The sequence below is a fragment of the Etheostoma spectabile genome, chromosome 1, assembly GCF_008692095.1.
Source record: "Etheostoma spectabile isolate EspeVRDwgs_2016 chromosome 1, UIUC_Espe_1.0, whole genome shotgun sequence".
In the NCBI taxonomy this organism is placed as follows: domain Eukaryota; kingdom Metazoa; phylum Chordata; class Actinopteri; order Perciformes; family Percidae; genus Etheostoma; species Etheostoma spectabile.
In genome coordinates, this window is record NC_045733.1 from 2,427,383 (window position 1) to 2,571,561 (window position 144,179).

The 144,179-nt window shown below is 40.2% G+C and overlaps 6 protein-coding genes across 7 annotated transcripts in view; 2 read left to right on the forward strand and 4 right to left on the reverse strand.

Annotated features, from left to right (window-relative positions):
* kcnk2a (potassium channel, subfamily K, member 2a) overlaps positions 1-11,060 on the forward strand; it is a 14,105-nt gene extending 3,045 nt beyond the window's left edge. For both annotated transcript variants that reach the window (XM_032519970.1, XM_032519979.1), the window contains exons 4-9: positions 746-836; positions 1,013-1,130; positions 1,703-1,863; positions 3,870-4,056; positions 4,217-4,356; positions 8,675-11,060. In XM_032519970.1, the coding sequence (XP_032375861.1) occupies positions 746-836; positions 1,013-1,130; positions 1,703-1,863; positions 3,870-4,056; positions 4,217-4,356; positions 8,675-9,013 (1,036 nt within the window). In that variant the 3' untranslated portion in view covers positions 9,014-11,060. The remainder of the gene's footprint in view (positions 1-745; positions 837-1,012; positions 1,131-1,702; positions 1,864-3,869; positions 4,057-4,216; positions 4,357-8,674) is intronic.
* Positions 11,061-17,528: 6,468 nt separating this feature from the next.
* cenpf (centromere protein F) lies at positions 17,529-36,820 on the reverse strand. The gene is made up of 35 exons (XM_032519793.1): positions 36,731-36,820; positions 35,739-35,914; positions 35,444-35,569; positions 35,248-35,318; positions 34,953-35,089; positions 34,650-34,741; positions 34,273-34,546; positions 33,886-34,088; positions 33,608-33,733; positions 33,366-33,494; positions 33,097-33,219; positions 32,783-32,918; positions 32,565-32,694; positions 32,158-32,437; positions 31,621-31,827; positions 30,903-31,111; positions 30,561-30,607; positions 27,646-28,474; positions 26,932-27,143; positions 26,707-26,845; positions 26,472-26,607; positions 26,135-26,246; positions 25,627-25,880; positions 25,423-25,531; positions 25,005-25,210; positions 24,537-24,755; positions 24,192-24,335; positions 23,890-24,079; positions 23,706-23,803; positions 23,489-23,530; positions 22,129-23,265; positions 21,596-21,725; positions 19,341-20,039; positions 18,907-19,022; positions 17,529-18,553 (listed from the first exon to the last, which is right to left on the reverse strand). Exons 2-35 carry the CDS (start codon positions 35,898-35,900, stop codon positions 18,395-18,397), a joined length of 7,383 nt encoding a protein of 2,460 aa, XP_032375684.1. The 5' UTR covers positions 35,901-35,914; positions 36,731-36,820; the 3' UTR covers positions 17,529-18,394.
* A 797-nt stretch (positions 36,821-37,617) lies between these two features.
* Positions 37,618-54,206, reverse strand: smyd2a (SET and MYND domain containing 2a). Its single transcript, XM_032516762.1, has 12 exons — positions 53,915-54,206; positions 52,339-52,402; positions 51,425-51,535; positions 50,060-50,120; positions 48,896-49,023; positions 46,548-46,615; positions 45,564-45,666; positions 45,356-45,471; positions 42,327-42,445; positions 41,946-42,120; positions 40,853-40,961; positions 37,618-40,134 (listed from the first exon to the last, which is right to left on the reverse strand). The coding sequence occupies exons 1-12, from the start codon at positions 54,085-54,087 to the stop codon at positions 40,051-40,053; spliced, it is 1,311 nt and encodes a 436-aa protein (XP_032372653.1). The 5' UTR covers positions 54,088-54,206; the 3' UTR covers positions 37,618-40,050.
* A 1,994-nt stretch (positions 54,207-56,200) lies between these two features.
* galnt2 (UDP-N-acetyl-alpha-D-galactosamine:polypeptide N-acetylgalactosaminyltransferase 2) lies at positions 56,201-114,769 on the reverse strand. Its single transcript, XM_032516636.1, has 17 exons — positions 114,528-114,769; positions 114,377-114,482; positions 80,336-80,423; positions 75,136-75,289; positions 72,831-72,929; positions 72,660-72,727; positions 72,510-72,575; positions 72,285-72,406; positions 70,190-70,277; positions 69,535-69,622; positions 69,301-69,404; positions 67,859-67,985; positions 64,136-64,228; positions 63,169-63,252; positions 62,550-62,676; positions 60,954-61,073; positions 56,201-60,812 (listed from the first exon to the last, which is right to left on the reverse strand). The coding sequence occupies exons 2-17, from the start codon at positions 114,470-114,472 to the stop codon at positions 60,657-60,659; spliced, it is 1,680 nt and encodes a 559-aa protein (XP_032372527.1). The 5' UTR covers positions 114,473-114,482; positions 114,528-114,769; the 3' UTR covers positions 56,201-60,656.
* Positions 114,770-119,521: 4,752 nt separating this feature from the next.
* urb2 (URB2 ribosome biogenesis homolog) lies at positions 119,522-133,687 on the reverse strand. Its single transcript, XM_032515607.1, has 12 exons — positions 133,600-133,687; positions 132,531-132,686; positions 131,423-131,599; positions 130,074-131,224; positions 129,837-129,975; positions 127,194-129,714; positions 126,555-126,715; positions 126,211-126,321; positions 124,959-125,201; positions 122,939-123,035; positions 122,639-122,766; positions 119,522-120,676 (listed from the first exon to the last, which is right to left on the reverse strand). The coding sequence occupies exons 2-12, from the start codon at positions 132,654-132,656 to the stop codon at positions 120,479-120,481; spliced, it is 5,052 nt and encodes a 1,683-aa protein (XP_032371498.1). The 5' UTR covers positions 132,657-132,686; positions 133,600-133,687; the 3' UTR covers positions 119,522-120,478.
* A 396-nt stretch (positions 133,688-134,083) lies between these two features.
* The window catches only part of abcb10 (ATP-binding cassette, sub-family B (MDR/TAP), member 10), a 12,357-nt gene continuing 2,261 nt past the window's right edge, over positions 134,084-144,179 (forward strand). Inside the window, 14 exon segments of the mRNA XM_032517271.1 lie at positions 134,084-134,740; positions 134,743-135,045; positions 135,944-136,150; positions 136,792-136,994; positions 137,908-138,042; positions 138,202-138,267; positions 138,269-138,349; positions 139,552-139,687; positions 139,798-139,893; positions 140,726-140,935; positions 141,570-141,649; positions 141,810-141,990; positions 142,486-142,529; positions 144,027-144,061. Of these exon segments, the coding sequence (XP_032373162.1) occupies positions 134,602-134,740; positions 134,743-135,045; positions 135,944-136,150; positions 136,792-136,994; positions 137,908-138,042; positions 138,202-138,267; positions 138,269-138,349; positions 139,552-139,687; positions 139,798-139,893; positions 140,726-140,935; positions 141,570-141,649; positions 141,810-141,990; positions 142,486-142,529; positions 144,027-144,061 (1,916 nt within the window). The 5' untranslated portion in view covers positions 134,084-134,601.

Consider the following 144,179-nt stretch of genomic DNA (forward strand, 5'->3'; position numbering starts at 1 on the left):
CACTACCAGGAAAGCCACCTACCCATCTATTCATCCTATATTCATCCATCCATCAATTTACCAATCGTATCCACGGTATTGACATTATGTCTTCTAAAAAAATCGTCTTCTATTCCTCTTCTTCTTTTTCAATGCATGTATTGAGCCTGCAAAGGGCAATGTGCATGCATTAATACATACCAAAATTGACCCATTCAATATCTTTCTTTTACTGTGAAAATAAATGTTGTCTTTCTAATTATCAACTGTTTTTGAAAATGTATTTTAAATTGCAATTTTCCACGAAAACTGAAACCCCTTTGATAGTTGATGTGTGTCTAAATACTAAAGATAATGAAAAATATTAGTCCTAGTGCTCTACTAGGCAACTGCAGAATAGATTTAGACCACTGAACAAATTTGATTCTCTTTATTAGACTTCTCTTTATTGATCCTTTTGGGATGACTCCCGCAGTTAGTCCTGATCAGAAGTCTTTTAAAGTTTAAAGTGCTGCTGCTAGTTTCCTTTTCACTGAATGGCATAGAGCCAAAATACAATATTAACTAACAAAAGTTTAAACTAAACTTTTTTACAGTTTAAACTAAATCGGCACTTTTTAATTAAGGATACATTTCTGTACAGTTATTAATCATTGATGCTAGATGTACACTAATTCAAAACAAGGATTTTGAGTAAGGTGTGACTCTTATAATAAAATGTGAAAACATGATTACACACATTTTTATGCCTTTCTCTCTCTCCTAGTGCCCAGCGTTTGGCCATCCTGTCCCAGAAGCTGGAGTTCCTGTCCAGACACTCCTGTGTCAGCCAGAGCCAGCTAGAGGAGCTTGTTAAGGTGACAAGGGCCGCTCTTATTAGTTTCAGCACCATGGACAGCTCCTACAGTTTCACAGGAGTGGGAGGAAGAACTGTGGAGCCACAGAGATTTAGCCCAATCCAATGTTAACTGTTAATCTTTGAATTTAAACATACATTTGAACACAAATCTCTCTCTCTCACTCTCCCATCCAGCAAGTTGTGTCTGCTATCCGTTCAGGAGTGAATCCTGCAGGGACACTGACCAACCACAGCAGCCTGTGGGACCTGAGCTCCGCCTTCTTCTTTGCTGGAACTGTGATCACAACCATCGGTAGGACACACACACACACACACACACACACACACACACACACACACACACACACAACACACACACACACACACACACACACACACACACACACACACACACACACACACACACACACACACACAGGTCGGAGATTTTATATGTGCTTTCTAGATTTAATCAAAATAGTTAGAGGTGCCGTTTACATACACACTCCACTTATGACCCTTATTTTTCCATTTTCTTCTTTTGTCACTTACTCACACCCACTTGTTGAAGGTACCATTAAATGTGTTAGTTACTTCAGAGGTTCAGAGGTTACAAACTAAACAAACAAGATAGAATTTTTTACCCCACAAAATTATCTAACACATGTACAAACACACGTAGATAAATAGGGATTCATCTCACCTGTTGCTTTGTTATGTTGGACCATCATATGACATGGCTTAACTTGCTAAATGGATACTGCATCATTGATAGTTTCACTTATCACACCAAGTGTTTTCACTGTTGTAGGAAGCTTGAAATGAAATGTACATTATGCATTATGTAGGTTCTCAGTCTTTTGTTTCATTCTCTCCTCTCTGCAGGTTTTGGGAACATCTCTCCCCACACAGAAGGTGGAAAGATCTTCTGCATTGTCTATGCGTTGCTAGGGATACCTCTGTTTGGCTTCCTTTTGGCTGGTGTAGGAGATCAGCTCGGCACCATATTCGGAAAGGGCATTGCCAGAGTGGAGAAAATGTTTGTGGTGAGTCTGGGGTAACATACAAACATGTAGGGTTTACAGACATTGTGTTTTACAGAAGAATTCACATAAGTTTATTGTCCTCAGAGGGCAAGTCTGTACAGGCTAACTTGAATAATTTACATCAAAGGTCTCGCAACATTTTCCTCATCCACACTAGCTTTTAGATAATATTTACAAAAGGCTGACATCTGCTTTAACGACCATGATATGTATTGATCCATTTGGCGAGTGGGTTTTGATGTAATTACAGTATTTGATGACACGATATTGTAATGTAGTTAATTTTCTGGAAAATCAATTGAGTTGTTGAATTGTTTATAGATATATGAACTACCTTCTGATTCTCTACAGGCTGAGAAAACCTAGAAACCATGAAAAAAAATCTACAATGTAGTAGTGTGTGAGTGACATACTGAGATGATTTCTGTGCGCAAGGGCTTGATTTAAGCTAATAATTCCCAGTTTTGATTAATAGCTACAGTAGGTCATCTTTAAGCAGCTGACTCCAGAACTCAAACAGAGTATCTAAAGTATCTCATTCTGGGGTCTACTGTGTGTGTGTGTGTGTGTGTGTGTGTGTGTGTGTGTGTGTGTGTGTGTGTGTGTGTGTGTGTGTGTGTGTGTGTGTGTGTGTGTGTGTGTGTGTGTGTGTGTGTGTGTGTGTGGCTCACTAATGCTCCCCATGGGTTCTTTTGCTAAAGTCCTGCTTTGATATGTAATAATCTTACTGGCCTTTAAACATATCTGTGTGTTATTATCAGTATTAACTGTGATATAGTCACAGAACTGGAGGCAGTATTTGAAGAGTGTTGACTTCATTAATGTCTTTTGCTGCCTTGAAATGACAACAGAACGGCTCCCTTTAATAAGCCATTAGAAAAACACAGAAGCATGTTATTGTCCTATTAAGGCACTTAAATATCCTGGTTAAACAAAGGATTTTTTTGCTTCACCTTTACTTTCTCTTTGTGTGCCAGTCTTTCTTTTCTTTTGTTGCCTCAATGCTTATCTGTCAGTGTTTTGTCAGCCTGCCCTTTTGATTTTAGACTGCAGCATTATCCTCAGTGAATACTGTGGATGTCTTTTTGTTTCTACTGCACCCTGGGGACCAATTTATTAAATAATGCTATTACTGCTGAGTCAGTCCTCTTCTTTGGTCCGGACGGCAGTATCTCAACAACTCACACTAACTCAACAACAATCTTGGATGAACCTTTGTGCTTTCTAGTGGACGATTCCTACTAACTTTTGGCGATCTTCTGGCTTTTCATCTGAGTGTGACATTTGGTTTTGAGTGAAATGTCCCAACAAATATTGGATGGATTGCCATGAAATTAGGTGCACACCTACCTAAAGTCCAACTTGGGATCAATTGAATTGTAATCATTTTGCCAACCCCCTTTTCGTTTTCCTTTCATCAAATATTTCGGTTTGGGACCAAATACCTGCAAAACTCATAATATTCACACAATTCCCAGCTATACTTTGTGTTTAGTGGCAATTAGCAAATGTTAGCATGCTAGCATGCTAAACTAGGATGATAAACATGGTAAAAATTATACCTGCTAAACATTAGTATGGAAGCATTGTCGTAGTCACAGATTTTTCTACTCAGTACCTCAACTTGAGAGAAGCCCATTTTTCCCAACTTTGTTAGATAACTTTTCCTTCCATGTTGGCTTCCACACAGCGATCAGCATCTTGGTGTGGCTGGGACCACAATTACTTCTCACTGCTGGATGAGGTGAATGTACATAGCCTTAAAATATCTACATTGCATTTGGTTTCTCACTTTCAAGCAACTGCTTGCTGCCACTCTAAGAGTAAGGTTTGAGAATCACCTTTTGTCCCACTTACTTCCAAAGACCTTAAACAAACGATGAACACTGAGGATCAAAACTTCATGTGTGTTTGCAGTGATCCCGAACTGGACCAGATCTCTAGAAGTTGTGAGGGTACCCGTTGCATCATATTGCTGATTTTCTCTGCCTCTCTCTGTCTTGCAGCACTGGGACATCAGTCAGACAAAGATCCGGGTCATCTCCACCTTGCTGTTTGTGCTGTTTGGATGCCTGCTGTTTGTGGCGCTCCCAGCAGCCATCTTTAAACACATTGAGGGTTGGTCCGCGCTGGAGTCCCTTTACTTTGTGGTCATCACCTTGACTACCATAGGATTTGGAGACTTTGTGGCAGGTACAGTCACAAAGCAAATTATTGAATTTTAACATAGACAGACACAGAGAGACATACAAAGCTATCAGTCTCTCTGCATCACGTCTGTTTATCTCACCAGGTGGATTACACTGGATATGTCATAGTTAATGTCTCTGTCTGCCCTCGTCTCTGTGTCTAGGTGGTTCCGACATAGAGTACTTAGATTACTATAAACCAGTTGTATGGTTCTGGATTCTGGTGGGACTAGCCTACTTTGCTGCCATCCTCAGCATGATAGGAGACTGGCTCAGAGTAATCTCCAAGAGGACGAAAGAAGAGGTATGACACTGCTGGTTTCATTTACTCCTTCCTTCGTTGGCTTTTTCTCATTCTTTCACAACACCGTTTTCTCTATACATACCTGTTTATCTGTCAGTGTACATGTTTCCACACACTTAGTCTCTTTCAGTACAGTGACACACAGGTCATTTATGCTACTCATGTTACAGTGCCATGTCACCACCTCAACTTTTGCCCTTTGGTTAACCTCATTTCAATGATAAAACTGTTTTCTAATCCAATCCACTGTCTGCCATCCAAACACATAAACGCAGTCATATGCCATTACCGTGAGCATCTCCAGATAGCGGTCATTTGGACAATGTGTGAGTATCAGAAAATGTATTCAAACAAACTGTGTGTGCTCTTTATATAACACAGGTTATGCAAATACAGTTGATCGTTTTCTAATAAGACAAACATCCGAAAGTTTTTACAGGGCCCTTAATTAAGGCTATATCTACATTTTGGTTTAAAAACTAATATTTTACTACGTTTACGCATCACGTCCACAATACAACAGCGTGTCCAACCCCCTCAAACTTAGATATATTGGAAACACTGCTGGTATGAAACTCTGGGGTAGCTTTGTAGTCTGAACAGGCTCAAACGGAGACCTTTGGAAACAACGATGCACATCAGTCCGTTTTATAGGTTAGATAGGCTTACATACACTGCAGGAAATGTTCCACCTCATTGTAGATCCAAGCAAATGAATCCCTGGTCTTACTTTTCTGCATTTTTAACTTATACATCCATGATTTTCAACCACAGAGTAACGTTAGACTATCTGCTTCCTGTTTACACCGACCTGCCCATGGCTAATTGTATGCAAATGGTCATGTGATATGCATTGTCAGATTTATTAAAATTGACATGCTTCCGTAGCTAAAACTATTGTGTGGAGGTATTTCGTTTTTGTCTCAAAATGCTCCTTAAAAGTGTAACATATACTTTTATTGTAATTAGATTTCGTTGGTGTTTGGCTTGGAGTGAGAGGTCAGTGTGAATAAGATTTGGTCATACATTTTAGAAAGTGTTTGGTTATAATCAAGAGCAACTTGACTTTGGATGTGTCAAGAAGGTTTGGGATACTTTGATGAATTACACAGAAGCATTTAATACATCTTGACGGAGGAGAATTAAGATTAGGCAGTTAGGCAGTACAGTTCAACCACAGTGCAGTGTCATGTAGTGCCAACTCTGAAGTTCCTGTCTTCCATACTGGACAAGACTTGAGAGAAACAAGTCCTTCTTTTCTGTAGATGCTTTTGGGATACTGACAACTATTCTTACCTATTTAACAAGTGACATTTTAGGTACCCGAGATCCATGCAGTACATTCATCTGGGACAAAAAACATCTTGTCCAGCGTTTCTACGTGTGTGTCACTACTGCAGTTTCTGTGTGTATGAGACGTAGTTAGGTTGGACACTGACCTGAATGAGACCTGGGGTACCACTGTTTCAACTTACACAACATGATTTTGTAAGCTTTTGCTATAGTCCTGCTGTGATTTGTCATCATCTTACTGGCCTGTAAAAAATGTATGTGTGTTACTATCATTATTCACTGTGATATAGTCACAAAATTAGAAGCAGTATATGAAGTGTGTTGATTTCAGTATGTCCTTTGTTGCCCTGAAATGATAACAGAACGGCTCCAGTCCCCTATAATAAGCCATTAGGACAAAACAGAAGCATGTTAGTTTCCTATTAAGTTACTTAAACATCCTGGTTAAACAAAGGGTTTTTATTGCTTCCCCTTTTAATTTCTTTTTGTGTCAGTATGCCTTTTCTTTTGTTGTCTGAATGCTCATCTGTCAGTGTTTTGTCAGTCTGCCCTTTTGATTTTAGGAGAAGTTACTTACTGTACAATACTTTATTTCATCTATGAATGAAAACAGAAGCAACACTGGAAAACCTGGCCGTATTCATTAGTATAATTTGGCCTGTCATGCCATTGAGTGTCATTATACAGTGTTTGAAACATTTGTAGAAAAAGTACAGTACAGAACATCTCATGGTGGTGACTTAACTTTAATGTTAATATTTTGCTCCATTTTTATTGAGGCATTTCCTGGCCTTGTGTCACAGTATAGTATACAGGGCCCTCTTGTGAGGAGGGCCGACAAAGATGCTAGAATGAACAGCGGCGTAAAATAGGGAAGGGCCCATAAAGAAGGCCTATGTACAGAGTCCAGAATTTTGTGCTAGGCCCTGGACAGTTGGTATATATGTAAGTAAAATTCTACTAATACCAGATTCTGCAGTTTTCTGAAGACAGACGGACAGTGAGGTGTTCTTATTGATTTAAATTTATGCAAAGACCCAATGGCTGTTTTTGAAATTAGACTTATTTTGACAAATGTTTTTTTTGAGTTTTTCAATTACAATTCAAAGACACAAAACAGAGCAAAACAAAACAAGGCACAGCAATAATTACAAATAGGCATTTTAAAATATTCCAAATTTAGATATGTTAGTGGTATGTTTAACTGCTATGGTAACACACTGATTCCTATTGGGGCGTTTAAGAAAAAAAGAATAATATTAAGAAGTGATAAACATGTATACATGAATAGATACACGGTGTGCAGAATGCTCCCACCTTCCAAAATATGATTAGTGATCTTATTGAAAGTAGATAAGAAATAAAAAAGAAACCGGTAGACTACAAAGCCGCAATAAAATCTCCCCCCCCCCCCCATAAACTGCATAAATGAGCCCCAAATCTTTACAAAAGTATTATATTTCCCCTTAACAACATATGTAAGTTTCTTTAGGGCAAGGCAGTGCAGAAGCCCTTCAACCCAGCTTTGCTTGGTTGGTCTGTGAACAGATTTCCATGACAGCGCAATTTTATGTTTAGCTTCAAGAAGAAAAAATATTACCATATTCTTCCTGCTATTGTTTAGTATAAAGCTTGCTGGGGGACATCCAAAAATAAGTTTGGGACATAGTGGAAGTTATTAGACTTTTTTAGTCTTTTTTCATGTTCAAATGCTTCAGTTTCGGAAGTCAGATTATAAAGAATTGTGCTCTCTGAAACATAATGCATGTCTCTGCTGTAACATCAGACTCTGTTCATAATGTACATATTACACATTTAGTTATGTTAAGGTGTACTCAGCTGTGTGTCACATTTTCCATGGCCAATTAATACATTGTGCAGTCTTATCTAGTTGCAGATAGATTGTTTTAATTTCATTAGGTTGACTTCCCGTGACATCGTTACTCCCCGTTTCTTTCTCGCTCTGTATTTTCTCTTTAAAGTGCCCATAGTATGAAAAAAACACTTTTTCTGGGATTTGGGGTGTTATTTTGTGTCTCAGGTGTTTCCACACTCACACAAACTTGGAGTAAAAAAAACATCCATGCTGTTTTGAGTGAGATACAGGTTTCTGAATGTCTTCTGCCTTCAGTCTCTGGGTGAGCTGTTCAAAATCCCCACTGCTTTCTACGTCACTAGCTTAGACGAGGTAGCTAACCATAGCATGCTAGCTAGTTCTCTATAGCAAAACACTGCTACAACACACTAATTCACTTCCATGTCCCTGTTCTGCAGGTATTCCACAAGTGAGCCCTCGTTTAGAAGAAGTCTCCCAGCTAATCCTGCCTTGATCAAGTTATTTAGCTGATGTGCTACTCCTAACAAAGATAGTAAAGACGTAAGACGTCTCACTCTGTAGCTAAAACAGAGCTCCAAACACACAGGGTGAAAAGAAGTTCGGCAGCATCGTCCAGTACAACAAAAATATGATGTTTTTTTTTAAATGACACCATGTAAACCTATTCTGGTACAGCCTCAAATACAATTGTGAACCTAAGCATTATATGAGCACTTTAAAAGCACAAAAGTGTTGCTTCTGACTGTTTCTAACTCTAGTACTCTAGATAATTAACAGACTATACCACTGATATTTTATAACCATTATATTTATCTAAACAAATCATACTAAGGGACAAAAATTGAAATAAAAATCAGTCAAACTTGGACATCATGCGAGTCTTGGATGTCTTAGTGTCCGTGAGTAAAACATTTTCAGAGCAGTGACAGTTTGAATGAAGTTGCATAAACACATCTAGATAACATGCAGGAGCTTTTGTCAAAAGACAACAAAGCCTCTGCAAACCCCTGTTGCTCCTCTTCTTAATTTCTCTCTATTTTGTTCCCTTTTCATTTCATATTGTAGTCGTTTAACTGCATTGTCATCAAAACAGGAATTGTTTGCTCAACATTTTAAGAAGCAAACCTGTATCCATCCGCATCCCTCTGTACCCTCTACTGACTTCACTCTCTCATTCTCTTGCTACAGGTTGGAGAAATCCGAGCTCATGCTGCAGAGTGGACGGCTAACGTCTCAGCAGAGTTCAAAGAAACACGGCGACGTGTCAGCATCGATATCTATGATAAGTTCCAGCGCGCCGCCTCAATTAAACGTAAACTGTCCTCGGAGCTGGGATTCAGCCCTGGCCCTGAGTTCACTCTGCCCAAGAGGACCGTGTCGGTCAATTTCAGCGAAGAACGGGACAGGAACGAGAGGGAGGCCGGGCTGATGGGCCTGACCACACCTTTGGCTAGAAACGGAGGTCTGTTCATGAACGGTTTGGACCCGGAGAGAGGAGATATCTCAGTCATTGAACACCTCAAGTAGACAAGGAACGGTTGTCACCTTTTAAGATTTCTTTTCAATTTGTGAACATTGGTGTTATTAGTGCTGAAAATGAAATGATTTTTTTTTATTTTCAAAGCAAGTAGAAATGAGAATGTGGTACTTTGTGACCCCAGCAGGGACATCTTCACCTCTCTGCTGGGATGTAAGCCTTTCTTAAGAACACTTCAGTGGATCTTTGACAACAGAACATTTTTCACCACCCAGGGAAACAAAGAGCAAGACGAAAAAAGAACATGTGTTGATCTTGTTGAAAAATGTGCATTTGGGTGTCTGTAATCTAGATCTCACTCAGGTCCTGGAATAAAGCAAAGTAGTCCAGTTAACCCTTCTCTTAAGGGACAACATAAAACTACAGTATTTGGTGACCTAATATATGTCCATGGTGCCTGTTTGTGTTTGCAGCAAAACTTATAAACAAGTGGGTTGTTGTTTTTTGCATTTTCTTTTTTTATTGGACGGTTGATAGTATAGATGCAGACAGAAAACATGGGGAGAAAGGTAAAGTGGGAGGGATATGACATGCGACAAAGGTCAAACCATGGGGTGTGTAGCTTTACCCCTCAACCAAGTTTTTAAGGACGTCACTGTCTGCCATCTGAATGCAGAATGACACAGACAATCACAGTAGCTACAGAAGATGTCAAAATACAAAGATGGATAACTCTGATGAGGAGAGGTGCTAAATGACTACAGAATGTAAAGACTGTGAGATGATGGGAAATTATATTGTTTGTAATACAGACAGCTGTACTGAACTACAAAGATGGAGGACTGTGATGCTGATCAAACTACAAACTCCGAGTACAGAGAATATCTGTTTGAGCTCATATTAGAGCTGTATTTTTCTGATTCCCCCCCTTAGAAAAGTTACAAAAAATTGCTGTTCTAAAAAAAAATGTCAGTCATGAACCAAGACTTTTTAATTTTTTTAATATGAAAATTAAAGCGCATGTGCAGCTTAAACTGGACATGCTTTCTGTATTCAACTTTCACCATCATTGGCTGACTTAACTGAATATGTTTTAGAATCTAAAGCTTTTTCTCTGATTTCACTAGGCCCATTTTATAGAGTAACTAATAATCCCTATTAGAAACCACTGTAATATTTAAAAGCAGTACTGTTACACATATAGTAAATATTTTGATTTACTTTTAGCACATTTTTCTTTCAAGCTTTTCACAGTTGTTTTTAAAAGGTTGTAGCGGTTCAAAGTGTGTCTCTCTGATTCTGGATGTAGTTTTAAAAGAAATAAGAGTACTGAATGTCAATATGAGGAGATTTGTCAAACCATTGCTGTGCCTTAAACTCTTCACATTGCCAGACCAAGTCAAAGCACAACACATTGTGTGGTGGACAACTAATTCAACACATGTTCCTACTTATTCATGTATTATCAATAACATCTTATGTCTACTTCCACTAAAGAAAATGAGGTGTTTTATAAGCCCAATGTTGTTGGTGTTTATCCAGTCCAACAAAACAGTTGCTCACACTCATGATGTTCTTGTGCCCTGGATCCACATGTGGCCAAATGTATCCAATACTTTGTGTTTCCTAGAATAATATCATGTATATGGCTCAGCGGATTATGAAAAAGACTGTTACAGGCAGAACATTTTCACATATCCTGGGAAGTAACATATAACCTATTTGTTACTACTCTTCCAGTAAATACTTTAGTTTACTCTCTGCTGACCAACTTAAAGCTGCTATAATATAACACAGTGAATTCCTTCTCTGAGTGGTGCTACCAAATATGTGGTTATGATGTACAAAATGTCTTGCAACAACTCTGGAATTACAAAGACATGTATCTAATCTCTATCTGTCATTGTCAGTTGTCACATGTACATTGGTTGTAGCTCTACTGTAATCAATTTACTGTGGACATGTTTAAGAGTAAGAGTGGAAAAATCTAATAATTTGAGTTAACGTTGTTGATTGATGATTCACAGATGTGGATTTGCCCATTGACAGACCATGAAAGTTTCAATGTAGTACAAGAATAAATTCAGTTTTGATGCCCAGCTTTCACTCACTCGCTTATGTGTGTACACCTTGTTGAAAATTCACTATGATTTAACAGCTTTTGAATGTAACAACATGCTATTCAGTCCATCCAATCAAACTGCTTTGGTTTAGTTGTGGCATTGCTGTAATAACAACTACAGGGTTATCAGTGACACACTGAAGTCCTTTTCACACTGAACTTAGCTGGCCGTGCGCTAGAGCAGGGTTAACCCCAAGTTTTTTGGGTAATTCCCTGGAAAACTACTAAGCCTTGGGCTAAACATTGTCAGTGTGAAACGGGGCTGACATTAGGTCACGTTATCACCAACTAACACTTAACCCAGAGCTGAGAAAGAGAGCAGTGTGGACAATCCAAGCAAGATAATTTAACCCTTAGATCATCACCTTATACAAAAGGAGAATGAAACCATTTTATATCTGATGGCTATAGATTAGGTTGACAACTGTAATGATGTAATGCCAGCGAAAACTAGAGATAGGTCTGTGGTGTAGCTTGTAGTTTTATATGGTACCAGTTACACACTGAGAACAGTAGGTAAAAATCCTAATGAATCCGAAAACTTGCTACAAGAATCCAGTACAATTACAATTATTTGATCTTTCCAGTCCTAATTGACTATGTGTGAGAAATTATTGTTTTACTTATATTGGGCGTTCTAGCAAGTCTTCAATGATCCCTCTGTACATCCTAATTGAACTGACAGAAAGACTGAGAGAGCAGCAGAAAAGTCCTAAAGAGGTTTTGACTCTTACTATAGCAGACCATAGCAGTCGATATGGTTCAGTACTACTGTTGAATGAAAACAGCAGTGGCGTTACACCGTGTAGCATTAACAAACATATGACATTGTTACGCAATCATACTTTTTAGCTGTGCTAAAAGTAAACTCTAAGACTCTTCATTTTTCATGCATGTATTATGCATATTCGTCTTTTGGATCAGTCGTTTTAGAACAGTAACTGCTGCCGAGCCAGCAGAAAATCCCAGACAACAAAAGAAGATGGAGCTTGAGCGCTCCCATCTCCATTACACAACAGCAGTGATACAAAATACTTAAATACTCCAGCATGTACAATTGGGATTAGAAGAGTGTTTACTTTGTGCATAAATGCTGGAGATTGAATGCAAATATTAGCAAACTTAAAGAATAATTGAAATGCAGTGTTTCACTACCCTGTCTGGTTAAAAGTTTAAATGCTGTTGTAACTCTGACCCCATCCAGCATAACTGATGAGTGTGATCAGAAGTGAACTCTGTCACACCAATTTATCAGCATAGGAATTAACATCTCAGTCACTGTCAATCAAATCTGAACAAACCACACCCACACAGTCCTGATGGAGTAGATAAGCTGAGTCCTTGACAGTATGTTCCTCATGACCATGTAAAGGTAGAGAGAAATATTCTGTAACATTTAGTCCAGTTTTCAGGGGCTTTAAAGAGACGCAATGAACCAACTCATTCTCACCACTATTTGGAAGCACATTAGTCAGTGTCTTCTCTTCTCTCACACAGTTCACAGCCAGTGAACCATATAGCAATATTTAGAGTTTAAACGTCCTGAATGATAGAGTGGTCTGATGAGTGTGACTGGCCAGTGGTAGCAGGTCTTATGATGCATGAGGTAAAGATATCAAAGCAGGAAGTACATACCAGAATCCACAGACAGATACAGTACACTGGCTCATTTCACCATATTTTCTCTATTCTAAGAGCACATCTTTATGCTAAGCTAACTAGCTGCTTGTTGTAGCTTCATATTTACTGTACAGACATGAGTTAACTGTACAGACATGATTAACTACTGCATGTCTGGAGCGGTTAAAAAGTAGTAGTAAAGTAAACAGGAGTACCTTGTTAAGGTCAGATAGAAATAAATAAAAAATAAAAAAGGCACATGCTTCTATATACAGTACATGTGACATGTAAATGCAAGTAGTTGTTTGCCCAGGTACCTCGTCCATCCATTCCTACTACGCTCTGCGGTGCCATGCTACATCCTGCTGTGCTTTGTAATGCCGTGCAATGCCCTGCTTTGGCATGAACTACTACAAACTAAAAAAAAAAAGATATGTTTGTTGTGGTTTGGGGGTTTTGTTGGGGTTGTTTTCCTGTTTTTGCCTCCCTGTCTCAGTGTTTTCCCCGGTCCTGTGTGCCTGATATGTCTCCTGTTCCCGGTAAGCGCCTGTATGTTCTGTTCTTCTGTTTATGAGTTTATTAATCTTCTGTTAATAAACTCCTGTTTACCCCCGCCTGCCTGCCTGCCGTCCTCATCTCTGCATTTGGGTCCAATCCTCACTCACCCGTAACAATGTTGCTGCTGACGTCATTTTGCTTTGTTCACCACAAATAAATATAAGCAGATATAATAAATCTAAGACTCCTCGTCCATCCTGCCACATCCAAATATTGGATTCAACAAGTTTCTGAAATGCAGGATACCCATTACGTTTGCCCATCTTATAGAATAGTCACTATGTTGTTGTTGCATAAATGTCCCTATAATTTAACTACACAAGAAACTCACCAGCAGGTTCATGGAGCAGACAGCACTGCTATGCAGCTTCTTTTGCCTTTTTGCACATGCAGCTTTATATTTTCACCACACGTCTTTGAAAGTAATTTCCCCGAGGGAGGTTAATGTTTGAAAACATTTCTAAATACAGAAGTCAGATGAACTGAAGCGTCTTGTGGCTTTTATGTTGGTTTTATTTTAATGGGTGGCTATGGTGGCCATTCTTTGCTAGAGAGGTGCTGTAACAAAGCAGCCTGGGGACACCAGTTATTAAAAATAGGTTGTGTGTACTCTGTGGTGTGTAACTCAACATTATATTTCCATCCAAGAGGTGGCGGTGAGTACAGGAAGGAAATCCTGTATACTGTAGCTTAGTGTGAAGTCTGGCCAACATGGTCGGGAAGGTTTTCCCTTCATTTGTCTCTAAAGTTATGCATTTGTAAGAATTCTTCAATCGAGTTATTCATCAATTCTTTAACAATCTGTGATCCTTTCTCATTGTCTGTTCTCTCTTCCTCTATCCATTGGTTTCCATCCATCTTGTCTCTACTCACAGAGGACTCAGACGTATTGGCAGGTCACCCCCCCAACACAAACACAAACTGATCCACACAGTCTTCTTTTCCCACCACTTTAACAGGACATGTGCTTCACCACAGATGCCAGGTGTTGGTTTGGCTGTAAGCATACTGACCCATCACATGCACACCTAACAAAGTGTCTTTTCGGAGACTTTGCAAAATAATTCCAGAAGGATAAGTCCACAACTGAAGGGTTATTTCAGCCATCTTGACTCCAGAATGTTGTCAGGTGAGTGTATCGACCAATCAAATGCTGTCTTCTTGACAATCTTCTTCTTCTTTGGTGTTTTCATCCGCAATGTTGCAGATGCTGCCACTTTCCTGACTGTGTTTCTTCACTGTTACATATACTAACCTAGAATTAACAAGCCAAAATAACAATATAACAGCATAAATGTAACAAATAGATATAGATTCTGAGAGCAGAGCTGCACGTTATTAAGGCAGCCCTGGGTGTGTAAGTTTGTGTAATTTAGGCCTCCTGATGTCTAATAGCAGACAGGAAATGCACTGTAGATGGCACAACTAATTTTTGGGATAAAAGCGTGTGGACTTTTCAGAAAAAAAACTAAAACATTTTTCATTTAAGTAAGTTACTGTGTTTATGTTTGTTTGCCCTAATTGCCAAGACTTGGGAGAACAATTTTCAAAAGCCAAAAACATGTAGCGAAAATATAACAATTTATACATTCATGTGACATCCCTGCATCATACATATCCTGACGGCACAGGTCTTCCTAAAGAGGCCAGCAGGGCTGCAGCCGTGAATGGAGAATCTTATGGGGCAATTACGCACCGTCAATGTGGGTCCACTAAAAGAGCTTGTTTTTGCCACTGACAGATTTTTTTTTTTTATTATAAATTTCTGTTTAGGTAAAGGACGCTACAGAGAAACAAACGTTTTACTTTACCTTATACTTCATCCGTAGCTCAGTGTTATTTATAAGACATTCAATGTCACGGCTGAACATTTGATGATTTCATCAATTCGGATGAGTCAAGTCACCACCGCAAGACTGCACAGACACTTCTCTGTAAGGGAGACTTAGTTAGAAAACGAAAGACAAACATTTTCTTTCTATGGTGTCCTTTCTATAATATAGTCAGACACTTGTACCAATCTGACCTGTCAGTGGCAAAAACAGCATTTTTAGTGGGCGTACATTGACGCTGTTGTATTAACTCATAGGATTAAATTGTAGCCTGTTTCATGGCTGTTGACTGCAGGGCTCTCGCTCAATACTGGACCATTTCCTAAATTATTGACCCCATTAGTCATTTAAGCATAGAAACATGGGAAATGGTTGAAAAATACCAAAGTTTCCCCTTTAAATGCACCACCATCAGTTAAACTGATCTTTTTTGTCTCTTCCCCGCTGTCCTATTCATACAAACTGGTCGACACTTCCTGCCAGTGACTCTCCTCTGGCCCTGAAAACTGCTGCTTACACAGTGTTGCCGGGTGAAGAATGGGACAAATCATGCATACAGCACGGGGATCGACGGTCAGTCAGTCTGTCAGTTTTAAAGACAGACAGCCACCCACATGCATACACAAACACACACTCTCTAGTCCGACTGCCAGTGATAACACAGCTCAGCGAACCCATCCCCTCATTTCCCGTGTCCTCGTCCAGAGTTGGTTCTGGCACTGCAGCTTCCGCTAACAGCTCCAGCCAGAGACATCAGAGCAGGACAGTATCCGCTCTGAGGTGTGAGACTGTATCGTCTCCTCTCTGTTCCCATAACCCAGCTCGCCCTGCTACCCCCTCACCCACTGCCAGTCAGTAAAGAGAAAGGATTACATGACAGCAAATAAGCAAATCAGGTGACTGTACAAACCTCAGTGATGCTCCAAGAAGAAACTGATTAGCATCTATTGTGTCCCATCTTAATGTGTGCTTACAAAGCCACACGCAGAAAAACAAGAGGTCAAAAGGTCGCCACACATTAATAACTCTCATGTCATGATCTATGCACCAAAGAAAATCAATGTTATTGATCCAAAGCAATGTTCCTCAAACGCATGGTAAAGATTTACCTAGAGAAATCGCACTAATCATTTCTGACATTTCACATCAGCCACAGCTCTTATGTGTTTGTATTGTCACAGCCAGTCATCTTAAATTAAATTGCACTTAAATTCTTAATTTAAGTGCAGTAGATGTGGCTTCAACCTGGACCCATTTTACTATGTTTTTGTGTGTAAGTGACTAATGGGAACAGCAATCTTTTAAATTGGTCCAGTATTGAGCGAAAAGGTTGTGACCAGCAGCTGCGAACCCTTTTTTTTTTTTTTTTTTTTTAAGAGTAAAATATCCTCTTTGTTTAACAGTTTCAAAATCGCTAAACCCACCCGGCTTCATTTAAATAACCAATACAGAAGATGACCTACTAAAGCCAAACAGAATCACCGTACTGTAAGATTACCACACTCATTCATGTGGTAATTAGTTTGCTTCCCAATCACTTCTTGGAATATTACACAATTCACTTTATTGCATCCTTTATGAGCAAATTCTAATAAGGTGTGTTTTGAAATTTGGTGTCTGACAAATAAAGGGCTGAGAGCAGCTGGTATATCCTCACCAACACCACCTTTTGGTGATTTAGTGAATTTTAACCAGATGTTAAGGTGGATTGGAAGCTCATTTTGGCCCAATGTCCTGCAGGGCTTGGAGTGCGTAAAGGTGGACTGGCAAATTATATGTTTACAATTCAACATGCAGTATCGACATTAAATTAAGGTATTTAGTAATACATGTAATTCCTCTTTAAAATGTACATTACTTTTTCACTTCATCCTCAACTAATATAAATGTGGTGTTATGCTTCATGAATAAAAATTTACTTTAGGTGGGCATCCTTACATTATCCGTAGTAGTATTATCAGTAGTATCTATAAAACAAACTGGGTTCTATGTAGGGAAAAGGCATTTCAAAGTCAGTTTGGCATTCTGAAAAACAACCAAATCTAAACTTTTCTTTCATACATGACATAAAGTTGCTTGAGCTGAATTTATGCCTTTCACTTTTAATTCAGTGTCTAACTATATTCTACTTTCTGTTCGGAGGAATCATATATAATGGTCTCAGATATTTTCCTCCACCAGCCTGAGGTGTATCCTGCACTGACAGTCACACTGATAAAACATATTAGCACTGCACACTGCTGTACACTCCTACCCAACATCTTTTCTCCATATGGCTCAGGTTCTCCACCCTGTGGTGGCAGTGTACAGTGTACTTACTCGTGTGCATACACTAACGTGCTTCATGTAATTTCCAACATATTTTCAAAAGTTATCAAATAATAGCAAAGACAAGACACTCATGTGTATGTAACAAAGAGACCACACAAGCTATTAAGCCGTCAAGGTTTAGTATAAAAAGGGCAATGAACTAATTGGCATCATTAACTATTTACAAAGATCAATAACATTTAACTTGACCTAAATAAAAAACAGAAACTTAAAAGCTGTTCTGGTTTCAACATTTGCTGCAAGGATTAGTAAAAAAAGAAAAAGGTTTTCATAAAAAATATCTAGAAAATATGAAACAAGCAGAGCAAAAAAATCTCAGCTGCCATTAGATATTTTACAGGAATAATAGATGGATGGATGTCATCTTTTATGTACAAAGTTCAAAACATCAGTTACACACACGAAAAACACGAGAACAGTACAAAAGAAAAGTACAGCCAGTGAGTCAGTGGAGAAGACACATACTACATGAGCAAACAAACCTAGCTGGCTTACATTCAGAGGCCTCACGAAACAATCAGGGTTTCAATCATTCTAAAACGCTTGATAAAAGATGTATCTGACCACAAGAGAAGGTTTCATCATAAATCACTTGCAAAACAAAGCATGATGAAAAATAGAGCAAGGAAAAACAGCACATGGAAAGTTACCCACTTGTCTTTAACCTGCCTCATCATCTTATTTGGGTTAGTGATTTATTTTATTTATTTTTTTAAATGATTCTCACCCCCCCCCCCACACACACACACACACACAACTACACACCTACCCATCCCCAAAACAAAGCGTGCATCTCAAGTGTTTACTTTTTTTCTTACTCTAAGTGTCTAAGAAAATAAAGAAAAAGTGGAGTGTTAATATTTTGTGTATCTATGAGTGTACATGTGCATATTTCTACAAAAAAAAAATCACAGGTGCAAGACTTTATGTGTGTGTGTGTGTGTGTGTGTGTGTATATACACATCAATCTACTGGACGTGACAGTTGTCTTCTTGTTTATCTTTTTGCTCTGAAATCGTGTGTGAACTTAGTGAACCACACACAGGTTTCTCCTCACCACTCGGGGAGAGACACTTCCTGTTGAAGTTCTCTGCAGAGGGACTCTGGAAAGGTATGGAGGCCAAAGTCTGTAGAGGAAGAGCAAGAAAAGACAAATGACAAAATGAAAGAGGAAAAACACACCGGTCAATCCAACTAAAGAGTCAGGTAGACACCCTGCTACAGGGATACCGGCAGCTTGCATTCAGATCTATTCATCTCTGTTCTTATTTTCTGTACTACGCCTGGAGGCAGATATTGTTGACAATATTCTGCTTTATACTGTGCAATGAGTAGATTATATAATGCAGCGACATGATTCCCCGTTTTGCTGGCTGTCAGAGATTGATGGCACATGTGGAATACTGTAGTGTGTGTGTGTGTGTGTGTGTGTGTGTGTGTGTGGGGTGTGTGAGAGAGAGAGATGGTTTGTGCTACTAACCTTGGCATCAGATACAGATACAGTCGGTCTGGCAGCCAGTCGAGGACTGCAGCGCTTCACTGTCGTTCTCCTCATGATGAACGGACTGGCTTCACCCAGAGGTATATCAGCAAAACCTGTGAGAGTACAAAACTATGACTTTGGTTTGTTTGTTTTTTTATAGAGAATGAAACTCAGAATTTAAAATGATTGACTTGTTCTGCTAACTAGTATTCCACCCAGTGATTTTTCTTTTTTGTGCAACTGCATTACATTTTCCATCTAAGTTACAAGCTAATCACGCTGTATCCCACAAACATGAGAGGCCCACCTGCTAAAATAGGACTCACACGAATACATCGGCACAGAACACAAACTAATGGTGCTGTTTTTTTTTTCTCTCAACGTTGATGAACTACAATCGTGGCACCATTAGATTACCAGCCAAAACGTACCCCTCTGCACCAGCTCAGGAAGTCCTTCTGGTCTGAACTCCTCCTCTTCCTGTTCAGGTCTTGGTTTTGGTGTAGTCGTGCTGGCTTTGATCTTTTTTGTCAGGTTGTGCAGGGCCTCCTGGGCACTGTCTTTATTACTGATGTCTCGATGAGCCCGTTTCACTGAAGATGACCCCTGAGGAGACCTCTGTGGTGTTGAAGGAGCTGTGTTCTCAGTGTTGTCATCCAGTTTTTCTTCCTGATGTTTGGAGGAGGACTTCCTTCCCGAGCGCCGGCGGTGAGTACCGTCAGTGCTGCTAGAGTGGATGTTAGTTTCATTAGCATGTTGACTGGCAGTGAGCTGCTCCAGCCGGGTCGTCAGTGCATCATTGGTCTCTTCCAGTTTGTGGACTTTAACTATCAGGTTGCAGTATTTCTCAATGCTCTCATCTGCCTCGCTGCTTTTCTCCTCCAGGAGTTTGTTTAGTTCATCCAACTCGCTCTTCATCGCCTCCAGCTCTCGGTTTCTCTCTTCTAACTCCTTCTTCCTTCCATCGAGGGCAGCCTCAAGTTCTTCCACCACCTTAGTTTTTTCCTCTGCCTCCACCCTCTTCTGCTGCAAGGCAGTCTCCAGGTCTTCCACTTCCTTCTCTCTCTTCTCTGCTTCCATCTGCAGGTGATTCGCCTCAGTCTGCACAGCCTCGCTGCTCTTTCTGTCATCTGTAACAAAAACATGGCCCATGGTAATAATACTTAGCTACACCTTCCTGATTTAATCTCCATGTTTGACTGTTTACAAAAGAGATGCCTGAGTTCCTCTCCATAGACCTTGTTCTATGTGTCTACTTTGTCCGACATGTTTTTATTTATCATGCTTTCAAGTCATTTTGATGAATGACTTGATGCATGTCAGCATTGAGACTAATTCCTTCATCAGGGTTCGTACACCTTTTCCAAGATCCAATTCAAGCACTTTTCAAGCACTTTCAAGGTCCATTTTGAAGCTTTTTCCCAACACCTTAGACCACCATAAATCACACACCTATACATAGTCCAAATTATAATTTAGTGTTTTTGTCCCATTAAAAGATATAATGCTATAAACAGCCAAAATTGTGTTTTGGTAATAGCAGAAGGATCAGATATTTAAGCAAAACACAAGATTTATTTTTAAAAATGTATTAATGTCTAAGTAGACTTTGCTTGCTATCTAACCTGCCTGAGTCAATGTAAGTGGGAGAATTTGAGCCAAATGACATGCAACTGGGTCATTCTGTGTCAAATCAGACTTATCCAGGAAAAACAACTGCACACTCTTAGATTTTACTCAAAGTTTATGTTAACATCTTTAACGTCTTTCCCCCCCAAATCTAGGGCATGCTGTAGAAACTTGTAATGGTTCAGTCACATTGACATGTTTGTCTTCCACCCCACAAAGTTTGGGCTGCCTGTCTCTCTCTCTCTCTAACCTGAATAATACCTTCCATTATATCAATGTCCAGATATTGCTTCCTTACTGCTCTTACAAATCACGAGGGAGCGATTTGACATTTGGCAAACGTAATAGAGGCGCTGTTGTTGAAGCTGACTCGCCTTTAGCTTACATTACATTCATTACAAATTTAACTTTAAATTGAACATGTGTTTACACTTCACCTGGGGAAATTGACTTCACTTTCAGAGGCTCTGCTGCGACTCATTCGTGGATACACCGAGATGCAGGCCGCCACACCGCAGCAGCCTCGCTGTGGCAGACCGTGGTAAAGTTGTTTTTTACATTTGACGTTGGCTATTAGACAAATTTGAAAAATCTATTATGGTGTTGAGCTTCCAATATAAAACCAACTTGACCACGGTCTGTGACAGCTCATCCTGGCTCGCTCTACTGATAGCTACAGACACTGTTTATGACGTGATTTTTCATAATATTTTGATTGAACGGATTGCAAAAAGCAAATACTAATTCAAGCATTTTCAAGCTGTATCCAAAATTCAAGCACTTTTCAAACCTTGAAAACACTCAAAAAAATTCAAGCATTCCAGGCATCCGTACAAACTCTGTTTCATAGCCCCCCTATTTCAAATAAGTAGCATATTATAATATATACTGTATATATTAAATATAATTATCTCATTGTCTATTTCTTTCATAATATTAGCCTTTATCTGGAATTATTCAGATCTTGGATCTATTTGAAAATGTAAAAAAAACACTGATGTCAGTGTCCACTGAGAATTCTAGTTGGTTAGAATTATGTATAAATGTGTTTCCACACCTGAGCGGTTTAACATCTCTTGCTTCTCCTGCTCCAGCTGTTTGCACGTTTTCATCCAAAGACTCATTTTGCTCAGGGCAGAGTCCCTCTCTTTAGACAGACGAGCAGCCTCAGATGTTAGCTCCGACACCTGAAATGGGTAGATCGAAAGTGGTAACATTTAGTCATGTGAAAATATGTCATGTGGTCATTTTAATATCCATCCATTTTTGGATACATGCTGAGTGGTTAGCCCACACAAATCCTGCTTAAAGGATGCCAGTGTAGTTTTATTTTCCTTTCCACATTAACGTATAAACTCACTCAAGGCTGCTGTTGTTTGTAGAATCATTTAAGAACAGCTTGGTTTCACTGACATTTTGAACCCGTTCTGCTGACTGATTGTGGCAGAGAAATAGCTGGATTAAAGCTTTTTTCCTTTTTTTTTTTTAAAATAGGATTAAAGGTGACACAATAGTAAAAGTACACTGGTGATTATCCTTTAACACTTGTAAAGCATGGTGAAATAGATTATTTTTAGAGTGCGCGTGTACCTGCTCTTTAAGCTGTGAAGCAGACAACTTGGATGTTTCCAACTCCTTCTCCATGGAAGCAACTGTAGACTGAAGGGTCTCCTGTTCTTCTGTGAGTTTCTCTTTCTCTTCTTCTGCTCTTTGCTTCTCTTGTTCCAGGGAAGACAGAGCTGAAGACAGATTATTTCTCTCAACTTCACTCAAAGAGAGGGAAGACTGCAATTCTTGTTTATCCACCTCAAACTTCTGTTTCTCCGCCTCTATTCTTTCCTTCTCTTCCTTTAATGAAGAAAGAGTTTGCTGCATGTCACGTTTCTCCGTTTCAATCAAGGAGAGGCTAGACTGGAGCTTCTCTCGCTCATCAGCTAACAGCCCCCTCGCTTGCTCCAGTTTTTCTTTTTCTTCTTCTACAGATGTGAGAGTGCAACGCAGGTTACCTCTCTCTTGTTCCACTGAAAACAGGGTCAAGTGCAGTTTTTCTTTTTCCTCTGCCAGCCTTCTATTTTCTTCTTCTATCTGTTCTTTCTCCGCCATTAGAGACAACATAGATTTTACTGAGGTGCGTCCCTGATCTGCTTCCGTCTCCAGCATCTCTCTCTCTTCCTCTTTAGCTTTCAGAAGTGTTTTAAGCTCCTTAATTTCGTCTTCCAAAGCCTCAATACTGGTGCTCAGGTTGTTCCTCTCTTTCTCCCAATCCTCTCTCTTAGAGCGGAGCCTCTCTCCTTCTGTCTGCCACTCTTCCAGAGAAATATGCAGACACGTTTTCTCTTTCTCCATCTCTACCAGCAGAGACTGAATCCTCTCTTTCTCCCCTTCTGTTTCTGCACCCTTTTGTTCAAGGGAGATCTCTCTCTGTCGAGAGGTTTCCAGCTGTGCCTGAAGGTCATCCACTTGTCTTGTTTGCTTCCCTGCTTCCGCTCTCATTTCATTCTTCAGCTCTTCTACCCTACATTTCTGTCTTTCCTCTTCTTCTCTTCTTTCTACCTCTGCCTTCTCCAAACTTCTCTCCAGCTCCTCCTTAGCGGCCTTCAGTTCTTCTATCTCTTGTTTTTTTGTCTCCAGCTCTCTCTCCATGCGTTCTTTCTCCGATCTCAGGTTGTCCAGTGTGGTTGAGAGCTCGGATAATTTCTCTCTAAGCTCTCGTTTCTCCTCCTCCACCTGGGGATCAGGAGGTGGTGAGGGTTGAAGAAAAGAGACAAGCCAAGGGTGGAGGAGAAAACCAGGACAGAGAGGTAACATGAGAGGAAAGGGAGGAGAAATCTGATTAATATATTGCTTGGCTTACAACTGTTGAATATTACTATTTGAACATAAAGAAACCATCAAATATATACACAGCAAAGGACATCAGATAGCCAAATACAGAGGCATATGAATGTACCTTTTCCCTTTCCTCCTCCAGCTCAGCTTTGGCTGTTTCTGCCTGTGTAAGAAAAGTTGTAAGTTGCATTTAATACTAAAAAATGTTGACCTTTGATCAAACCAACCATTCACGTGAATTTTATCTAGGCAATGGAAAAAATTAGCTATGACAATGTAAAACAGACGTAGTGGTTATTTTTCAGACATATATACTGTACATGTTTACAACAGAATACCTGTAGTACAGCTTCTTCTAGACTTTGCTCTTCCTCTTCCTTCTCTCGCTCCAGAGCATCAATGCGATCTTGCAGTGAGTCAGACTTCCTCTGCGCAGCTAGAGAAGTTTAGAGTCACAATTAGGCCAACACCAACTCACAAAACTTAAGAGGGTGTGTAATTTCAAAGGATGTTCAAAGTCACCTTTGAGCAGCTCTCCCATCTTCTTTTTCTTCCTCTCATCCGATTCAATGCGGACCTGGAGCTTTTCAATGCCAGTCTTCATCTGCTGGACCTCTTCTTGTGTGGAGTTAAGACGAGAGGCAATCTCTCCTTTTTCTAGCAGAGAGGACTCTAGAGACTGTGAGAGACGACACACTTCTCCCTCTAAAGCCTTGAGGAGAAACAAGAGGCCAAAATGGAGGATTAGAAACTAGAGAGTTTATGAATGTTCAGTGGTACATAAACTCTATATTAAAAACCTTATAACGTTATAACCTCCTCACCTGTATCTTGCTGACCATGGACTCAGTGTTGTGATTGGCCGAGGTGTGGTCTTCTTTGATCTTGTCCAGCTGCCCAATTAGCTCCTCTCTTTCTCCACTCTGTTGGGATATTTCCTGTTCCAGCACCTTAATCTGCTCTAACAGCTTTAGAGAATGAGAACAAATGCGGGAGAAAAGGGAATTTATATATTAGCCATTAAAATTAAAGAGTGAAAAACTTTGTGCCTCTTCCAATGGCCCGAAGATGCCCACTTAACAGGGTGACAGACTGCTATCAGTGTAAGCCAACTCTAAATAGAAGCCTCTTTTGACCTGTATGATACAGGTTAAATGATATGTACATACCTGTTGCCTCTCTGTCTTCATTTTCTCCATGCAGCTTTGCAGGGCTTCATACTCTTTTCTCCCTGCTCTGATGTCGTCCTCCAGGATGGAAATTAGGTTCCTGGTGTCACCGTCAGTCTTCTCCCGACTATGAACTTTCTCTCTCCATTGGCCCAGAGACTTGTTCAGGTCATCTCGCTCCTCGGCGCAGGACACAAGTTCAGTCCTCAACTGGGTTACCTGGAGAAATAGTAAGATTTAGAATAGTTATGCCACGCTGATTGATCAGTAAGCACACCAAGTTCAGTAACGTCTTGCTGGGTTGTCAGTTTTTTTACAAGGAAAAACTGAAACGCTCGAGTCCTATGTTGCTCGAGTCCTACATATTGCTTTGATTTATAATTTTACAGATACACGCACAGCAATTTATTTACCTTTCTAAAATCCAGTATTTTGATGTTTTAGCTCACAATTTGACAGAGTGCTCACCTCGGTAGTAAGTGTTTCTATCTGCTGCTCCATGCCTGAACAAATCCTCCTCTGGTTATCCATCTCATCCCCCAATTTGGTCTTCTCACCCTGCAAAGACTCTAGCTCAGACTCCATGCCCAGGATGTGCTGCTCCAGGTTGGCTTTCTCAGAGCGAACCCTCTTCAGCTCACTCTCCTGCTGAAGGAATTTCTCATCCCATCCACCTACACAAGCAAGGAAAATATCTAATCAATACCAAAGTGCAATAACATAGTACACACCTTAAAGCCTTCACAGTCCTTTATCAATCACGATGTGCCATCATATAAAGACAAACCATGGCTGCACACCGTTTCAGATTGAGGATTAAAATCAGTAAATAATCTTGCATGGTGAAGTTAATCCCTCCGATACAGTAAACTTGGAAAACGTTTACCTTTGGCCATCTCCAGTCCTTCCAGCATCTCCATAACATCAGCCAGCTGGAATTTAGCTGTTTGCAGCTGGAGAGTTAATGTGTCCCTCTCCTCTGACAGTTGAGTCAACTATTAATGAGCACAGTATTAGTATCTGTTAATAATTAAGTGGTAGTGTAAGATGTATGATTTGGCATTCTGCTATTTCTTTTCTTCCCCCATACCTGGTCAGTGAGGCCTTTCTTTTCCTTTAAAGCTATGGTCAGCTTATGCGCTGCACCCTGTGCCTCCTCCTCTGCCGCATGAACTTTCTTCTCTGAGTTTTGAACTTGGACTTCCAGTTCAGCGGTCAACTCCATTCTCAGTGCAAGGTTGGACCTCAGTAGGTCAAACTCTGAGCGCAGGGTCTGGAGTTCTTGTTTTGTGATCATTTCTGTGAAGTGGTCTAGGTTCCCTTGTACCTGGGATGACTCTGTCACTGTCAGACAGATTACATGTATTAAGTTATTTAAACATCAGTGATCAGATTTAAGACACATTAAAACACTTTTATTTTTAAGTTTCAAAATAACCCCTTGAAAGGTTGAATTACCACTGTTATTAAAACTATCAAAAGTAAACTATTTTTTGTTGAAATCATGTAAAAAATAAAATTTAAAAAAAGTTTAAAAAAAAAAGAAAGAAACACTTAGTTAACAAAACTGCAGTAATGAGCACCATTTAATTTCTCACCAGAGGATTCTAACTGTCTGGTCTCGCCAACAGAGGACGTTGACAGAGAAAGCTCAGAGATTTCAGATGTTTTAACAAGAATATCTCTGGAACTACAACTGTCTTCAGGAAGCTGCAAGAAAGAAGACAAAATTAAAAACGGTCATAATCAAAACTAAAAACTGAATGCTCAAACCTTTGAATGCAAAACATTTCTTTCTAATAGGGAAGTATAAGTAGCATCTCGCTAGTTCCCCGATTACATTAATGATAAAATAAATGAATTACGTGTCCCCAAACTTAAACCCATGAAAGCATCGTGACTGAAGGACAAATACATAGTGTAATAGTTTTCTACCTGATCTAAGGATTGCTGCTCCTTGTGACCCCTCATTTCCTCAACATCAGCCACATGTGCCTCCCTTTCCTTGTCCAGACGTTCCTTGTTCATCTCTTGCTCAACAACGTCCTCCTTAAACACCAGATCTGTCTCACTAGCAGGGTTGAGGGGAATTAGATGTATCATGTAATAAAGCACATACAACTCACAAAAGCATATTGTGTATTTGTGCTTAGTATAAAACTCATTGTACCTGAACGCCACGTCAGACTGGTGGGAAAGTTCACCCAGTTCAGACACAACAGGACTGAGCTGTTCTTTTACTGGAAGGGACTCAGTATTGGTGCTTGTATCAAGTGTTGGCTCTACATCAGTCTGCCCTGCTGCTTCTGCTGAGGAAACCGTTATGGACAATTCAATGTATTCCCAGTAGCAGTGTTTTGCGAAAAACGTTAATCTAGCTTTGGTTTACACTCACCGCCAGTATCCTTCTCCTCAGTCTCCATGTGGTCATTTTTTTCTGCTGGTTTCTGGGTTCCCTGCGATTCTAAGAGCTGCTGTATGAGGCTGTGTTGTTGGCCCGCCTGCTCCAGCAGTGAGTCATACTGCTGCTTGAACATGGTCAGATCTTTCTGTAAGCACACCAACTTCTGGTCCAGTTCTGCCTGCTCTGCCTCAAACTGTTGGCTCCTGTGATCCAACATCAAAGTGATGCTATTAATTCCAGCTAATATTAATACAAAACAATTATAAACAATAAACAGACTGAAGACATTACCCATAGTGACTAGGCCTGCACGATTCTGGGAAAAATCTGAATCACAATTTTTTTTAGCTTAGAATTGATACAACAATTCTATGCCACAATTGTTTTCTCACAAAGTGTAACGTTTATTGCACACATGAACTATGACAAAACAAAAAAAATTGTCAGTACCAAACAGATTTATTGGTTGGCACCTATAGCACAGTGCACATCACTACAAGCCTGTAAACACAGAGGCTTCAATGAAGAGAAGGGAGAGCATTGCAACTATTTTTAAAACTCACAAAAGAAAGTAGAAGTATGTGATGCGGTTTGTAAAATCAAATGAGAATTGAAAAAATAACAGGGTGAACCGAGATTGTGATTTCATATTGATTAATCGTCCAGACCCAATAGTGACTCATACAAACTCAGGATGTACTGTACCTTTCTCGGTTCTCCTGATCAGTCCTTTTGCTGCTTATCTCCAGCTGCTCTGCAAGTGAAGCCACCTCTTCTTCATGCCTCTCTATGCTTTGTTGTAACAGCACCTTCTCCTCCGTTACATGATTCACACTAGACTGTAGCTTGATGTTCTCTTCAGCCAGTTGGTTATAGTTCATTTCCAGCTGAAGCTTTTCCTCAACTACTTGATTCAAGTTAGAGATCAAGTTATTTTTCTCGGACGTTAGCTCACTTAGTTTAGCCTTGAGTTGGACTTTTTCCTCATTTATCAGATTGAGGGAAACATCTAGTTGGGCTTTCTCCTCGACAACCTGCCTAAGGGTTGATTCAGCTTCTAGTTTCTCTGCAGTCATTTGATCGATATTCTGCTTTTCTTCAGTTAACTGCTGAATGTTGGTCTGCAGTTGTTTGCTCTCCTCAGATAGCTTGACTAAACTGGCTTCCAGCTGTTTCTTCTCTGCATTTACTTGAATCATTTTAGTTTCTACTTGCTCTTTGTCATCTGTTAATTGTTTCAAAGTAGTCTCAAGGTTGTTTTTCTCCTGTTGTAATTGGTTAAGATTGTTGTCTTTGTCCTTGATTAACTGCCTGAGAGTTGTCTCTAACTTGACATTTTCCTCTGTGGTCTGACTGAGTTTAGACTCTAAAGTAACAACCCTCTCCTCTAGCTGTTGTTGTTTGGCAGCGTCCTCTTCCAGACGAGTTATTTCACAGCTTCTCTCCATCAGCTCCTCCCTAGCTGTGACGTACTGTGTCTCCAGCACTGAGTTCTGAGATTGGACCTCCTCTAACCGGCCTTCCAAACGGGAACCTAAAAGGTTTAAAGAGTTAAAATTTTGAATAAAACCAAATTTTTAGGGATTGGGATCTTTTGCAACAGAGCAACAGAAATGACGCAAAATTTGGGCCCTAAATTTTTTATTTTACCGGTAACTCAAAAATTTAATTTTTTTTCATATTTGCCGGTTTAAATTTAGCTTAAGGAAACCTTTTAAAATATTGAACCCCCAAAAGGATGAGGGAAAATGAACTAAATCTAGCTTTTAAATTTTTAGTTTAACCTTTATTCTTTCCCACGGGGGGAAATTTTCCTTTTTTATTTTTGTTTTTGTGGCAAAAATGAGTTGGTAGACTTTTTTTGTACGATGGTGTCTCCCCTGGTCTCTGCTTCCCCCCGGGCCTCCAGGGCAACATTTTGGGTTTTGTGGTGGGCTAAATAGCCTCCAGGGGACTTTTTTGGTTCCCTTCGCTCCTTCCCTGACTGTAAAAAGGTTCATGGCAGTCTCTTGTCCTCCCAGGCCCTTTTGGCACCCATCTCCAGCTGAAAACCTTAAGGGTAAAAAAATTTTCAAGAATCCGAAATTTCCTTAAGGTAAAACACCCCCACCCCCACACACACCACACCCACACACACGTGCCCAAACCTTGATTTTGTTCATGGCAACCATCTTTTCCTTCAGGAGCTCTAAGGTTTTGGACTGCTCTGCCTTGTTTTAAATTCCCGTTTCCTTAAATCTTTTTTTGTGTTGTCCCTCTCCTTCTAACCCGGGTTTTAAGCCCGACAATTTTGTTTTCATGGTTTTATCTCCTCCCGTGGGAAAAATTTTTTTGGGTTTTTAAAGCACCCGAACTGATTTCTTAGTGGCTTCAAGCTTTTCTTTGAGGATATTTTCTATGTTGAGGAAATTTTCAACCTCCAAAGCACGACTCTCTGACTCTTTGGTCATCTTCTCTGTGAGCTCTTTGATCTCTTTCTCCAGAGTACAATTTAGACTCCGTTTTTCCTTTAGTGTTTTCTCCAAGTTTGGGCTTGAAATTTTTAATTTGTGGGGGAGTGACCCCTTTTTCCCAAAAAGCTTCTAGATGCTTCTTAAGGTCAGCATTTTGGGCTGGGTTTGCCACTCCCGTTTATTCCTCAAGAAAAGGGAAAATCTCTTCTGCATCTCTGCTTTCTGTTTAAACCCCTTTTTTTAAGGAAGTTTTCTGCTCCAAAGGTTTTGATCTTTTCATTTTGAGCCTGGCTTTTTTGGGGGTTTTTCATGAGAAAATAATGTAATTTATTATTTTTAAAATACAGCACATGGGATGAAGTGGCCCTTGAATGAAAAAAAATACCATTTTTATAAAGGGCCCAAATTTTTCCTCACCTTTTCTTTGTCTCTTGAACCCATTTTCCGTCCCCAGCTTTTTTTTCTCCCAGCCCAAAACCCGAGCTTTTTCCCCCTCTCGACTTTCTTATCCCTTTTCCCTTTTTGTGGCTCCGAAGATCCTGCAGCTCCCCCCAAATGTCCCAGGGTCTTTTATTTCTTCTCATGCCTTTTTTTTTTGCTCTTTTTCATTGTCTACAGCACTTGTTTTGGGTTTTTGCAACTCAGCTCCCAGTTGTTCCTGGGCCTTTAGGAACTGATCCGTAGAACTGACCTATACATGAACAGAAGATTCAAACCCGAGCTTTTTGGGAGGTAAGGGAAAAAAGTAAGGGAAAAAGAACAAACCCCCTTTTAAAAGCACAGGGTATAAAATTAGCAAATAGATTTATTTTTAAATTAATTAAATTTTCCACTAAATTAGAAATAATCATCAAAGGGCTCTTTTTTTCCAGGGGCCCGGGTATGTTTGGGGGGAAAATTAAAATTTTGAATATCTTTGATCATAAAAAACCTTATATTTTCCAAACCATTACAACACCACTATATACAGCCTAAAAATGTTCTATGAAAGTTGAATCAACTTCAAAAGAAAGACAAAAGGCCCAAACCGGGTTTTTAAAAACTGTTTTTTGTTGCATTCCAGTAAAAAAAAACCCGGTTTTTTTGGGGAGCCCGCTCTTGGGTGACCCCCCTCCAAATGCAGCTTGAGCGCTCAGCCCCTTCAAACCTTTTTTTTAAAAATGAAACCCCTCTCCCCACACTGCTTTTTAGCGCGCGCCTTCTCGTCTGCCAACCTGGTGGAAATCAGACACCAACGAAAGACAATATGCATGTTAAAAGCAAGCTACAGTTACCGTTTCCCCCAAGGAAACAATGGGAACACCATATTCATAATATACTTACTATAATATACGTATCATAAGACATTAATTAGGCATCCAAAAGAATTTTATTGTTGCTGTATCAATTATTATCAATTAAAACCTGCAATCCCATTTTGCCCAGAGACGCAGGGACAAAATCAAAAGCAGGGCTGTTGTATTGGAAAATAGTTCATTCAAAATGATTAACAACAACAAAAACTCCCACCTGGCAGTTTGCTCCTCCTGCTGTGCAGTGGCCTGAGCGATGCTCTCTCTCAGCTGGCTGATCTCTGATTGGCCCAACTCAACCAGCTGGTCTTTAGAGCGAGCCAGGTCGCAGGCTGCCTGGTGTTCGGCCTGCAGCTCTGTGTTGGTCTTCTCAGCCCGCTCTGCTCGAGTCATTTCCTTTTGCAACTGCAACTCCAGCCCTTTGACCTGGTCAAATAAAAGAACTAAGTTATAATAAAAAAATAAGTTAAAACAATGGCTATTGATTATACTTCTTTAAGTCCAGCAAGACTTCTATAAAAATTTAATTTAGATTCTTAAAAATCGTTTTGTGAGAAAAAAATAAAATAATTCTGAATGGCAGAAACATTTTCTAGGCGGACCTTAATGGTCCTTGAAGGTTTTTTGTAGAGCACATTAATCTGCACCTGTGTGAGAAATTTCACGTCAATCACACTTTCTGTGTGGGGGGAGTGGCCTTTTAAAGTTTGCATTTTGAAGCCTTAATTACAGCGCCACCATGTGGCCGATTGGGTTCATATTTCTATAGGAGCACATGCACACCCTTAACAGTTATTCCCCCAAGTTTCATGTTTCTAGCTCATTCCAGCTCATGGGAATTTGAGCCGGCACGGCAGACAATAACAAATAATGACTAAAAACAGACAGACATAGAAGGGTTCTACCGCTTTGCGGTTTGAACCCTAATAAATCACCTGTGCTTCAAGCTGAGCCACTTGCACAGCAACATTCTCCATGTCTTTGGTGTGCTTCTGTCCGGCCTCGGAGAGTTTGGACTGGAGCTTGTTGTATTGATGCTCCCTCTCCTCCAACTCTGTGCTCTTGTTGAGGAGTTCTCCCTTCAAGGAATCAATGTGAGCAGACAGACTGGCCTTGTCTCCCTCTAAGCTCAAGAGCTGTTTCTACATTAGTGAGTAGAAATGTATCAGTCCATAGAATCTCCAAAGCAAAGTGTAATTAATGGCAATAATCAGAATATATCACATCCTAGAATGCACTGGGCAACACAGGTTGAAGATTTTCACATTCAATTGACTTCATTAGGTTTCTTTAACAAAGAAATATTTGTTTACGTTAAAAATGAATCATTTGTGAATTCAAAGCAAACCCAACATGTAACAGGTTCTTTCAGTATGCTTCAGTAAGCAGGCTTAGCACGTTGGATAAACTGTGTGGTATATCCATCATAATCTATAATATGAGTGAATATATTTGAAACCACAGCACCTTACCTTGATGTCGTCGTTCACCTCATTCAGCGAGATAAGACTGCTCTCCAAGTTGGCAATTTTGTCAGTGAGTTCTTTTTGCACAGCCTCAGTTTGATTAATTAAGGTCTCCTTTTCTTTCTTCCACTCCAGCAGAGCTTGATGTTCTTGTTTCAGTTCCTTACAGTCATTCTGACTTGCAGCAAGACTGGATTTAAGCTCTTGGCTCTCCTTCTCGATTACTGTCAATCTGTTGGTCAGCTTCTCCATCTCTTGCTTCTGTTTCTGCAGTTCACTCTGAGATCTACAGTACAATAAATACATTTACAATGATTGAAGAGCATGTTAAATAAATGTGGTATGGTACACTTTTTACTCTTTCACAAACTGTGACTGAACATTCTCCTTTTCTACAGTACAACTATCCCTACCTGTCATTTTTGGTCTCTGCATCAGAAAGGGTCTTCTTCAAATTGTCCAGCTCCCGGGCCGCAGTCTGAATCTCTTGCTCCAGTTTAGTCTGAAGTCTTTTCAGCTCATCCGCCTGCCCATCTGATTTGGCTGAAGAGCAAAAAGACAAACAAGTTCAAAACAGATAACTTCAGATAACGCTCTAAAATACCTGCTGCCATTCTCACAACTAATTTACCTTTGAGGTCATCTAATAATCCCTGGGCGCGTTTGAAGCTCTGGTCTGCGCTCTTCTTCTCATCCTCCAGCTGACACAGACGCCTGCTGCTCTGGTCCAACTGGACAGTCACACTGTTCTTCTCTTTCTGCAGCTCCTGAAGGGGAGAAACAAACAGGAGAGAACATGAGTGGAAGCAGTGTGGTAAGTTTTTAGTTGGCCACAAAGGGCTGTTTAGACTAACTAAAAAAAAAAAGCTATATCAGTAGACTTTCTAGTTAGTTGTCAGTTCACAATCAAGTTTAAGTGGATATTCTCCTTAAAAGACAACCCACCTCCATTTTCTTGCGGAGGTCTTGCTCTTTAGTCTGGCTGACTTGGAGGCTCTGCTCTGACCTCAGCAGTTTCTGTTTCTGCTCCTCCAACTCCTTCTCCATTTGACTTTTCTGGAAGCACATCTGGAGTGGGACAAAAGGAGAGAAGAGTTGAAGATGAGAAGGGAGAAGTGAAAGGGCATCCAAGTTATCCACATTGAAAGCTGTGTAAAGAAAGAATTAATCAGAGTAGAGAAAGGAATAGTAGAATTGAGATGCTACAAAGTCACCTTCTCCTTGTCAGCCTGCAGTACGTTGTGGTCTTTTTTAGACTGTTGGATCTCTTGTGTTAGCTTGGTTCTGGTCTGGTTCAGCTGCTGTTCCAAAGCTTGGTGAGAAGTCTGCAGCTGAGCAAGCTCCTACACAAAATACAACGGCGATAAAAACAACAACAAAAAACAACTTTGTTAATATTTGTTAAAACCTAAACACATTAAAGGTCTAATTATGTTATGACTCCAGACTGTTGCACCTTTTGACTGGTTCTCTCTTGGTCCTTGAGTTTCTGCTCCAGGGCTCGTTTGCAGCTCTCAGCGTTGTGCCTTTGACAGCTCATCTCCTCTGAGACTTGTTTCAGCTTCTGCTCAACTGATGAACACTATAAACAACCAGGAGAAGCATTGTCATTTACATGTTTTCTCATGTTATTAGCCATCTTGCCTACAATTAACTATGTAATCAAGCAGAAATAAAACATAACAAAATTAAACATATTAATTGAGTCTCTATGCACCAACCATAAAAGCCTACCTTGGCCACAACCTGCTGGTGTCTGTCTGTGGCCTGATTCAGCTCTTGGCTGGTCTTAGCCACATCTCTGTCCCGTTCATTCAGCTCTTTGCGGGCCTGGTTCAGTTGGATTTGCAGTTCCTGCAGCTTGGAGGCCTGGCTGCGAATTTCCTTCTCCTGAGTGGACAGATTCTTTTCCAGCTCTAACACACGGCCACGCAGTTCTGATGAAGAAAAAGTTTAAGAAAAAAATAATTGTCTTGTTGTTGGACAAAATCAGGATATTTAACTTAAAAGTAGCCATTTTTTAGAGGAAGTAGATGTGCAAAAAAAAGACCCCTTAATAATTCACAAAGAAGATACCAAACACTAGACAAGATATGTATTCTAAATGTATAAACAGTCCACCTTGGTTGATGGTCTTCAGCTGCTCCATCTGATGGGAGGATCCACAGGGGCTCTGCACTGTTCTGGAAGAGCTCATCCGCTGGCTGGTTTTAATAGGCGTCTCCTCGTGAGCGTCCCACAGGGACATTCCCCGCCTCTTCAGAGGCGTTTCCATTGCATCCTGAGAATGGCGGCTGCGGCCCTGATCCTGCTGTTGCCATGGGAATATGGAAGATCCAGCTTGGCGGGCAGCAATGTCTTTGTGGCTTACACTGACTGAGGACTGATTCAACAGCTAGAAGAGAAGAGATAAGTTAACATTATCAACATCAAGTTAACCTCATTAACATCATCAACTACAAAAAAACAAGCATAATAAATATAAGTAATGTACTCACTTTGACCTGCAGGACTTTGAGTTCAGTCTCCAGCTTTTTCCTTTCTTCCAACTCATGGCTGTATTTCACTTGAAGCTCATCCAGCCTGTTATCTATGGAACACAAATACAAACATAATTTTGGGCAAACTGACAATCTTTGGCTCATATACAAAAAACTCAAGTAAATGAGAAGAAGCATTATCACTAACATTTGCATTAATACAAACCTGACAGGAAAGCATATCATTGAGGTGCAGAAAAAAAAGAATAGCATAAATTTATACAGCAGGAACTTGAGACAGAGGATAAAAAACTGAAATACCCTGCTGTCCAAAGAATGGGACTGGAGCTGGGGTAGGGAAACTTTTCTGTGGTGTAGTGTAAGGCTGAAGATCAGAGGACGAAGATGACAATGAGGAGGAGCCAGCAGGCTGCGAACGATCCAGTTCATTTTTGTACCTGAGCAGATGGAAAAATAACAAAGAAAGCATTAACAGTTATTTAGGATTTAGGGATTTCAGTACTCATGTTAAGTGTGACTTACTCAGTACTCGACAAAGCAACAAGTTACAGGAACTACATTGTAAAATAGGCATTTTCAAAGACACTGAACTCACCTTTTGAGTTCCTGCTCCAGTCGCTCTATTGTCTTCTTGCAGGAGTTCAGCTGACCGTCCAGGTAGCTCACCTAGATTTAGGAAAATTATTTAGTCAAGGTTTTTTTTCTTCCTGTACATTTGATTTAAAGAAAGAAATTTTAAGTATTATACTACTGCGGCGGATATTTCTCACTTTCCCACATCAGTAACTGACCTGTTGCTCTTTGACTCCTAGATCATGGACAGCCTTTTGACGAGCTTTCTCCAGAGAATCACAAGACTCTAGTAACGACTGGTTCTCTCTCTTCAGAGCCGAGGTCTCGGTACGTTCACTGTCCGCCTGGAGAAAGAGAAACATGGGTAATAAATAAACAGATTTCAATAGAAAAAAGAATTTCCACTTCTGTTAGGACAATGCAATAGTAATTTCCCCAAGGGATTGAATAGTTTAGTTTATATATACTTGTTGATGACAATCTATTTTCAATCCATTCCTCTTAAACACTGACCTTTTGTTTCTGTTTTTGCAGGGCGGCCTCTAGGGAGTCCAACTGAAACTGTTTCTGGTTCCTGTCCTTTTTCAGTTTGTCCACCTGGACTTCCATCTCCTGGATCTTCTGCAGGGCTTTCGCTGGAAGTCCATCCTTCCACTCCTCCACCGCCCAGCTCATGGTTTATAACCTGACTAAATAGACATCAATTTATTTGAAAGGGGAAACAATACTAATCTGCACATTGACTGAACAGTTCTTTAATGACACCAACATGACCAATAAGTAACGTTAGGGTAACTGCTAAGTTCTGTATGTATACATATATACATATAAACGTTACGTTACCATATCATGACAACAAATGTGTTTTGTCCTAACAACAAAACAATGGACAGGGAGAGTTTAGAGGTAACGTTAAATCTCATTTTCCGTCAAGGTTATTTAGCTAGCTAGTTCAAATGTCAAATAAAAGTCCGTTAACGTAATATAAGTTAGCTAACTAACGTTAATCAACTATGACCAGAAAACGACAACTCTTTACTTCCTTGACCTGGCGTTGATGTATGACACCTCATTTTCAAAGAGACGATGTTTGCGTTATCTTGTACCAAACTGGTGGGGGCATTGTGAAGTTAGCTAACGTTAGCTACGTTACTTTACCGTAGCTAACATAACATTAATGCTACCGCATTAGCTACTTGCAATGCTATTTATTGATAAATCACGCACGATAAACCCACCTCTGAGATATTAGCTAATGAATTTAACTAGCGTTAATTTAAAGAGTGACATACACGTAACGTTAGCAGTAATTGTTTCTGTTGTAACGTAACTTGACGTTAAAGTAAACTGGATGAACAAGGTTTTTAGCAAACGTTAATTTGATTTTTAAACAAAAATCAGCCAATTAACGGCTGGAGATTACTAATGTGTTGTGAAATGACACGTGTTAACGTTAACTTAAGGCTCAAATAAATCGTTTTACAAGTAAACGTAGCTACACTTACTTTGGGCGCGATGGCGATGCTATTTTACTAGACTGTTGTTTAGGTTGTTCTCCTTGAAAAATTCAAACGCCACCGGAACAAACCGCAATTCACTCAGCTCTGTGGCCATTGGCTAGTTCTTGTTCCGTCAGTCATACAACGCACACGATTGGTTCACTTTGCTTTGTCTCAACAATGCCACCATGTGGTGTGACTTTTTAATGTCTTACCACCATAAAGAAAAACTACCACCAACGTTATCAGGATCCGAAACGCCTAAACTACAGGTTGTGGTCATGAATTAAACTTAGTTTAACTTCAGGTTGGGACGACAAGCTCGTGGGTCATGTTTTAAACTGCATTTCACACTGACAATGAAATGTTTAAGATCCTCACCTTGAAGATATTTTGGATAAAAAATTTGCATTTTTTTTTTTTATTTCCTCATAAGATGGTCTGACTTGTATGATGAGGATACAGTACTAACAGTATAGAAGTACTGTAAAAGTTCACTGGAGTAAATTAAAGTCTTATAATTTAATCAATTGGTTCAGGGGTAGGAGGTGATGATGTCTATTGACTATAGTCCCCATGCTCACCTCTGCAACTGCTGTGTGAAGGGTTATACCTCTTTTTTCAGCCTATAGTTTAGACCTATAATAGAGCACTCATTTGACATGTTTTACTCTCAGTAAAGGCTACTGGTAGGTAAAACAACAACCACTGGATACCTCTGATTTAAAACAGAAATAGTAGTGTTTCAGGACACACACAGGGGGCCAGAAAGGCTTTTCGGGGTCAAGTTTTTAACCATGACGTAAACACAGCCACGTTGTCCAGTAACTATGCATCTTCAGAGACTTCCTGAATAAATAAGTGTTTAACAAAAAACGAAATAAGTATCACAGTAAGTGCCCTACTGTTATTTATTGAGTTCTACTGACATGTGCAGAAAGAATCAGAGGCTCAGATTTTAGTTACGCATTCCAGTAGAATAACTTTCATGCCTCATTAAGTAACAGCTCATTACAGAAATTGTAGAAAACATCATATGGGTAGCCTTTTTCTGGTTGTATACATGCAGTATGAGAAAGATTTTACTGTTCTAACCCTTGTGTCACAAGTTCTTTCATGACATCACAGAAAAACAAATCCTATACATGTTTTTACAGTCTAGAAATAAAATGAAGTGCTCAAATCTAGCAGAGGGTTTAACTGTTTTTTGGCTTGTGCAAACCGGCCTACGAACCCTCTTTTCCTTTGTAAAAACATACACAAAGACAAACAGAGTTGCTGAAATGGTGCTTTTGGATTACCTCTGCAAAAATGTAAGGCAGACACCTTCCAGATGAATCTTTGCAGGTGATAAAAAGAGTCACCTATGCAGGAGTTGCTACAAATATGACTGACAGGAAACTCATAACAATGGACTATTTCTAACCCTCAGCAACCCACAGTAATGTTGTTCATAAAACTGCATCCATGGTAAATAAGAGGGAGAAGCTACAGGCATTAAAATCTTGAAGGAATTATATATCTATTGCCTTGGACGGGGCAGTGTGAAGAATGCAGGCAGGCTTACTGTCCACTAACAGAAACTGATACAAAAAAAAAAATGTTCTTACAGATTTGCAGCTTTGACATAATTTGTCACCAAAATTGTACAAAATGTGAGTACAACAAAAAAAAAACTTAAGGCCCAGGTGAGGATCTTGGTATTGCCTCCTTCCACACACTGCATGCTTTTCTATAATGATTCAGTCAAATCCACAGCAGAGAGAAAACTACAGTTTTAGGACCTGTAATTGCTCCTCCTTGTCATTATTTCGGTGTCAGGGTCATAGAAAACCATTTTGCACAGGCAACACATTTCTGACTAACCTTGTCAACACGATTTTACAACAGATTCTATTAGTTTTGAGTACCTATTCCTGCTGAAAGTAATTCTTCCTTATGGTACGAATCAAATTCGTCTCTTTAGCTTAAAAGAGTGCAAACATGAGCTTTGCACTAAATCAAACATAAAAGGGAGAGGAATTTCCCTTTTTAATAAATATTTAATTCATTCTTATTGATTATAAAATTAAAAGTGTATGGTGAGGATTACATCCCCCCTTGTTATCCCCTGCATGTAAAAGGTAGTCACAGTATACTGCAGATTTTGCCCATTGCTGATACTGATAAATTGATGCTTAGGCCTAGTCCACGCTGACACGGGTATTTGTGAAAACAGGGTTTTTTTCTCCATCATTTCAAAAAAAATAAAGGTATAATAATGCATCTCTTGAAAAAAGGCAACAAAAGCTACAGTGTTTTTCCTGAGAGCAGAGAGTCTGATCCAGGATCATTGGTCAGATCATAGTACCAATGTTTTTACTGCAGGACCTGGTCTCAAATCAGCACCCTTGTTTAAGGATACACTGAATACAGAATTATAGCTGGTTCCTTGTCAGTTAAACCTCTGGCTCCTTTGGTCAAAAAGCCTCATATAAAAAAAATTAAAACACACAACATAAACAATCAAACATGCAACATTAAAACTTACTGTAAAACAAGCCAAGAATTGTTCTTTGCATTCTTTTCCTCATTGCTACAGAGTACCTGATGCATGGTCAGTCATAATTTCCTCACAGTTTAAACAAGACTCAATGAAGCCAGAAACTTTGTTTGATAGAATTAAAATGCATTTGCTGGGAATAAGTTGCAATGCGCTTCTTAACATCTACTCACCAGTTTGTACAGAAGTCCAAATCATTAAACAACTACTCTGGAGGACGACTGTGTAGTTAAAACTGTTGCCCAAGACTTAAATGATGGTGAAACAGTCTGTTGATGGATCTACAGAACACAATGAACGGTTTCTGTCTCACAAGGAGAGGAAAAACTAGGCATTCCATGTTAGAAAATGGAGCTTTCGTAGTTGTCACATGAAAGCTTTGCTCTTCTTCTGTGTCTTAAAGTTTTAATTTTTTTCCACTGATGACATTTCTTAAATTACAGTATTGGTGTTGAATGGGTTTAATGAGCTTCATCACACAAAGTATTTCAGTCACATTTTTTCATTCCAAGCATTTACACCCTAATCTTTTTGCTTTTAACTCCAGATCTGAAAGTAAGTAGGGAGCTGCAGGTACAAAACGTGGTCATCCTCAGCTCCCAGTCATATGTGGACTTGAAAAAAAACAAAAAAACCTGCCTACAAAGAGGTGTGAAAAACGGACCGGTCTAAGATGCATGGCATGCAGTTGTGATATGTATTTATGTTGTTGTTGCTTTAAAAGAGGTTCCATTAATCCAGTGCCTGTTTCTTTCATCTCTTTGCTCCTCCTGCTGCACCTCATTTACTTCTGCTCCTCGATTTCTCGTTTGACTTCCGCTACATAATTGTGATCTTTCCCATGAGCCACCTCCATGATGGCAACTGCCTGAAGACAGAAAAAAAAAAGTAAAATTTAAATTATGATTTAAAGACACCATATTCCATTCCATTACATTACATGTAATGACCAAATTGCAAATGTATGATGTGGTTTGCTCATAACAAATTTGTACAGCGTAGGAGATGGCAATCTGTCGTGCTCGCTGTTCTGTGGTTTGAGCCACACAAGCAACTGACTCACCTTGGAACTCAAACTTCTGACTGCAGATGCCTTTTACAGCTCACTTATCCTGTGCTACATTTTCTTTGGAGCCCACATTATTTTCTACCTTTACTTTGCCACCTATTATAGTGCATAGTTTCTGTCTCCCCCATAAGTCTCCCCCAGGAATTCGAAAGTAATGACAACAACACTGTCGGCGCGTCTACATGATAAAGTCTTCCGTAATCGTGCCCCCACCCTTCCTCCACACAGTTGCAAATAGCCAAGAAGGACAAAGTATTAAAAAACCTGATGGACTCTTCAGAAGAGGTAATTATCTTTACTGCTGCTTCTGCGCGGGAAAGTCACCTGACGACACAATCTTCTGAACATACATAGCCATACTGAGAAATATAGAGAGAGTTGTGTGGAGCTGATACTCTTAATTAGCTTTGTAGAAACTCATTTGGCAATGGCTTAACTGTAACGGATGTTCAATAATATCAAAAAGTTACGCACTAAAGCTTTAATATACCAACTGGCCAAACGTCTGTAAACTTACCTTCTTCAGCGCTTTGACTCCCTGTGTCTTCTTTTCAAGCCCCAAATACAGACGTCCCAGTTTCAGATACATAGACGCCACATTCAGAGAGTAAGCTGGGTAGTGAACACTGTACAGAGAATATAATTCATACATCAAGCTAAGCAGTGAATGCGAGAGAAAACAAGATATCATTTAGAATCAATGCTACAATGGGTTTTGTTATATCAAGCTGGGAGAGAACAACAATAAAATATAGGGTAGATGTGGTTGAGTGTAGGGCTGCACAATTAATTGCAATTTTATCGAAATTGCAATATGGACTAGTGCAATATCCAAATCGCAGAGGGGCACAATATTTGTTAAAAGGCAAAACATGTGTCAAACCATTCTGAATTAAGTATTGTGGTGCTGCAGAGACGTCCCGTCCTACAAATCGTATCCTACAGAAAACATCTTTGTTTGGAGCAGATCTTTGCAAAAATCACACTATAAATCATTAATTTTTTAAAGATTTAATATTAGTCAATGAAAATGCGAATAATGATAGAAACGTGATCATTCCCTTCAATATCGTGAATCACATTGCAATTGTAATATCAGTCAAAAATAATCACAATTAGATATTTTCCTCATATTGTGCAGCCCTAGTTGAGTGGTGTGTTCAACGTGGGAACATATTTAATGGAACACAATATGTATTGAAGTGTTTATATTGTAGGTTGGACAAATGACACTTCAATTAAGTAACTACAACTTTTTTAGAGCTGCAAAGTTAAAGATGATTAAAGACTCTAATAGTAATTAAAATCCCTATTCTTGGGGCAGCCTTTAGCTCACCCAGTAAGAGCGTGCACCCCATGTGGGCTGAGTCCTTTGCAGCGGCTCAAATCCGACCTGCAGCCCTTTGTTGCGTGTCATCCCCTCTCTTTCTCTCCCCTTTTCCTTTCTTCACGTTAAAAATCACGTTACACTGGGTGATTTTTTTTAGTTCTTTATAATCTGCCTCTGTACTGGGATTGTCTGACAATAGCGCTCCTGGTACAACTGATTTATTTAATTTGGATTACCATGTACTGTAACTGCATTACTGCCCCCCTGCAGATCAACCTACCTGTATGGTTGTATGATCTTCTCTCCGTAGCTCATAGCTCCGTCCCAGTCCTGCATGTAGAGACAGACACCCATGGCCTGATACATCATGTGCAACATGTAGACGTTGGTGTCTGCAAATATAGCTCCCATTTTCTCCTGGCTAAGCTCACACATCTCCAGCAGCTCACTGGGGGGTGCCAGAGAGTCAAGGAATAATGACACAACCAACTTTAGAGAAATAAGAGGAGACCGGGAAGTGAAAGGTTGTCCTTGATCAAGAAAGAAAAGAAAAACTGACAGACAGAGGGAAAAGACTTAAGGTCAGTGAAAATGGAAACAAAAGAGTAAAAAAATAAATGTGGGGGAGAGAAATACAGGTTTAAACAGAGGAAGAGGATATTCTTGTAGTGTTTGGCTCTCCTGAATTCCTCGATGACATTCTTGGCGTAACGGACCATGGATCGGATTTCCTCTGGCTCTGGTGGAGAACTTAGCTTCCTGATCTCCATTTTGCTTGTCCTAGTGGGATGGACATAAGACATAGGGAAAACATATTCCTATCAAGACCCTTAAAGGAAATCATTGAAAAGAACAATAAATTAAGCGTTTTTTGAATCAAAAAGCGTTCCACCTTGCACAGCTCTGGCCAAATATATAGCATATTTTGATCTGCAAATACTGTGGGTGTACACGCACCCCCACACACACACACACACACCCCCACACACACACCCCACACACACACACACACACACACACACACACACACACACACACAACACACACCACACACACACAAAAACACACACACACACACACACACACACCCCACACAAACCCCAAAACACACAACACACACACACACACACAAACACCCCACAACACAGGGATTATGGGAAACACCATACTAAAAACTGTGTCTGACCCCCTTTGCCTTCAAAACAAAACGTAATTCTTTCGCCTTCAAAACTCCCTTTAAATTCTACATGGCTTTTGATTCAGCAAGGTGCAAAAAGCATTCTTTGAAAATGTTTGGGCCCCTATTGATAGGATAGTCTTGCAGATGAGGAGATTTGTGGGATGCCATCCATGGCACGAAGCTCCCGTTCCACCAATCCCAAAGATTGCTCTATTGCAGGGGTCTTCAACGCTTTCCAGGCCCAAAGGGCCCCCAAACGATGGCGAGATGGAGTGGGGACCCCCCTAATTTTATATATTGTTAAATTGTGTATATCAAACTGGTCCTATAGTGCAATGTGTGCATTGAGACTGAAAGACATCTTCTGCCTCCATTTGTGTTTACTTTCAGTGTGTTGAATTCATGTTAATGTGTATTTAAAGACATTTCAATTAGTGGAAAAAATTGCAGGGGGGGGGGGAAATTATAAAAAAAAGTCTAATCAACCAAAAACTTTCGCGGGCCCTCATGCAGTACCTCCCCTAGGGGTCGCGGACCCCCCGTTGAAGACCCCTGCTCTATTGGGTTGAGATCTGACTGTGGGGGCCATTTTGTACAGTGAACTCATTGTCATGTTCAAGAAACCAATTTGAAATGATCAAGCTTTGTGAGATGGTGCATTATCCTGCTGGAAGTAGCCATCAGAGGATGGGTACATGGTGGCCATAAAGGGATGGACATGGTCAGAAACAATGCTCAGGTAGGCCGTGGCATTTAAACGATGCCCAATTGGCAGTGTGCCAAGAAAACATCCCCACACCATTACCCCACCACCAGCCTGCACAGTGGTAACAAAGGCATGAGGATCCATGTTTCATTCGTTTACGCCAAAATTCTGACTCTACCATCTGAGTGTCTCAACAGAAGTCAAGACTCATCAGACCAGGCAACATTTTTCCAGTCTTCAACGTCCAATTTTGGTGAGCTCTTGCAATTGTGGCTTTTTTCCTATTTGTAGTGGAGATGAGTGGTACCGGGGGGGGGTCTTCTGCTGTTGTAGCCCGTCCGCCTCAAGGTTGTGCGTGTTGTGGCTTCACAAATGCTTTGGTGCATACCTCGGTTGTAAGAGTGGTTATTTCAGTAAAAGTTGCTCTTCTATCAGCTGAATCAAGCGGCCCATTCTCCTCTGACTCTAGCATCAAAAAGGGCATTTCGCCCACAGGACTGCCACATACTGGATTTTTTTTCCCCTTTTTCACACCATTTTTTTGTAAAACCTAGAAATGGTTGTGGTGAAAATCCAGAAACTGAGCCGATTGTGAAATACTGGGGACCGGCCCGTTGGAAACCAAAAACCCAAATGCCACGCTCAAAATTTCTTAAATCACCTTCTTTCCCATTTGACATTCAGTTTGGAGTTCAGGAGATTGTTCTTGCCGGACCCACCCCTAAATGCATTTGAAGCAACTGCCCTGTATTGGTTGATGAGATAATTGCATTAATGAGGAAATTGAACAGGTGTTGTAAATCCTTAAGGTTTATTGTATACAAAACACACACAAACACACACACAACACACACAACACACACACAAATAATATACACATATAACATACATATATATATATATTTATACATATATACATATATATTATAACTATATATACACATATATATATATACCACATAATATATATACACACACACATATAATTTTTACACACACACATATATATAACACATATATATACATATACACATATATTTTTACACACACCATATATATACACACACCATATATATAGATATATAATATATATATATTATATATATATATATATATATATATTAATACTACACACATACATATATACATACATATATAACACACATATAATATATACACATAATATATATATACATACATATATATAGACATTTGCAGCTAAAAATAGTCATTTACACATTAGCAATGTATAGAGTGTATTTCTTCAAAGTTGGGGGGGAATAGTTTAAATTTATTTCATTGAAAAGTACAGTGCTTTTCCTTCAAAAATAAGGACTTTCAAGGTGACCCCAAACTTTGAACAGTAGGTATATACATACAATACATAACACAACATACATATATTACATACATACATACATACATACATATATATATATATATTATATACACACATGCAATAACATATATATGAAAATTGACATTATTTACATTATATATTTATTAGTATGTAGAATGGAATTGGGACACAGCTACCCAGTTTGCTTGCCAGTGTTTGAGACACAGTTTCAAATGCAGTAACACACACAACAGAAACATGGCTTTTGTTGCTGGCTAAGTTAGAACACTAAGGAGGCCTGAATCTGCGCTATTTCTCCAACAGACAGCTTAGACTGATGCAGATGAGGAGCTTTCTAGTATATTCCTCAAATGCACTGTACAAAAAGGTAACCTACATTCTATATATTGAAGAAGTTATTTGGAAAAAATTAAATATGTTTGAGCTCTAGAGAGACAAGTCAACGGTACCTTAGACGTGGTGGTGCACTCAGTACACTGGCATGTGAAGAAGTAGGAATCTAACAACCTCTCTTTCCTGTCCTCTGTTGGATAGAGCAGGTCTATGTAGCTGTTAAATATCTATGGAGAGAGCGGAGGAGATGACAAGAAAATATAAAATTGCTGTACCTGAGAAGCATCTCTATTGCTAGATGAGTCCATGGTTTACTTACCTCATCGCCAGGGTTTATCTCTTGGACAGCTCTGACCTCAGCCACTGTGCCTTTATAGGTCACTATGACATTAGGACTACAGCTGTGATTCATCAGTGCTACACTAAAAGGAAGAAAAGGAAGGAGGAGAAGCACAAAAGTGTTTAATTGTGAAAAAAGAGAATTGTGATAAATGCATTACATTAAGAACAAATATGATTGGGATTACATGATAATGTATGAACTATATGCTAAAATGATAAAATAATAAAAACTAAAATAATTAAGTGAGTCAGAAGCAGCTGAGATATACAAAGCAGTGGAGGAAGGGCACTGAAGTAGAGACTGAGAATGAATGTAAGGAGACAGACGCAGAATAGAAGGAAGAACAGCTAAAAATTATCATTTGATTTAATTTGTAACATGTTGTACTTTCTTTTCCAATGTAACTGAACAGTGAAAAGCACTGATGAAAGGATGGACTGGTGAACATTGATGATGTGTTGACATGAGCCCCTTTTACCCATGCACTTCAAGAAAATTGTAACTGAGAACGGTAATGTCTGAATCAGTTGGATCGGACATCAAATGGACTTTACCATGCCAGTTTCCTAGTACAAAGACTGTAATCCCAGATTGCGCCCATGGGTGAATAGAGAAGCTCCCTGTGCAAGAGTATTCACGGCAAGCAAGTAGGCGTGTTGATGACATTTCTTTATGCGGCACGCAAAACAGGAAAAAAACAAAAAAAGAGGGTGAAGAAGAAGGGGGATTTAGACAATTTACTGTCGATAAGGGCCGACATTGAAATGATCAGACAGATTCAAGGAACAGCAAGAATCTTGGTTGTTTATGACCAAAGTACAATATATGTCCTGCTTCCTGCACGCTCTACCCAGGCCCAGCCCTCGCCTTAACCAAGTAAGAACGTGTTTGACACAGAGAATCTCCTATTGTGGAGTACATGTGTAAAAGGGAAACTCCGGTCGGCATTAGACTACTTACTCGGGAAAAACAGCTGATCCCAGATGTGAGAGCTCCTCATCTTCTATAGTGAAACCATTACAGTTAACCTGGAGACACAGAAAAACAGAAGGAGAGCCAGCGTAAGAAGGAAAGAAAGGAAGACACATAGAGACAGGTGGAGACAGCAGGGTGACTGATATAATAATTTTACGAGCCGAATGTATAACAAACACTACTACTTTCTTCTGGTAGTTTTAAACATAGACTGTCTAAAATAGGTTTTAAAGTGATTCCAATTGCTGCAATGCTCTCCCTTCTCTTCATTGAGGCCTCCATGTCTACAGGCTTGTGGTGATTTTTTGTCTTTGTCAATGTCTTTCATAAAGCAAATAACATATCTTTCCAACGTGACAATTCCCGTTGATGTGTACGGTTTCCGACTGGGAACCCAGAAATTCCAACAGTCCATGTAAAACTGAATACAAGAGTCCGTGCCCCTAGCCTGGCCTCATGGCGGTACCAAAAGTCAGAAGAAAGCAGCTGAGTCCTATTTGATTACGACTGTGTCAGATAAAAGCAAGTGCCTTGCAGTGGAAGGTGGTCAAATATGTGAATAGTTTATTACAGGGAAACATCCCACAGATTTGAGGGTAGCCTACATTTGAAAAATGAACACAAGGAGGCTAACCTAGCTTATCTTAACAAGGAGAAAGCCAAGCCCCCTTTTGCCGATACAGAAGCTAACCCCGGTAACTCTACAGGCATGGATGTATGGATACGTAGGGCCAGCAGCACGACGGAGACAACAGCAGGACAGAGAACACTACAGGAGGGCTTTCACAGGCGACCAGATAGCTGGTTAGTAAATACGCAGGAACACCAAAAGCGGGAGGGAACGTGGGTTAATATGTGGATAAATACTGGGATGTCTGCACAACTGTGTGAGTCGATTGACTTCATAAAGTAAGCCACTTTACTCAAACCCAAGTTCAAAACACCTGCTGATGTATGTCTTTTTTAGTCTGTTGGCTGTTTGGGGTTTTCTCCTGGAACCCATCAAACACATTCTGCACTCACTGCTGTGTTTTCTGTTGACTGTTTACATATCTATGCTCATCATCATATGTACATTGTATGTACTGGTGTTATTGTTGAATACATATTTCTAAAATTGTATGATGTTTTTGTTGAGTTATTATTACACAATACTTTTTCCTGACCTTTTCGAATCCCCCAACAAATAACTCATATTACAAAAAAGACTAAACTGATAAAAACTAAACTAAAACTAACCATTTTCACCAGTTTAAGAGGTCTCTTCATAATTATTTGCATGCAAGCTGCAACGGTTTTCCTCATACTTGATATTAATAATTGATACTTATACATGATTTTTATTTATTTTTATTTATTTGTTTGTATGTGTGTATGTATATGTACACGTACAGTATTTATGTATGTGTGTACATATGTATATATGAACATGTGTGTGTAAGTATATGTGTGTGTGTGTGTGTATGTATGTATGTATATTATTTATTTATTTTTACTCAACTGTCTATATTAATAACCTTAACTTTTTATTGTCTAATATTTATTGGTCGGAATGGGGAGGATGTGTGTGATTTTGGTGTGACAGAGAGCTTCTGTTTTTGTTTCTCAGTATGTGTGTATGTTTGTGATGTATTTCTTTTATGTCCCCTCGAGTTGTTTTGTTAACTGTTTTGTCTACTTGTGAATGTACCGTATTTTTTTGCCTTTAAGGACCCCCTCAAAAACGAGATGTCACATCTCAAGGGGTTATTCCTAATAAAGAATTTCCTTACATTTTTTGAAAATTTGAAAACAAAAAGTTAAAACGAAATAAAAATAAAAACTAATAATAAATGTGCAATACACAGGTGCTGGAACATCACCACCACTGACTAGGAGAAGGAAATCCGGTAGAGGAGATTAAATGTAGCTGTAAGATAAGAAGCCAAAGAGGCTGCTGGTGTAGCTTGGAGAGAAAGGGGACAGCAGCACTGACAGACGGATCAAATTAAAGAGCTGACCGCTGGAGAGTTAAAACAGACAGGAGCAGTGGGTGTATGTGTGATACAGATCCTGGTTTCACGTCAGCATTTGCTTGAGTGTGTATCTGCTAATAAGCAAAGGACAACTTGCGATGATGCCAGTGGATGAGAATGAAAAAAGGTGAATACAATCATTAAGCATGTATGAGTAGGGTGTGCTATATATTTGCACACCACGTGTCCAAATCTTTTGTGCGTGTATTACATAGCATGTCCTTCTACAAACCTCTCTTAACCAATCATATGACAGTATCAAAACACACACCCAACCCAAGATCCTTATTTCAAGGACCTGGTGTTATTAACTGTTACCTGTGCAAATAGCTCAGTGAGAGCCTGTTTGTCAGGAAGGTCACCGATGTGTCTGGAGTAGAAGTGGTGCAGCGCTGCTATGTCTGTCTGGTTCATCTCGTCCTTCTCACTGTCCATCTTATCTAAATCTAGAAAAGGCAAAGAAACACAGACAGAAAAAAGAGACAATAAAGACGGACAGAATGGAAAGAACAAAGACATAAAGGGACAGACAATGAGAGAAAGAAAGGGTTTGGCTGGTTGGGATGAACACTGGAGCCTAACTGGACCACTAGCTGGACTTAAGACATTTAGGGCTCTTAAGTGTTTGAGGCAGTGCTTTCATTTTAGAGAAAAGGCAGAACTAAAGGGGAAATGAGGAACAGCCAGGTAAAAAAATTGCACATGGGTATCTGATAAAGACAAAAAGGGGCAAACCAAAAATAAATGATGAATATTTATTCATTCAGAATTATATCACTATGTTTTTGTTGTTGTTCCATAGAAGAACCACTTAGTGTTAGTAGGTGTAGAGTATATCAGTGCAATACCATGTGTCATTCGCACGCACACATGAACGGCAACAGCTGGCCACTGATTTTCTTTGTGTGCATGAGAAGACAGGTGGTAAGGTTAATGCTGTGAGAATCCTCTGATGACACATCTGAGCTTCCAACAACAGCTCAAACTAAATGATAATACTAAAGGAACAGAGAAAACTGTGGGCACTTACATAGAACACAGTCTTGTTTTTGTGTGTTTTTGATGAATACACTCTTAATCAATGCTGTATGTTAATGGTATAGATCCTAATCTTAAAGTAGACAGTTTTTTCCCTTGCAATAGTGTTTGGAGTTAGCACGTAAGAGCTTCTCAGTACAATCAGTGCCTCCCAGAGAAGAGGGCTGAGTACTTTGCCCAAGGGCACGGTGAAATTACAGCACCCAGAATCTTGGGATTTAAATCCCAGAGCTCTGCAGACTTGGTGTGAATAAAAAGAGACAGAACCAAGACTGGAGGCTACAACAGAGCATATTAATAGACACGCTGATACAACTGCAGAGACACAGAAAAATACACACACAGTAACTAAAACTGCACACAAATTTAACTTAACATACACGCTCATGTATGCACATGCACACATACACACACACGCATGCACGCATACAAACACCTACTCACGGGATTCAAACTCTCTGAGCAGTAGCAGCCTTTCTGAAGGGGTGCGCTCTGTTGTGACTCTCTGTAACATGAGTTATTTTAGTCAAAAAAAGCAAAGTTATGGAATACATAAAATACAAAATGAACAAATTCTGTGTGGCTCGGTTGGCTCAGTGGGTAGAGCAGACACACATATACTTTGAGGATTATGCCTCGACACAGGTCTGGGTCCAAGGTTTGAATCCGATCTGTGACGATTTCCTGCATATCTTCCCCTTCTCACCTAGCTGTCCTATCAAATAAAAAGGCAGAAAAGCCCAAAAAATAATCTTACAAAAACCCAAATAATAATTAAAAAAAAACGACTTTCTCAAAGTTTGCTTATATAGTAACTCCTCTCTTGGGACACACGGACAACTCTATTTAGCACCCTAACCTTTTACAGTTAAAGACTTTACGGTCAATTAAGAAGTCATAAAGACACTAACAATACAACAGCTGCTGAGCACAAATGCTGAGCTGAACTGCTGAGCCGTCATTCAGGACCTTCCAAGGCACCAACAAATGAATTTAAACACAGAGGCAAAATTACAACAAGAAGTTTGCATTGTAAGAGTATTGTTTGCTCTTAAGTGTTTTTGTCAGCGCACAATGTGACCAAAGCTGATGTCACTCTGAACAACTCACCTTTCTGAACATGACACTCCTCTGACAATACTTATGCAAAAGGATACAAATGAAAATGAGTCTTTGCATTGCTGCTTATTATCAGGCCAGCCACCTATATTATTTGACCCTTTATCTTCTTTATGGGTTGTTTAAAAAGTTTTAAAATGTGTGTTGATTTTTTGGTCACATTGTCACACGGTTACTTCTAGCCATCAGCTTTCAAATACCGGCTGGTCATTTTAAGTTTTCCTAATACTTGTGGTGAGAATCACGTTTTACTAATAACCTATTACTGCCTGCTCCATTCCCTTTAGCAGTGCCAGAGTGAGACAGCCACAGAAGCACAAAGCATGCACAGTGTACCTGAATAAACTGCAGCCATTATTCATGTTGACCACTCAGTTAAATAAAATATTGATATTATGCGGTCCACACTGGATAATTGTAATTTAAAACTATATTGTTCTGATTTTATTTAGTCTTAGATTTCAGTGTCAGAAGCGTTACTAACAGGTACCTAACAGATTAAAGGTTAAAAATGTTTGATTATAAATTGAAAAAGATAATGTCTCATTTCACATCTATCTTCTTGCTCTTTGCTTGCTTTTCATTGGCGTTTTATTTAAAAACAGCTCCTGGATTATTATCTATGTTGTTTCTCCAAATAAAAGAGAACCTCTCTGAATGTTGAAACATTTCTACTCCTAATTACCGTACCTGTTTCACGATGATTCGAGCCACCAGTCTGACAGTCTCTGATGGACACCAGTTTTCCCCATAGGCATTCATAGCTACACACTCCAGCTTATGCATGGGCCAATCGCCTCTCTACACACACACACACACACACCACACACACACACACACACACACACACACACACACAACACACACACCACACACACACACACCACACACACACACACACACACACACACACACACACACACACAGTTAGTAACCCTTCATTATTAAATCACATCACAGAGTACCTGCTCTTTATGGAAAGCGCAATGAGATAACTGTTGTTGTGATTTAAATTGAAATTGAATTGAATATTAAAGCAAGCAATCCCATTCAACAGTGCAATAGATGAGAGAGAGACAACGAGCAAGAATGTGAGAAAAAAAGAAAGAATTATATACCCACAATGGACGATAAAGAGTGTTATTACAAAGCAAATCATCCATAAATTATTGGTCAAGGTACTTAGTCTGTTGCTCTCTTTCTCTCACACAAAAAAAAGAACTCCTCAGCTTTACTGCAGTGCACGGAGTGTGTTTTGTGCCATGAAACTAAAACTAGTCAAAAAGGCAGAGGGTGGACAGGTCGAATTGTCATAGCAACAGCAAAGTTACCGTGTGCTCTCCCTCTTTTGCTGTGTGCTGCCTGCACGGAGCTCTGCTAGATCAGTTTTCAATATGTGGTCCAAGAACAATAACTTTGAATGAAAATACTCAACTTTTGGCACCACATGTATCCACACACACGAAGGACTCAAACTTAAAACATTACTCTTAGCTCTGTTCGGCGTCAAATGTTTTCATGATCAGTTCTTTTACTGAAACTGGAAAATGGCACAAACAGAAACTACAAGCCCTCTGTGAAAAAGGTTCAGAAAGCTCTCTTACCTGACAGTCAACATTGCAGTAGTAAGCCTGCTTACACTTGCCACACTTAAAAAGGTCTTCTCTCCTGTAAAGACATAAAGACATAAACACATTATTCCACAACAGCGGCTGAGATAAATGGACTGATTTTGTCAGCAGCAGGATTTCTGTAATAACATACTGTGCACCTTCATCTGAAGAAACATCTGTATGTGATGCTTTTCAGCTGGCTGAAGTGGGATAACATTTTTATTGACATATGTATGAAATCTTAACATACAAAGGTATACAATACAAACAATAACTTCAATATAAGTGGGAGAATTTTATCCTCCGCATATAACTACACGTGTGAGGTGTACATAGTGCAAGTAGTGTAAAATCAAATGCAATTTAGTTATATTTTGAATTTTGTTATATTCGTTGTTAAACAGATGGTGAATGAGGCAGTCTTGCAGGTTTGCTACTGATGTGACAAAAGGTGAGACGCAGAGATCCCAACACAATCTCAAACACCAACAAAAAAGTTAATTAACGGTGGTTTAAAAAACAATAACTGAAAACTGCTCCACACAGTATGCACTAGAATAACCCCCCCCCCATGCACACATGCACCTCTGGGCTCCTCCTCTCTTGGGACACATGGACAACTATATTTAGCATCCTAACCTTTTACTGCTCTATAAACCTTAATGGCAACTGGGGTAGGACACATGCGTGTATGAATTCCACGCTAAAAAGTCTCAGAGAGTCAAAGTGCGTCAGGACAAGTAGGTTTTTGAAACAGTATGCCTACACGCCTACACGCCTACACACACACACACACACACACACACACACACACCTAAACGTGTTAATACTCTATGCATGTTGTAGGCCCCCCTTTCTAACCACTCCACATCTTACACGCCACTGGAGCAGGAAACTATCAACAAACGACTCAAATGTGCAACTGATTAATGAGTAAACAATAAACCATAAAAGTAACAAAGACATTGACAGACTTATCCCGAAGACTGTAGGTTTTTCTTTCTATTGCCTTGCTAATCGGTGCATAAAAGCATGTGTAGAATTTGTAGGGAGGATAAACAGAGGCTGCCTTTGAGGAACAGTATGTACTCTCACACTAGAGAAAAGGTTGAAAAACAGTGCAGTGCTCCTTAAGGTGATCATTTTACCTGTGATTATACTGTATGTATTCACGACTGTGTGCTTGTATACTAATAGACTCTTTAAATCGGGCTCTTTTTTTTTTTTTTAACATGTTGGCTTTAAAACCACCAGAACGGAGGTTGTACGTGAATGTAGTTTAGACTCTCCTGGCTCTGCAGTGCTCCAAACAAATGCTGCAGTGTCAGTCAGGTGAGCTGCATACCGCACTGACCCGTTTCATTCTGCAGCAGCTAGGTAGGTTTCCAGAGGTTCACAAGCTAACCTAGCTAGGAAACGGGATTAGCAATCGTTCAACTGGACACACCACTTGCTTTGTTCTGTTTTAAGTTAGGCTAAATAAAATAAAATAAATGAAAAAACACCAGCCTGGAGCTAACTGTCAGAGAGGTGTTTTCCCAGCTGTTTCGGAGAAGCAAGGTGTTACCTGGAGAAGCAGTGCTCACAATGCGCTCCCCTCTCATTCACTGTCAACACGTATGAGTAGGCAGGGCAGGCGAACACCAGCTCCCCCTCCGTGAAGTGCCTCAGCGCCCGCAGGCCTCTGCCGCTGCCCGGGCTCAGGAACCTCTCCATGCCCTCTATACCTTCGTTCTTCATGGTTTGTAGTTTGTTTTGGGTTCTTCGGCAAGATACCACCGACCACCACCGGTGTCTGCTGGGTGCTTTAATCAGGGAGCTTCTGCCCTGAGTGAGCCTCGTCTTCTTCTCGGGTTCTCTGTGTCTGATGTAACTCTCATCGCCCCCTGCTGGAAAGGCGAAAACAGACTGGGAACTACTGGTTAATAACAGTTAAGTAAGCTAACGCACTGATGGACGTTGTAATAAACAGATGTATCGTAGATGTCTGACCTGATATAAAAAAGCAATTGTTTATCATTAATTAGATAATATGTTATTTTACTAATAGTTACAGATAATTTACTGGGTACATATGGAATTGTACCAATTTAATTTAATTTTTACCAATTTGCCCATAGTTTTGGAATGAGATGTTCAACAATGACATATGGTGATGTCCAGTGATGTAGTGGAGGCTAAACGCACGTAAACGCCGTTTATGCACCTCTCAAAATTCGGAAATGGCGTTTACCCACCTCCAAAGTGCGTTTACCCACCTCTGAATAGCCTATTGTCCCAAAGCCATTCTAAATTAAGCTTATGTCGTTTTAGTTTCATATTGTTCATTATTAGTTTCATAGGTTGTTAAACCTTAAACGAAGTCCATCATATTGCGCTGCATTAGCCTACTGTCAGTGTTGACTAATCTCTTGCGGTGTTTGGGTCAGTGAGCCCCCAGCGTTGCCTTCCAGGCAGCGCTACCTGTAATGTACTAGGATTGGGCAATGGTTGGGTGCCTTGAAGTCCCGGTCGCAGCGCTGCCTGGAAGTCAAAGTTGAGGGCTTAAAACATCAAGCAGGAAGCGGCAGACTAAAGTCAAAGATTCGTCAGTCATGTCATACTATCCTACATGTAGTTAATGATGAATGGGTTTGAAAATGGTAAACATGTGACTTTATGTCAGATTGTTGTGTCTTGCAAAATGTGTGTGAAGCATTAAATATGTGTAGACTTTTGGGGACTTGAGAAGAGGTTTTGCTCTGTGTGTCAGTTTAAATAATTGTTCTATGCATGTCATTTTATTGTGTTAGCAATTGGAAAAAACTGTATTCACCAACTATTTTGTTAATCAATTAGTTGGTTTGAGTAATTTTTGTTAGAACAAAGTAAAAAGGTCTTTGATTCCAGCTTGTTATATGTGAATATTTTGCACATATTTTTGTTGTCTCTGTTTTGTCATTTAGTAACTTTATAGATTTCAACCATATAATTCCTTCTAGAGTCTTTTTAACAAGAACTTTGATTAATGTATGAACTGAATACTGATTGTGCGACCTATGAGGGAACAACCAGTGATAAATTGCCTGTAGCAATGTCATCAGGGTGCACCGGTAGGCCGTGGCCCCCCTTATCGGTGATCGCGTCGTGGTCCACCTGATCGCAGAATTTATAGTTTACCCACCTCTTTTTTTACCACTACACCTCTGGTGATGTCAACATACTTTCCTTGAGGAATCTCAAAATAACAAAATGATTCAGTACAGAATCATGGCTACCCCTTTAGTTGATAGAAAATACAATTTGGGACTAAACATGGAATGACCTCAAGTATTTGTCTAATACACATTGCATTTTATGCATCACTACATAAACTATATTGCCTTTTCCCCAGTAATGTATCTCTGCCAGAGGAAATATAACCCATCTGCATGGTTTTGAAATTTGGGGCTTAGCTGAAATTAACAGGCCGTTTGTACGTGTGTATTGTGTGGTTACTAGGACCAAAACATGTTGCTAATTAATTAAAAGTTCTACCAGTATTTTTATAGTGTTGCCCAAATTGCTGCCTTATTGCACAGCATATGGTTGGTTGGAGGTCCGGCTGCCATTCACTCAATATAAGATCCAAAGAACATTTGACAGATGGATGGAAAAAGACCCTTCTTCAAATATTAAAGGAGCTCCATTATCCATCCTTGAACAATGGAGGTTTTAGCAGATATAGTGGTCCAGCTCCACAGTATAACAGTGAAAACTGAAACAGACCAACAGAAACATCAATATAATCTGAGTATGTTGGTGCTAAAGTATCTATTGTGAGCTTGCACCACCAACCACTGAAGCGGACCAAAATACTCAACACCATTTAGTTTATATATAAATGCATTTATTTAAGTTAATAATTTTCTCCTTATTCATTCAAAGTTGAATTTCTGCAGTATCTATAAAACAGGGGACAGTTAGAAGCGCTGTACAGTCTGACAACAAACCTAGGAACCGCGGCTGAGTACACTGTGTATATATGTACATACTGTACACACACTGATGTCGGTATATACAAAAATATACACTTTTACATGTGACCCCTCGTGCCATATCACCCACCACCGACATTCAATGAAGCCCCAATCCTTTTAGAAAACACATTATCACAACATCACTTCATTGATTAGTTTCACCTTTTATCTGTCATTACTGGTTGATTGACTTTTACAGTATTTTGTCTTATGTGCATGTTCACACTCACTGTTACTGTCACTCAGGAGCTTAAGCAGTCCTGAGCTGCATGTCTCAGCAGGGATTTTCACATATCAGAGGAGGCTCTTCTTCTGTTAATCCTAAATGGGGATTTGAGGCGAGGGATTTGAGGTGGTCTGAAGGTGGAAGGCATCCCTCCTGTTTGGACAAATCATGACATAACTCTGCTCAGTTTGTGGGGAAAGCTGAGAGAACACAAAGCTTGACCTTTACACCTCACGTTAAACTCCATCCAATAAAGCTGTTGACTGTTTCCCTTCAAAACACGGTGAGTATAAATAAAGTCCTACTGGCTCAGTGGGGTAGACGCTCTTGTTCACTGACTGCTGTTCAGTTATACGCCCCTTTTTATTGCTAATAAAGATGCCTGTCTGCTAAATTGACAATATTCTCCCTTTCTTTGATTGGTGTTTTAAGCTAAAACATACAGACACAGTTGGTTCTGCCTCAACACATGTTTTGCAGACACAATTAAAGACATCATATAAGCAAAGTGCCAATTTTGTTTCCTGTATCTATTATAAGACTGACACCAGATCAGCAGCTAAGCGATGTCCTAGCCCGGGCGTGTCCTGCAGGTCTAACCAAGACTGGGAAGAAAAATGATACACACAACATATACAATCAGCAAATGTGTAACGAGTTATCTGCAACACATTCTGGATTTCCAAAGACTCCCCCCCCCCCCTTCTCATTCTTCTTCATACAGTGAAAACGGGGTGGAAAACGTTGGCACATTGTGCTAAAGATGTAAACATTTAATCATCCAATCAAAATGAGGCGCTGGACTTCTTAATTATTACAGTCATTTCCTCCGGGTAAAACATAAAAAAATTAAATAGCAAGTTTTCCATCTTCACAAGAGTAAGACTGGTTTAAAAAGAAATCTCTAAACAGCATATCTGAACCGTTGTTGCAGACAGCGTTGCCACGGTCACTCAGGTGTGTGCCTTTAGGTTCCCGTGCCCATTTAGTCTGTACTGCCTGGCCTTTTAAGTAGGGCTGAATCAAAAATGTAATAAGAGACAAAGACAAAGAAAATGTGATTAAGAAAAATGTCTAAAACTCTCCACTGGTGCATTGTGCATTAGAAGTTTACTACCTTGAGTCCCTTTTTCTTTCTTGTTCTGGTTCTGTACTTGTTACCCACAAGAAGTGTGACAATAGAGGGCGCCATACACCACAAAAAACATCACGTTCTCACTGAAAAAGTCAAGGGCCAGATACTTTGAAAATGAAAACCACCAGCTTTTATGTTTTCATCTAACTAAACAATAAGGAACATATAAGGATCTAAATTTGATGACAAATGATCTACTTAAGGAAGTTTGATATGAAAGAGATGTAAAGGAATAAATAATAAAAAATGATTGAACCTGCACCCAACTTATCTCAGACCTTCCCTATGAATTATGAAGTTTAGGCTGTTTGATCTACAACAACACGTGTGTGACTGCAGTACTTTCGGTTGGATCTTTACAGTCTATGGTTTGGATGAACAATGTACAACTTAAATTCAATCTACCTAAAACCTTAAAATCAGAATTGGGCCTTTCGAGTCTGGTCACCATGAGAACTAGGCTCACCCTGGGGTCTGCAGAGCCTCACAGCACAATGCAGCGACCTATCAAGTCACAGGATAAGCTTTCCAACCAGCTGCAGTGTCAGCTGACCTTTTCAACTCCCCTCACTCTGCTTACAGTCGTATGAGTGTATAAGACAAGGCAAACATCAGGTACAAGGAAAAATGGCATAAAACAAACAGACATGGAACAAGGGATGGAAAAGTATTAGACAACGCAGCACACTGTCCAGCTGTCTTTGTCCGCTTCGGTAACACAGTAGAACAAAGAAATCAACATTTGAAAGTAAAGATGTGAAATGAGAGAGGAGGAGACATATTCAGACCATGAGAGAAGATTTGACATTAAAGAACACTAGAGGCTGCAACTTCTTTCTAGAAGAAATTAGGAAATATGTGATTTTTAAAGGCCATTTCTGTTCTTCATCTGTTGAAAGATGTTTTGTGTTAATGTAGTTGCCTTGAAGCTGCCAAGTAATGAGTCGCTCCAAATTCAATTTCCCCAAACTGTGCCATCATTACTCATCAGTGACTAACAGTAGAAAGGATCACAGCAGTTAAGATGAACCCATGTTGAAGCCCAGGAGCGACTAATGTTGCAAAGATGCACAGCAGGCATCAGGTAATGAAGTAGCAAACAGATACATGTACTATAAATAGTATCAGTGACTAATAAGTGGCACAATCCTGTTTGGTGACACCAACACCTTGCTCCACAGAATAAAGTAGCTCGCCAAAATAAACAAGCATTGTTTTCATCAGTAATCTTTATCATCAAAGACTTGTGCAATCAGTAAAATATGCTCACGTCTTGCAGAAACCAAGTGAGGACAAACAGTAAAACCTTGTTTGTTGCAGTTTCAACCTATTGAACAGATGGCCGATCGAACAGGAACAATGAAGAAAAAAGCTGGGCAACCCTGTGAGAGCTGGTTGGTGATACATGCAGCTAGACGGAGCTTTTCAAAACACATGTGCACATGCACATTTCATACAGTTGAAAACTAGTTTCTCTTGCATGACATCTGTTCCCAGACTGGAATAAGCAAGGTTTTACTTTTACCTCTGATGTCAGGTCTGGAATGTTAGCCACATATGAGCGCTGCTGTTTCCTTCTATTGCTGTGCAAGAGCAGGCAGGTGTGTGTGTTGAAAGTACAGAAACAAACATCTCAGTCATGTCATGTGTGGGTATCGCGGGGTGGTGGTACTATACTGTAAATGTCACTGGTATGCTTTTGCAGGCAACAACTTATCTCTAGAGAAAAAGCTGCAATATTAAATCCAGTTTGGATGTAATTATTAGACAGTAACCTTCCTACAATGGCAATATTAGACATTGGCAAAGAAAATCATCTGTGCAGGAAAAGATGTATAAACTGAGCCGGTCCACAGGGAGCAGTTAGAGAGCAGCGAGAGTATGTGAAGAAAACCCTTTTTCAAAACGCTCAAAAACACAAAAACATCCATTCAAAATTTGGTTCCATTTTTTTTGACAAAAGTAAACAAAATAAAAGACTGTTAAGAGATTTCTTTAGAGACATAATGGTGTAGAAGTGAAGATGCTGTGGCAGCCAGTGCTACAGCCTGATGACAAACAGTAAATCCTGAGGGGTGGCTTGAAGACACTTCCTGGTTTCAGGAATTGCACCTCCGGCCAAACCAAACCGTTGTCAGGCCCCATCCAAAGCAGAGAAGCTTCTCCCTGAACACCCTCCCCCTCCCCAAAACACAATCTGAAGGGAAAACTGTGTAGAAATCAAAATCCTTTGCCTCCCTTTTCTCTGTTGATCCTGTGAACAAATGAGAGGAAGCGTTAGGAAAAGCTCAAGAAATTGAGTTCATTTCCTCCCTTCAAATCACTCTAAACCCAAACCTCACTGAAACCACAACCTATAGCCTGCGTCTGCCGTGACAGGCTCGGTATAGTGTGGTGAAACAAAGAGAGAGAGCACCGTAGAGGAGCAACAACACCAAAGTCCCATTCTTTCAACAACGAAAAAAAGCTCCTGCAAAACCTCCATGGAGAGACAGAGTTGACAGCAAGAAATTAAAAATATTAATAAGTAAATAAAATAATTACAAAGTAAAACAAGTTCTACCTCACCAGCATTAAAGAAAGTAAATGCCTCTGGAACCATCAATGAAAAAACACTGAGGTATGTCGATTGGATAGAAAGCTTTTAGCCTCATGATCATCACTGTCACCATCCATCCACCAGATACAGTCAAGTTTACGGGTTTACTCCATTGTGGTCTGCAAGCCCCTCTCCCAGTAGGTGTTGCTCTTTCTTATTTTGGGAGGGGTAAGTGTGGGGGAGAGGTGTATAGACGTGACTGGCTGCACCGCTCAGGAGGAGCAAGAGGGATCCATTTATCCATCAAGTTTGTCTTTCTCCTCGAGTCTATTTCCATCTCGTTGGATATGTCTCAGAGTCTGTTGGTGTCCCTATCCGATATCCAGCTCTTCCCAGGGCCTGTAGCGCCCACTATGATTGCAAATTGAGGGTGAACTTCCACTGTTGGTTGAGGGTCAGGCTGCAGACCTCCACAGTGAGTCCGCCCATCCTGGCACTGTGGCTGTCCAGACAGAGGTTACTGCCAACGTGACGAAGCTTGGAGTTGGATTCAATCTGCTCCCATTTCTGGTGAGACACAAAAATGGCATGACATAAATCTAATGTTGAAGTATAGAAATGTTACAAATGTGCATTGGTACTATTTGTAGTAATTTACAAGCAATGGTACAGCTCTAGTAAACAGCCCAACCAAAGTCGGTGTTTTACCTGTCTGCTGTCGTTCTCTCGACACCCTTGAAGTTTGATGAGGGAGCCGGCCGTTCTGTCCACCACAGTCAGACACAAGTCCATGTGTTTGACTGACTTATCCTTAGTCAGGGCCCACTCCTTTACAAACACAAAGCATTAGTATAAATACACTTATGTATGTCCACATGCTGTGGCTAGGAATGTTTTGAGCAAGCAATGATCTAAGTGTTTTTATATGGAGCATTGGCCAATACCATGTTCAGATCTGATGTTTTATACTTAGAACATAACGCATAGTACTTTTACTTGACAGCTGAATACTTCAAACGGGAGCTTTAATTTTTAATTTCCATTCTATTTTTTAAAGAACAAAGTGTTCAAACTGTTTTTAACAAAGTTCTCAAGTCCACTTTCTTACTCACAACAACCAGCAAAGACTGACAGTAACAGTGGCATTAGAAGATTGTCCTTACAATATAAAATACTAGTTGAACAAAGGATGTCTTAATCACATTGGTTGATCCAGTCCGTCTTAGATGAAATGTAAGAGCAGCTCTTAAGATCAACTCATAAAAAAGAACTCTTTCTCTATTATGGTTCCTACTGCACTTAATGAACAAACTGAAACAGTTAACAGTGGTGGGGTTCAGTGACTTAATTTCTAGTGTCTGTGTTACTGATTTTAACCAACACCCACAAAAAGAATCATGTGTGTGCATCAAGACGTGCCCCCCTAAAGCATGATGCCCAAGGAGCCGTATTTAAAATAGAGCGTCAGTTCTTTTCAAGCTAGATATGAGACCATACAATTTGGTTGTAAAAATGAACTACACATGTGGCTAGTTTGTCAATATTGCAAACTGATGGAGGTAAACCAGATATGTGAAGTCAATGGTGATGTTTTCCCAGTACTACACCTGCCAGTCTATTTTAGGAAGGAAATATTTGAGAAACTGCACAAACACACTGGTACAAGCTTATGTTATGCTTATGTTATGTATGCAGATTACATGCATGAACTGTAAAACATATTTATGTAAGTATTATTTTTTACTTACTGCAGGTTAGGGATAATACTTGGCTTTAAGTCTCACACACAGAAATAGAGTTAGAGTACATTGAACTGTTCGCTCTGGTCATGTAACTAGTTCATGAGAAAATAGGGATTGTGGTTAACGGTTAGGGCAACACTTGTCAGTGGGCTGTAGTGTTCATTGCACTCAGTTTTATCATTTAATGACTATAATTTGATGACTTACCAATAAAAATATAAAGCACTTAAATCCAGCAATCCTCAATTCCTCTCTAGCAGCAAGGCAACAGTACACATAAAAATAGCTGCCAATTTGACTGTCTTGCTATGTTGATTTGAATGGGGATGTCCGTTCTAATCTCATTCTATGGTCTCACCTGACCTTTGTTTAAAAACATGCTTTCTATTTTTTGTAATTGCTGTCTGGCTAAAAAAAAACATATTGTATGCAACATTCTTGGAATCCTGTGATATATTCCCTGAGCTTTCACCACCACTAGTGCCACCACCTGCCACCAAGGTGTCTTTAGAGCAAAATGATTTTACAAGCTGACCTGCGTGTGTCCTCGTAATAACGCTACCTGGTTTCCCCCAGCATTGTGGCATTCATAGACCCCCACCACCCCGTCAGCAAAATGACCCAGGGTGTCCAGACAGTTTCCTCCCTGCTGCAAGGCTCCAAACGCTATGTCCTGGTGGTCTGGGACTCTGAAAACACACAAACACTGTATTAACTCTATCATGCTTATACTATATACATAAAGTTATCAAGGCTTTATGTAATATTAAAAAAATTAAAGTAACACAAGAGGACAGAAGTAATGTGAGCTCAATAGAGAGAACAATGGTTTTGTACCATTTTTCTTCTGACAAATAGGGAAATATAACCTTATTACATCTGAAATTATTCAAATCTGTTACATTCATACATTATTAATCTCATTCATGTGACTGACAAATTGCAAACCTGCCAAAATGTAATAATGTGCCTGAGTCATAATTGCTAGGGTTAGTCATTATTGTCACCACAGTTTTAGGATTAAACATTAGATCCCAGCACACAAGAGATTACAGTCATACTGATACTGTGGTATCTTACAAACCAAGTCCTCGTAATACTGTCATTTAGTCCCATTACACAATACTATACATAGGGTCATACCATGTACCGTCCGTATCATATTGCTCAAATTTTCTTACCGCAGTTCAGGGTAGACATTCTCCAGGTACCATTTGAATGGCTTGCAACCTAATCTCTTCTTCATCTCCAAACGACTCTGGATACTGATAGATAGATGGATGGATGGATGGATGGATGGATAGATGGATAGATAGACAGATAGAGAGAGAGAATAAATTATATTGCCTTCCACGGCAGATGAATTTTTGCAACATCACAAGATCATGCGAGGATCGCAAGGTCACAAAAATCCATCTTGTCAGGCTCCATCCTAATGCGTTTGTGTCAAAACTAAATGCTAACTGCACCAATCAGCCTCCGATGGACAACACATTGCGTGTCTGGCTATAATTTATAGCCATTCTGTGAGGAAAGAACATGAAGGCCAGGGGCACCTTTACTTCCTTTGGGAAAATAACTAAGGCTGGCACTGGAGGGAAATGCCAGGAGTGTTCCTACATAGTCACATAATGAGCTTTTTAAAAAAAATCTTTGTCCAGCTGCACTGTATGGACATGAGTACTTTTTGTTGTGTGGCCTATTCTGAAAAGGAAAAGGTTGAACAGAGTAGCAGTCGTCTAGTATATAAAGTGAAATAAAGTAGAAAACACAAAAAATAGTACAAATAAGCTTCTGCGTGGGATGGCTTAAATATCTATCCCTTTCCATGGATCCTCGCTTCTTTTTATCAATGCATTGTGTGTCCATCATAGTCTTTTGCTTTGGCATTTGCTGTCATAGTCTAACACTAATCTTTTCTGCATGTCAAATAATATGGCAGTCTTTTGACTTTTTGCGCTCTTTTAAGCCACATTAACTGCCTCATGTCACTTCAATGAAAGGGGTCACTGACTTCTTTTACAGCTGACATACTGCTAATTGGCAACCCAATTAATATGCCAATTCCTGTGGCTGCCTTTAGAATTTTTAGATGTAGATACATTATCCTGTCTGGCTTCTGTAGGTGTCATACTTCATGGTACTTACTTTCCATAGGGGACATTTCTCGCTGAGGGGACAGCAGCATAGTAGAAGTTTTTGTACTCATCCATCCACACCTCTGCTGCTCTCCTCGTGTTCCTGAGAGAGAGGTGAGAGACGACAAATGAGGGAAGGGTGACGGACAAGGAGAAAATGGGGAGAGGTGTGATTGAAGACAGGCAAAAGGTGATATGAAACCGAGAGAAAGTGAGAAAAATAAAAAGGTTGGAGAAGGAAATGAGAGACGAAGAGATAGAAGAAGATGGAAGAACAGGGACAGAGAGACAGAAGATCATATTTCTCCTGTATTAGCTTCTCTGCATTGGCTTCTGGTAAAATCCAGGATTGAATTTAAAATCCTTCTCCTGACCTACAAAGCTCTAAATGGTCAAGCACCATCTTATCTTGAAGAGCTCTTAGTGCCCACTAGAGCACTACGCTCCCAGAATTCAGAGTTACTTGTGGTTCCTAGAGTCTCTAAAAGTAGAATGGGGGCCAGAGCCTTCAGCCATCAGGCTCCTCTACTGTGGAATCAGGTTTCGGTCTGGGTTTGGGATACAGACACCGTCACCACATTTAAGAGTAAACTTAAAACTCTCCTCTTTGATAAAGCTTATAGTTAGAGAGTGAGGAGTCGCAGCACTCGCCTAGACGGGGGAGGGTGTATAGCTGCAGACGCGGCACCCCTTCTCTTCTCTGCTTCTCTTCATAGTCTTATAAATTAGGATTTCTGAGTTAGCATAACCAGAACAGCCCTTCCAGTCCATGTTCCACATTTGGTGAAAGGACATTCACTGAGCATGGTGAACCCACTTTGGGTTTTACTCAGCACAGTTATCAAGCTAACTTTATTATAGCGGAAACAATTAGTTGCTTAATCAATTGATTGGCAGTAAAATCAATCAGTAGACATTTAGATAATTGCTTCAGTCGCAAAAAGTAAGTTCCCTGAGGTTTCTGCCTAAAAGAAAGTTTTTCCTTGCCACTGAGGCACAAAATTAGATGTGCTCAAATCTTAAAATTCATTACATTTATTGTATTGTTCCTTTATGTTGCCATACATTACATATTGTGTGGAGATATGGGGAAAGCAATTATTAACCCTATTTTTTACCTATTAACCCTATTACCAAAAAAGAGCAATAAGACTAATTAACAGAGCAGAATTTCATGAATCAACCATCAGATTATTTATAAACTCACACACACTTCAATGGGGAGACTTGCTGGAGTCCAAAACAATGCAAATAATATATGAAGTCAAAAGCAGGATGGTTTCATACTGAATCCAGAAGCATTTTTGGATTAGAGAGAGCAAGTAGAAACTAAGAGGAATGTGCATGTTTACAAAGATTAAGATAAAGATTAGAAAAAAATGTAAAAACAACAGCAAAAGGAGTAAACATGTGGTAACTTTTAGATTAGGATACAAAAATGTGAAACATGCAACAACGATTTAAAAAATATATATATTAAAAAAGCTGCTAAACAAAGATAAAAGTGAGGCATGTGGGGCAACGTGCATATGAATGCAAATGTATTTTAGTTTGTTTCATATCTTCTTCACGTAATATGTATGTTATTATGTATATAACGTACAAAAATTTACAATAAATAAATGTAATAAGATTGATAAGATTCTGAGGGACCTAAGAACAAAATAGATTGTAAATGTAGGTGTAATAAGCAAATGCTTCAACCTACACCTTTTCGTTCACTATTGATTAGAAACGGACCATGTATGTTATGTATGTGATGCGTAGCAATGTGATCCAAATGAATTAAACTAAATTGAACACGTTTGGCTTTTGGACTGTCAGTCGTACAAAAAAAAGCTTTCTGAAGAAGTCACCTTAGGATTGAGTAAATTGTGATTGACATTTTCTTACAGTTTCTTACAAAAAAGTAATTGCCAGATCAATCAATGTTGAAAATAGTTGTTAGTTGCAGCTCTAAACTTTATTAATAGTGCATCATGAGATAGGCCCCAGCAGACATGTCATAAAACATCTAAAGAAGTTGTGATCCCAAAGACTGATAGAAGGTCTTATGATGGCTCAAATATAGCCACGTTTTACAGTGTATAAAAATTGTTAATTATTACAAACAAGCTGGCAAGGAAACTCCAAGGGAACTTCATATGCTGCTCCCAGAACAATTATAAAGCCATCCAAGCAGACAAACAGGCATTGTCTTGTCATAGCTCCCCAGGGTCAATGGCAGCAGACACAGGGAGGGTGTCTCGGGCTTTATAAGGGCAAGACGATGATGAACTGAAGCAGCCTCAAAGCACAAATGAAGCTGTTCTGCATGACGTGTTTCCATTGTTGAGGCTCATAAACGAGAAAACAACAGCTTCCATCAATTAATACATTATATTTTGAAATGCTGGAAAGGGTTATGCAACTATTTGTGAGACTGCAGAAATTTGGTCCACAGGATGTGTCGAAGCTGAAATGGCAGGGTCAAATCCATAACCAGTATGTCAGAATAAGCTCTGAAACGGTTTGATCGAATGTTGAAATTCATCCATATCCACTGGAGTCTCACCTTTTGCTTTCATCCAGCTTAGGGTCCATTCCCAATTTCTGAGAATTACCCCAGTTAATAAGTAGTATTAAGTTGTCAGTGCTCATTACTTGTGCGCCGTTGGATTCATTTCTATCTTAAGCATCCCTCTTGGTCACAGCCTTCAGGAAATCTTTAGTCATTTTCATCTGCAAAGTGACCATTGTAGACACCAACTTAAGATAGAGATGAGGCCAAAGATACTCCACGATTTTGGACTATTACTCCCTTCATGTCTTGTTTTCTTCCCACAGTACTCTCTACGTCAGATGGAGGACCCAAAGCAAATGCAGCCACTTTAAATTCCCTGTTATCTGTTTCTTGAAGTTCTCAATCAGGACCATGAGGGTTCATCTGGCTCATTTCCATGGGTTGTTACTTGTGGATGGAGACTGTTTCAAAGCAGAGATCCATATCTTTCCATGTATCTTGGTTCCCATTACTGCTGTTTGCTGAATATGTTTTCACAATTATCAGAGCTCTAAAGTAAAGCACATGCAAAAACTGATCTTCTATATTTAAAAAGAGCATTCTTTCTCAATCTGAAGCCAATTTTCCTTGTGATTACTTTTTTTAATTGAGTTTTAATTGTTTCTGCTTGGTTTTAATTATCTAACACTGGTTTAATTCTCAAAGCTGTGATTAAAACTCAATAATGTATGTTCCAATTTTCACAACAGTCTAAAAGGTGTTGTAGGGGGAGAAAGAAATTGCCCCAAATCAAAAAATAATACCAAAGAATATAATCATAGCATAAGCCAAACAAGAGATGCACAATATATCAGCACACTGATATTAGATATGAAATTAAATTAGAGGTCAGGTGTGGTTATGGTTGTTCTACTATTGTGGTTCATCTTAAGCATCGAGAAAAGGTTCATTTGATCTTCCTCAGCAGAGTTTTCCCACTGGGCATGTTTCAAATATTTACTTTAAAAGGAATAGTTGAATATTTTTGGGAAATTTGCCTAATTGTCTCAGTTTGGACTGGAGGAGCTGGGGATCAAACGGGAAATCGTGCGCTTACACACCAGTATTAATAATAATACCTGACATACAAGGGAAGCACAAGAGATCCAGTACATACTAAATAAATAGCAGCAATGCAACACGTGTAAATGGGAAAGAGAGAGAGTGTGTGTGTGTGTGTGTGTGTGTTACCTTGCAAACACAGTCCCACTGCCCCCAGGGAAGGTGTATGGATGTTGCTTTCTAAAAACATGGCCAACTCTGCTACAGGGGATGATCTCCAGACTGCCACCACATTGCCACACTCGAAACGAGATCTCTGAAACAACACACCACACACACCCACACACACACACACACACACACACACACACACACACACACACACACACACACACACACACACACACACACACACACTCGATATCACAGTGGATTACTATATCTGCACCTCATTAATGTTTTCAGTGTGTTGATATTGTCGGGTCCCCTCTCCAACATTGTCTCTATTTGAGTGCTGTGCAAACAAGCACACAATAAACCAGTATCTGAATTCAAGTCAACTCAATATCCATATTTTTAGACAAAAGCAACAGGGAGACACAGCTGTTATTATCTCATTGTGCTGTTTCCAAATGGTTTCTATTGTGTACACTATGGTTATTTTTATTCATACCGATTATAATCATTATCACATTGACACTGTAATTTTCTGAAGATCAACTGTAGTCTGGAAGACTCTTTTACCCAGCTAAGACTACCAAACCACAGAAGGATTTCCTTCTCTTCTATCATGTTCTTGGCACAGAAACCCAAGATGAGCTCATGGGTTGATCACTGCTTGAGACACATCATTGGTGCTACTTTTGTACCAAAGCTCAAGTGAGAAGAAATCTATTGTTTTTAAAGCCAAAAGCATTTATGATGGACAGAAATTACACATGTGTGCCTGTTTAAGACCCCCCAAAAATTGTCTGACCTTTTGAGAAATAGGTTTAGAGTGTATTTGCTTTCTTGTTGAGATATACAGTAGATGAGAAGATTGACAACCATATAAAGCTACAGCCACCAGTCAGTTAGCTTAGCTTAGCATAAAGACTGGAAACAGAGGATAAGCTAACTGGATGCAGCTTCATATTAGAAAATAGGCAAGATGTCTGGTATCAATCTTCTCATCTAACTCTTGCAAGAAAGCTAATAACTGCAACCAAAAATATCAAACTATTTCTTTACTGCCTCTGGCAAAACCACTGACAGGTCTGTCACTTGGCTGATAATCAGAGAATGAGTTGGTTGGGGGGGGGGGGGGGGGCAACAAATTACAGCAGCCAAGCGTATTGATGGTAAATGCTGACAGTAGTTTTTGTTTATTTTCTCTACCTGCCACTTTACTTTCCCCTCTTAATCACACTATTTGTTTTTTTCTTCTTTCACTCACGTAGATTTTCTATTCCTCTGACATCCATTACTGTGTCATACTTTCATGTCCTACCCACCATTACCTGTCTACTGTGACTCGACTGATTTCATGCTCCACTGTGACTCGACTGATTTCATGCTCCACTGTGACTCTACTGATTTCATGCTCCACTGTGACTCTACCAAATTTGCATTTGCACTTTAGCAGCACTTACCAAGGTTTTCACCTCCCCATACATCCATCATCATGTCATACTTTCCCAGAAGCTCAAAGTATTCCTTGTCCATGACAAATAGACCTCCTGCTATCATTGGAGTTCTGCATGGGCAGAGAGGGAGAGAGGGGACAGGTGGATAGAGCAAAGACAAGAGCAAGATTAGTTAGTAGTCAGTGGAAACTGGCAAACAAAAATGTGGCAGTTGTGTATAATCACGTGTGTCTGTCTTACTTTATGGGAGCAATGGGGTTGCCTTGTCTGCCTCGTCTCTGCTCTAGAGTCATGTAGTCCCATTTAAACACCAAATTCCAGTCAAAACCTACACACACACACACACACACACACACACACACACACACACACACACACACACATGTATGTACACGCACACACACACACACAATCACTATTAGTTGGGATTAAGTAGCAGTCTTAATTGGATTCGGCAGATTCAGATGAGATGACTGAATACATCTGCAGTTGCCTGATTACACATGTCTATATGTGTCAGCACAGAGTGCAACCCCTAAACCTGAAAAATGTAAATAGTTGTGTCTCAATTGTACACTATATACTAATACCAGAAAGCATAGGAAAGGATATACAAGTCATTTTATCAGTAAGAATGTACTACATACTTTAGAATCTAGTTTGAATCAGTAAGCAGTGTGGAAGACACCGTTTCTTTCCAGGAAGCCGTAAAACTAAACATGTTGGGTGTATACTTCTGTTTTTCCTAAGTGAAAACTGTTTATGAAGTAGAGCGCAGGATGCCAAAACAATAACAGGTATTTATGCTGCTAGTACTAAACCACACAGGACATCGTGTGTGTGTGTGTGTGTGTGTGTGCGTGTGTTCATGTACCTCTCTACTTGTGTACTGTACCTCCTTTCAGATCAGCTGAGGCTCCTACGTACTGAAAGTTGTCCATGTTGATGACATCAATGATAGGAGAAACTACTCTGCTCTTGTCCTGAGAAGGAGGGACAGAGACAGAGACTAACAAATAACAGGAAATTTGAAAGATGTTTTGTCTAGAATAGAAGTAAATACTTCCCTCAACACCAGTGATTCCTATGTTTAGTTTACCCTCCATTATGTGTTTATGAAATAGAACTGAAAGTAAAGCAGCTCTGTCTTTTCTACACTAAATCACTACCATTGAGACACATCACAGTAGTTTAGAGAAAGGGTTGCTCCAGTGGCCAGAATGACAATAACTGAAACAATCCTCCAGGATTATTTATTTTGGGTTGAAGCCTTTTGATATGACACATGAGGTTTTACCCACACAGATTGCTTTTTTCCTTCTTTCTGTTTTGCGTGATTCATCATTTAGAAGTGCAAGTAAAGCAAAGAAAAGTCAATTTCTTTGAAAGCAAAATGTTTAACAATTGGCTGCAGGCGTTTATTAACTAGGGACTGACAAAACACTACGTTTGGGAGGATCAAATACAGAATCAGACTATTTACAGTCTTATTGGATAAATATATAAAGAACACAATTTCTCACTTCAATACTTAGAAAAATGTCTCTCCTTTCTTACACAGGAGAAGGGTCCCCTATACGAGTAGAGGTCCACTGCATCTTCCCCTTCTCGGGTATTTAAAGAAAACAGTTTCTCACTCCAGCCTGAGATTACATTTAATCAAAAAGTTTCCTCACGAGTCATTACTAAAAGACTTCACTTCAAAGATCAACACACTTTTAATCTGTAATGGACTTCCTGTTTATTCTGTTTAAGGATTTCCCTTTTACAACTTGCATAAACCAAGTGTGAGGTCCATCTTTTTCAATCAAATAAATCTGGTGGAGTATATAATATATACACAACTTTTCTGACACTGGGAATAAAGCCTGACTGTCATAAATAATATCTCAATACCTAACAGAGAGATCATATTCTGAGTTCTGGTTTAGGATTAGTCTTTCCTACCTGAAATAAATCAAGTAAAGATCAACACCGCATTAGGGAAAGTTCTGATCTACTGAATCACTGGCTTATATAATTTCTGACTTAAACACCACATTTCAATTTTAATAGAAGAAAGACATTTTTAATCATGACACATCATTAAGAATGATTTTAGTACATTCTGCATCTAACACATCACTTATTTTAATGTATTTTTGTATTGGTAAATAATGCATTATTGTAATTTTTTGATGGATTAATATGCCATTAAAAGAACAATCCACTCATCATCCCTTTTATTACTGCCACTTGGTGACTCTAAGATTTTAAGATGCATACTTGTTGTGGATTGTTGTGTATGGTGTATGTTGTCTTATATATGCCAGTGCCAAAGACCAAGTTCCATTTTATGCAACTCTAATGGACAATAATGTATTCCGAATCTGAAAAGGAGTGCATTTAGACTGAAAGAGTCCAAAGTAACATTCGTGTGTTATTCGAGTCATGTGCACCTTGTTTTTAACATGAATGTTGACAAAACACTGACTACCAGCTCTAGGGGTGCTGCTTTTTAGCTGACCTCTATGTAAAAAAAAAAAAAAAGAAAGGAAAAAAATAATTCCCCTACAAATACGGACAACATTATCACCGTTGTGATCCAGTTACAATGGAACTATACAACTAAAAAGTACACAAAGAAAAAAAAAATGAATAGTAATAAATTGTGCTTTATATTAAAACATAAACAGGTGAGGGCTGTTGCCATGTATTTTGCCTTTACTTTCATAAGAAGCCTGACAAGCAGTGTTTAGAGAAATAAGGAGGTCAAACTAGAGTGACTTCACCAAATGGCGAGCTGCTCTACAGGGTGTGTGTTGACTGACAGACGTATCAGTGTTTCTCTTAAACATCACAACACAAACAATTTCTTCTTTTACTATATTTGTATGTATGATAATATACTTTCCATGTGTGTGTGTGTGTGTGTGTGCGTGTGTCTATGTGTGTGTGTGTGTGTGTGTGTGTGCGCGCGTGTGTGTGCGCGTGTGGGTGCGCTTGCGTACCTCAGCCACTCTCTCCAGTAGCGGCTCTAGCCAGTGGTCATTACACTCACAGTGAGAGTCCAAGAATGTAAGGACCGGTGCCGTAGCGGCGTCTGCACCACGGACCCTCGAACGCATCAGTCCTGAGGAAAACATCAGGTAAAAAAAAAAATTGGATTCATGAAACAGCAGTGAGATGTTTTGTTTGAATGATATAAAACTTTTTTCTCCCCTTCTTCTAACTACCTTCTCTGCGATCATTTCTCAGCACGCGCACTTTTTCAATTTTCCCCAGCAGCGCTCCGTCCTCCGCTGAAACACAAATAAACCATTGATTTACACACTGATCTTACAAATTTTTTTTTTTTACACAATTTGTTTGCGTGCATTACTCACCATTATCACTGTAATCATCAACCAGAATGATCTCTTTGACCAAGTGAGATGGACTTTTCTTCAGGACACTAAACAGATAACATAAGGAAATTTATAGGAACGTATTAAAAAATGCTCACAAATCAAAATAGGAACTTTTTTTTAAGTGGACAGCACACACCATTCACCTACCTGACCACAGTCCGCAGCAGAGCAGAGCGAGCTTCATTGTGGAAAGTGATGACGACGCTGGAGGCCGGCAGGTCTGACTTCCATTGTTTATGTCTGCAACTACATACACAAGAAACCATCACAATTAGGAATATACAGACAGAAAAATACGGTACACAAAAGCATAAATGCCTAAATGTGTAGTACAAATGCACACATGCACAAACACTCCTACGCAAAGCTGAACGTGTGAGCAAAGCTGCGAGCTGGATCTGGTCCGTAAACAGATTCTGGATACATGAACACAATAAATAAGATTCAGTACACACTGAGACAAGCACACATGCCTTTTGTCCCTGTACCACATCTGTCAGCGTTTCAGTCAATATGCAGCTGCACCAATCTTGAATTGACATCATCCAGTACATTTCTGGTGCTGATGTGTTATATAGTTGTAGAATAAACATACAAGGTCTTTGATCTTGTGTTGAAAGCCCTGATGAAGTGGCCCTGGCCTGAAAAAAAACCCCAACTAGACCGATTTTGCTGGGAAATCTACACAATCAGTGCTGCCGCATGCTGCACAAATGATAAATCACTACCTGACCAATAGGAGACACATCCCTGCTCTTTTAGTAGGCTAATGGCTCTAGCTGTCTAAGTAAGGTCCATATATCTGTGAGGCCAGACCACTGCCTTTATAAAAAATAGTCTTTAAACCACACAGTGTGCAGCCAGACAGATACTGCAGGAATAAAAACACTGAGTGATTACAATGATATACTGTAGTAGGAGCACGTGTTGGCAGCACATTTACTTCTTTGTGTCTCAAGTGGATTTACACCTAAACAATTACACCTTACAAATTACTGAGTCTTATATAAGACATGTTCTCCTCCATTTGTGGGTATGTTTAAAAAATGCTGACAAAGAAAAAAAAGAATAAACATTTTGCATTACTGGCCTGGAACATTGGCCATGGAAGAATCTATCAATTTTGGATCACAGGGAAAACACACAAATTATTTTTTTACTTCTGTTAATATTGCCAGATATGACATTTGAACTGCATTCATGTAGTGTCGGAATAATCCAAAAAATTAGTTCCTGACTAGGGGTTGGGAGGGGAAATCGATACAGCATAGTATCGCAATATTTTCAGTGGTAATACTGTATTGATACACAGGCGCCAAGTATTGATCTTTTATTATATACAGTATGTGTAGGTCAGTTTGTCTGCTTGACAATCACACTTTAAAGCAATACAATTGAAGTGATATGAACAAACAGAGAAATGTATCTTTTTAGATCAGATTCACAGATTGACAGTTTCCTTTTGGGGACGTCATTTGAAATTGGGAAAAATTAGAAGTTGGAATTTTTTTTATAAATTGCCATATAACGCAGAATATTGCAATATGTTTAAAATCGCAATAATATTGTATCGTGGCATAAGTATCGTGATGATATCGTATCGGGAGGTGTCTGGTGATTCCCACCCCAGAATTAACGGAGGTCTGCACTTTCTGAGTGCCCTTATAGTTTTAGTTAATTTAGGAATCATATTTTAAACTCCAAATTCATTCTGATAAAGGCTTTAAGATTCCAGGTAAAATGTATGTATTTTTTCCCATATTTGCCTATAGAAGACTCCTATGACAGGCCTGCACCACTCCAAATTCCGATAATAACTAAAAAGAAAATTCTGTGTACGAGAAAACTGGTGAACACCACAAATTCTAAAATTCTTGTCTCGAATGTGCTACTTTAGAACAAATCAGTTTGTACGAGTGGTTCTTGCATGAAGCCCTTTGTGTATTTTAAACAGACTCCAAAAACAAGTTCAGCGTCACTTAAAAAATGTTAGTGCAATGTGCTAGAAACTCAGGTTTGACAAGTTCAGTGTGTTTTGGAGCACCCAAATTAGTTAGACAGGTGAGTCAACCGGTCACACAGTATGTACTTTACTTCAACATATTTCTGCTTTATTAAAGAAAACAGTGCAGAGTGACAAAAAAAACAAATGGATGAGAGAAGGACAGAACTCGTACTTTGTTCAGTTAAAAACCTGGATTCTGCCAATGTACTGTACACACAATCAATAGGGGTGGTGATGGCGTAGTGGATATGACACATGCCTTTGATGTTGGCGATCCGGGTTCAAGTCCCACTGCAACACATCAACCAACCTGAGCAAGACTTGACCCCTAGTTGCTCCAAAGGCATGCAACCTCTGACATATATAGCAATTGTAACAATTGCAACAATCGCTGTAATTATACAATTAAGAGGGATAGATAGTCTGTGTTATAGTAGAGATACATACTGGTCATGTCTCGTATCAGGCACGGCTCTGTCCATACGGAGCTTGTCACTCTCCACCTGGTTGAACTTGTTCCTGGCATACGGATCTTGACCCGGTCGGACCACCGTGGCTCCAACGTACAGATCCTGGTCAAAATCCTGCCAGCGCACCTTACCTGGACACACAGAACCATATTAAGCGCATGGCCACAAGTGCTCATATAATGCTCATTTTCAGGTTCATAACTGTATTCAGAGGTTATACCAAAATAGGTTTACATTGTTTGATTTTCAGAAAACGGCATATTTTTTGTACTACACATTGCTGCAGCTTCTCTTTTCACCCTATGTGTTGAGCTCTCTGTATTAGCTACAGAGTGAGGCATCTCACTTCTATTCCATCTTTGTTGGGAGTCGCACATGCGCAGCAGCATGGTAAGCTAGTCAGAAGCAGAGTAAGAGGGTGTGCCATGCTAGCAGCTAGGCGAGCATTATAACGTTTGTTACAAAGTGACGCACGTTTGTTACGGAAGTAAAGGCTGGACTACAAGAGAACTGTTTGGAGCAGTTTGTGAACAGTGTTTTCTATTGGAGGTGGGGTAGACTCTGGGAGTTTTCACTTTCTAAACATATAACATGCACAAAATAACAAAATAGAGGAAAGGGAAAAAGCCAAAAAGCATAATAGGAGCACTATGAAATTAAATCTAGACTCCATGAGCAGTGTGCGCCACATGGTATTTTGGACAAAGCAAACAGGATGTTGGGTGAATAATAACACACTACTGTACCATGTTGCCGACCTTAAAAATCGCAGCTTACAGGATTGATTTATACATATTCTTTAGCTTGTATTGTTTAATAGGTGGATAAAAAGCAAAACGGTTGGAAAGAGAAGTAATTTCTCATTCAACTTTTAGATAAATACTTAACCAGCAGAGAACATAAATTGTGCGTCCAGGATTTAATAAGAAACACATTCTCAATGTGCCTCTCTGGTGACGTGAATATTAAATAAACACAGCATATCCAAAAATAAAGGCCGCCACCAAGCATGAAGTTCAAACCTTCACAAAGGCTGAAAATGTGTTTCAGGATTATACATCAGCGAGAATATGAAATGTAGGCAGCAGCCTGGCTGATGCAAGAATCCTTCACGACTGACGGGAAGGAAAACCTCGCTGCTTCAAGCTTCTGCTTGACAAGGCATGGCACTGAGGAAAGCTGACATGAGATTTTTGCTGCTTATATTCAGACTATGCAGAACAGTATTCAGAAGAGAAAGCCAGACTACTTTAACAAAGCTAGAAAACATGAAAAGAAAATGTATTATGCACTACACTGAGTAAGAAAGAAAATCCTACTGAACACACACACACACACACAAATTGTGTCTGTCTGACCAGAATAAGGAGATCATTGCACACTAAACAGAGAAAGTTTTCATGTTTAATTTTACAGTTTATCACTGACTACTAAAACACAGACACACACGAATAATTTAACCGGGTGCAGCTGCTATGCTAATGACTTGTGTTAAGCATATGGCAGTGTGAGATTACACTATCTTTCAGTATGGATGAGTGTGTGTATGACAGGGAGAGACAGACAGAGAAACTGAGCCTGACGAGGACGAGTGTGTGTGCATGCGTCTGCTCTGACAGCATGTTAATGTGTCTGGCATGCTAATTAGGTAAAGCGCACAACAATCTGCCTGTATAGCGACTCCTCTGACAATGTACGCGTGATGTCCTTGCTGATATCTACAGTATGTTTAGTGGCAGCAAGTAATTAATGTAGTGAAATTAATGTTTCAACTTCTCACAATGTGAGTCTTTTGCTCGGACTGTGAACACTTTCTCTTTCATCCTCCTTTTCTTTGTTCCCTGAACCACCCGAAACAGATTAACGGTCAGCTTTTTCACTGGGATAACTCATCCAGCTATCATTTTTTCAATCCTCTCTTTAGCAGGTACACCCATCTAGACCCAGCTGGTGGTATTTTGCTATACTGGTCTATACCAGTAAAAGGTGTAGTCTGTTGGACAGTTTTTGATCTCCCTCCCTTGTCACCTAACTGTTTCCACCCACAGCTGCTGACTTTGTTTTTTTGTTACAACACTTTCTGGTGCCGATGGTAACTGGCAGGCAAGACTCACTCTTGATCTGAAACATAAACCCTAACCCCACCAGCTCAAAGAACACCAAAGCTTATTTGATCACTCCCTGAAAATGATCCAAATAAAACCTTGAAGAGCAACTTAACACCAGGCTGAAAAGCAGTGTTTCATACCCAGCATCTTTGATGGATGTTGTGAAAAGTGTTGCATTTGACAAAAATATGGATTGCATTAGTTTTAACTACGACTACTACTACATAGTAACACACGCATTCATCCACTGGTTGCTGAGGCTGCCATACAACATGCCACCTGCTCATTAGATAAACATTCATGCACATTCACACACAACTGGCACAGCATCAAGAGCAATTTGGGGTTCAGTGTTTTTCCCAAGGTAGTCTCGCTTTGCCAGACCATCCACACGCTGAGAGGAGGAGGGTCCAGCTACTCCACACCGCATTCCAGGAAGGGAGAAAATATGCTCTGGTTTATTGGCATTTCTTTAAACCAATCACAATCGCCTTGGGCAGCGCTAAGCTCCACAAGGAGCCGCTGTAAAATAGCCGTGCGAGAGGATACTCAGATTGGACAGATAGACTAGCTAGCTGTCTCAATTTACCCTGCAGAGAGCTGAGGAGCAGTCAACCATAGTCTTCATAAATCCACCGGAGTTTAAAATTACAAAAGACAATGCTCAAGGACACTTTGACAAGTTTGATAGACAACCATGTCTACCACCTGAGCCACAGCAAACTTAACACAAGAAGAGCTGAAATGATTACTCAATTAATAGATTAGTCAAATGACAAAACAAGCAATTGTAATCTTGGGCGTTAAGGTCTCAGTAAACTCAGTCAGAAGTGCTTTTCAGATGGCTGAATAGCTTTGCCTCGCCGCCATCTCTCTGACGGATGCCTTTTCACTCCTTATTCGAGCGTGGCTGTTCGGAACACCTATAACCCTTTTGGATTTCTGCCAAATTGTGATGGCCATTGTTGTCCAGTTTTAAGACAAAGACCATCATTATTATTTAATAAAAAATAAATGGGCGGATTAATTTATTGATAGAAAAAAATTAACTTTGGTTACAGCGATAAACACAAGATCCCTTTGCTGCCTTTTTCCAGCTCTTTCAATAGAGTTCCAAACGAGTTGGTTTGGTTGCAATTACAAGACCAAGTGGAACTTGCACCACCTGGCCAAAGACTCGTTATGGGGGTAGAAGACCATAAAGTCTCCAAATGTAATTCACTAATAAAGACCACTGTGGAAACTGGCAAGAGGGTTTTGGGATAGGTCAGGATGTTCATGTTTGAGATGTGAACAGCATTTTTATTCAGGTGAAAATATACAATTCTAAGACGAGCATGTTCAGTCAACTGGTCTTGAATAAAACAAAAACAACAACTTTAAAATGCATTTAAAAAGGAAAGCGCAGACAAAAATGGTTCTTAATGTATTAATTTAAATATTCATCGTAACAAGGTTTATTTGGTGCATAACCATGTTTTTAATGTTTTACAATGAAGATTTGAGAAAGCTTTTTTATAAAGTGCCACCTTTTTTTAAAATAAATTGTTTTAGTCAGGGCACACAGTACCAGAAAAAAGATAGATACACAATAATTCTGGTGACTATTTAAATAAGATTGAGCATAAATGCACTTCTGAACAACCTCAGATCTCACTCCTTCACTTTGCTTGCCACCACATTCTTTCTTGACTTTATCATCTGTCTTTTTTATTCTTCACTCTTCCAGTCTCCTTGTTCTCCCTTTTCTTTTCACCACTTTCCCTCTTCTTCTCCGTGATGTTGTGATACGCTGCCGTTGTTGTAATGTGTAAAGTCACCCTGAATTTAAAATGCCCCCACTTCAACATTCAAATTGGATTCCATTTCTACCGCTGGATCAGATAAGAGACTGTGTGTTCAGCTTTCGCAGGTCACGGACTTGTAAAGGAGGGGAGGCTGCTTTGAGTCGAGCTGAGGATGAGAGCTGAATGAGAAAACGCGGCTCAGAAGCTCCTTCTGTTGTGACTCTTCTGCTCTGCACTGTCAGACTCGGAGACAATGTTGTTCAAAGCTTGGGTGGAGAAGCATAGCTGGGTTTGCGGCGAGAATAGGACGGATACTTGAATTATTTTGGATAGCTCCAACATTTAAAATTTGCATCACACTGCTGAGTCTGTTGAATTGTCTTCTCTGTTCTCTGTGGTTATTTAAACATAGGTTGTTCATGCTCTACTGGTCATCAAACTATGCCACTGTGTTAACATATTTCAAAAAGGAAATGGTTTTGGTTGTGGGAACGTCATGTGGAATACCTTCTAAATACATCACTGTGGTGTACAGTATCAGCCACACACACACACAACTGGGATGCATTTTCCTTTATCAATGTACAATTACAAGCACACTGCACTCTCTCCAGACCCTGAGGGAGATTATGGTCAAATATTTTGACTTTGAATATGACAAAATATATATTTGATGTTTTTTTACATTGCAACGAAAAAGAGAACTGAGCAAGAAGGCAAAGCTCTCAATCTAATTTTCGTTCCTACTCTCACCTATGGTCAGGAAGGCTGGGTCATGAGCGAAAGAACAAGATCCAGGGTACAAGCGGCCGAAATAGGTTTCCTCACAAGAGTGGCTGGCGTCTCCCTTTACTTGAGGTGGTTCGGGCATCTGGTAAGGATCCCTCCTGGGCGCCTCCCTAGGGAGGTGTTCCAGGCACGTCCGGCTGGGAGGAGGCCTCTGGGAAGACCCAGGACTAGGTGGAGGGATTATATGTCCAACCTGGCCTGAGAACGCCCCAGGATTCCCCCAGTTGGAGCTGGTTAATGTGACTGGGAAAGGGAAGTTTGGAGTCCCCTGCTGGAGCTGCTGCTCCCATGAACCGACAACAGATAAGCGGATAACGATGGATGGATAGAACTTAGATTTTTTTTTTGTTAAGACGCAAAAAACAGTATCTCCTTCCCTTCAAATACCCAAGTAAATGTAATTAGTTTTTTTTTTGTTTTTTTATTATCCCAGCATTAATTTCATTTAGGGACAGTGTGGTTGCAGTGCATGATGGGTAGTTAAGTTTCCTACCTGGCGGCAGAGTCTCCAGGCTGTGAGTCTTGTACTCAGACATGTGAGCTTTGCTCCTGCTGGACGAGTCACTGGAGTCCACATCATCCTGAAATAAAACAAAACAAAGAAATCACACACACAGATTAGCATGGATACACACCGTTTAACCTAAAACCAAATAAACATGCAGCAGCTGAGAGATGTCTTATTCAACACACAGAAACCTGTTTTTATTAAAGATACTCAATGACGGCATTTTGGCATTACCTTTACAGTATTATGAAGATTAAAAACTTCCTACAGGAATTTTGTTAAATCAACTAATCTTTTGTCATTATCTTAGTGTAAATACCCAAGTTATACTTGACTTGAACTCTTTTGACCCTTCGGTTTCACAGTTTGAAGAAAGCTAACATGATGGAAACTTATAATATCAAACCAAACAAACTAAAACAACACTAACTATGACGAAGGTTAGCATTACATTTAGTCTCTATCCCCTAACTATTATAATTCAAGAAGAAGAAGTTATTGAAATTAAACTAAAAACTGACTCTACAAGCCTTAAAAAAAAAGGAAAATCTAAGTCAAATGTCTAATCTCAGTGTGACTGAAAAGGTGGTTAACTGTAATATCTTAAGTCTATGAACTTGAACCGGCTTAAACAGTTTTACAGTGCAGGATAAATGTGAGAGGAAAGACAGTATGAGGGTTATAGACTTCAAACCATCACATTCAATCATCAATTCACTCATCCACCCCTTTAACAATCCGCAGCCTGATAATCAGACTGGGTAACTATTTATTTTCGCTTCATTCACCGTTTGAATCACTGACAGAAATCTGAGATTTGTGCAGTGATTCTGAAGTCCGGAAGCAGGTGCAGTCATCCATTCTTTTACTCACTCACTTAACTGTTCCTTTTCCTCCTGTCTATCCATCAGGTCACTCCACCAGTGCATTGACAAACACGGTTGATGTCCTCACCATTTGCACAAATGGACAGATGGCCGAGCCATGCCTCCTTGTGTTCATCTATGTTACCATTAAAACCCACTGGATCGATACACTGGAAAGCACAGTAATTAGTGCCATTCATTCCCTGTCCAGTCTGTTGCCCTTGACTTCAGAAAACTATTTTTCAACTCTATTATTTGCTCTATAGTTCCCTTTCACCTTCAGACTCTCCAAAATGCTTTATTGATTGTTTTTCTTTACTGCCTCAGGACAGCCAATGGCAGTGTGACATCAGAGACCACCAAACACTATTCAACAGTTCATTTCTACACCTCAGAAAAAGATGAAAAGGGATTTTCACACTGCTTTTCCCTTTTTTGTGTTTTCTAGGCGTCTGCATTTCATAACTGTTGTTTTCATTGACTCTCACACATTGTTTCACTATGTGCCAGCTTTTCCAATCATTTACTGTAGAAGGTGCAACAATTCGCTCTAAAACTGTAGTGTACCTATTTTTCAGTGACTGAAATAAGATAAGATTGTTCAACACCCACAACTACTATAAAAAAGGAAACCTCCATAAAATCAGTTTCTACATGTGTTCACGACAGCTGAGTGTGTGCACAGTCAGAAGGTAATGCTCAGTGTAGGATAAAAACTAAAGCTTACTTCCTGTAGAAATACAGTTTGACAGGCTCTGAGGGAAAAAAGGACACATTTTCAAATGACATATAGCTCCACGTTGGCTTCGCGGAACGATGTTGTGTCTCAGTGTGTCGCGAAAGAAAAAGAAAAACCTCCCCAGACCTCCCCATAGCATGTGTCCTCATGTGCAAAGAAGACCTAGGAAAATGCACAACATCATCAGGTCTGTACCAATCACGCACACAACACAACACACACACACACACACACACACACACACACACACACACGATACCAAGGCCGCACCTACAAAACACAGACCCCCCCTAAAAAAAAACAGGGCCCAGCATGACCATACGGAAACCCAACACAACTAGATAAACCAGCCATCATAATCATAAATTTAACACCTGACTTTACATTTTACAAAAGTGCCAGTGCATGCAAAAAAGCCCCTATATAAAACCTGCCAGCTGGCATACTGGTAATGTAATGATTTATTTGTATCACCCTGTATTTCAAAAATGCTGCTAAATTAGCCTGCATCACTTGATGTCACACTTAAATCCAAACTAAGTTGATCATATTAGAAGTTATCACATTCTGAATTCAGCAATACATTGTGTTTTACAGCGCAACTTTTCCAATCATACTTTCATTGTATAAGCTCTGTGCAACTCAAACCTGCTGACAGTCAAAAGGCTTTTAATAGGTACGAATGCTTGAGCAGCTGATCTCAATTTACAATCAATTATAAGAAAACCATTTAAATGACAGACAGCTGACTGAACAAGCAGCCAACCGCCTGTTGAAGATCTACAGGGTGCCCTGCTTCTTGAAGAAAACACACCACTTTCTCTTCTGTTATTGGTCTTTTGACTACACATATTTAAAATATCATTTCAATATCTTAAAAATGTTAGTAATTTAAATTCTGTTTGGGAATTTAAAATCTGTTTCAACTCCCATGCCTTTCGTACGCTTGTATACCCTTGAAACGCTCATGAAGAAATTGAAGGACGTAATTTTCCCTGTTGTGCTTGTAACTGGTAAATATTTGTTTTAGGACTACAGTTCTAGGTTCCACCTTTCAGATTCAACTGCAAAAATTCATCATTTTATTTTTTTAAATGTACAATCAGGTGAAGAGAACAAGGCAACAGAAGGGGGAATGAGAGGGAGTGAAAGAGACTTACAGAGAGGCAAGAACTGAAAGAAGTCATGGGAGAGAAAGCTAAATTCTCCAGCTTCATCCGTGCTGCTTGCTTCCCCTCTGAAGCCCCCTATGATTTATGAGAATTGCAGTCCATCACAGATCGCACCGAACAAGAAAGCATTAGGAGATGATGAGAACAATACACTGCTTAAAGGACTGGTACGTATGATCACTCAACAAATGGTTGCTGTAAATATGACTTATCGCTGATTGAATCATGATTTAAAAGGGTAAGTAGAGAGCAGATGTTTGAGAGCTATTTTTATAACTCACATCACATAAATGGCTTTGAAAACCTCTTAGTGATAATGGCCCCAGCCTGTATCTGTCTCTCCTCCAAACATAAACTTGATAGATTGAAACTGTGTGCACACAAAAAGACAAGCACACACACCTTTGTGTACCAGCTAAAGCCAGGGGTATTACAACTGAAGAAAGCACATCGTTTTGAGGGACCGCTAACCCTAACCCCAACCCCTTAACATCAAGTCAACCCATTTTTCCCCTTCAGATGTCTGGCAGCATCATCTATCTTCTGTATCACCTTCTTTTAACTCTTAGCTGAAGCTATTTGGTGTTTACACAGTGTCATATTAAGACCCAAGACTCCATTTACAAAGTTGGGCTGCAAAGTATAAGTTTTTAATGACCGACCTATCAGCAGAACAGTGTTTTAAGTAATAGTTAATCATTTGGAGAAATACGCTTAATCATGTTCTCACAGAGTGATCAATGAGACGACTGATATCACTCTCATGTCTATGAGTCCAGCATTTTAGTTTAGCATAATGACTGAAATAAGGGGACACTGCTAGCCTCTGGACATATGCATGTTGGGTTTCTTTTCTACCCCTATAGTCCTTCCCTGTCTCCTTCTCAGTGTTGGAATGTAGCTAAGTACATTTACTTAAGTACAAATTTGAGGTACTTGTACTTTTAAGTCTTTTCTTTTCATGCCACTTTTCTACCTCTACTCCGCTACATTCTAGAGAGAAATATTGTACTTTTACTCCACTATTAATTAAGACAGCTTTGGTTACTAGTTATTTTACAGATTAAGGTTTTTGCACACAAAAAATATGTTTATAAAATACAATGTTTCATCATAAATAATACTACCCAACAATATAACGGCCTACAAGCTTCCAGCTGAAATGATTAGACCATTAAACACAGAACTGGATTGTTTCCCGTTTCTAAAATGTGAGCATTTTTCTGCATTGAGTACTTTTACTTTTATACTTTAACCATATTTTCCTGACGATACATACTTTTACTTAAGTAAAATTTTTAATGCATGCAAAACATCAGTAAGTGACATCACCAACAACCTCCACAGAGCAGGGGTGAACGTATCACAATCAAGACTTGGTTAGACTGGCCAAGTCAATCACCTGACCTTAACCCAATAGAGCATGCATTTCACCTCCTGCAGAGGAGACTGAAGGGAGGACCCCCGCAAAACAAACAAGAACTGAAAGAAGCTGTGGTAAAAGCCTGGAGTAGCATCACAAATGAAGAATCTGAAAATGAAAAAAATGAAATGATGTCGATGGGTTGCAGGCTAGAGGCAGTTATTGCAAGCAAGGGTTATGCCACCAAATATTAAATGTTATTTACTTTGAGATTATTTGTTCCATTAATTTTGCATACCTAAATATGCTGTGGTCTAATACAAAGAATACATGTTGTTGAGTTGTATAACACATAGACGTAAATACCAGGAAATAAAAGCTGGAATAATTCTGAACTCTTGTCTCATATTCATCTTTTCATCTTAAACCCAACATATCTTTAGTGAACAACAGCTACAGTCAGGTGGACTGGATCAGGAGTAACAAACTGATTCTCAATATATCTAAAACTACCAGTATAAACACACTTGAAATACATGCTTTTCTCGCCTAAATGTTTTACCAAAAAAAAAGTGATACAGTTGTACTTTGGCCCTCTGGGATGTGTCTGAGGTCATTGGGAAGTTAACACTCATTTTTTTTGTTCCAAGTGTCAGTGGATTCTAGGCCTTACTGACACAGAGGGGTAAGAATAGAGAATTTCTATTTCTGTCCAAGCAAAGCATCTGTAAAATGATTTTTAAAAAAACACTACTGTGAAGATATCAGATGGACTACACACAAACCTAGTACCCTAGCCACATGTCTCAACTTAATACAGACAAAATCCAGAAAAAAACACTTAGAAAATGGATATTTTATGAAGTTATTTCTACAGATATGTCTGTGCGTTTTCTTATTTCCTTTAAGAAAAAAGCCAAAAAGTGCAAAATACAAACGTTATCAATACAAAACACTCAATCACACACATACTTGAAACTCTATATACACTACATTTTGGTAGAAATAAGTATCATAAATTGCATGAAATGGGTGAAATGAATCACTCAGGCCTTATTTTTGCTTTGACACCAGGTTTACAGCACTCATGGGTTAAAATGTTATGATCAAGTCTGTATCTGTCATTCGGGTAGAGGCCATTTTGCTACACTATGTTTTAACTGGAAGGAAAAATTGTCAATCTTTCCCATGTCCTCCCAAAACTCTGCGACATGATTGGCTTCTATTTGGGCCATCTCAGGTAACAGTAGAGGGATTGGCTTATATCACCTGTCAATCGAATGCTTAGCCGATAGAGAATCTGCCGGTGTGCTCAGTAACACTGTTGCAGACCCAGGGGAGAAGAGAGCAGCGATCAAAACCCAGAAATGATGAACTGTTTAGCTTTCTTTCCGTTGAAACTCGGCCATAAACTACAAGATTGTGAGGGGACCAGCTCGTTTTGGATCAAATGGCTTGGATATTCTAATTCTTTGGATTGTTGGCGATGTAGGAAAAAAATGTTTTTGGCGATCTTTCACCGCTGTGACTAAAGACACGAGGAAGAAGGTATGGATGCACACTCCACTTTAGACACTAGCGGCGTAGAATCTTTCTGTATTTCTTTACTTCATAACAGGATTATAACTATAACTAAGTCATCTTATACTTTGTGTGCGGGCTTAATCGAACCATGAAACTTTAAGCTTTCAAATGGTGTGATGCATGAGTGTGTGCATGAAGATTTAATGCTTGCAATTTATGAGTGGAGAAAACGTTTTCTCTTAAGTGGAGACGGTGTCGCTGGAACTCATTTTTCTTTATGTTCCAAACTGAAACTTGAAGTCAGTTTAGAGGAAACTTCTGTAGAGCAAAGAGAAGAGGCTAAACCTTTGGGGGCGATTATTGACAATAGATTGTGTTGGGACAGTTTCAGAAACTGGTAACTAAAATGGGCAATACCTTGTCCGTTATTAAAAGATGTGAAAAAAACCTCAAACCACAGATAGCTAAACAAATTCTTCAGGCTTTTGTTTTTTTCACATCTGGATTACTGCTCTGTGGTTTGGTCCAGCACTTCAGCTATTAATATTAAAAAAATTAAAAGTGATTCAGAATAAAGCTGCTCGTGTGGCTCTCTCGTGTTGGTTTAGATCTTATGTTTTAAATGCATTAAAGCCTCTCATGGTTTTAAGTTAAAAATAGATTTGTGTAGGCTATTCGCTAATGTTTTTTTTTTTAAATGTTACAACAAACAAAACAACTTTTACTTTATATACAAAACTATCATTTAGTACTGATACACATCACTATTCATCAAGGCATGCAGTAGGAGGTACTTTTATTTTCCCTAAAGTGAAAACCAAATCCATTCAACGTTCAATTAGGTGCAGCGCAATGTGTGAATGGAACTCCCTCCCAAAGACTATCAAAAACAAACACTCTGTATGGTTTAAAAAAAAAAAAATCACTTAAGACATATTACCTTCAAAAGGAATATAAATATTGAATACCAAATTAGAGTCTGTTACAGGGCTTTTTGTCATCTTATTTCTTAAAATAGATCTATTGGGAGTAGTGGGTTTATATTACTTTATTTTTTGTATTAATTGTGTTAACTGTAAGATTTAATTATGATTTGTATTTTCAAATGTTGTAATGTCTGTGTGTGTAATGTGTTGTTGTAAAGAGTATTGTCTCAAGAACAGATTGAAGGACCCCAGGAAGAATAGCTTTTAGCTTATGCTGAAGCTAATGGGGATCCAAATAAAACAAACAAAAACAAAGGAAATTCCTTGCAGTTACAAAACTTTTGGAGGGGATTACGTCTGTTTGTTGGCATACCCTAAAAAGTGCTATGACAGAGCCTTGGTAGCCTTGGTCCTCTATGACGTTCTTTTTGCCAATGTTTCAAACAAACAGTGTCAGCTACGCTTTGGCCCCTTATCTCTCATCTTATCAAAACTTGGAGGTTAGCTGAAACACACTGCTTTATAGCTTATAACGGGCACACTTTTCCCCCTTTGTTTAATAATACAGCACTCCTGATGGGGGGGGGGGGTGTATCACAGCCCCACAAATGAGAACAAAGGGGAGTTCATTTTCTAAAAGACATTTTTGGTGAGGATGGCTTGTTAGCCTTCTCTGACTTATAAAATGGATTCAGTCTACCACGCTCCTCTTTTTTCTTTTAGCTTTAGTTAAGGGTGGCACTCAAGGCATAGGGTGTCCCCTGGCAGAGGCCTTTGCCTGTCCATCCTATTTGGAAGTTATTTACTGTGCAGCCTAAAAACTGAGGTATGGTATCCAGACTTTATCAGTTCTTAGTGATATCTTGCCGCGCTGACCTTCCTATTGAAAGGATCTGGGCACGCTATTGCCCAGGCCTAAGGGTTGATCTTGACTGGCATAATGTATGGTCTAGCATTCCAGAAGTATCTCGCAATCCAGACCATCAGCAGATTCACTACAATTTCATTCATATTCATATAAAGACATAGATCACCCCCCGTGAAAATGTACCACATGAAGGTTATTAACAGCCCTTTATGCACTTTCTGCCGAATTAACAGTACATATCTACACATGTTCTTAGAGTGCTTTCCTGTCGGTCAGTTCTGGAACAATATTTCATCCAAAATGTCTGCCTTGATTAATGTTACTGTACATGTTTTGATTCTGAATGACCTATCGTCCCCAATTTCCACAGGATGCGTAGCGGCTCCGCTGTGTGACAGCTCCATGCTCCGTCAATACCCACCAGGTCCAGATTTGACTGACACCTGAAGTCTCGAGGACCCACGGGATCTCGCAAATTCATGTAGAATAGAACCACATCCTGTGGAAATTGGGGGTCAGCCTTCCAGTTCTCTAAAGGCTGTTTGCTGGACCGACAGCTGCTAAGAGGATGATTGCAACCTGTTGGAACCCACCTTATGACTTCAGAATCAGAATCAGAAATCTTTATGATCCCGAGGAAACTCTGTTTAGTTGCACAAATTTAAATAGTGTAGAAACCAAAATAAGAATATGACTTGTCCGCTAGTACATGGATCCTTTCTTTTTTGGACGTAAGATATATGGAACTCTCAAAGGCTTACATAGGTGGAGCCCCGGGAAGGACTTTGGACACTTGCCGCAGCATTGCTGAGTCCTTAAAGTCCATGCTGTAAATTTGTGCTGCAGTCTTTTCTTTTGTTTGCTTATGTGACTGGTCCCTTGTCTTGTGTCTGGCTGTGTGTGTGTGTCTGTTTCTGCATGTGTTGTTTTGTCTCCCTCCATCCCGTCTGTCCTCTCTGTTTTTGTGGCCCTGGGACGGGGATTGTTTGCAACTGTTCATGAATGTTGTTTTCTGAATATAAAAAAATAAAATAAATGTGATCACAAAAAGGCATGTTAATGCTTGGTTTTAAATATCTGTGTGAAGCATAGCTCATTTTTTTGTTTCGTTATGTATTAGACTTGTTTAATCTGCCTTTTTAGAATTTTCCCCCGTGGCGGTTGGTTTGTGTTCCTGTTTTGAGCCACCTACCAACTCCCATCGGTGTTCCTGTCCCTGCAGTGTGTGTTTATCCGTGTGCTTTGTTGTTGGTTTATGTAGGGCAGCATCAAGCATTTCACTGCACTCGGTGCGATAAAGACTTTATATGCATTTACAGGGGAGGGAATATTTTGGGGATTTTTATGTCTTGCTGCAACTCAGGGTGACAGGAAACTTACAATTTTAGGGTCTTTGTGTCGCGAGAGTGCTACTCTTAACCTCTCTTCTGAGTGTGGAAGATAATCAAATTCCTTCAGAAAACAGCAAAACACACTGACTCAAATCTTTCAACAATTTACATGAACGCCACATGTTTTTAAAGTCATAATTTAGGTAGTTTTAGTCATTTGTTTAGCGCTAAACAACCTCTTTATAGTCAAATTTTATTTCTAGGAGCAATGAGAAGCCCTACTAATGTTTTTTTTCTCCAATAGAGATCAATACAGGGCACAAAAGAGCTCTCACACCTGCTTCTCTGATAATGGGATGGACGTTAAATCCCCAACAGATCAGACCAAGCATGCATGTGTGTGTTAACCAGTGTCAGCTCACATTTGTGTATGTAGGGGGTTTAAGAGCTCACATACATTAGTGTGTCAGTCTGGCCACACACACGGGTAACTGTCTGCCAGTAAGTGTGTGTGTGTGTGTGTGTGTGTGTGTGAGAGAGTGAACCAGTCTTGGTCAAGCCTCTATAGTCAGAGTATAATCCACAGTAATCTGATCACATCCACTGATAGATTAACTCAGATAGGAGCAAAGAGTTCTCACACTCTCACTCACTCACACGCACACACACACACACAGTACTTGAACTGTGCGTGAAGAGAACATCTTCACTTTCATCCATTCTTGATAAAATATGAGTTAACATGGGACTTTTTACTTTGCAAAAATTCAAGACAAACTGGTTGTGATTTCACAGCTTCAATCCAGATAAAACCATGTTTCTGAAACAATGAAACAGTGCCATTAATCTGATTTGCTCTGTGGGCTTAATTAATCACAAAATCCCTCCAATAGTACTGTTAGAGCATCCGGCATCAAGAGCAGCAGGAGCTGGACAGCAGCAGCATACCGTGATGATGATACAATATGCTGCTGAAGGTTTTCATTATTTAAAACCCTGCTTAAATTAAATCTTGAAAACAGGCCAGTGTCTTCTGTTTCTCAACAATAAAATGACCCTGGCTAAACAAAATTAAAATTAGGTAAATGAAACTAATTTATTTCTGAAGAAGAGTCTACAGCCACCATAGCAGTCTGTGAGGCTGTATAATTACCTAAATATCAGCATGCTAACATGCAGACAATAAGCACTAAACACTATGTACAGTTGAGGCTGGTAGGAATGTAACTGGCCTAGCAGGTATTAGACAAATTCAAATGCTGACCTGATGATTGCACTAGATGAAACGCCAGGTGGTTAAAATACATCCGGATGACATAAATGTCCTTTTTAAATTTCATGAAAATCCATTGAATATTTGTTGAAAAAACAAAAGTAACAAAAGTATTAGCCTCATGATGGCATAATAGGAAAGGTCAGGGGATCACCAAAGTCTTTAGGATTCATCCTCTGAGGGAATATAAATGTCTAGACAAAATTCCATAGCCCTCCCTCCAATAGATTTGGAGATATTACGGTTGGACTAAAGTGGTGAATCGACTGAAATGTTTAGAGCAATGCCACTAGCATGGCTTAAAGTACATCAGAAATATAATGAATGGACACATTATGCTCCTCAGTTATATCTAATGTATGTCTAATGTGTAAATGTCACCAAAACCCAAAAAGCGATGCTTCTGGTTTTCAATATAGTATGTTCTGTGTAACATATGCAACATGGTGCAGTCTTTTACCCACAGAGCAGCTGACAGTAGTGAATGCTGTTAATGACAGCTCAGGTTCAAGCCCCTGTGACAGTCAGCACCTGTCCTGCTTGAGTGTCCTTTAGCAAGACACTAAATCCAGATCTGTGTAGTGCTCGACAGCCAAGCCTGACCTATGACCCCCCTGAGGAGTGAAAAAAGTGAAATGCTCCCACAAGTATTCAAAGTAAGATCACAAAAACATCAGCACTGGTTGTCCCAGAGGGTAACCACTGTCTCCCTGGATACAAAGGAGAGTTTTTGTTTTTTTTAAATAGAATGTTATAATCATCACTCTAAATGAGAGGAAGTTGTGTATAAGCAGCCTGCCTGGTCAGGTAAACATAAAAAATGTCAAAAGAGAAATGTTCCCCTACAAGTTAGTACGGTCACTGGTGCAAGGAAACTATTGTTTTATAAGAAGTACCTTATGTCACCTGATCCCTTCTGAATTCTCTTTTCCTCTGTTCTTCCTCTGCTTTTAACCTGTTTTTTCTTTTAATCGTTTTCATGTAAAGCACTTTGAATTGCCCTGTTTCTGAAATGTGCTAAACAAATAAAGTTGCCTTGCCTAAATTCAAATCTACTTCAATCAACTGCTAAAACACACTCCCCTTACTTTTCCTAGCATCATCTCTAACAGGGTTACCATCAGTGCCCTGTGGCCTCTGATTTGAATAGGGAAAGAGCACCCTGTCTTTAACATAAAAGTAAAATAAACCCAAATGGAGTATTGAAATCCATCCATCCATCCATCCATCTTCATCCGCTTATCCGGTATCGGGTCGCGGGGGCAGCAGCTCCAGCAGGGGACCCCAAACTTCCCTTTCCCGAGCCACATCAACCAGCTCCGACTGGGGGATCCCGAGGCGTTCCCAGGCCAGGTTGGAGATATAATCTCTCCACCTAGTCCTGGGTCTTCCCCGAGGCCTCCTCCCAGCTGGAGGTGCCTGGAACACCTCCCTAGGGAGGCGCCCAGGAGGCATCCTTACCGGATGCCCGAACCACCTCAACTGGCTCCTTTCGACGCGAAGGAGCAGCGGCTCTACTCCGAGCTCCTCTCGGATGACTGAGCTTCTCACCCTATCTCTAAGGGAGACGCCAGCCACCCTCCTGAGGAAACCCATTTCGGCCGCTTGTACCCTGTATTGAAATACATTCAAATATATTTCTGGAAGAGTCAACTTCAATTATGGTTGAGAATTAAAATATACATTATATTCATATGTATTCATATTTCATTAATATCCAGCAATAAGCACCACAGTCTATGCTTTAGTTTTTTTTTTACTTTATCATAACCCCAAGGCTGGTCAGAGAGAGTGCTTCTAGCCTCGTCACACTTTAAATGAATTTACCCGGTTCCTAAACTTCAAGACAAGAACCAAAGCTGGAGTCAACCAACTTAATGTGCTTTGTTTCACCATGAAGTCCCATGAACAAATTTCACACTTATATAAGGTTCAGAATATTTTCTCTGTAGGGGAAACCTATTATACAAAACCTCTGAATTTGGTTAGTACACATTTGTGTTATTGCTAGGAGCGTGTTAGCTAGCATTTGCTAATTATCACTAAACACAAAGTGCAGCCACTAGCATGGCTACAAACTTGAGAACAATGACATGCAGTTTACCAAAGAGTAAAAGGAGTCATTATTTAAAAAATGAAACACACAGAAACCATATTTTTCAAATCAGCTTCTCCTAATTTACCTAATCTTCACAGTTTATGAAAAGCAATTTAAAAAAAGCAATCTCGCTCGTGGGGTTTTTGCAGTTCCTGAACTTTGAAGTTCTTATAGTTTATTGACCAGGCCTGGGTGGATGTGAATGAGAAAGTGTCTCAAGGCCAATCACTATAAACAAAGAGTGCTGTGTTTTCTGGAAGACTAAAATTGGATTGTAACACGCCATGTCTGTCTCTGTTAAAATTGCCCCAACAACCCTCAATGCATTAGCATGGAAATAAAATAGTTATGTATTTTGTACAAAATGTGGCATCTACATCTACAAGAGACGCCCTGAGCGGAGACGTTCACATCGTGAATGTCTGGGAGGAGGGTATATGGCGGATTTTCCGGCAGCACCTGAATGAAAAATCGAACACACACACACACACACACACACACACACACACACACACACACCACACACACACACACACACACACACACACACACACACACACACAACACACACACACACACACACACACACACCCACACACACACACACACACACACACACACACACACACACACACACACACACACACACACACACACACACACACACACACACACACTTGACATAAAAGCATGAAAAGAAGTTTGAAGAGGTTTGTTGTTGAAAACAAGTCCTAAATGGGCTGTCATACACACAGGAGGAGAGTGAGGTTATATGAGGAGGGAGGAAAGCAAACAAAGGGTTTTTAAGAGTTGTGTTTGTTTACTTTTGCGTCCCAGCAGAATTTGTTAGTGATCTGGTGTTGAAACACAATATATTCTGATTGTGTGCCTCAGTAGCATTAAACTTTGGAATAAAACTGTCAAATTACATATGACTGAACTTTTCACCTGTGAGCACCCCCTCTTTCCAATGTCTTCTAACTTCATTTCATTTTAATCTGATCTCCTCCTTTGTCATGTGTTGGCATCTCCTCCCGTCCCCCCTCGCTGATTCTCCCTCTGCCTCTCCTCGCCACATGCCACCTCCCACTGATCGGCCCCTAGTCTAACATTTTTTCACTCTCCTTGCACACAGTGCTGTTACAGAAAAAGTAACTTAACACATTTGTATTATGTTTACCATTATTATGTAATAATTATGTAATAATGTTAAGAGTAACTCACATTATTATTACTATTCTTAAATGTTTTCCCTACCTTGTAAGCTTACACAATCTTTATATTGTTAATATTGCTTTTAGTATTAGGCTATATTGTAAAATTTGGTGGTTGTTCCGTTTGTGTGTGTCTATTTCTCTGACATTAATAACACACGATAGAGGGGGAAAGTTATTGAGTGTGTGAGACAGAACAGCAAAAAGAAGGGAGGAGGGACCGGTTGTAAATTCTACAAGACTTCAACCCCAAAGCCTCGTCAACTTCACTTCATTGAGAATTCAGACTGCACTGAGAAAACTGTGGCAAGTCTCACCAGGGTGTGCGTGTGCTAGTGAGTGAAGGAGAGAGAGAAAGTGAGAGAGACTTGGGGGGTGTAAGTCGGCTCAATGGAGCAATTGTGTGTGCTGGCCCCCTTCACAAAACCCCATCTGCATCGCATCACACACACACACACACACACACACACACACACACACACACCACACACACACACACACACACCTCTATTTTGATCATTGATTCTATTGTTCAAGACCTTTTTCAGGCAAAACATTGCCTCTTTGCAGTTTCCTACACAATTCTGAGGCGACCAATCAGAAACTGGCTTATCTACCTGGCAAGCAATTGGCAGGTTTAACACAATGACGATAGAGACTAAGCAGCTTCTTGTTTACCTTCAAGATAGTGGCCAGTGAACGCCACCAAAGTGCAGTAACCCGTTGATGCTGGTTCTACGTCACCCGGATCATTGGTCTGATTGGTCGAAAGACTTTCCAACTGCGTACAGAGTCATTTGAACTATGTCCGTTGGTCACGCCTCTTGTGCAGAGAAAATACAGAGCAGACTCCCCAGACCAATGCTGAAACCTATTGAGCTTGGCTTGGTCTGGTGATAGCCAAACTAGCTTCCTATATTTTTCAGATTTTTGTTGCTTCGATGGGATAGTAAATTGAATATTATGGGGTTGGGACTGTTAGTCCGACAAAGCAAGACATTTTAAGATGTCATTTTTAAGATGTCACCTAACTGCAGTTTGGTTCTGCTTGTGTGATGCTGTGGAACATAGCTAAGCAAGCTTGACACAGACTGCGCTCACAACCTCCATACAGTCAGAGAACATTTAATGAACATCAAAATAGTAAATGCTAACAAAGGTGGAGTTACATTGTGAAAACAGGCAGCAGTGTAGCAACACTGAATGCGTGGTACATTTTTATGTGGACCCCCTATTGAGGTGGTGGGTGTAGATGATTTGAGGATGAATGCAACATTAAAAGGATTCCTGTGTTTGTCTTAACTACCGGGAAGCTCCATTAATCAGTCCCTCCAGGATTTTGAGATCGCGGCAATTCAAACCCCCACCGCAACACGCAATCACAGCAGTCCCACGTGCCAGACTCTATATCAGTATGTGACTGGGAGCCAATGACCAAGCGGAAGTGAGAACGGGTTTATGTCACACGTACCTCGCCAAATTAATTTCCTTGTTTCTCCTATGAGTATGAGACGTTTGTGACTCGAACATCACACATTTACCAACACAACGTTTAGCAAAAGACCGTGCAAAACATTTCAGACCGTCCTGCCAACCTGTATACATTTTATACATTTCAATGAATTCTATAACGATTTTTCACTCTGAAGTCGCTGCTGTTTCAATCCTGTCAGCTCTCTGCAGCGGGTGGGCTGCTGATTTAACCCCTGCAACACACACACACACACACACACACACACACACACACACACACACACACACACACACACACACACACACACACACACACACACACACACACACACACACACACACACACACACACACACACACACACACACACACACACACACACACACACACACACACACACACACACACACACACACACACACACACACACACACACAGGAAGACTGGAGACAAGATGTACAGGATGACCTATATTGAGGACTTGCTCGTTATTTTAAGTGCAATGAAAAGTTAAAGTCCAGAAAGTACGTTATAAAACCGTATAAAAGTGTATCCCATGCCGGGTTAGGAACTTAACGTAAAGATCAGCAAGCCACTGACACATTCAGTATGTTCATATTTGATTCATTCAATAAATTATTATTTTTTGTCTTAAATCCACCAGCCATTTTCATATTATACCAACATTTGCAGCACCCTGAGCCTTTTTGGTAAGGTTGCTAGGAAAACTCAGCCCAGAGTAATTTTAATTCTCCTCAAAACAAGTTTCCTTTTTTATTTCCAAAATGTATTTATAAAGCACTTTACAGCAAACACCAGGTATCCAAAGTGCTTAACATCAGAAACCAAGAGTAAAAACACATTACAATAGAAAGAATGAAAATAGAAAACAGTAAAATCAGAAAAGATTACAAAGAAAGAATGAAATTGTCACACCACCGCTACTTATTAAAAAAAAAAAAAAGAGCTACATCTGTAATAGTGTCAGAGTCATAGGGCAGCAACGGCAAAAAGCCTGATCTCCCCACCGTTTATACCTGGACCTTGGCACTTCTAAAACTCACTGGTTCGAAGAACGCAATGACCGGTTGTGCTCCCGCAAAGTTAAGAAAATAAAATAGTAAAATGTGTTGACAGTATTGCACAGTCACATTTTTTATTGCACGTTTTATCAGTCCTTGTGTGTGGGTTTTGTCCATGTGGTCTACTGGGAGCCATGCTGATTGTAGAGTCTGACAGCAGGCAAAAACGACCCGCGATATCTCTCCGTGACGCAGCGCGAGTGCAGCAGCCTGTCACTGAAGGAGCTGTTCAGTGCTGACTGAGTGTCCTGCATGGGGTGGGAGGAGTCATCCATCATGAAGGAATATTTAGCCACTACCCTCCTGTCTCCCACCCCCTTCAAGGCGTCAAAGAGTGTGGGTCAGAAAAAAAAATTGTAAAGTATTTCAAGCTTTTTATACCAGGTCATACAGTGTTTAATGATGGTTGACTGCCATCAAAATTGCTGGATCAATTCATCCCTACTGTACAGCCTCCCAGTACAAATCAAACTAACTTTTCTCCATTAACTTTGCCATTAACTGGTCGAATGACCAGAGAAGCCAATTTCCCGAACACTCCCCATCTGTTCATTTGTCTGCCTGTCAGTGATGTTTCAACAGACACAATAAACGGAGCTCGGGTTCACGGTGTTATGGTGTCCGTTACGGCTTTTGTTGTGGCACTCTAGTAACACCTTTGAAGACACACACAGATGCCCAGAAGTCTTTTCATGTTGAGTGAGAAGGGTCAGACACAGGACTGTTTTTCTAGACTGCAATATGACATGAAAGACCATCAAAAGCGGGAGGTAAAAAGTGAAAAAGAAGTCAGAAAAGAAAGCTGAAGAGTACATTTGGTTCACAGTTGTTGACAGGAGCAGTGAAGAGATCTGCGAGTAACATGAGAGCAGATGAACTAGAAAGGCAGAGCAATACAACAATAGACCCAAAAAGTCATCACTGTTACAATGTAAAACTATGTGGTCTTCATCCCGCTACCTGAATTTAAAGAGGATCCCTCATGTTCTGATCTACCCTACTACATTTGGGTTTAAAAACCAATATATTTAGCTGCGTTTATGCCTCATATCCACAATACTCTGTATTGTTTCTGGTTTCTGAGACATTTGGAAACACTGCTGCCCCAGTTTTGGTTTAAAAACTCCGGGGTTGCTTTCTAGTCTGAATGGGCACAAACAGAGACCTTTTGAAACAACGATGCACATCAGTCAGTCTTATCGGTTAAGCAGGCTTACAAATCTTTCAGGAACAGTTCCACCTCATCGCTAACCAAGGCAAATAAATCCGTGGTCTTACTTTTCGCCCAATGTCTTTCTCCCAAATATTTTCAACGTTAATATCCATGATTTTCATCCGCAGAGCAACGTTAGACTATCGGCTTCCTGTTTACACCACGCACATGCCCAGCGTATGCGAATTGTAATGTGATAAGCGTAGTCAGGACGTGTTAATGTAGACTTAGATTAGTTCTGCTACTGGAGCTAAAACTACTCTGTAGGCAAAGATCTATTTTTGTCTCAAAACACTGCTTAAAATGAAAATGTAGTAGAATAGATAAAGCCTGAATAGCTCTCAAGGGTGTCATAAAACACCCATATGGAGGCATGATAGTCAGTCTTAAAACCAAAATGTTTAATTTTATCTTGTCCAAAGAGTTTCACAAGGCAGAAATGATTATATTCAGCATTGTGAAAGCTGCTTATTCCCCACTGCTAGTCAGCAGCAGTTTGAAAATTAATTTGAACAAATGACTCCCAATAATGGGAAAGTTCAGATTTAATTTTCAGAAGAGAGGGAAAGGCGCTGCTAGAGATACTAAAAGAGGGAAATCAAAACAATACAAGGCAAGAGGGAGAAAAAGATGGGGAGGGTGACAAATCAAGCAGGGAGGGAGATGAAGTGATGAATCATCAGTTTGTCAGAGAAGGAAAAGTAGGCCAGCATGGAGGGGTGCATAGGGTGTGGATTTTAAAATTCCCTAATTCAGTTTTACAAACTCTTTCAACCACTTGCTTCCTTTCTTTTTTTCCCCTTATATCCCCTTTTCCTCCCCGCCTTACTTGATCGCCCCCCCTCCTCCACCCTGCTAACAGTAAATGATTGTCACCTCCTCAACCACAACAGTGGTCTTGGATTACTACCACCAAAAATGCTTTTTCTTACTTCAACACAATCTGCACGTTGGGGATTATTTTTATTATTTTGTTTATTACACAGAAATTATTGTTGTGATTTGTAAAATTGCAGCCCCTGGTATTTTTTAAAGAGAATAGAATAGAGATTATGATGAGAAGTTCTGCTCTAAAAAGGTAGAAAGATAAAAACTGCAAATGGCTTTGGCAAGATGGTTTTGGAAGAATTTACAGTATACCCCCCCCCCCCAAAAAAAATGCTGAGGTCATGGATGTTACAGTACTGATAGCAACTAAAATCACAGCACTTGTTACCTCATACCATAGATTGTGTGTGTGTGTGTGTGTGTGTGTGTGTGTGTGTGTGTGTGTGTGTGTGTGGTGTGTGTGTGTGTGTGTGTGTGTGTGTGTGTGTGTGTGTGTGTGTGTGTGTGTGTGTGTGTGTGTGTCTTTGGTTGGAACAGGAAGGAGCTTTACTTCTATACGTATTTTCTTTCCCATACAAGGAGAAAAGTTTTCTATAAGCCAACAGGGGTAGGTGTGTTTCGTGTATGGGTATCATGTATGAGTGTAAGCAGTAATGGTGGGCAACGTGTGTATGTTGCTCAGTAAGTGTGTTTAGCTTGAACCATAGCCAAGATTTCTACAGTCTTGCATATGTTGCTGTGTGTGTGCTGCAAAACTCTGTGTGTAGATTCAACGTAGAAATGTCATATGCACATTTAACCTTTGCTCTAGATTTATATTTAAAAAAAAAAAGCTCTCCATACACACACTAGTTCTAAACATCAGGTATTTCATGATGCACACATGCAGGAGCTTGATTCCTACTCCCACTGGTATGTAATGGATATCACTCTCCTGTTTGGACATTAACCAGACTCATTCTGAACAATAACATCCTCTAAAGCAGCCGTTCTGTCATTACACACAGCCATTACACAATACTATAGCTAGATTGACGTCATCAGATAGTGCCTGATGACATCAGCAGGTCAAATTTGATAACTGTTAATCCAACATCAATGTAGAACGAGGGCGACATGATGTAAACGTTTACTCTGATATATGTTATACCTGTTGAATCCTGCTGTATGATGTCCTAAAGAGTTCACAACTCTAAACAACAAAAGAAAATTCAAGTCAGAACGGTCTAACCAGGCCCCCAGGAAGTGTGCCGGGACTTAAAACAAATTAAACATAGTGGCCAAAGGAACTCCCGGCCTGTCACATAATGCCCACTGATCCAGGAATAGTTATGTGGCGAAAGAGTCATCTGTAACTCAGTGGATACATTTTTTGAGCATAAAAAAACGGTGACATGATAAGATTTTGGTCCGGTAACATTTGGAAAGTCTAGGTCCTGGGACATGTTCTCATGTCTCAGCATATTGTTTGTAATCTTTTTCACAAAAAAACTAAAAACATTTGTTAAGTCTAGAAGAGTCAAACGATTAACTCATTTAATCCCCATTCAAGTTAGCAGAGCGCTAAACTTGGAGTAGCTGGCTCGGGTCGGCAGAGGTCACTAGTGTGCCTGCTCTATGGGCTGCACAGTGCCCTTGGATGGCTTTATGCACCACTAAGCAACTCACATACGAGTCAACGGGGCTCCACCTCAAACGCTGTATCCAGTTCTTATAATACATCCATGGGTCTAACTTCACGATTCAGTACTACACTGTGTACAGTCTACTCACAGAAGTAAGTCTGTAAAAGTATTTTGTAACATGTATAAAGTGTTTCCAAAGAAATCACTGATTTTCCTTTATGCAGACTTTAATACATCTGGTTTCGATGGGTCGCCTTTGACGTGTGTGTATGCAGTCGCTTGTGTGTTGCAAAACTGAGCGCACACGCAGGATCACAGCCCCATCGGAGCTTGCATAACGTTAAAATTCCCAAACATGTTCAACATGCAGAAGTTACAGAAGGGGGGAGGTGCGGCAGATGTAGGACTTTTAATGAAGGTTAATTACACACTCAGTTGTGTTCTGTAACTTTTCTGGCACACAAAGGAGATTTTTTTCCTGTAATAGGATACAGGCCCTTTGAAACAAATTGCTACTCTCATCATGCCGGTCTCCCCGGGGAAAGGCGTACATCTCATTTTGAATTATGACCTATAGTTCCAGTAACCAGACAGTGACATATTACAGACCTTAATCAAGCCATTTTTATGAGCTGGTCTGACAGTTTAGGGGTGTATGCTGTTTTAGGGTGTGTAGTTCACAGTTGGACTCAGTACTCAAACATATGGCCATGGTCCATTTCAGAAGGCTGTTGTGAGAGTCCTTATCATTACATTACATCTGTGAGATGCAGACAGTAAGTAAGCCTGCTTTCAAATGAAATCATTAAACAGCGGATGCTACATCGTGTCCAGAAGTGTGAACATTACACACAGAAGAACCACGACAACTGGCATGTTAAAAGAGGTCGGTCCAATGACACGCAAAAGCTAATCCTAGCTTCATTACTTTCATAAGTTATGAAAGAGAAAAAAACTGAGGTATTTTGTTCAATTTACAGAATGTACTGTGCCATTAAAAGGCCACATAGTCTGCAAGGGTCTGCATGTAGCCCAACATTAGTTTAATGTGCAGAAGACGCTTAGCCACCTACAGAAGGCAGCTGCAAGGATGTTGACTGGTACTAAAAAATGTGAGCACATCCACCCAGTGCTAGCTTCTCTTCACTGGCTACTTGTCAACTTTAGAACCCAGTTTGAGACCCTGTTCATTGCCTTTAAGGACTCTAATTGGTCAGACACCATCTTATATCCCAGATCTTATTTAAAAGGCACTCAGCCCCGATTTCTCTTAGATCTGTGGACAAATCTCTCCTCTATGTCCCCTGATCTCAACTCAAACTAAAAAGTGACATAGCCTTTGCAGTTGCTGCTCCACATGTGTAACCAACTGCTTTTAGATATCATATTTGCTACCTCCATTTCTGTATTTAAATCTAGGCTAAAGACACATTTTTACTCTCTGGCCTGGACACACTAATCACTCATTCTGTCATGTCTATTATTCTGTATGCTGTAAGTGCTGCTTGTTGTTGGTGAGATGTTTGTGTGTTCCTACTTTTTATTTTTACATTTCAATGTTTTTATAAAGCACCTTAGTGCTTATTTGTAGACTTACCGCACATTGGTCAGCTTTAGCTATGTTTAAATGTGCTCTAGAAATAATGCTTGCTTGCTTACATGATCCATGGCAAAACTGCAAGGTAGGTCGCAGAGCAGAGGCAAAGCGCAGCGCAGGAACATTCTGGAATCGATTGCGCCTTGAAAGGTCTGTGGTCGATTGGTTTGTGCTAACCGTCTGAATTGTTTAAGTCACCAATGTTTTATTTTATTTTTAATAAATGTGTCCTTTGGTGGTTTATTTCCTTTGTTGACATGTGCACATTTGTAAGAAAAATCAACTCTCAACTGACTGTGAGAGGTTACGATGCTTTGACCATACAAGAAGGATCCACAATCTGCTCCTGTCTTGTAATTCAGCTGCAAATTGAAGTATTCAGTCAATGGACCAAGTTGCAGTGAGTATTACGACATTTCCTTTCAGTACCGTTTTCCTACTACAGAGCAGTAACTAAGTTTGATTAGATTTGTAGTTTGCTGCGGTTCTTAGAAACTGTGAGAACAGTGAGTAATAGAGGGAGAGCTCAGTAATCAGAAACAACAGAAACAGCAGAGACAGCAGTACAGTCAAAATACAAATTCTCTGGTAGCACAATCTATCTCAATCCTGCCATTACAGTTTTGGAGGGGTAATTTCATTTAGCTTTAGTGTTCATACATTTTAATCAGTCAGCTAACATGAGCCACACACACAGCCACCTCTGATGGCTATAGTTTTAGACTGTTGGGTCAATCATTCGCAGGCAATGTGGGAGAGTGAACTCTGATCTGTGAGAGCATCACATGCTCTAGGGCTGCCATGTTGCTAATTGATGGCAGCAGAAGGAAGAGTGACAGTAGAGAGCAGTTGACAGACGGCAGACTGTACTTATTATTAGTTATAATGAAACAGTCCATATATCAACAAATAAAGAAGGTAATACAAATACTGAGTCTACAACAGTAGACAGTGTCCCGTCTAACCTGCGTGTGTAAACTGTATGTAAGCAGCAGACTTGGCCTTGTCTCTAACATAATGTTAGACTCCAGAGTATTACAACATGCAGCCAACAAGGATTGACACAACCCATTTGAAACCAACCCAAGCTTAGGTATTAGATGGTTTCAGCTACTGTATTCTTAGCCTGTCTTGATGGGGTCTGACACAATCACATCTGCTCCGCCCCCACCAAGTTGAAAACACAGATAAATCAAACCTACCTTTTAAGGCAGAAATACACAGAGACACAGGAAAAAGGCCAAGAGCTCAGGATATGCCGTTACTCCCTTTATGTAGGTGGTTTCTAAAGCTGTGAGTTAGGGTCTAAAGTGGGTCACACTCACAGGCCTTCTGGTGGGACAGTTTGTGTTTTCATAATTGACTCCCAGGGTGACCGACTGAATTTCTGGCCTACTTAAACAGAACAAACGAAATAAGAAAAGCACAAACAAATAGAATGAGAAAACAAGCACGCGTAGGAACAGAGATTAGTATTTTTCTGGAAAACAGAGGAATTTTGCAAATAACCAGGGAAGAAAAGAAACTATAGAAGGAAAAGAGAATGTGGGAGAGACAGAAAGAAGTGAGTGCATTACCATATGGCCTGCAGGAGAAAAACTGAAGAGTTTAACATCACCGCACACTGAAATATGGCCCGAGTCAGGGGAACAAGCATTGCCTCCCACACACAAGTTTATTAGGTTTCATCCCCTTAGTTACCGTTGCTACACCTGTCAAACTTTTGATTCTCACACACAGTTGACAATGATAACGGTGGCAGATTCACCACTTGATTTAAAAAACCATGTCTGTTTGCTAACAGTGCTGGTATTCCTGACTAGAACTGATGGGTACAGCGGCTTATTTGGAGTAACAAAGAATTCCCTACCATAAATAATCGTGCATGAACATACAATTACAACTGGCACAGTGCTGAGGCCACAGAACTAGTCTGGGGTTACACATAAACCTCTGCTGATAGGAACCTTGGACAGAGTTTCTGTTAAAACAGAGTTTATGTTTAAACAGAACAACAAAACAGAGTTAAATCGTGTTAAACAGAGCCATTTATACAGGTTTTACAGAACCACCATCTAAGGTTTCTGTCACCAGAGAAACATGCCATACTAAAGCAGTCTGTTTTAGCACCAGAATAGCCGTATAGACTCTCAGAAGACTCTTTTTTTATGTAAATGATGTGATTTTCAGGCTTTTTCCTTTAAAATTTCAACCCCTTGGACCGATGACTCCTATTCATGCTACCTTTTTTTGAGGCATCCAGGTCGGACACAGCAACTTAACTTGAAGGTGACAAAAAACACTTGTCTCACCAAATTGTGTAATAAGTTGCTATATAAACACAGGACAGTCTGAGACACAAACACATATGTCCTAAATCTGCTGACGTGTCCCTGAGAGGGGAGCCTAAAGGAAAAGCCAGCAAAATGAAAAAACGTGTGCATATATTAACATACTGGGCTCTAACAAACTGTAAATACAGGAGTCTGCACATAAACGGGTAACTTAAGTTTCCAACCCTGCCGTCACTCATTCATTCTTACTCATTTTAAAGTGGAAGAAGCCAGTAGAGCTGAGTCAGTACTTGTGTTTCCTGACAATCCCATTTTAACATTTTCTAAAAAGGCACTTCACAAGCTTCTTCTTTACTAGTATTGACATAACATTAAAAACTTAACTGTGGAATTTGGACCTTTTTATGGGTGTTTCTGTGTATCTGACAGTGTTTCAGGTGGAGAGGTCACAAATGGCAGCTGTAGTCAGTTTGACCAATAAATCAAACTGTCAACCTTTATTCTACACATTACAATAATTCTTTTATATATTAAGTGTTGGAATTCACCTTTGTGTTGGATCTATTTTCCATGGCCTTCTTTTTCCACTTTTCCTGTGCTCACTTTTGTCCTACATTTCCCAGAATTCCTTTAAGAATGCCTGAGATTTTTATAGAACCAGTGATCATGACAGTTAGATAAAACAAAATCTGTCTTTTGACTGCATTGCATTCTGGTCTGTTGAGGCAAGTGTCAGAGGAAATCTTTTTTTTTTTTATATCTGCATCTTCTCCCCCAATGTACATCCCTAACAGCTGTTTTAACAGCACCATGTTTTTTTGGGTTGCATCTTACAAGATGACATTTGTTCTGAGTAAAACTGAAAACAAATGCCGGTTAGTTATTGAATGGCCATGATGTATTGCAGTGTGAGAAATTAACACCTCCCACCAGACTGGTGTTAAAAAAAAAATCTACCCACCACTTTGGCAGATGGCCAGACATTATTTGGACTTTTCTTACTTTTTAAAAATCAGTTAGGCTGAGTTTCAACTTCAAATGCCTTTTGCTCTGCTGCTGTTGAAGTCATTCTACCATCCCTTCTTTCTACGATGTTGATTGATTGAAAGCTATCACTGCACAATTTTTCAGCATTATCTTCTCAATCGTGTGTAGGGTAAGGTACTAAGACCTGGCGCTAATACGACACTGGTGCCTAAATGACCTGTGTCTAACAAAGGGCAACACATTTGGGAGCATCATTTTGGTGCCCCTGAAATGCCTGCCCTGCGCTCTGATCCCCCAAAACGGACATAAAAGGCAACAGAAGCATCACTGCATGTGACGCTAGTTAAAACTTTAGTGTGTCATTTTTTTTATAGTAATGAACGTCATGTCCTCCGTGTCCCCTTGGCTACTAGCAACTGTGTGGGGAGGGGTGGCATTTGCGAGGGGTTGTTCAAGTATTCACCGACAGAATTTTTGTTTATACTTGAATTACCTGGGGGGCAAACATACGCCCACAGCTTTAAAACTACCCTTGACAGAGGTAAACCTTGCCTACCGTTGCTATACTGGTTAAAACCGTTAAATGCTGACAGCTAAATGGGTAAAAGGGGGCCCTTTTTTTCCTGTAGGGATTCCAACTCGGGGCTACAACATCGCCCCTGCTGTTTTGGAAAAACAAATTTATTGTTTAATTTTGAAACTCCCGCCAGCTGATGGGCATTTAAAGTTATTGTAAATACCTTTTTTTTTTCTAGGGGTTTTTTTTGTCGTTACCAGCTTTTGGGGAAATTATTATTATTGTTATAATCTTTTTTTTCATTATTAAAATCTTTTTTTTTTGACCTATGGTCTTTGCAATAAACAGCGTTCTTTTAAAAGTTGCGAAAAATCTTTTTTTTGGTCCTATAAAAAAGGAATTTATATATAATATATATTTATAAAATTTTCCCCCCCCGCCCTTTTTTAGGGACACCTGTCCAACTTCTAAACAGCCCTCACATGGCGCAAACCGTGCTTTAGCTGTACTTTGGGGCAAAGTCTCCTCATTCAAACCCGGGATCAGTATGGGGAAAAAAAGGTGATTTTATGACTTTTAACTTTGGGAGATTGTTGTGCCAAAGGGGGTCTAGTATTTTCGAAACTGCTAATCTACTGGATTTTCACCCCAAAACCATCTCTGGGGTTTCCAAAATGGTCCGAAAAAGAAAAAACTCCAGGGGGCGGCAGTTCTGTGGCAAATGCTTTTTTGTCCAGAGGTCATGGAAAGGGCCAACTGGTTCGAGCTGTAGAAGGGAAACATGCCAAAATACCCCCTTTTAAAAACCGGGTGGCAGAAGGCATCTCTAAGCACATTTACTAAAAATTTTGGGCAGATGGCTACAGCACGAAACCAAAATGGGTTGCCACTCCTTTCAGTAAAACGAACTATTCAGTCCCAAATCTCAAATCCAAAAGCTTTTTGGGATTGGTGGAACGGGGATTCGCATCATGGATTGCGGGCCACAATCTGGGGCAATGTGTGTGCCATCTTTTCAATATGGACCAACCTCCGGGGAATGCTTCCAGCCCTTTTTTAAATTATGCCACAAAGATTGGGCAGTTCTAAAGGAAAAAAGGGGTCCAACCCTTTTACTAGCAGGGGTCCTAATAAGGGCCTGTGTATTAATAACCCAGAAACTTTTTAAAAAAATTTCGTTTTCCCGGGTTCGAAAAATCCAACAACCCAAACCCTATCCTGTTATCAAATCTAAAAACACTGAAATCACATGTGTATTGTTTTTTTTATTGAACTTGGGCTTTTACTTTCAATACAATGATTTTCAAGAGTCAGCAGTGTCCATTACATACTAAAGTAGAATATCTTGCTTATCGTGATGCTGCCAAAACATTCTGTTTAGAGAAGGAAATGGGTGAACAAAGATGTGCACCTCATTCCAGGGTTTGGGGCGGCCAATGTCAGCATCAGGATTCAGTGACCCAAATTTGACAGAAAAATAAATTTACTGTGAATGTTTCAGGATGAGGATGAAGTGGGTGGCCAGGATGCCTGTTTGCATGTACCTCAATCTGCTTTGCATTTTATTTGTTTTGAATGTTGGCAGAAACAAAACAGCTGAGAGCGGGGGAGACGGGACATTCAGACAGATATTTTGTATTCTTCAAAAAAACAGGTTGAACTAAAATATTCTCTAGAGAGCAGATACATAGGCAGATACAGAGTGTTTGCCTTTTAATGAAGTCATTTCAACTTCCAATTAGAGCACACACACACACACACAACTATCTTTACTCTTGCCAATCATAGGTGGCAAAGGTAGAGCTCAACTTTTCTTTTGATTTTCAAAAAGACAAATTTCCCTTTTGGTATTATGTGGTATAATGTAAGCCGAGCATTTTGTCCTTTTGTCCAGGTTGTTGAATATCAAATTAAAATTGTGAATCCTGATAAAGATATTTATCTGCTGGTTTGCAAATGTAGTTACATGAGAAGAGAAATAGCAAAAAAGCTTGCATTTGAAGAAATACATTTTTCCCACATTTTCTGATAAGTTATTCTCAAAAACTATTACATAATTGTCATAACTCCAGTCACAAAAAAACTGTGAGCAATATTTCCATTAAGGCATTACATAGCCTAGTAGCAGTGACGGGAAGCGCACCAACTAAATACTTATACGGATGGAGCACTTTTGCTGTCATTTATTTAGTGATTTGAATGTCCTTGCCACAAAGAGGGCACAGATATAACAGCATGGCCACATGCACTCCCTATCGGGCCTAACTGAGTAGTTTAGCGTGATAACAGGAACACAGATTACTGCTGACCTGATCGCATGCTTCACTTTGAAGTTCAGAAGACGTCAATGTTGTAAAGTAGCTACAATGGTTTTCCTCTCAGTGACAAATTGAATAAAAGACGGTTGTTCTGTATTTGATGTTTGAATAAAAACTCGCCTCTGCAACTTTGATTATCATCATCCCTTTCAACCTATCCATGAATGCTCATCACCCGCCAGGGAAGAAAATCATCACAAGAAGAAAATAATCCGGTTTACAGCACACTCACAGATGCAGCATGCTGTTGAGTTTAACCACAAGGAAGCTACCAATGACCAAGAGGGATTGATACAAAAGATAGAAACGAGGAATAAATAAAGTATATAAAACTGGAGTTCTCATGCCACAGATCAGGATGTAGTGAAACTAACTGCCAGTTTGATATAAACAGATATGAGCTGCTCTTTTAAACACCCACCTTTACGGTGCTATTAACTAAACAATATTTGTCTTTCTTTCTTGCCGATGTCTCTAAATCTCCTGGTATCTGCAAAGCTGTCTGTTCACCGCAGTCAGTCATTGGGTTTCAGGACTAACTCCTTCTGACTGATGGAAATAAAAGCTGCCAGATCCAACGCAACCCACCATTCTCCTGCTTCGGATCCAGTAACTCTCTTTTTCTACCCCTTTGCCCTTGTTTCATCATTCTGTCTCCATCTTTCCATCATCAACCTGTCTTTTTGCGGGGCCTAAATTACAGTAAGTGCTTAAATTGTAATGTTTGCTAAGCCTAGCTGCTCCCCTTAGTTACTGTTGCTACAGCTGTCAAGCTTTTCTGTTCCCACATGGCATATATGCAGTCGACAATGTTTATAGTAGCAGATTTACCACCCAATCATTTTAGAAAAAAAGAATTGAGTTTTACTCAAAATACAAAAAACTGTACCGGCTATTAAAACAAAGCTTGGATCTCTCACACACACACACACACACACACACACACACACACACACACACACACACTTAAATATACATTTGGTGGATACATTTGATGCTGAAAGCTACATGCAGCAGGCAAAAAGTCTGATTTATCATCAGCTGATGAGCCACATACGAGACACAAAAAATAGGAGCAGCATGATTCTTGTATGTTGCAGTATATAGCCAGTTAGCATATAATAAGGAAAACGTAAAATCAGACTACTGTGCCTGGTACCTAATTCCCCCCATTTCCTAGGAAAATCTGGAAGGACCAGATGAAACAGTTATAGCTTCTTTGCTCCCATATTGACACCTGTCCCTTTAGCAAGGCACTCCCCTAAAATCTTATATAAACAGTGTGACACATCTTCTCTGGTATCTCTATTAACACCATGGCAAATTCCTCATATTACTTACTTGGCAATAAATCATTTTCTGATTCTGACTCTGGATCTATTGAGCATCTGTCAATCTGTCAGAAGTAATAATTACCTATCGCATGAACGAACACACGCACGCAGGATTCAGTACCCAGGGAACCCCCACACTAATTTAAGCCTTTTATTGATTCAGTGTATGCTCTATGGAACTGCATTTAGTTAGTTTGTAATAATGGATCTGCCCACTGGCTGAAATTACACTGTATCCTGGCATTATAACTACATTGAACTGCTGAGGCCTCAAGTGGTTTTAAAGCCACAGCTCTTTCAGCCAGATGATTGTAATGCAGTTACACAACAGCAGGGACTCGAACACATGCAATCAATATTATGACTAAAGCATTGAGTGTGTATATTCTTCATATAAATTAAACATTTGACTGTTAAGATAGCTGACACACTGCTGGATCTGTGTGAGAGGGTTCACGATGATGTTGTGTCTTACTCCACAAGACAGTCCGGGCTCCAGTGTTGCAGAGGCCAGCATCAACCTTGTTCCACATAGTACTACCCACTAATATATGCCAAAGACAAAACAAACACTAATAATGTGCCATCATCACTGAGAATGTGAGGTATTACTGATCAATTTTTCTAATATTTCTGCTTTAAAACAGCAAAATAAACGCCATGATCAGAGCCGATGAAGCCACACTGCCTGTGACGCGAAACAGATGCATTGATAAAGTCGTAGTTTCAGACATCCAAGGATAGGGAGAAGCTAAATGCCTAGAGTTACAGATAACAAAAAGCTGCAACTTTTACTCACAAGCTCTAGACCAGCAAGCGTTAAAAGCTTTCCGAATCCCTGCTGAGCCGATTCATGTGTGCCCCCCTCCACAGTTTGCTTATAGAAAAGCACTGAACTCACTTCTGAAATCCTCTGCCACAAACTTTAAAAAAAAAACTAATCCAAACCTCTGGCTAATCACAACACGCTGAGAAATACTTGCAATTCTACTGCTATGATCCACCTTTGGGTGTGAGCTCAACTCCATATCAACAGTGAACAGTGTGTACTTGAGTCAGTCTGGCATGACTGTGTTTACCACATGTCTTTGTGATTTGTTCTTTCTCAGTCATTCTTTCCTCTGCCCCTATTCTTAAGTTGATACCGTTTATAGTAATTGAAGGATTTCATTACATTGCATTTGTGCTGATCTATATTTTTATAAGAGAGACACTTGACAAAGAGTAAACCGAATGTTATACATGTCATACAGACACACACCTCATTTTAGGGAGAAAAAAAAAAAATCAAACTGTTTAATACTTCCTATACTACACTCCATTCTGTGTGTATGCAGCTTTACTCAAACAGCTGATACATTTTTTTATAAAGTCTGTGTTTGTTGTTTTTTCCTGCCACCCTCCACAATCTGCTATTAGCCCCCCCCCCTTACGCCACTGGTTAGCAGGAAAGTGGACTCACAGTGGGATGCTGGTCTCTAAGAGTTGGAAGGAAAAGCCCTCTGAGGTCTGTCCAAGAAGGAAGACTTAAATGGGGCACCCTGATCAGCCAACAGGCTCATGTTTGCCACATTATGTTCCTGTGTACAACAACGCACAGATACAGACATTGTTGTACTAAATCCAGCTGCTGGCTGTCTCCCGAAGTTTCATGTCATTCTACTTTCTGTTTATTGTGTATGGGATAAAAAAGAAAGGGGAAAATCCACCTTCAGTCCATAAACTACACACTGCAGGAATACATATATCATAATACTATTGAAATCTTTTTTTAATCAGAAAATGTGTTGCAAAAATTAAGCATGATAATATATTTCAATTTTCCATATATTTATATGATTTTCCATTAATTACAATGTGAATGAATGAACTTGAGCCTCAGCTGTGTGTCGTTAGATGCAGATGCAAGCTTTAACGTTAGCCACAGCCGTGAGCCTTTGGTTATGGTTAGCAGAAGGCTAACCAATTAACAACATTTTCTCTCCATCTCTAAAACACTTTGTGGATTTGAACGTGGTTTATTGAGTTTACTGTCTCTCTTTTTGAGTACTCAGTCTTCCTTTTTTGTGTTGCTTTGCAGTGTAGGCAGTTGTTGCCATTGATGGAACAGCAACTTTTTTCTGCAGGATTTCCCATCATTGAATCAGGCTTTTACTATCCGAAGGGACTTGCAAGCACATCTGCATTAGTATAACAGCCAATAGGGACGCCCTCTCTCTGAAATTACTTCTGAAAAGTCTTTCGTTACAAGCTAGATTTTCTAAAGCCTGAAAACAGAGCCATTGAGGAGGTGCAGAAGTCTAGTTTTCGCTCAGACCACTTTACAGTATTCTGAATGGTTTTTAATTGTAATTCTTGATGTAACAAAAACACTGCCTACACCAGCCTTAAAGCCATTGTATTTCAAATCTCAGAAATTTGCTCAAGAGCACTCAATATCACTGAGTACACTGCTAGAAAATAAATAAACTTTCCCAGTGACACAGCTCTAAATTTAGAATTAAAAGATATGAGGAACATTTTGTACAAAGGTTTGCTTGTGACCTCTGGGGAAACATGGTGACATTTCAGTTGTTTTTTCTATTGCCAGACCAAAATAAAAAAAAGTTTGTAAGGAATATGTCAGGATTGGTAACATTCATTTTTGCATGCTGTGATAGCTTGCAGACAATGATACTGTGTTCAAAATGTGTTTAAATTGGCATACAGACTCTTACCAGAAGGACCTTCTTCCAAATAGGGTACTTTTGAACTGATAATAGTAGAAATCCTATTTGGTGGGCGCTTTGATCTTAAGAGCCATATTATTCTGGGTGTGTCTGACAGAACTGGAGAACTAGTTGAACTAATTCCTCTGGCAGAGACACTGTCCTTCAGATTATTCAGAAGTGGGCATTTGAATACTGCCATGAGAGTGTGAGTGCCACAGAGCTGTTGGATTCCCCACAGTGGATGCAAGCAGCGATGACACAACAACATGTAGCTTTGTGAGGTGTAATGTTGGATGCATAGGTTGCTTGGAAAATTGAAAGTGAAAAATAAAGTCACTGCTCATGGGCATGCCTTTGTCTGATTTTCTTTGCACGGCTAAACAGTCTCCAGACATCAGCAAGTTGCCATTATCTCAATTCTGACTAATGAATGAATGAATGCACCAACTCAGTCAGACTACAAACTCAAAATTTTGAATTTCCTATTTATTTAAGGGATGCACCAACCAGCAAATGTGTTTGTAATTTTGTTTCATAGGCCCCTGGTTCAGAAGATTCAGTCCATCTTTGTAAAGCCTTTGTGTGAATTTTGAGATTTTTGAAAAATTTGCTAACCTCCAGCTTACATTTGTTTCATGAGCAGTGAGAATTTTTTAAATGCCTCGACACTTTCAATGGGGAGGAAGATGTGAAGGAAAACACCACTTAACCTGTGCAGCTCCACCTTTGTTTAAACACATTGCATCTCCCTTGGAGTAAAGCTCCAGCCATGTGCAACTGATAAACCAGGATCCATATTTATGCTACCTGCAATGTGACTCCAGAGAAAGTTGCTTATCATGGATAACTTTGACCCCTGTAACACACACACACACACACACACACACACACACACACACACACACACCACACACACACACACACACACACACACACACACACACACACACACACACACACACACACACACACACACACACACACACACACACACACCTATCAGCCTAATGGAAAAGTAAAAGGGCTGCTCTGGTTGACTGGAGCAAAGTAAACACAGAGAGACAGGTGGAATACACACAGGGTGCTCACACTAACACACAGTGCACGTGCACACAACCACACATGCATACACACAACAGACACACAAGCCAGATACGTACATATGTACATACATATGTGTGTGTGTGTGTGTGTGTGTGTGTGTGTGTGTGTGTGTGTGTGTGTGTGTGTGTGTGTGTGTGTGTGTGTGTACAGTGGGAAAATGTCTTCTTCTACACCACACCACTCTTCTACACACAACCTACATTTCACATATGACATATTATTGCAAGTACAGGCCAGGTATATCATGAATGGAATTCATGCCTCCACATACATAAAGTGAATCTTACCAGTTACTACTACAACAACTACTACTACTACTACTTCTGAGGTTTAGAGTGTCATATGTCAATAAGTCCTTTGATGAAGGTACTAATGTTCAGTTTTTGTTGAAACTGTTTTAGAGATGCTGATTGAACTTTGTGGTCATTTTGGAGAACGTGGTGTTGTTGAATTGTATTGAGTTATAATGTGCGTGTGTTAAGTGTTACGGATAGGGCTGCACGAGTTGTAATGAGCGTGTGTTAAGTGTTACGGATAGGGCTGCATATAAATATACAGGGCGCTTATGTGAGGAGGGCCCACAAAATACTAGAATGAATAGCTTTAAATGTGGGGAAGGGCCCATAGAGAATGCCTATGTACAGGGTCTGGAATTTGGTGCTACGCCCCTGGTTGGAACCATCAACTGTTTGGCCTTTTTTGCTTGAGAAAATTACTTTAAATGATTATCACATTTTCTGTCAATCTACTAATAAATAGTTTCAGCCATAGGTTCTAATATTTAGTCCAAACGTATAGGCTAAATGGGGTAGATAAAATATAAAGTTATAACAGCTTCAACAAAAACTAAACATAGACTGCATTAATTTGGTGTTTAAATCTGGCATCTGAGTGTATAAAAATGTGAAATGTTTTCACACAAAAACCTGGACATGACAGCAGTCAGGTTAAACTAAATCTAGGTTGTTCCCACAGTGTAAAAAAAAAAAATTGTTAAAAGCCCTAAATCACATCCTGACATGGTGTATCAGTGATTTAACTCAGCGTTAAGCTGCACACTTCCTGATCTCTGCTCATTTCTGGGAGCAGCAGCCGCTGTTGCTGACGTGCTCTATAGGCTAACCCCCCCCCCCCCCCCACCCCCACCCCGGATAACAATCACTATCCGGGCTTTCACCCTTATTCTGCTCTTAAATAAAGCGGCGCCGTCACGTAAAAGTGGTTGACAGGCTGCCCAGCGTGGACGTGCTCCCTCCGCTTCCACGGGAAGGCAATCGCCGGCACAGCGGGAGGTCTGTGCACGCCGACCCGGCCAGCCCCGCTACCCTGCTGCCCTTGTCTACACTCATTTCCAACAAATCAATTCCTGCCCACTGATACTAGCGGGCCTTTTATCACATTCCAGCATCGGTGCAGCCGCAAAAACTGACCCCCGGAAAAGAAAGAAAGAGACCCAACAGCGCCAAGTCACAATGCTCCATCATCGCTTTGTCCGCGAAGACAACATCCGCACGGACACCGAGACGGAATGTGTAGCCAGAAAAAGCAGTCGAGGAACGAAAATCCTACCTTTCGACTCAACGCTGTCCCCGAGTAGAAGTAGTAGGCTATCCCCAGCACCCACAGCACCGCAAAACATAACAGTATCCTCGATTTCCTCCGCATGGCTGCTTCGTTTTTCGTCTGCCTGCCTGTGTGTTTTGTGGCTCTGCTCTGGTCGGGCTGTAGCGGCTCGTCCAGGTCGGTTGTGTCCGTGCAGGGCGCTTCGCCGTGCGGCTTCGGCAGGCTTCGTCAGTCGGTCTGTGAGATCGGAGGGAGCAGGAAGCAGCAAGCCCACATCAACGGGGTTAGAGGGCAAAGGCTAGCCCACTCTAATCCAATCAAAAGCCGGCTCAGGCAGCCCTGGAGGAGGGCCCCGGCTGGCAGCTGGCAGCGACTTGAACCGTGCCGTGCTAAAGGGGACTAGAGGGGGTGGGGACAGTCCCTTTAGGAAATGATTGTTGTAAAAAATCAGTTATGTGGCTCCGGGAGCTGAAAGAAGATCCATGATCATAATGCTATGGTGTCACTGTCTGGCGTGGAGCTGCATGTGCTCCGACGAGACGCTAGGGGCGCCAGAGACACTTTAACCCGGGTTAAATAAGCGAAAACAAAATATTTCTTTTTACCTTCTCTGGTTCTGAATATAGTTGTATATGCAGTCTATTTTCTGAACATGGATGTATAATAACAAGTGAATCAATCTAGCATAATGGAGATAACCTGAAGATCCTGAGCTCTCCTTTCCTCCTCCCTCCCTTCCTTCCTCTGTTCCTCCCTCCCTCCCGCCCTTCCTTCCCTCCTTCCTTCCCTTTATTTCTTCCTTCTTTACTTTCAGACCTTTCCTTCATTTCTCCCCTTCCCTACCTTTTATTATTATACATTTTATAATTTATGTTATTAATCAAGAAAATAATTAGCACAGTAATCAGTAATGATATTACTCTTTAGTGGAAGCCTTTGTAGAATGCCAAACTAAACCCTACAATCACAACCATATTTACCATTAGCTTCTCAACCCAAACTTCTTTTTCTGGGTCTCAGCACATCTGCTGAAGTACTTCTGTACTCAAACCTGTCTGGATCACACAGATTGGGTTCAAACTGTTAAAACTTAAATTGGATATGTGCATGTTTTTGATTCTGTATGTTACACCAGAACCTAATATTTACTAGTGTCGTGGAAACATCCTGAAATAGTGTTTATAGCAGGCTACATGTGACAGAAGAGACATCCAATAAAACCACTAAAAGGTTTTTTTAACTGTTAGGTCGCTTCCAGTTAGCCTTGTTGCTTCTATTTGGTTCTATTGTAAATGTCAGAGAAATCACAGTATTTATGATGAAGTTTCTCCTAATTGTAAAATGGCATACAACACAGTTAATGGGATGGTCTGACCTGATTGTGAGGAAAAAAACACATAGTTAAGACATAAATTAAGATATTTTTTTGGGAACAAGTCCACATTTCATTTTTAAAAGGTGCAGTTCAAATAGATATGTCTATGTTATGTGTCACGCAGATCAACTCTCTTTGAGATAGATCTCCACTGAAACACCTTTGGCTGAACTAAACATTCTCATTCATCTTCAGCATGGTTCAATTGGACTCTGACATATTTCATTTTAATGGTGAAAAAGTGTGATTTTTGAGTGGAGAGCAAAATGCCCCGCAGTAAAAAATGCTATCAATACACACTTTGTGCTGTGCCTCCAAAGAGTGTCCCAGTATTACACAAACACATATATTCATTGCTGCTCTCGCTACGGTGGTCTGAAGAGACTCAGTATGTTTATGTTACCTACAGTAGTGTCAGAGCATGGATGAATGGAAGTCAAACTGAAGTTAGAGAGGGGGGGGGGGTAAGAAGTGAAACAGATGTTGTGCAAGTTTAGCAACACAGAAGTAAAAGATCTTTAAACGTTTTGCCCTTTGCCTCTCGTGTCCTAAAAAAAAATAATGAGGGTCTCAAATTTGGCTTTCAAGGTCTCTTCCGGAAATAGAGAGGAGAAGCAACCAGTCTGGTTGTGATGAAGTGCCTGTAAAGAGTTACTCTAAATGAGGTTAACATGTTTTTTTTTGCACTGTCATCTTTCATGAGCACAATATAAGGACATAATCAGAAGCTAACTGATGTCAGTCTTTTCGTTTGAAACAGAAATGTTGTACATTTTAATTAAACAGTCGTTAAATCGTCAACCAGACTATGGGAAGGGAACGTTTCAACATCTGCCAAAGTCCAAAAGAGACCTTATTCATGGGTCAAATTTCAGCGGAATGACAACAAATACATACCATATACATGCATACATATATATTAGAAATCTTTTTCCAGCTTTATAGTATTGAATGAATATAGCACAGATCGGATTGTAGCAATGCATTTACTGAATGGTACCTCCATAAGCCTCTGAGCAGTGATCTATATATATTGGACAGTTTTGTTTCATTGCAACAGTCTTGCAATAACTGCAATTGCATACAAATTCCACACAGTCATTAAAACATTCACAAAAGTGTGTGAGCACTATTGCTACGTATGTTACTTACATAGTGGCACTGCAAAATGCCTGAATATTTCTTTAAACATTGTTTTATACCTGCTGTTTTGCAAAACCTGGTGACTTACCATCAAAACAAGCCTCCATTTTCTGCAGAACCTGGCATGGGAGGAGACCTGGTCTTTTCAGTCTACAGTGGTGTGAAAAAGTGTTTGCCCCCTTCCTCATTTCCTGTTCCTTTGCATGTTTGTCACACTTAAGTGTTTCAGAACATCAAACCAATTTAAACAATAGTCAAGGACAACACAAGTAAACACAAAATGCAATTTGTAAATGAAGGTGTTTATTACTAAAGGTGAAAAAAAATCCAAACCATCATTGCCCTGTGTGAAAAAGTGATTGCCCCCTAAACCTAATAACTGGTTGGGCCACCCTTAGCAGCAACAACTGCAACCAAGCGTTTGCGATAACATGCAATGAGGCTTTTACAGCGTCCTGGAGGAATTTTGGCCCACTCATCTTTGCAGAATTGTCCTAATTCAGTTACATTAGAGGGTTTCCGAGCATGAACGGCCTTTTTAAGGTCATACCACAACATCTCAATAGGATTCAGGTCAGGACTTTGGCTAGGCCACTCCAAAGTCTTCATTTTGTTTATCTTCAGCCATTCGGTGGTGGACTTGCTGGTGTGTTTAGGATCATTGTCCTGCTGCAGAACCCAAGTTCGTTTCAGCTTGAGTACACGAACAGATGGTGGACATTCTCCTTCAGGAACTCTTGGTAGACAGCAGAATTCATAGTTCCTTTTATCACGGCAAGTCTTCCAGGTCCTGAAGCAGCAAAACAGCCCCAGACCATCACACTACCACCACCATATTTACTGTTGGTATAATGTTCTTTTTATGAAATGCAGTGTTCCTTCTACGCCAGATATACTTGGACACACACCTTCCAAAGAGTTCCACTTTTGTCTCATCGGTCCACAGAATGTTGTCCCAAAAGTCTTGGGGATCATCAAGATGTGTTGTGGAGAAATTGAGACAAGCTTTGATGTTCTTTTTGCTCAGCAGTGGTTTTCTCCTTGGAACTCTGCCATGCTGGCCATTTTTGCCCAGTCTTTTCCTGATGGTGGAGGCATGAACGCTGACCTTAACTGAGGCAAGTGAGGCCTGCAGTTCTTTGGACGTTGTTGTGGGGTCTTTTGTGACCTCTTGGATGAGTCGTCGCTGCGCTCTTGGGGTAATTTTGGGCGGCCGGCCACTCCTGGGAAGGTTCACCACTGTTCCATGTCTTCGCCATTTGTGGATAATGGCTCTCACTGTGGTTCGCTGGATTCCCAAAGCTTTGGAAATGGCTTTATAACCCTTTCCAGACTGATAGATCTTAATTACTTTCTTTCTCAATTGTTCCTGAATTTCTTTGGGTCTCAGCATGATGTGTAGCTTTTAAGGATCTTCTGGTGAACCTTACTGTGTCAAGCAGCTCCTATTTAAGTGATGCCTTGATTGTGAACAGGTGTGGCAATAATCAGGCCTGGGTGTGGCTAGAGAAATTGAACTTAGGTGTGGACAACCACAGTTATAGTATGTTTTAACAAGGGGGGCAATCACTTTTTCACACAGGGCCGTGATGGTTTGGATTTTTTTTCACCTTTAATAATAAAGACCTTCATTTACAAATTGCATTTTGTGTTTACTTATGTTGTCCTTGACTATTGTTTAAATTGGTTTGATGTTCCGAAACACTTCAGTGTGACAAACATGCAAAGGAACAGGAAATGAGGAAGGGGGCAAACACTTTTTCACACCACTGTATATACCTGTCCTCATAAAGGAACAAACGGGGAACAGGCGAGTCAGAACAAAAAAAGTGTCCAACATTTCTGAGAGCTGTTCCAGGAGAGCTTGGAAGGTGTGTTCAAACCATTTCCTGTCTAAACTGTTAATTAAATGTCTCATTTGTAAAGCTACACAGTGGCAAAAAAAAGGCTCTTTGAGGAAATAAGGTTTTACAAACAGTCTTCCATTTTCTTAAACTTTGCTTTGATACTCTTCTGTAAATTTAACATCCATTTCCAAGCATTCACATTATGGGAATTTCACATAAACCTTGGGTGAAACATTGTCACCTGTGAAAGGAGCAAGTCAAAACCATAATTAGCGTAATCTGAGAAAGTATAGATTGTACGTGCAGGCACAGTGGCCAAGAATCCTTTCATTCATTTTTTATATTGACACTATATTTATCAGATAACAAGACTGAGCTGTCAGACAAATATGTGGACTTCTATTTTTAGTTAATTCAGTACATTAAAGCCCCAGATCATCATTTAAATACAATAGGAATGTCAACCTCTGTGGCTAATGATCCAGGCTTTTTTTCTTTTAAACATTTTTAGCACTATTCACATATGTCAATTTAAATGATGAATTTGCAGCATGAAACCCTGAGCTGTCACATATTGCCAGCCTGTGTAGCTCAGTTGATCCATTGAAAGCAAAATAAAACTACTGTCAGTTCAATTTATCCTAACATAAAGGAACCAGCTATTATGGCCACAGTGAATCTACTGGGGGTCAGTCAGTCTCTTCATGAGTTTCATAATGTAAAGGCCTTAAAAAAAAACATTAAGTCTCTTGAGTTTCCATAAATCCGATTGATCATTTCCTCTTCTACAGAAACACAGCTATGACTTTATTGTTTAATTCATTTGCGACAAGTTTTGCATCTAGAAAAAGCACAGGTCATTCATCCATTTTTGTCAGCCTCTAGACTAGAAATACTGCAGCGAAAACAATACCGTGGGGTTGTCACAGTGAACCTGGTAGTCTAAACAATGGATACCACGTACCAGCAATCTCCCAGGTTAAAATCCGGCTTTGTCCACTCTAATCTCACTTAATAGTTTATGTCTGATCCTCTATTATACTCAATCAAATACAGACCAAAATGCACACAAATATATATGAATGAAAAGAAGACAAAACTGTGCACAAAATGACACAAACAAACAGGCTTGAGACAAAATTTAATTTAACCTGTTAAGTCTATGGTTAATTCATTGAGTTTTGTTAAAAAAAAAAAAAAAAAAAAGACAAAGAGCAACATAGAAAAATGTTTAGTATAATTCCACACATTCTTTTTTTCTTCAGTAATTCAATTAAATGATTTTAGAATAATAAAATAAACAACATTTTACACATGATTTGTCAGGGTTACAGTCTTTCTGACAAGGAAGCACTTTTCAAACAGTGCCCACTTCCTGTATTGACTCCCATCAGTGTCAGGTCCTCCCAGTTTCTCTGTGTGCCTCCTGAGAACACCTACTGTTCCTCCAATCAGCCATGTGCAGTATGTTTAAGCTACAGGGTGTAACCAAAGTGATCCACCTGTAGATGGCTTTGTTTTTGCCACAATTATTAACCAGTTACTGTAAAGCAGTACTGTGTCATTAACAAAACAAAAAACAATCTGGAGAAAAAAAACTAATTTTTTCGTTAGTATGTTATTCACAAGCTGTCCCTATTCAAAAGCAGAAATTACATATAAACAGTGTTCCATAGCAAGAACATTTACTCTGATCTAATTAAATTGAAATCTAAAAAGGTTGAGAGCGCTTGTTGTGACAGTTCAGACAGTGTACTTGTCCTCTCCTTGCCTCTGTGCTTTGTGGTAGTGGGTGTAGCTGCTGTACAGCTCATTGAACACCTCCCTGACTCCCATCTGCAGTCCGGCCGTCAGAAACTTAATATCCTGCTCCGTACACAGGTCAAGTATCCGATAGATCCCCTCTGTTAGATGCAGCTTAACGTCTGGTCGCAAAGTAACCTGGAGAGGCAAATAAGAGGGCAGTTTTCTTAGTTTCACTATCAATCGCCGAACGTTACATACACCCATTGCTAGTCATCTCTGCTTTCGCGTTTTCCTCAAGCATTTTAACAAGATCACATTTTTCTCTTTCTTAGTTGATTACGGTCAACATGACACTGTCCGTCTACATACAGCCTGAGGGAAAGCGTGTGCCACATTAGTCTCACATCCAGCTTCATAACCATGAGTCTCAATCTGAGTGTCATCAAAGGACAGACACCATCTGCCCTGGCAAAAAGTTCATGTTTATGCAAATATCAAGAGCAGTCCTACAAAGGGACAAGACTGATGATCAATGAATGACCCCAGTTTGGAACAGGAACATCGTTATAAAGGAATGGCCCATAGACTACCTTGTGTTCACAGTGAACCCTGCAAAGCCAGCAGAAGGTTCAACAGTGTCTGGTTATTTTTCTCTGTTACTTTATACCCCGACAGGTGTTACACACCCATGACCTGATGACTTGTACAGTTGGCTGGACCACAGTCCCCAGACCTTTGACATACATCATTACAAAGATGAAGGCTGCTCTGTGCTGATGACTGTAACTGTTAAATGATTAGCTTAGAAAGCCTGACTCGACTGATTACAGGCTTCACATTATGAAGACAGCAGCCTATTATGGGTTATCCGCAAACAAAGCTAACCTATCAGGAGTCTGCCAATGTTACAGTTAGTGGTACACTGACTGTCCAAATACCGGGTGTTGTTATCAAATCTAGATTTTGTGACACCTGTAAACAGGAGACCAGCAGCAGCACGCTGCCAGCCAAAGTTATGTTTAGGGTTTGAGGTCCTCCCTGAGGCACCTTAAGGCTGATGAGTCACTGTCTTCTCTCACATCCAGTCTTCAATCCAAACACTTTTGCACTAGCTTGACAAGCTTTTTTTTTTTTACACTTAAGTTGCTTTGCTAAATTTCACATATGATACATTATGGGTATACTGTACATGAAATCCTTTTTGTATAACTCTACTGCCAGTTGTGCTTGTGGTTGTGAACTGTAATTACTTTGTAGCATTGCTACTTAGTGTTTGGTTATATCACACACCTATTTCTTGTTTGTCATGACTGTTGGGGCCATAGAATACAATACAAATAAAAATAAAAATAGAAACTTTTAATATAAAATATTGAGACAAATGGCCCAAGTTCACAAACACCAGCATAAAAAATCCTCCACTGTTCTAATAACACTTGGAGATCAGTTCAGGCTTAGAGCCATTAGAAACAGTTCTGACACAGGGATGGCTAAATTACCTGTGACTTACAAAGAGGTTTGTCTCTTTGAAAAGCCCTATTTAAAGTACAATACAAATCCAATTTTAAGATTATTAGATGACCCGCACAGATCTCAAAGGATCCCAAATACCACTTCATTCAATTCCCACTGCCAACGTTAGTCTGCCTGTCTGTCTGTCTGGATGGGTACTTCCATGTCTTCCCCTCAATGTGCAACTCTGCTGGAAACTGCTGACTCAGGTTGGCGTCATGTTAAATACAGTCTGGTAGCAGAGAGGAGCCGCGTTCACAGACCAGACGTGACTCACTGCTCTGTGGGAACATCCAGCCTAAAGCTTCATTCCAGCCCATGGAGTTACAGTAATCCTAGACCCGTTCACTCAGATTTGTGAACATTCACAATCTGGCCAATGGAAATACTTCCCATACCTGCTTCTGGGTGTTAGCATCTCTGTCACTATGCTCGGCTAAATCTCGCAAGCTCAATGCGCACTTCCAGACAAACTGGGCTGTATAAAAGGATCAGCTGAGATCCTCCATGCATGTGTGCGTGCGTGCATTTGTCTCTCAGCTGTGGAAAATCAGCAGGGTTGACAGAAGGGTTTGAATGAGGAACCTGACTTTGTACGATACTATGACTGAGTAAGTTTGTGTGTGTGTGTGTGTGTGTGTGTACCTTCTGCAGCTCTGTGACATACTGGGCCACCATGAACGCCGACAGTGTGGTGAAGTTCTCAGCTGTAGCAGCAATGTGAGAGTACATCCTCTCTATCAATCTGGAGCACTGGAGATACACATCACTGTCTGGACATTAAAAAACAAACAAGTGTTCAAAGAGAGCACACTCTCAACTGCTTGCTTTTCCATGTTGGATAATTCAAACAATTATTTGCACTGATACAATGAAGAGTGTTTTCCTCCACATTTATTTGAAAAGGAAATACTGTTTAATTAATAGTCTGTAAGTAAGTGTTACCTGTGTCACTGTCTCCTCTCTGCCGACCCTCCTGCATGATGGACGCCACCAGACGATAGAAGACATTTAAGAATGACGGAGCGGCGTTCAACATCACCTGGACACACAAGAAGTATACGGTCATAAAATATATTTATACAGTAAAACATTTGGAGTAGCATTGTGTAGAACAAAACTATATTGTATTTTAGGACACTCAAAAAGACTTGCTTGGGTTTTTATTTTTAAGGGTATCCAACTGACTTCATAGTATATGACTGCCTATTCAAATGAATTTGACTCTGCCGGACCAACTTCTCCATTTCCATCTTTTCAAATACAGTAGCTTTGGAGTGGTTAACACCCTCAGGACTCCACTTAAAATTTAAGTGGACATTGGATTGTCCAAAAAGAAAACACCAAATGTGTAGGTTAGATTATAGGGAAATATGTAGAAAATGGTGCACAAGACTTAACGTAAAAGGTATGCTGCCAAAAACATACGTTGCAACCGAACGAATATATGGGATATTGTCATTGAGTATGGCAAAATGTGGACTTGTGGGATAATTAACGGGGAAATTAGGATGCTAAATGTAGAAACATTTCAAATACATATCATTGATCACATCATTTACACAACTTGAGTCATAACAGAGCAGCCCTAAACTTATACGTCCAAAAAATGACTAAGGTAAAAGTTGGATACCCACAAAAGCTACGTTTGCATTTCTGTCCACACCTTTTTCTCTGTTCTCTATTCAAGGCCTACAGTGGACTGAGGGAGGGATGAAGAGAGAAAGAGAGAATATAAACAAGGGGAGATGATGTCACCAGCTCTAATTGGAGCTCAGTAATGGTTTCCATCGACTTAAACCAGTTCCATGCCAACCACCCCTGCATGCCAGCTCCCCTACCTCTCCTCCCTCCTTCCTCTGCCCTATCACACCTCCTTTCTTCAGCTCACTCCCGTTTTCTACTTTCTCCTGAAACGTCCCGCGTGCATCGCATTCAAATTACATCTCAGTCTTTTGTTCCCTGCCCACTGCTTCTTCCCTCATCTCTTTATCACTTCTTTTTATTCTCCTCTCTTGCTCTATAAAATGTACTCTTTTCCTTTCTTGCCTCCACTCTCGTCTTAGTTTTCCCTCCCCCCTCCCTCTCTCCTCTCCTTTACCACAGTCTTTTGTCCTAACAAAACATCTGATATCAGTTAGGTGGTTTTTGCCCTCTTCTATTTTAATGCAGCTGCCCCGTTTTAGTCGCACTGTTTCATTGTCTCTGAAAAAACAACTCAATATTTCAGAAAGCGAGTAACTAAAACATTTTCACATTAACACCATTTTAACACAAATGCAGCACATCAACCAAACAAAAGGCCATGTGTGGGCTGGAATGTGCATTCCCATTTAAGTTTGACATTTCTAGTACAATGTTTCTCTATAAGTAATGTTGCAATACAAGCACTTGCAGCAGTAAAAGCTGAGAATTTGGACGTTTTGAGGTTTTTTGTGCAGCTGCAGCATGACTCTGGTGAGCTCCAATATCCTTTCTTTAAAAGCGACATTCCTCTAGGGCATCCTGTGGGCTCAGCAGCAGAGATTAAGGCAGATACTGCATTTTCTTCAAATGAGGGATTCAAACTAGCAGCCTTGATCTAGAATGACTTTACTTAAACAACGATTAGGGTTTTTTAGTGCAATATTACAATAAATATAATTTCCTTTGAAGACCTGATCATTTTTGATAAATGCTATAAAATATGTCATATTCAATGTCTGAATCCTTGACAGCAGCCAGGGTTTGAGTCTGACCTGCGGCCCTTTGCTCATTCCAGCTCTCTCTCCCTTTAATTTCCTGTCATTGCCCAGCATATAATATATAAATATATTACCACTAATAATACTACATAGAACTACACATAACAACCTTGGAAATTATTGTTATAAAAATAAATTATTTCTTCCCATTTTCATTCTTCAAGTTTACTTCCTCAACCATTTCTCTCTCCATTAACCCTCACCCATCTGCCTCTTCATACCTGAGGATGACACTGAATGAAAGCAAACAGCGCCTCATGAACAGCCAGGAATGCTGATTGGTAAACGGGTGGGGTCAAGTGGTCGAGGGGCATCGACTGGAGTGCTCCAAGGACCAAGATGACATGATGAGGGTTTGTGATGAGCCCCTCCCCTTGGCGCAGCAGTGATGTCATTGACATCACCGTAGGAACGGTAAAGGAATGGGTCAGAGAGATATCCTGAGTGGACGATTTCACTAAGAACTGTAATACAGAGAGATACGCACACTGAAAGAGTTAGAAACAAAATTAAACAACTATTAGTACGTGTGTGCATATGTGTGTGTGTGTGTGTGTGTGTGTGTGTGTGTGTGTGTGTGTGTGTGTGTGTGTATGGTTAAGCATGTTGCTGCATTGCCTCTCTGCTCAGCCCCCGCAGGCCTGACGGAAAACAAATTTACAAACTTTGGCTGCTGAGTCACTCAAGACAGTCCCATGTACTTCCAGCACACTGTCACTAAAATGATTACTGATGTAACCAAAGAAGATACTGTAAAGCACTCTGTGTGGTAGTGTCCCACTTTTAACATTTCTGTGTAAGTCTTGAGAATTTGTGCTTGATGATTAGATCCTTTTGTCTACACATGAAAAAAGTATTTTAATCACAAGATTATAAAAATCTCTGACAGCAATTTTAGCAAGTGCACAATCAAGTTATTCCAATGTCATTTATCTGAATAAAACCCAAGAGACAGCTTTAGAAGATGGGTTTTACAAATACTATCGCAGTTTATCCTTATTCCAGTGATTTCAAACTTGATACGTTACTAAGTGGGAAGGTCTTTCTTTGTGTAAAAAAAAAAGGCATCTAAACAACTCAACATCACACATGTACTAACAAAGAACTGTTTAAATCATTTTAGGTTCTAGGGCAGCTCCTCCTGTCAGCTTGGCAGAAAATATCATTTCCTTCTCATCCTCAAATACTGTTCACCACTTCACTCCTGAAGTTTGGACATTTTCAACACCATTTTCAAACATTCAGCATGTACAGTGTAGAGCCTGACATAACTAGTTTGTGGACAATTACAAAATTACTAGATTGACCCGAACAACTCTTGTCCTCACAAAAGAAAAAAAAAGAAAGAAAAAAATCACAAACCTTTGTTGGAGGGCTTGCATGTGTGCATATCTGTCTATGAGTCACATATGTGTTTATATGCCCACTGAAGCAAATTCTTTTGCAGCGCGTGTGTGTGTGTGTGTTTCTCACCACCATAGCAGATATAATCTGCGGTGCAATGAGCCACAGAGCTTTAGCGCAGAGCTCAGGTAACTGACAACAGGACAGCAACTTAATGATGATAACTGCAGATAGCACCTCCTGGAGAACAGTAAAGGAGGAGGGAGAGTGAGAAAACAGTTCATTTGATATATAAAAGATATTTAATCACAGCATATATGATTCACTGTTGGGGGGGGGGAACTATGCAGAATATCCCTCCCATCAAGTAAGAGCTTTTCTTGTAAAGCTTGTGATAACATCTTTTGAAAAAAATGAAATTAGACTAAATTTAATACAACAAAGGTGTGCAAATTATCGGGATTCGTTCTCACCCTGTAGCTTCCTGCCCTCAGCTTGCCAGTGTCCAGTCCGTCTCTGATCAGCAGCAGCAGCAGGTTAAACCGGCTTGTAGTACTTTTCTCCACCAGGTGGCGCAGCAGCTCCTGCACAGCTGGCTCCAGTTCACAAACATCATTTGTAGACAGCCAAGAAGCTGAAATCAAAAAGGGAAAATGTGTCACATTCAGAATGATGATGTGTAACTAAAATATCAAACTCCATCCAGCCAAATAAAACAATTAGTGTGTTAGATACCATTTTGATTGACACCGTCAGAGATTTGCAGTGATGTTGCACTGGACTGCATCATATTGAGAAGTGTTTCTTATGTTTTGCCCACTTCATTCATAAACATTAGGGGGCAAAATATTTCAATATGGTATAAGCTGACCTAAAGCTGAGTGTCAGATACAATGCCAATAATAAGTGGTATGTGACAAGAGTTTTAATTACTTTGTTTTCTTAGATAACTGTCTTCTTTCTAATAGAACAAGAAACAGCTGGCATGGAATAAATTTAATAAAGTAAGTTGCACGCTCATGTTGATATGTGCAATATGCAGAGGTGATTAATGAAAGAAAAACACAGACTGTTTGCACAGGTGGATGATATGTTTGTTCTTCATAATGTACCTGTCAGAAGTCTGTGCACATTATGCAGTATCTGCATGTACAACTCATCCAACTCCTCTCCTGCCTTCTTCTCCTCTCCATGCTCTTCCTCCTTTTCTCCTCTCGTCTTCTCTACTGCTTTGTAGAAAGCAGACAGGAAGTGGAGAGAGGAAACCAGGAAGTCCAGCGGCCTGTGGGCACAACTTAATTCTTTAAGGATCTGCTGGCAGCAGCCCAGATAGAGGGTCATGTGACTCAGGGTGGGCTGGGTGTCATTCTGTTTGTTCTCATCCTCCACTGACAGTGAGGAAAGTTCACAGTGCAGCATGACAGTAACAACTTCTACTACAAAGGCTTGACCGAGGATGCTGGCTGGTTGGATGACTGACTGACTGAGAGCCTGGGGCTTTAAGACGTACTTAACAGCTGGTCCCAGTGCAGCAGTCGTTCTTGTGAGCATTTGAGACAAAGTTTGATCCATAGGTTTACTCCTCCCCAGGTTAGACGTCAATGCCTGGGAGAAAGAGGTCAGCGATGCCATCAGGATATGAACATTCAAAACAGGTGCTCCTGGATCTGGTTTACCTGACACAACTGCCAAACTGGGTGCCACAATTTGCATGCTTGCCATTTCCTTACTGGTAAGATAGGAGGCAAACTGTTCTAAGTTGAGTCGAACACTGCTGTTTCGTATTATAATCAACTGGACCAAAGACCTGATAAAGCCCTGCACTGCTTTGATTAAATCTAACCAATCAGAGCTGCTTGTGGCTCGAAATTTTCCATTGTTGCTATGCCAGATGAGAGAAGACACGGAAGCCTGCAGCAGAGTACCAGCGTGGATGAGCTTCAAAACACTTTGGAAGTTTCTACCCTCCAGGAGACAAGTCAGAATCCTGAGCAGCTTCACCAGGAAGCGAGCGTCATCTCCAGATTCAGGAGGGTCTGTGGCCTTCTGGTCTAACTGACTGGAGGTGGAGGTTAACATGAAGAAGAGGAGGAGAAAAATAGAGGAGAGATCTTCAGAGTTCATCCCATCTGGGTTTAGATCTGTTAAGATTTGGAGTAAGTTTACCAGCTCCTTGTTCTGTGTGTCAGTCAGCAATACAGACATCTCTCCAGTCTTTGAGGATGCCAATATATCTTCAGCTATAATTGTGGACAGAGGAGGCTGACCGGCATTTCTCTCCAAAGTGTAAGCTCCAATTCCTTTTACCTGAAACTTCAGGACTGTAGGAGAAACATTGGGTACATGAGCTGCCTTGAGAATACAGACAATCCTTTGTGTAAGGGAACAAACTGTGGCAGAGAACAGCGAAGGCAACTCAGCAAGAACGGCACTTTGGAGAAGTTGGGAAGATATAAGGGAGACAGTCAGCCAGCCAGCCGGCCGGTCCTTTCCTCCATCGGCGTGACTGCTGAGGAGTGAACTGACAAGTACATCTGCTATGCAGCCCACATCTTCTCTGCTCAAGTAGGGAGCAATCAAAGGCAAATTGGATGTGACAATATACCAGTGTGCTACAAGGTAGGAGCTGGCGTTCACACTCGCTATCTGCCCGTCCCACAGCTGCTCTCCATCCAGACTCACCTCCATCTCTGATTTAGATAAAATAAACTGGGCTGCCCTGTTCAGCAGTGCTGCAGTGCTGGGTTCAGAGAGTAAGGGGGCATCTAACAAAACCTTCTTCATCTGTTGCAAAGTGAGGAGTTTGAGCAGCAAACAGCTCATGGGGCTGCGGGATGATTCTAGACGTGCTGGCAAAATCTCACCAGATAGGAGACTTTCTTTACAAGTTAGGACCGAAGCACAGTCTTCAGTTTTCCTTGCAGCTGCTGTCTGGGCAGAGTCAAGAGATGTGTATTTGCTGCAGTGGATATTAAAGAGTGTGTCAACTTCCACCAAGGTGTACCTGAGAAGGAGAGCAGCCTCCTGGGTCTTTTGTTCCCAGAGTGCTCCTTTTTTAGACTCTGAGACCCTCTCTGACTCTTTGTGGTCCAAATTCTTTTTGCCTTTCCTTGTAGTCCTTGGAGCTGGACTTATATTTGCTTTTACAGCCTTCTTCTCTGTCAACAACAACAGCAGCAGTAACTCCTTTACGACCTGTTGCATCTCCTCCATCAAACCCTGACTCTGCCTGACTATTGGAAGAGGAGAAGCACTGTCTAGAGTCTTCAGACTGAACAAAACACCATGAAGCAGCTGGCTGAGGGAGAGTAGCTTCCTTGATGCATCTTCTCTCTCTTGGTCAACCTTCATTTCTTTGTTCTCTCCTATCTTCTCGGTCTCACTTTCCTCCTTCAACAGGTCAGGTAATATACATCTCCTGATGCTCTCCAACACCAATGAGCAGATCTCTAGGCACTGGGAAGGGGGAGTGTCCAGAAGACAAGTTCTGAGCATGGAGGAGATGCCCTCAGACAGCAGAGGAGGTCGGAGGTTGTCCAGTGCTGGTTGACAGATCACAGACAGGAGCTCAGAGAAGAGGCGTGGCAGCTGACGGAGCTTAGTGTAAGTTTGGAGGAGACTGCATGCCAAGAGCTATTGGGGAAAGAAACATTTTGTCTCAGTCAAAACTAATCTTTTACACATTTTAACATTTTAAATTCTGCATTTGCAAGTTTTTATTCGGTTGATTTATTTTGCAGGATTTAGGTCCAGACCTGTCTGGCCCGTTGCACTCGTGCTTCCATGCATTCAGAGTTAACCCAGGCTGAAGATGACAACTGGTCCAGGTCTGGTTCAATAATCAGATGGTTGAGACTCAGCAGCACCTTTAAACAGCGGTACCATGCTGGGATGCTGAAGGACAAGACAGGAAAAGTTTTTACAATTATTTTAAATGTAAAAAAAAAAAACTTAGACCATAAATGGAAAATACATTAAGAATTGTTTTATACCTTGGCTGGGCGTGGTTAATGAGCATTTGTCCCAGAGTTCTGTAAAATTTAAGTTGGACCTCTCCATGTCTGATCCTGTCTGCTGCTACATTGTAAATATCAGCTGACAGCGCCTGACTTAGCAGGGACTCCACAGCCAGCAGAGCCAGGCTCCAGCTCTCTGGGAAACAGAGGGATGCTGGTGGAGACTTCTGTCCAGGGGACACAGAGACTGGCTGGTCTGCTTTGGCAGATGAGAGTTCATCAACACATACATCCAAGGTCGGGACCAATCTGGTGAGGAAATAAAAACACAGCATCCTGTGCACTTCCTCACTTTCTCCTCTCCCTTTTCCGTAGCTTTCCAGAAAGAACTTAAACAGCAGAGACAATGTGTTGGACTTCACAGTGTAGTGCTGATGCACCTCACAGTAGCCCTGAGCACTCAGTTTGGAAAGTATGACACTGACTGGCTTAAAGGGGCCTTTTGCCCCTCCAAGACCACGTTTCCCAGAATCCTCTTTAGATGGAAGGAGCTCTTCCTTGTAGTAGGTCAGATGCTCAGAAGGGAAAAGAGCTAAGTGAAGTATGGAGTCTATCTTAATGCGGATGTCTCTGGACAGCTGCTGACGGAGGCGCAGATGTATGTGAGCGGACGCAAATTCCCCGGAAGTCAGCAGGTGTCTGAGTAGTACTAAAGGTTGGATCAGCTGGTTGGTTACCATAGTAAAGACTCTATTAGGATTGGCTTGTTGTCGCTGAACTGACAAATAAGATGACAGCACCTGAAGCAACACCTCAAACAAATTAGCTGCACGGAGCTTTTCCTTTGGCTTTGGAGGGGACTTATTTGCAGCTAACTCTGGCAGATCTGAAGATCTTTCAATGATCGGCTCAATTTGGGTACTGTCCAAATCGCTAGTAATCACCTCATCTTGACATGTGACAGACTCAGTCATTAGGGGTTCTGTGAGCAATGGCTGTTGTAGCTCACGGCAGGCCAGAGAGCAAAGCTTAGCCAGGAGATCGGCAATGAGTTCATACTTGGTAGTAAAGACAGATGAGAGTGCAGGAGAAGAGAGAAGGCCCTGACACACACTCAGTATGGTGGACACACACACCAGAGACTTTGAGCCAACACGTGCACACTCCTGGAGACGGTCAAGCAGCAGCTAAAAGGAAACAGAAAAAGAGGTGTCAGTAAATCTTCATATAGAAGCCTTTTTGTTTTGTAGAGGATGAAGAGACAAAAAAACGAGTCTAATATGTGTGTATGAATCAGAAAAAGAAAAAAAAAAATCAGTTTTGCTGCATTACAAACATTACTTTACATTTGTGGAGGCGTTTTTATAGAAATATTGCCAGCACACCTGTGCCATGTTGAGCCTCAGGCTTATGGTCTTGCCCTGCTTGAGAAGAGAGTGGAGCTTCCGGCTGTGAAGTAGATCGTCAAGGTAACACCACAGTCCTTCCAGAACATTCTGAGAAAACTCCACCTTCTGATTGTAGCGGCCTGTTAGGGCATGGGAGCACCAGTCCAACAGCACCTACAGTGGTGAAGGGCCAATAGACATGTACAAATAACTCATGGGTATTTATATGCTGCTTTTATATATTTATTTAAACAGACATCTTGAAATAGCAGGGGTTTTCATAAACTTGTTGAATGAACAACAAACAACAAGTGGAAAAGACAGCATTGCACAAATCCTTAAAGGTAAATTTGGTCTAAACACGTCCAGTAACGTACGCTAAGATTGATGCCAATCCAAATCCAAGTCTATGAAGTAGCCTACCTGTAAAATAACATCCTAAAAAAAATTACAACTGCAATACTAGGCTAAAATTAATAAAATGCTTTATTCAGGAAAAAAAGATGTAAGACACATATGATACAATGTTAAAATAAATAACCAACAAGACCCTTGCCTGCAATTTAAGTGCATACAATGGTATTGATCATTATAAATACATTATTGAGGTAAAATTAAACTAATTTACCTCAGAAGAAAAACTACAGTAGGCACTAGTTCTCATACTGAATACAAAACATAAACACTATATTTCCAGGCGGAAAATAAAACATCTTGCTATTTTTTTTTTATTATTTAACCTTTATTTAACCAGGTATGCCGTTGAGAACCGTTTCTCATTTGCAATGGCAACCTGGCCAAGAAAAGCATAGGCATGCAAGACAACATACAGTTTCACATTCAGTACAATACAAGAAAACAGGATAGAATAGGCTACATAAAGTGCACATTACGTAGGCATTACAAAGCCGGCGCAAAGTGATATGGTAATAACACAATATACATGACAGACAGTCTATAACTCTGATGAGATGAAATAGAGAGTCAAACTACAGTACGTGCAAATTGTGGTCTAGTTAGTGATGTAGATCATTTATAACACAATATATATGAATGGGCAGTCTATATAAATGCTGAGATGTAGTTATACAACTTCAGCCGTTACCTGTTCCTTGTTGGGCAGCAGGCACTGAGGGGAGATCCAGGCAAAACGTGCCAGCTTTAACTTGTCCTCCCATGAAGTCTGAGGACTCTTCAGTTTAAGATGGATCCCGGAGTAGATCGCAGCCATCGCTGCAGCCAGTGCTACGGCTGCACACACCTGAAGAGAGGGGGTTAAAGTATTTATTTCAACAGTTTAACAGTGACAAACTAAATGGTTAAGTCTAATGAAGAGGGTTAGGAAATCTGTTTATATGACATGGAAACTGGTGGTGCTTACATTAAAAGCCATGTAACAACCACCCAGGACAGTAGAAAATCCACATCCACCACACAAAACCAACCAACCAACCAACCACACACACACCACACACACACACACACACACACACACACACACACACACACACACACACAAGAGAGAGAGTAATGAAGCCTCATTAAATAGTGAGTTCCACAGAGAGACCAATGCAACCCAGTACCCTTGCACTACGCACATTTAAATAATTGTATTTCACTGCACTCATGCCTCTATCTTGTTTCTGTTTAGAGTATGTATATATTGTGTATATATTAGTGTGTATATTTCTGTTTTGGTTGATATGTATGTGTAAGCACAGTGTGAGCAATGCTCCAAAGACAAATTCCTCGTATGTGTCCTCATACCTGGCGAATAAAGCTGATTCTGATTCTGATTCTGATTCTGAAAAACCACCCACACCAGATTTGTATCTTCTTTAGGTATATTTTGTTCTCATTCTAGTGCAAGCCCTGAGCCCCACGCATACTACCAACCCCTTTTCAACACGAGATTGATCCAAGTTAAAAGCAATGGCAAAGAATTTTTCATTTTCATATCTGTTCGTCTGTCTGACAACGTCATCCTCCACGAACTAACATACTTTATAGCTAACGACAACTAGCTACATAACATGTGCTTGCTTAAGTATGTAGGCTATGCTAATACTGTAGCTGCTTCTAGTTTGCAGGCAAACAAACCCTCCCTACGCTTCAATGTTACATATATAAGGATAGTTACGTGAACATGTGTTTACTTAGTTTATTAGACTTACCGCTTTTTAACCTGCACGTGTCTGCTGCTGCTTCAGATGTAGACGAACTTTCAACTTTTACCTTGCCGGCCAGGCCAAAGCAGTCGAAAGACGATTTATTGAGTCTGCCAACGTTTGGCTCGTTCACATGCCGCAGACCCTGGTTGGAATGATTTTTTTTCCATGTTTTAAATCATAGACTATTAAAATGATAATTAAAAAAAATAGTAATAATTATTAACAAATAATTAAAATAATTATTTCAGCAGTTCATTTCAACTCTGTTCGTCAAAAGAAATAATTTAGTTTGCTAACAACGTTATCCCATGCCCCCCTGTTCTTAGGCATGAATGTCTGTATAAACTAGATAAAAACCAAAATAGACTTTTCTTCTTTGAGTACCAATGTTATGTTTTGTGTACTGTTTGCAATTTATTTACAAACACTTATGGCCAGGGATTTGACAATCTGTGTGTGTTTGGTTATGCCTGGGAAAGTTTCCTTTATACCGTCAGCCATTGGATTCATTTGTCGAGGAGGAGGAGGAATCGGATGTACATAAGAACCAAACCAGGGTCACCTTTCTTGTTTCTACACTTTTAAAAATATTCCCAGTCTGTTAAGGTGCAATTCTCAATGTGGATTTGGTGTTAGCCGACCTTCGGCAGCTTGTGTCTCCACTCCACCCGCCTGCCACCCAAATATTCAGCGACAGATGACAGTGACAGGCAGGGTGTAGTTAGCTGTTCAGTGATAAGAGATAAACTGTGTCACGGCGGCTGTCAGACGCAGATAAAACTGACAATAACGGTCTAAACTCGGTAATGTAGTTGCAGAAAGCTCTACAACTGCTCTGCTATGGATACGGTACTTTGACCTACCGGGCTATGGGACTAATGTTTCTCTTCTGGACGGACTTAACAAGAAACGCCTCGACACCATCGTTTTCTGAATCTGACTGACCACTAAGTAACAAACATATATCTTTTAACTTTAGCTATTATCAACAGTTCAACTCAGACGATGCTGCTTTTAATTCGCACGCCAAGGTGCCCACATGCAGTGTATTTGTCCAAACTCAAGCTACCACAGCCGAGGATGCTGTGGCTGGAGCACCGTCTGCCTCCCTCCGCTGCCTTCCGCAGGAAGAGACCGTCGACCGGGTCAAGTCATCAGTCCATCCGACACCTGCCTTCCCTTTCTGCTCACCCGGACACTTCATGTCTGCCCTGTCCTGCAGTCCACTTCGGGGTCTTTCCATACTCCATTCACACACACCGACAGGCGGAGCACGGACAGTCACACACACACCTGTTGCCTTTGCCAGCTCTTCAGCCTCTTCTGCGCCTACACCAGCCGGACCAGCAAAGACCCAGACGGACAGGGATCAGACACCGACCACGGTTCCCCTGGAGGATGTTAAAAGGATTTTGCAACTTGCTCACCCGGAGAGATGGAGACTGGCAGGTAAGCTGTGTGCATACTGAAAACCCCCTCATTTATTTGTCCTCTTGCCTCACCATATCTATGACAAAAAGTCTATCCACCCACAACACATCTCCAATAGTGACTCTGCTCGTTATGGTCTAGTGTTTAGATGTATCCCTGATGAGAAAATAACAAAAGGTGTCAAAATGTTAAATTAAGATGATTTGTTTTCCCTTGGTAGGAAGAAGAAAAGGCACGATTTTTGTCTGATGAATGCTGCATATACTGCAGTCAGTCCAAAATGCAGTGGTTAGATCTAATAGAATCTAATTTTCCTTGACTGTATGTGTTATCTTGCTCCTCGCCTAATTATAGGAGGGAATGTGCGCACACAACTACCTTCCTGCAGCATAATTTTCCATTACCACACAGGAGGAAGATTTTTATTTAATCCATACAGGAAAATATTTCTCAATATTTTTACTTGTTCAAGCTGGTCTCGTATATTACAGCATTTTATGTTAGGGAAGTTCAAAACCACAGCACTGGGACACTGTAGGGGACACTCAAGACTGCCTCCCATATGTGTCTTCAGTGGCTGTGAGTTGCATTGTAGCCTGCTCTGACTTCAGTTGGAGACAGGTTCTACCAGATTGGAAACTTTTACATTAAGTCAAATTGTATTCATCATTACCTGGTAAAGGCTGCTCTGCTACTCTCAGCTGTTTATGATGTTAATTTGGAAAGCTCTTTTTAAAACACTGTTCAAGTTTGAAAAACAATCTCAAGGATCCATCAGGTTTTGCTGGATAACCCCTTTAGAACATGAAAGTGAAGGCGTCCTTTGATGAATTGTAGCCTTTGGTTTTGCTTTCTACTGTTATTTGTTTAAATAAAACAATTTTTCTTGTTGTGTTTTTCCTTGTATCCACATCAGCTGCTTTAGGGTTCCTAACTGTCTCCAGTGCAGTAACCATGTCCGCTCCATTCCTCCTGGGTAAAGTGATCGACACCATTTACACCACTGGAACAGACACAGAGACGATGGCAGCCTCCCTGACATCATTATGTATCATGCTGACGGGAGTGTTCCTGTGTGGTGGGGCAGCCAATGCTGCCAGAGTCTACCTCATGCAGACTTCAGGTGAGATCAAGAAAAACCGGCACTAAACACAAACTCACCAATGTCTGCATTAATGAGTAGATTGTGAGGAATCTATGTTCTTCTCTCCCAGGTCTTCATTTTTGCTTCAGTGTGCATTATAAAGAATAGGAAACAATTCCAACTTCCAGTGAAACTTCCAGTGTCTTAGTACTAAATACTCTGAATGACTGATGAGGAATATTTACAGTATTTACAAGTTAGATGAGAAGACCACTCTCATTTCTGTGTGTTAAATATAAAGCTAGAGCCAGGAGATGGTTAGTTTAGCTTAGCATACTGGAATAAGGGGAAACAGCCAGCCTGGCTCAGTCCAAAGTTTAACAAATACACACACCCGCACCTCTAAACCTCACTGATTAATATTATCTATCTTGTTTGTTTATTCTGTACACAAGCTGGAAAATGTTGTGGCTGTAATTATTTCTTATGGCAAACAGTACTCCTTTAAAAAAAAAAAAAAAAAAAAAATGTATTGAATGGCTGGGACGATAAATGACTTACCAAAGATGGAATTGATTCATTTTGTGATGATAACTAATAACTAATCAATTAATCAAGTGACTCTTATTGCAACAGTCTCCCATCTCTATTCTCCCCACTTATTTCTTTTCTCGCTTCAGGCCAACAGATTGTTCGTAATCTCCGTGCCGCCGTCTTCTCCTCCATCCTCAGACAGGAAGTGGCATTTTTTGACAAGAATAGGACCGGTGAGCTTATCAACCGCCTCTCTGCTGACACCACCGTGGTGGGCCGCTCGATCACTGATAACCTGTCAGACGGGCTGAGAGCCGTCGCCCAGGCAGCTGCTGGTGTCAGTATGATGGTGAGTATGTCCCTCAAAGTTGGTCAGCATAGGTTTGCATGAGGAACCAGCAGGTATCCTTTATTATATATTTATGTTGTGAAATAAATGTGTTAGGTATTTTTATTACAGATTCTTTTTAAATACTTTTAGATTTAATACTATTATTGCAAACTAAGTGCACTGTAAGTCTGACTTTTAAAAACACTAAAGTAATTTAACAACAGAGTAAGGTGTGTGCGTGAACAGTGTTGTTCAGTACAAGGAAGCAGTTAGGATTTTCTTATCTTTCTATTCTGAGACTATAGGACTGTTGGGAAACAGGTTTCCAAATATACTTCTTGTAAGGTCAATACAAAGAAAACGTGTGTGTGTGTGTGTGTGTGTGTGTGTGTGTGTTGTGTGTGTGTGTGTGTGTGTGTGTGTGTGTGTGTGTGTGTGTGTGTGTGGTGTGTGTGTGTGGGTGTTGGTGTGTGTGTGTGTGTGTGTGTGTGTGTGGTGTGTGTGTGTGTGTGTGTGTGTGTGTGTGTGTGTGTGTGTGTGTGTGTGTGTGTGTGTGGGGTGTGTGTGTGTGTGTGTGTGTGTGTGTGTGTGTGTGTGTGTGTGTCTCATCTGACCACATTCTGTCGCCAGTCTCAGACTTTTTTTAGGGTGTCTACCTATCTGTGTAGAGAACGATCATTAAACACAACACATGCTTATGACAAACAATTTGTCCATACAAGAAAATCAAATGTTTTCCCTGGTTTGATTAACATTCAAGGTAATGAATGGACAGGACTCCTGTAATTACGGATTACAGCTAATTAGTGTGAATGTTTTTCTGTCTCTCTCCTCTGCATCCACCCTCTCCCTCTCCTTTCTTTTCTACTCTTTTATTTCCATTAATTGCTTTTTTTTCTCCTTTTTTTTCTCTCTCGCTCTCCCCTTGTAGTTCTATGTCTCCCCCAGTCTTGCATGCTTTGTGCTGCTGGTTGTTCCTCCTGTGGCCGGTCTTGCTGTAGTCTATGGCAGATACCTGCGCTCCATCTCCAAATGCACACAGGATGCACTTGCACAAGCCACACAGGTACAGTGAACAGAAAAACACGGATCAAAATTAAATAGTTTGAATTTTGTCCATTAGTTGTTTTTTTTGTGTGCTTTTACTTGTTTCATAGTCACATTTTTGGTGTTAGAAGTTTGTTATAAATAAAGTTGCACTAAAATGCTTTGTGTGTGTGTGTAGTTGGCAGAGGAGCGTATCAGCAACATACGGACGGTCAGAGCTTTTGGTAAAGAGCTGTCAGAGGTACAACACATACACACAGAAGACAGACCTGGTCCTCAGCTTGGCCAGGAAGGAGGCTGTTTTACGAGCTGGCTTCTTTGGAGTGGTAAGTTTGTGTGTGGTGTGTGTGTGTGTGTGTGTTGGGGTGGTGTGGTGTGTGTGTGTGTGTGTGTGTGTGTGTGTGTGTGTGCTGTGTGGGGGTGGAGAATCCGTTGTGTGATGTGTTGGTGGGTGCTTTCTGTTGTTTGGCCCGTGTTGTGTGTGGTACAAGCCAGAGATGTGACTGTCTGTAGTGGATGTGTACGTGTGTGTGTGTGTAGTGTGGATAGTTTTGTCCAATTGTGCAGGTAGAGAATACTAAACCCATCTGTGTGCTTAAAGTCAAACAGTTGAACACCACTCTACCTTTTTCCTGATTGCTCCAAAACAGGATTTTTCTCTTATCATCTTTAAATACTTACAGTAGCAAGAATTTGTGTGTTGGTAGGGGTAAACACACCAACCCCACAAACACCAAACCAAACATGTTGTTGTAAAACACAGGGAAAGGGGTTTGCAGTTCGGTGGGCTAGGGATCTCATCGCTGCTTTTTGCAGATGATGTGGCCCTGATGGTGCCATCGGTCCGTGACCGTCAGCACTCACTGGATCGGTTCGCAGCCGAGTGTGAAGCCGCTGGGATGAGGTTCAGCACCTCTAAATCTGAGGCCATGGTTCTCAGCAGGAAACCGAGGGAGTGTCTACCTCGGGTAGGGAATGAGTCCTTAGTGAAAGAGTTCAAGTTTCTCAGGATCTTGTTTGCGAGTAAGGGGACAATGGTGCGGGAGATTGGCTGGAGAATCAGATCAGCGGGGGCGGTGTTGCATTCACTTTACCCCACCAAAGAGATTGACCTGTCAATTTTCAGGAAATCTATTTACCTGTTTATCAGACTATGAGAAAGTGAATGTAAGCTAGAGAGTCAATGAAGAGAGGGAGCGATGTTAGCAGCCCATAAACGCCCTGAACACAGCAAAATAAGAAGAAAAGGGAAAATACAGGTCCCAAAGCTTTGTGAATAGGGTAATTATCCCTGCATATCCTACCCCCAGACTGTTTCTCTGATTCAAATGTATTAGGTAAATAGTAATTTTCACGCTTAGTGAACTGTAGTTCAGATATCAAGAGAGAGCCCAGTTAGCTTATACAACAGGTTCCCAAATGGGCTGTAATCAGTATAATCATTGCTGTTTAATGGAATAGCAGTGATGCCAGATGTTGAAGTAATCAAATAACCAGGCGTGTGTGTTTGTGGTCATGTGTCTTTCAGACTGGTCTCAGTGGTAACATCATGATCCTGTCAGTGCTGTACAAAGGTGGGCTTCTGATGGCCAGCCAGCACATGACTGTGGGAGAGCTCTCATCATTCCTCATGTACACCTTCTGGGTGGGCATCAGTATTGCAGGTAAGGTCTACTTTTCTATTATGAGAATCTCCTTATCTGTATTGTTTACATCCTATGTACTGTGTGTGTGTGATGGCTTTTGGCTCAGTGTTTTACTGTTTGATGTGTAGGTCTGAGTTCATTTTACTCTGAGCTGATGAAGGGTTTTGGAGCAGGAGCCAGACTTTGGGAGCTGCTGGACAGAAAGCCTGAGTTTCCTCTAAATGGTAAGCAGACACTCACACACGCTTGCACTACATCAATGAATACCCACTTTGTCCTGTAAAGTTAGCTGTAAATCTAGCTGTAAATCTTGCTCACAATACTTGTTATCTATATTTTATATTCATAGGACAAACCCATCTGTAAAACTCTTTTTATAATAGTATTCTTTTCTATATTTATACATTACATATCCATGTCCTGCACTTACGGAACCATTGTATATCCTGCACTTACTGCTATTGCACTTCTGGTTAGACCCAAACTGCATTTCGTTGCCTTGTACCTGTACCTGTGTAATGACAATAAAGTTTAATCTAATCTAATCTAATCTAAACCCATTATTAAATTCTTGGAATTATTGATATGTCTAGAAAACAAAAGGTTTTTATTGGATTGTTTCAGAATTGTAAATAAATATTGTTTCTTAGATCTTTACTGCTACACAAAAGTGCATGACGGGGAATTTCACATTTGTAGTCACAATCTTCTCTTTGTGTAACTAGATGTTACTTCTACCACATGGTAATTCGCTGTCAGACGTAACATCTGTAACTATATATAACTGATTTGAAAGAGTCACTGCTTGCTTGAAAATTTTGCAGATTTGTTATTGCAAAACAGAGGTCAGCAGATATAAAACAGCCCATTCAGTTAATAAACACAATGTATAATTTACATATTAAGTAGTAATAAAATAAGCTAGTTCTGTATTTGCTCTAAATTTCCTTGTTCATTTATTTTATATCTTCTCGTTCACGGTAATAAACCAATCCAGTAAGTTAAACATAAGTAATGGTTCTATCTTTGTGTCCGTTTTCCTCTGCTCCTCCACAGAAGGCCTCATGCTTCCTTCAGACCAGCTGAAGGGTCGGTTGGAGTTTTCTGATATCTCCTTTGCCTACCCGACACGTAAGGAGGCTCCTATTTTCCGGAACCTCAATCTGCTGGTCCCAGCTGGTACCATCATGGCTGTGGTGGGACCCAGTGGCTCTGGAAAATCAACCCTTGTCTCTCTGCTTCTCAGGCTGTACGACACTGATGCTGGTGAGAGCGAGTCTAATGAGGAATCAGACTAGAAATCTCAGAAACTCTGATGGCAAACTTAAAGTGCTCATGTTATGTTTTTTGGCTTTTTCCCCTTTCCTTTATTGTCTTATATATTTTGTGCACATTATAGGTTCACAAAGTAAAAAAGACAAAAGTCCACCCCAAAAGGACTTACCATCTCCAACAGAAAACACTGTTCACAAACTGCTCCAAACAGCCCTAATGAAGTCCAGCCTTTACTTCCGTGACAAACGTGCATCACTTTGTAACACACATTATAATGATGCTCGCCTAGCTGCTAGCATGGCACGCCCTCATACTCTGCTTCTGACTGGGAAGTATTCCTTATATACCTACTGCTCATGTGCGACTCCCAACAAAGACGGAACAGAAGTGGGATGCCTCACTCTGTAGCTAAAACAGAGAGCTCAACACACAGGGTGGAAAGAGGAGCTGCAGCAATGTGCAGTACAACAAAAAGTGTTTTTTGAAAATTAAACCACATAAACCTATTTTGATACAACCTCTAAATACAATTATGGACCTAGAAATTAGCATAATATGAGCACTTTAAGAGTACAAGCCACTGTAAGATGGCTGTTTAACCTCTGAGAATAACCCATTTTTCCAGGTATCATCACCATAGATGGTCATGACATCAGAGATCTGAATCCCTATTGGCTCAGGAGTCACATTGGAACTGTCAGCCAGGTAATAAAAGAATCTTTAACCTGTCCTTATACAACAGATCTCACAGCACACACATAATCTGAGCAGACAAACATGCATTCTGTGCCTTTCCGTTAACTGTAAGTGGCCCCAAAATATTGAGAGCCCTTGAGTGAAGCTTGTCTTCTCGCCTCTCTCCCAGGAGCCCGTGCTGTTTTCTTGCTCTATAAGAGATAATATAGCATACGGTGCAAAGGACCCAGAAGCTGTGACCACAGAGGACATCTACAGGGCAGCCAGAGTGGCCAACGCCTTTAACTTCATCCAGACCTTTCCTAAGGGCTTTAACACCATAGTGGGGGAGAAGGGAGTGCTGTTGTCAGGTGAGGAACAGAGGCAGAGGCACCACAGAGTTATCATCAACATCTACTTCACTGTTGATGCAAGAAAGCAGTCGGAAGGGTTGATAATACTAAGGATGATATTTGTTTTATATGAGCCGTTGACACATTTACATGTGGTATTTACTTTCACAAGGTTAGGAAAATATGTTCAGTGTTGGGAAGGCTGCTCATTTTTTCTTTCAAAGAATTATTTAAAATTAATAATTCTTTCATATAAAATGTTATGCTTAATTTGCTGTGTTTTATACATAAAAAAAGTAAGCAAATTCAAGACATTTATTTTAGTTCTTTTTGTATTCATATTTTGTCACATAGCAGAGTTATGGTCAGTTATTATTTTTCTATTCAGAACATGGAAAGCTTTTAAAAAACACTCTTTTAACTATTATGGCTCCGTGCATACAGCTGACACAGAGGGCCTGTTTAGACGTAGCCTTTATGTGTGTTCATGGTTAACTTGTGTTTGTTTCTCAGGTGGTCAGAAGCAGAGGATAGCAATAGCCAGAGCTATGCTCAAAGTGAGTACAACAACTTGGTCATTTTATTGTTTATCAGTGATGGCGAACTGATGCTTTCTGAACCAGTGAAGCTTTCAATCCAATTGTATTGAGAAAAAAAAAAAGAAGAAAAAAAAAAGTTCAGTACTCAAAGCTTCAGAACTCTAATGTGGACATCTGGTGGTGAAAAGAAGGATAGCATTGTGTCACAAACTGTTTCACAGATATTAGCCATGAAAATGTCTTGAATACATTTTGATTATGAATTCATGGATAAATAAATAATAACGTTAAATAACTAAGCCTATTTGGGACCTTAAATAAAAAATTAAGTTGTGTTTGTAAACAAATACATCAATTTGGGAGGGAAACGAATGAAGAACACATTGCACATTGCACACATATTCCTGTGATTATATTGGGTACGTAGCCTAGAGCAGCATTGTCTCCTCAGCCAAATAGGTGAGATAGGCAGTGCAGAAGGCGTAGGCTATTTGAGCAATCTAATCTAAGTCTTCTGCCAGCGTGGTGTTTATAGAAATAGTTTGAGTCAATTGATTGGGGAAGTGCTATGACAGTGACAACAATATACTTTGGGACAGTGAAAGTGCTTGTGACAGTTAACAAACAGTGATGGTACTTATGGACAATAACAATGCTTGTGGACAGGTCAGGGGGGTATTATTGTGCTTGGTGACAAGTGTTTGTGGGAATAGAAATTAAATGTTATTTTTGTTCAGAAATAGAGATTTGTCCACTGTTCCAGGGCTGAGCCTAAGTCTTTTCTTGCTGACCACTTCATCATCTTTAGAAAAAAACCACTGACATAGCACAGAGGATGCAGGTGTGCACAGAATATTATGAGGCCAGCACATACAAATGACTTGCTTTAAACTCTCTTTTATAAACTCTCTACTTTAATTTTTTAATTTTAATCTGTTTATTGATCCCCAATGGGGAAATTACAACCTTTTAGGCTACAAACTTTCAACTGGCTATACACTTTCTATGAACTTTCTATGAACTATAATAATTGCTATAATAATATCTCTATTCACTAACTCTCCTGACTCTGTTGACTCTCCTATTGCAACAACCCAGAAAGGCACGCCCCGTGTTGTGCAACTTTAAAGCTTTGAATTCAACTTCTAAGCAGTCACGTGGGTGTGTGTGTAAAATGAAGCTTTGGATGTCACTGGTCATATGGTTATCACAAAAAGAATCAAGCTCCGATACAAAACTCCATTCCAAATTGGTTCACGTCGTCAATACATGCCTCGAAGCGGGGGGTTCACGCGTAACATCGCTACTGTTTAGTTACATCTGGAGAAAGCACAACTGCACATGCCATTTGTCATCCATTAACCAGGACTGCCTTTTCCAGTCATTGCTCTAAATATCATATTCACTGAACCACAAAATAACTTTAAAATGTCAAGTAGACCCAGGATTTTCTCAGCTTTCCTTTTTTTCTGTAAAACCCACACAATCAACACTATTTGTGTTCTCACTCCACAGAATCCTAAGATCCTGCTGTTAGACGAAGCTACCAGGTGAGAAAGACTGATGCTAAAGAGTTGTTGTTGAAATACGTTCACAAAACTTCTTTACCTACAATGCTTTTACTATCTTTATTCTTTCTGGTTTTATTTACTATTCTGCAAAGCACTG

Coding starts and splice junctions, on each gene's coding strand:
- urb2 (XM_032515607.1), bottom strand. CDS start 132,656: ATGGCTGCGATCTACTCCGGGATCCATCTTAAACTGAAGAGTCCTCAG. Junction 126,716..127,193: donor TGTGCACAGACTTCTGACAG/GTACATTATGAA, acceptor TTTTGATTTCAG/CTTCTTGGCTGTCTACAAAT. Junction 125,202..126,210: donor AGATTATATCTGCTATGGTG/GTGAGAAACACA, acceptor TCTGTATTACAG/TTCTTAGTGAAATCGTCCAC.
- smyd2a (XM_032516762.1), bottom strand. CDS start 54,087: ATGAAGAACGAAGGTATAGAGGGCATGGAGAGGTTCCTGAGCCCGGGC. Junction 52,403..53,914: donor TGTGAGCACTGCTTCTCCAG/GTAACACCTTGC, acceptor ATGTCTTTACAG/GAGAGAAGACCTTTTTAAGT. Junction 40,962..41,945: donor AAGATCATACAACCATACAG/GTAGGTTGATCT, acceptor TTCTCTGTACAG/TGTTCACTACCCAGCTTACT.
- cenpf (XM_032519793.1), bottom strand. CDS start 35,900: ATGAGCTGGGCGGTGGAGGAGTGGAAGGATGGACTTCCAGCGAAAGCC. Junction 35,570..35,738: donor TGCAAAAACAGAAACAAAAG/GTCAGTGTTTAA, acceptor CTCTTTCTCCAG/GCGGACAGTGAACGTACCGA. Junction 32,438..32,564: donor GCAGAGACCAAAAATGACAG/GTAGGGATAGTT, acceptor ATTGTACTGTAG/ATCTCAGAGTGAACTGCAGA.
- galnt2 (XM_032516636.1), bottom strand. CDS start 114,472: ATGCGGAGGAAATCGAGGATACTGTTATGTTTTGCGGTGCTGTGGGTG. Junction 72,407..72,509: donor GAGAAATGATCGCAGAGAAG/GTAGTTAGAAGA, acceptor TGTTTTCCTCAG/GACTGATGCGTTCGAGGGTC. Junction 69,405..69,534: donor AACCCCATTGCTCCCATAAA/GTAAGACAGACA, acceptor CTGCCCATGCAG/AACTCCAATGATAGCAGGAG.